The sequence below is a fragment of the Anabrus simplex genome, chromosome 3 (assembly GCF_040414725.1).
Source record: "Anabrus simplex isolate iqAnaSimp1 chromosome 3, ASM4041472v1, whole genome shotgun sequence".
Lineage (NCBI taxonomy): Eukaryota > Metazoa > Arthropoda > Insecta > Orthoptera > Tettigoniidae > Anabrus > Anabrus simplex.
This window is the reverse complement of record NC_090267.1, coordinates 361,415,275-361,533,839: the sequence shown is the minus strand read 5'-3', so window position 1 is coordinate 361,533,839 and position 118,565 is coordinate 361,415,275. Positions and strand designations below refer to the sequence as shown.

The 118,565-nt window shown below is 39.5% G+C and overlaps 1 protein-coding gene across 2 annotated transcripts; it reads right to left on the bottom strand.

Moving 5' to 3' along the window:
- Window positions 1–12,332: 12,332 nt before the first annotated feature.
- AnxB9 (Annexin B9) lies at window positions 12,333–86,272 on the bottom strand. Of its 2 annotated transcripts, none has more exons than XM_067143264.2 (9): window positions 86,033–86,272; window positions 78,601–78,646; window positions 62,277–62,453; window positions 57,075–57,279; window positions 51,432–51,511; window positions 39,876–39,948; window positions 29,834–30,010; window positions 16,186–16,367; window positions 12,333–14,396 (listed from the first exon to the last, which is right to left on the bottom strand). In XM_067143264.2, exons 2-9 carry the CDS (start codon window positions 78,628–78,630, stop codon window positions 14,346–14,348), a joined length of 975 nt encoding a protein of 324 aa, XP_066999365.1. In that variant the 5' UTR covers window positions 78,631–78,646; window positions 86,033–86,272; the 3' UTR covers window positions 12,333–14,345. The 2 variants fall into 2 exon arrangements, with proteins under 2 accessions (XP_066999365.1, XP_066999364.1); XM_067143263.2 differs by lacking the exon at window positions 51,432–51,511 and adding an exon at window positions 51,568–51,647 and having other exon boundaries at window positions 86,033–86,271.
- Window positions 86,273–118,565: the final 32,293 nt, after the last annotated feature.

Here is a 118,565-nt window from a genome sequence, read left to right as displayed (position 1 = left end):
GTCGCTGGCAAATTTTATACTTTGAATGGATGGCGGGAAGGAGATGTGAGGGGGGGGGTAAGCTGACATTCATTGCGGAACAGGGTGGGAGTATGATTGATTTAGTATTGTGTTCAGAAGATATGTTAGAGAAAATCAAAAAGATAGAGGTTGGTGACTTGTCGGAATCCCTCCACGCACTAGTTTGGGTGAGGATAGAAAGACGTAAGAGAGAAACAGAGGGGGGGAGGTAAAGATGTGTATTGAGAAAGGCATTAGTTATACTGAATACAGATGGACTGAAAAGACAAAACAGGAACTAATTGTCCTTCTAGAAAAAGAGCTGGATTTAATTAAGTGTGGATGGGAAGAGGCCTTAAGAGGAGGTAATACTGATAGAGCGTTAGAACTAATCGATAACTAAATTAAAAGGGTAGCACTGGCGAATAGAGTCCCGAAGAGGCTGAAGAAGAATGAAGAGGGTTGGTACAATTAAGAATATAACGAAAAAATAAAATTAGTGGTGGCGGCACTAAAAGAATTTAGGAAGAATGGACGGTATGAAAAAAGAATGGCATTTTGTAACCTAAGAAAATAATACAAATTTAAAATTGCAGAGAGGAAGAAAAACTGGATGAAAGGGCAAGCCGAGTTAATAAATATTGAGCGCAAGGTGAATCAATTGGAGAAGGTATGGGACAGAATAAATAAAATAAATAAGGGAGGGAAGAGGGTTGGCAAACCAAACATAGCTGACGATCAATGGCTTGATTATTTCCGGGATCTATTAGGGGGTGAGGACAAATGTAGTAAGGGAAAAAGGGAAATGGCATTAGGGAGAATTTTAGACACACAAATTCAGGAGCTTGATAAAGAGATTTCAAGGGATAAGTGATGAGTGATGAGTAATCTTAAGAGCAAGTCAGCGGGAGGATGTAATGGTATTAACAACGTTTTTTTTTGGAAAGAAATGGGTAAATACGAACAGATGAGAGAGGTTATAGTTAAACTTTTTAACAGGATTTTTGAAGGGGGGGAGTACCCAAAAGAGTGGGAAGTTGGAGTAATATGACCAATTTATAAAAAGAAAGGTAGCAGAAACTTACCAAAGAACTATAGAGGAATAACATTAATGGACTCGCTGAGTAAGGTGTACACAGGAGTATTAGTGGACAGGTTAAGTGTCTGGGCAAACAGACAGTCGATATTGTCAATTTTTCAAGGGGGTTCAGGAGAGGACGAAGAACAATAGACAGTATAATGACCGTCAAGATGATTATAGAAAAATACCTGCATAGGAAAGGGGATAAAGGGTACTTAGCTGCAATAGATTTTAAGTGTTTGACACGGTAAGTACAAGTGCAATAATAGAAAAATTAGGGAGGGTGGGGGTGTCAAGGAAGATTATCAAAACAATTCAAGCGTTATATGAGAAGGTATATTGTCGTATTAGATTGGAGGAAATTCTGACGAACTTTCGTGAAAGGTTGTTGTGGGCTCCCTTTAATTTTTGTCCAGTCAGATCATCAGAATCTGACGGGTGAGATTACAGGAAACCAACTACAATCCACTGAGAATAGGAACCAAATCCAATAGGATCACAACAAACTGCTTAGCATTTGCCGATGATATTGCCGTTCTCTCAAACGATGTAGAAACTGCTAGAGCTCAAGTTCAAATGTTAAAGGAAATTGCCGAACAAACTGGTCTGCAGATATCGTTTGAGAAAACAGAAGTAATGACTAACATCAAAGAGGCCCCACGAAAACTCCATACAAAATAGGGGGACATCACCCGAGTAGACAAATTCAAATACCTCGGTGAGATCATCATGAAAAATGGACTGGACAAAGAAGCACTTCAGGAACGAGTACGCAAACTGGAAATAGTCTACCAAACATCCCGCACAATCTACAACAAAATATGCCTTCTCCAAAACACCAAGATACGTCACTTTGAAACAGTTCTGAAGCCCATAGTTCTATATGCAGCCGAAACCCTATCTCTAAAAGCCAAAAAAGGACTCCTTGAAGAACTGGAGAAAAAGAGCGCAAAATTGGGTGAGAGAAATATTGGGATCAATGTACAGAAATGGAATCCATCTAAAGAGATCCAACGAGCATATCTGCAGCAAAATAGAGAAAATTACCGACACAATCCGAAAAAGAAGGGCACGATTTTACGGTCATATGAAAAGAATGGACAGAATAAAGTTAACTAAAGAGATCTTTCACTTTTTTATTGAAACCTCAAAACCACAATTCCCATCGTTGGAAATTCCAAAGACGACCTGCAAATGCTACATAACTCAGCTGAAGACGCCCTTAACAGAGATCGCTTCCGCCAGAAAATATTGACGAACGGACTAAACCAAGACGAGCAACCGAAGAGAAGGCACGGTGCCCCTTCGACAGAGGAGCGTAAGCAGGCCCACTCACAAAGAATGAGGGAAATTTGGGCTCTAAAGAAGGCCAAGTTCAGTGTCAAATGCAACAAGACATAATATGGTCCTTGATGGTCCCAGCCAATTGTATAATAATAATAATAATAATAATAATAATAATAATAATAATAATAATAATAATAATAATAATAATAATAATAATAATAATAATAATAATGTCAGCTGCTGAATGCAGATATTTCAATTTGAAGTCATCTGGCTGTCTGCTTGTCAATTTTGATGTTCTGTTTTAATCTAGGCCCACTATATGGCAGAGTAAACTGAATATCTCTTGGGCGTCTATGGCTGAGATTTTAATTAATTTTGTCGGGTGCACAACACGTGCTACCAAAATTCATTTACATGTAGACATGAAGTGTCACATGGTCTTTTTTTCCGCCCTGGTAAAATCCGCCAACCTCTGAATGGTTTGAACCCACTGTCTTGGGATCTGGAGGCTTTCATTACCACTGATCCACAGATGCAGCTAATTAAACAAAATCTGATGATGATGATGATGATGATGATGTTTGTTGTTTAAAGGGACTTAACAGCTAGATCATCGGCCTGTAATGGTACGAAATGACATGATAAATAAAACTTCAGTATGTATCCACCGACAAGAATCTAAAATGAATGATGATGAAATAATGATCGTGAAACAAAAACGATCAGGGGATTCAACTGACAATGCCTTAATTACTGGGATGATACTTATTATCTAAAGGGTCCAAAATCTAGGTCACCGGCCCCTCATAGTGGTGCTAATCACTGGTAAAGCAGAACCATGATATTCCTCCTACAGTGGTACTAATCACAGGTAACGTAGACCCACGGTATGTCACACACACACACACACACACACACACACACACACACACACACACACACACACACACACACACACACACACACACACACACACACACACACACACACACACACACACACACACACACACACACACACACAGGTAACACAAACCCATGGTGTTTCGAACATAAGGGCACTACTCACAAGCAACGCAGACCCATGGTATTCCTCACATATTGGGACTAATCATGGGCCTCAAATGTAATTGCCGCACACCAGATTCAGCGAGCAGGCTAACAATGCGGCTTGTTCGAAAAGCTCCCGTCGCCAACCTAACCCCGCTGTTGTGGATACTGTTCAGTTTCGCAAGGATGCTTTGCCTTGCTGAGGCATATTTTGCACTGCCGTAGCCTAACCTGGATAAAATACGTGCGCTATAAAATCGTAGGAGCACCGTGCGGTCAGCCCCACAATTAGTGCTGCTAAGGAACTTCAAGATATTCAGCTTCTTGGTGCAATGCACTTTTAACTGCCGCCCATGTGGCTCCCACGATAATTTCCTATCGCAAAGGAGCCCAAAAATTCTGTAAGTGTCAACTACGGGAAGAGCGATATTTCCTAAATAAAGCTCAGGATGTGAGTGAAGAGTGCGTTGCCGGCAAAAGTGGACAACAGAGGTCTTTGCGGTTGAACACTGAAAGACATGTTCTAAGGTCCACTGTACCGCTCTCGTAATAGCTTGCTGTAATTTTCACTCTGCGACCGCCATAGCATGCGAGCTATAATGCAGAGCAAAATCATCCATATATAGCGACGATATTACTGTTGGAACCAGCAGCAACGCAACAATACCGTTTACGGCAATCGCGAACAGAATGACATGAAGAACCGATCCCTGTGGGACTCCACTTTCTTGAAAGTGGTAATGCGAATATGCCCTTCCAACTCGGAAACGGAATAGACGCAGGGACAAAAAATTCGCAATAAATACCGGCAAGTTACCTCGGAATCTCCAATGATGCAGGGGTGAAAGGGTACCATATCGCCATGTGGTGTCATAGGCTTTTGTAAGTTGAAGAAAACAGCCACCAAATGCTGTTTGTGGAGAAATGCATCCTGGATAGAACTCTCCAGGCGTACCACGTGGTCAGTGGTCGAGCGAGCCGCTCGAAAACCACATTGGTACTCGGACAAAAGTCCTTTTTTCTCCAGCCACCACGCAAGTCGGCGATTTACCATCCCCTCAAATAGCTTACACAAACAGTTAGTAAGACAAATAGGTCTATAGCTTCCTGCATACTAAGGATTTTTGTCAGGCTTGAGGACAGGAATGACTATGCCCTCTCGCCACTGAGGTGGGAACTCACTTTCTATCCAGATTCGGTCGAACACATGAAGGAGATATAACAGACTATCCTCACTAAGGTGTTTCAACATCTGGTTATGGACATTGTCTTGTCCAGGAGACGTGTCTTTGCAAAGCGCCAAGGCGCTGCGGAGTTCCCACTCCATAAAGGGCACGTTATAGTCCTCTGACGCTTGGGTGGCAAAACTAAGGTGATGGCGTTCTGCTTCCCGCTTCAGAACGAGGAAATCACGATGATAATTCCTAGAACCACATCCACGAAATGACGGGCTAGATGGTTAGCAATCGATAGTGGTTCAGTGACGATACTGCCTGCAATGGAAATTCACGGTACAGAAGATGATCCTTGGATACCCGAAGTACGGTACGTCAAAGTTTACTCCACACTTGTGATGGTGGAGTATGTGACGTCATAGACGACACACATATCTCCCAGAAGCTTTCTTACTTTGGCGAATAAGAACTCGCAACTTAGCGCGGAGTATTAAAAATGTTAACACGTTGGCCACAGTAGGCTGCTTACGATAGCGTTTATGAGCGCGGCGGCGTTCTTTGATAGCTGCTGCAATTTCTTCGTTCTGCCAAAGAACGAGTTTTCTGCGAGGAGTCCCTGAAAAGGAGAGAATGGACTCCTCAGCAGCAGCAAGAATAACTTATGTTATGTAAGTTATTTTGCCGTCTACGGTCCACCTGGTCTCGTCGTTAAAAGACAGCTAGTATTGTGAACTATGGCCTATCAGCATGTTTAAGAATCCATCGAGGAGGAGCCTCGACGGATTTTTATTTCAACAAAGTAAGGAAAATGGTCACTGTCACAGATATCATCGTGTGTATTCCACCGAAACAGCGGAACCAGCGTTCGGCTGCATAGACCATGGGCGCCCGCAAGGGGGGGCAAGGGGGGGCACTTGCCCCTCTGGAATTCTAAACATGTTGATGTTCAATTGTTTAATATCATACCAGATTATTTCATAAACTGAAATTACTGACAGTCATCTATCATATGTTATAACTGGAAGTTTCTGTAAACAATTTAATGTTGCTGACGTTATATTGGTTTTTATATTCAAGAAAATTGTTAATGTGCCCCCCCCCCCCCTGGAAAAGATCCTGCGGGCGCCCATGGCATAGACTTACGTCGATGCGAGAATATGTGCCGTAACGTACCGGTACACTAAAGTGAGTTGGTTCCCCTATATTCAAAATACATACATCCAGCTCTGTTGCTAATATTTAAAGCTCTCTTCCCCTGGGGCAAGGCGTCTCAGAGCCCCATATGGGGTGATGGTCGTTAAAATCTCCTATATTGCATCCGGGAGATAGTAGGTTCGAATCCCACTATCGGCAGCCCTGAAGATGGTTTTCCGTGGTTTCCCATTTTCACACCAGGCAAATGCTGGGGCTGTACCTTAATTAAGGCCACGGCCGCTTCCTTCCAACTCCTAGGCCTTTCCTGTCCCATCGTCGCCATAAGACCTATCTGTGTCGGTGCGACGTAAAGCCCCTAGCAAAAAAAAATCCCCTATAAGAGGAAGGGAGGTGGAAGCTGATCTATACGTTCAGAGACATCATTTATGTTAAGAGGCTGACCTTGAGGAAAATAAACGTTACACACTGTTGCTATGACAGGCAGCGGTACCCGCATTGCAACTGCTGCCAGTGGGGTTCTTAGAGGAACCTCTTCGCCATAGGTATCGGAACGAACAAAAATACCCATGCCACCAGACATCCAGTGAGCATAATATCGTTCTGTCGAGTATAGTCTGAAATTTCTCAAGACCGTATGATGACCTGGTCTGAAGTTTGTCTCCTGAATACAGACTATACTCGCCAAGAACTCACTCATGAGCTGACGCGGCTCAGCAAGATGCCTGTCATAACCGTTACAATTCCACTGTAACAGTGCCATAGTGTGGACTAGAAGAGAGAGTGTTAGTTTATGAGCGACAAGGTGCTCTTAAACCTAAACGCTATCAATATCGACATCTACATCCGTATATGCAGATGACATTTCAACGTCCATCCCGTCATCGACAGACGGCGGGACTGACGCCCAGAACTTCGACGCTTTCCGGGGGCGGGAAATCCCCCTACGAGGGGAGCGCGCAGGTTTTGGAGCAGGCATACCTGTTGGCGCAGATTCATACTCTCCAGTTGGAGGGCATGATTTCCCCTTTGCACCTTCGCAGGAGAATTGCGGGAGCGGCCTGCTCCTCTTCTCCGCCTTCTTTTCGTGTTTAGACGGGCTGGGAGATAATTTCCTAGCCCTGGTCGACGATGCAGCCTCCGCCGGCTTGGGCACGGCTTTCGTCCATCTCTGGGTGTGGGGTGAGACCTGGACTTCCCCCCTCCCCCACTGCTGTGACGGCTTAGGACTGCCAGCCGACACAAACTTCTTGTTGGTCGAAGGTTGGGTGCCCCCTCCTCCCCCCTTCGAGCTTTTACTCTTTGCGACTTTGCTCTTCACGGGTGTCGATCGTGAATGACGAACCAGGGAACTCTGAGCTATCATGATATAGTCTAGTGTACTGGCAGGTTTATTTGTGGAATTAAACTTACGGCACGCTTCCTGGTTAGAAGGACCATCCATGGTCTTCATGTCCCTGATCTTCTTCTCATTCAGGTATGTCGGACAGTTCCGATTTCAAAATGAAAACTAGAGCAGTTTGTGCACTCCTCCGCACCGTGAGCTACTCTTCCACATGTACCACACACAGACTGATTCGAACAACGAGATACCATATGTCGGAATCTCTGACAATGATAGCATTGCATAGGAGGCAGGATGTACGGCCTCACACCACAATGACAAGTTGTTACATTGACTATGTCTGGTAACACTGACAACTTGAAAGAGACAATGAAGGTACCAGAGGCAACGTCTTCATTGTTGACTTTGCGCATAATGTGCCGGACGTGTGTCACGCACGGTCCTTCATGTCTTCCATCAACTGTTCGTCATTCTTCAAAATAAGGTTGTGGTGGAAGATGCGCATTTTCTTGAGATCCTCAAGTTCGCCGTAGACGCCTTCAATGTGCCTACTAAAAGGACCGATTTTATCAGCTTACAATCGTGCCCATCGGTTCCGGTAGCAACCAGAAACCTACGGAAGCTGGATCCCATTCCTTCCCACTGCGCACGTTCCCAGGGAGTTGAACCTCTCCAGGAATCGAAAGTTAAACAACTTCGGTGGGGGACCACCTTGGGCAGGTCGATGACGTTTCGAAGCCAGGCCCGAAATCACCCTCCCCGAATGCCACCCACTCCGATCAGGGGTCTCTGTAGCCGAACCAAGCTGCCAAGGCAATAGCCACCTGGTCATCACCAGTACTGCCTGGGGTCCGATGGTAGACGATGCCTAATACGGGATGACTGAGGCAATGAGTACTAGGACTCCCTTCCTCTAGTCACCCGCAATAGCATGTACCCCATATCGTGTATAGACCATTAAATAGAGAGAAAAAATAAAAAAAACAATTAATAATAATATGTCCTCCTGGCATTCGGCTGTGCGGGGACCTGGGTTGTCAGGCGAATACTACTGCAAGGGTACATGACGCTCCTGCCCGCCGATCCCTGGGTGGTCACAAATGCGGGCTTTCGGGCATTATCGCACACATAAGAGGCCCATCTCCGAGCAGCACGCGCATCAAAAATTTTGAATCGGTCTACAACTAACCCTTGAAAAACAAAAAAAAATAAAGAGGGGACCATGGCCACATGACCCTTTTAGTCACCTATGACAGGCAGGGATTACCTGTAAATATATTCAGCCCAACCCAATCACAGCTGCAATCCATGTCCGCACCTAGGGAAAGACCCTGTAGTAGTAGTACTTATTGGTTTTATATCCTACCCACTTTCACAGTTTTCGGAGATGCCGAGGTGCCAGAATTTAGTCCCACAGAAGTTATTTTATGTGCCAGGAAGTCTACTCAAGGAATTAAACTTACGGCACACTTCCTGGTAGGAAAGACCATCCAGGGTCTTGATTTCCCTCGATGACGTTTCGAAGCCCTGCTCGAAATCACTCTCCCCGAATGCCATTCACTCCGATCAGGGGTCTCTGTAGCCAACCCAAGCAACCAAGGCAATACCCACCTGGTCATAGCCGATACTGTTTGGGGTCCAATGGTGGACGATCTTCAAATACCACCGGACTGAGCCAGGTCTGAAACTGCCAATTTAAGCTCAGAAGACAAGCGTTCTACCAACTAAGCTACTCAGGCTGGCTTAATAATAATAATAATAATAAATGATAATAATACATTCCTTCAATTGCTGTACACTTAGAGAGTTTTATTTTGCTATCTGCTTTACGTCACACCAACACAGATATGTCTTATGGCGACGATGGGATAGGAAAGGCCTAGGAATTGGAAGGAAGCGGCCGTGCCTTAATTAAGGTACAGCCCCAGCATTTGCCTGGTGTGAAAATGGGAAACCACGGAAAACCATCTTCAGGGCTGCCGACAGTGGAGCTCGAACCCACTATCTCCCGATTACTGGATACTGGCCGCACTTAAGTGACTGCAGCTATCAAGCTCGGTAGAGAGATTTAGAGATGTGTAATTTTATCCCAAAGGAATTCTTTAACATGCCGGAAACCATCGATTCTGAGTTGTTGCATTAAATACACCCTCAAATGCCAATTACCTCAGTCGGAACCGAGCTCTATCTTGGAAACAGAAGAACAAAATATAACCTACTTATACATGGGATCGGCAGCAATTAAACTGAACATCACCTGTCATAGATACGGGAAAACTGGAAGTGTGTGAGGAAAGCTACATAATAAAACTACCAGTAAAACTCCCCTGTACTGTTGGAGGATTGTAAGTGGTACTGAGAGATAGTAAGTAGGTTACAATAATTATACCTAAATAGAACCCTAGGATATTTCAGAGAGGCTCTCGCTCTAACGCCTGATTTAACCATCTAAACTTCTCTTACAATACCGCTTGGATATGAAACTCAGAATTATTATTCCTGAGTCCACTACAGAATCCAAAATATTAGAATTCACAATTCATATTATCTCGGAACAAGATTTTCCCAAACATGAGACTAAACTGTGTGATCTTCTCAAAGCGCATTTAATGACGATCACTAGCTTACCTCTGTTATTATGTTGCTAATCACAAATACTGTTCAGTCAAAGGTATTTGAACCGGCAGGATGAGCGACCATGTTGGTTGTTGAGGGGCTGGTAGGTATGTAGCTTCAAGCCTCAGGTGAACATGGTTGGCAAGTTTGCCAAGAGTTACTAATCTGTAGCTAGTTAAATACAGTGGATGCTCAGAAGAAAGCAGCTCAACAGATAGAAGTTCAAATGGCCTATGGCTTGTGTGGGAAGAATCATCGACCAATAAAACTTATGATGGTACAGTTCTAAACCATTCGCGGCCTATGTACGCGCTGCTGGAGACAATGAAGATAGGGTCTTACAATTTGGTCTAAAGGACATCTCTTAAATGGTCGTTACTTCAGAGAGAAGAATAGAAAAGGCAACAGGTCTGAACAAAAGGAAGAGCTGTAGGCCTACAACTTGTTTGTTACTACGTCAAACTCGTGGATATCAGAGCACTAGAACTAATGAACAAGAAGCTTTGAATTAAATTCCTACTTATGTTACGGATTATGCAGAGCCTCATCCACAACGAAGCACTGTACCTTGTACCGCCTTCACACCAGTGTGGCCACAATGAAGCTTTGATCTAAACCAATTTAAGTTTCGGCAACCAAGATGTGCACATCGTTCATCGTTTGACGAAGATTTGATTTCATATTACGTAACTATCAAAACTGTATCCCTCGTTGACGTTTACATTTGAATCTGTCTACAACTAGCCCTCAAAAAACGATAAAAAATAAAGAGAGGACCATGGACACATGACCCCTTTTGTCGCCTTCTACGACAGGCAGGTATCACTGTCTGAGGCCCAGTCTGAATTAGCAGGGCCTACGAAGAGCCAGCCAAATTCCTAGCCCAACAGCACTTGGACGGCAAGGGCTCTGGAACGTGTGATTAAAACACGCAAAAGCAGAATTTTCCGCTGAACCATTAAAGTTACAAAGATGATGATAATAATAATAATAATAATAATAATAATCATAATAATCATAATAATAATCATAATAATAATAATAATAATAATGTTAGTTTTTACGCCCCACTAACTACTTTTATGATTTTTGGAGACGTCAAAGTGCCGGAATTTATTCCCGCGGGAGTTCTTTTACGTACCAGTAAATCTACCGACACGATGCTGACATATTTGAGCACCTTCAAATACCACCGGACTGAGCCAGGACCGAACCTGCCATGTTGGGGTTAAAAAGCCAGCGCCTCAACCAGCTGAGCCACTCAGCCCGGTAAGTTACAAAGAAATGCACATAGCGGGTTTTGTAGAAAACTAAGTACACACTCTGGGATTCATATCGTGATAGGACTGGTCAGTTGTCAATCATTTCGGCATTTAGCGGTCTATTTAACTCATGGCTCCAATGACCAATCCGGTATAAAAATATCAGAAACTCCAACCAATCAAACACTTGTCCATTGCCAATAATTTTATCATTATCGTGTTACCACTTTCATTTTATCGCACCTACGTGCACTTTTTAAAAATATAAATTCATCAAAATACCCCCTACATTTGATGGAAGACTGCACATAACTTATTCTGATAAAGCTGACAGTCGATATATTAGCATATTGCCACCCAAGAAGTTAAATGCAAAAATAAAAGCATCTTTTTGAAAGTTTTGTTCTCTATAAAGGTCATGATTACCTGTGTATATTACTGTATAAAATTTGTGCGATTTTATAGTTATTAAGTATTTAATTTTGTAGTTATTTGTTCATCATCATCATCATCTTCCTTCCAAGTATTGGGCCATGTGACCCATTACGGTCTTGCATTTTACTTTTTGCAAGACTTGAAGGCAGTCAAATGTCCTTCCGACGGGTTGCTAGCCTGAAGGAAGTAGTTATTTGTTAAATAGTCAAAATAAGTACAACTGGAGCTCTCGTTATAATACTAAAGATAAAACGGGTGTAGTTCAGTAAGTAGTTCAGTTTCACATCAAAAATACTACATTTATATAGCAGTGAGGAACCAGAGTGATGAGATTCAGCAACAATAAGATGACATAGTTCAAACTAAGCTACCTATATACTGTATTAATCGCCGCCGCCACCTTCTTCTTGATGATGATTATGTTGCTCGTTGTTTAAAGGGGCCTAACATCTAGGTCATGGCCCTTAATTGTTCGAAATGAGACTAAATATAATCACAATTTAAAAGTCCAAAATCATCCACTGACCAGAATTCAAAACGTGATGACAAAGAATGAATGGATGAATATGAATTTAAAACAATCAGTGGATCCGACCTGCAATGCCCTACCTTCCCAGAAACTATCATAAAACAATAGTATTACTGACCAAGGGACTGCTTCTAAAGCACAATCCTGAATCGATGATGCTTGTTGTCCAAAGGGGTCCAACGGTGTATCATACATTATGGCAACGCGCACAGGTAACACAAACCCATGTTGTTCCTCACATAATGGTACTATACTCAGGCAACGCAGACCCATGGATTTACTCATAGGGTATAACAAAACCATATCAAGTATAGTAGGAAAGGATTCAATTTAATGAAATCATTCAAAATACGATTGCAAGGAAGGCAGGAGGAGGTTAAATTCAATTCAAATAACACTTGTGTAAGAGTATTCCTGTACTTTTCTTTTATGCCAGAGTAAAACATCACATACAAAACTTGTAAACAATTGTATAATATTCATTTAGGCTATTCAAATATATGCTTCAATATTCTTCTATAACAAACTGCGATTTCAGAATATATAAAAATTTCACATCAAAAATACTACATTTATATAGCAGTGAGGAACCAGAGTGATGAGATTCAGCAACAATAAGATGACATAGTTCAAACTAAGCTAATATTTAGGCATATACATTTCTCATCTCCTAAGATTTTCAAATAGATTGTCATAACTGTGTCAATTAAGAAACAAATAAACAAACAAAATTTTCCTTTGAAAGAATAAGGCAAATTCTTGATATGAAGAAGTACAAAATTTCCCTGTTGCAGTTTACAAACAAAACCAAGCAAAAGCTACAAAATATATAACATGATATTTGAAAATAAAAATGGGGAAACATGAAAATCTGTTTCTTGAGATATATGTTGATAATCCAATATTAGTGTTGCACAACAAACCAATATTTTAATCTAGCAAGTGAAGCTATGTCAATACAAGTAATTTGCAATACCACTACAGAAAGTTACAATAATTATGCCATATGGAACAAAGCTGGATATGAATTGCCTGGATAAAACTTACAGTAGACACCAGAATACTAAGCTATAGCCTACATTACATTTAGAATTATTGCAGAGCTGTCTAGATAAGCTTCCGTGGCTCAGGCAGCAGTGCACCACTGGGTTCCGTGGTTCAAATCCTGGTCACTTCATGTGAGATTCAGGCTGGACAAAGCAGATGCGGGACAGGTTTGTCTCCAGGTACTCCAGTTTTCCCTGTCATCTTTCATTCCAGCAACACACTCAAATATAATTTTATTTCATCTGTTAATCATTAATCATTGCCCCAGAGCAGCACGACAGGCTTCGGCAGCCAGCACAGTTGCTATCTCTGCCGCTAAATGGGGGCAGCATTTATTCCATTCCTGACCCAGTTGAATGACAGGAAACAGGCTGTAGATTTTCATTTTCACAGAGCTGTCTAAATTTGCAAATATGCTAGATTACAATGTTAAGATTTTTTTTTTTTTTTTTTTTTTTAAATACTTTCAAACCTTGCTGCTGGTTTTGAGTACATTTTTATAGGGCTTGCTAGCCCTCAGATATCCATCATACACAAAATCAGTTTTCACTGCTACAATAAGCAAAGCATTAAACATCATACCCTAAATTAAACAAAGCACGGTAGATTTCTAAATCTGTAAGCAATTGGTTTGTTATGCTTCCTGCTGAATTATCATACCCATGAAAAAACTAAGTCCTGTAAAATGAAGATATAATAAGCTTGAATGTAAAACTGTAAAATGAAATGTCTATTCCACATATTTAATATAGGCTTACATTGCTTAGAGTCCTGCAAAGGGAGGTGTGTCTGGAACTCTTATTCTGCTTTAATTTATCAATTTTTGTTCTCAAAATTTACTTCTATCTGTATTTAGAACCTTTATTAATATTATAATCTGAAAATTCGTTTTGTAGCTTAAAAATCATTTAAAATGATTTCTAAAATACTCCTATCTTTCCTCAAATGCAATGTGAAAATAACAGATCGATAATCTTCGAGGATTCACACTAATTCTACAAATTACAGTCTTGTGCCACTATGGTCTAAAATATTGCAAGTTTATATGAAAAAATATGTTTTTATGTTTTAAAATGAAATATGGTGTAAACACTGATGAAAATTGCCCTAGAACAGCTTTTGCTCAATATTAAGTAGCAAATATGAACAACACAGTGTTTAATATGACAGCTTCATAACAGAATAATAATTAGTACGTTTGGCCACTTAAAAGTTCAGTGAAACAGTTCAATTCATCAATGTTTGCCATATTGGAATTATATTTCTTTATAAACTCTTCGAATCCACTGGAGATACAATATTAGCACCCTTGTAGTACACTCTGTTGATGTGTGTGTGTGTGTGTGTGGAAATGAAGACCTTGTTTATGACACCAGCGTCAGCAAAACCTTCTTATAGTCTCCAGAAGTATCGCCCTAAAACAATCATGTAAACTATGATATTAAAATGAACATGGATACAAACAGAAAAATATTTCAAAGAAATGAATATATACATGACAATATATGGTGAATAAAAGGTTTACATATTTTCCCATCAAGAACAAGGAAACTGCATGACACAGGCAAGAAAAAAAAAAATTTAAATCCAGAGATGTGTACTTCTGTGGGTCAAACTATCGTTGATCCTTGATATCCTGCAGATTGCCACTAAACCAAGAGTTGACATACGAGCTGATCCCACATGTTATATGAGGGATAGACTGGGAGACAATGATGGCCATGGCAGTACCTTAACACAATCCAGGAAGTCTATGGGCACAAGTGGCATGGGTGGTCAAGTTGTCTTAATGACAGACTGTACCACGGTGCTCTCTTGAAAGTAACACCCGAGTAAAGAAGATGATGTTGACTTAGCACCATGCTGTCAAGATACCCAAATCACAACCAAAGATGACCAGAAATTATACCCTAAGGCTACTTGCACCACATTGCTAGGAGTAAAGCTAGTGCCTCTCTTCATGATATTAGAAGGATATATCTTCCTTCCTTCCTCAATGCCACCATATCCCATAATGAAGAGTCACTGATGAACATGATGCCATCAGTCCATTCCTCTTGGTTTCAGTACCAATGCTCTGGTGTTTAATGTCCACCTATTTATGGGATGGTGAACTCATAAGCCTAGCTGATGCCAGTGATCAAGAAGTGGTGCAAAATGATGCAAGATGTTGTTGAGAGTCCAGTAACTAATTGTGTCTGGATGCAGGTGCAGATGTCTTGAAGTTTTGTAATGCTTGGAGCACCATATGGCAATCATCCCTGGATGTGGGGTCATGGGCGCCCATATGACAGTTTGTAGGGGAGGGGCTAGACATGGAGGTATGTAGTATTTTTAACATTTTGGAAGACAAATGGCGACCTGCCTGTTGGTGGGAGACGGTACTACCTCTTCTACATAACAGTGACTTTTAAAATCATTTTCTTGAAAGGAAAACGCCTGACTACATTAGATTTTCGCCTTTCCCTGAGAGCTGGGTGGGGGGACAGCACGGCCCCACCTTGCCCCCGTGTATGGGCGTCCCTGTGCGGGGTATTTTGTTCAACCAGAACTATCATGACACGTGGGTGCCTCATGTACCCTTTGGTAGGCCAATATAACATCTGAATGTCCCACAAGCTAGGCAATGAACAAGAAACAACCACCTGGCCACAGGGAGATCCACCATTCAACCCCTATAAAATTTAGTCAAGCATTGGCAAATGCTACCTTTCTACCTACAAGGCATACTCTGTGTTCGGTGGATCTTCTCTCAGTGCGCTGACTGATGATTTTCAGTTACCTAAAACAATATTGCCATAATCTTGATGAAAGCAAGCAAGCAAGCATGCTTGAAGTGTTACTTGACTGTTGATATCTTGATCATAACCACAGGACCTAAAGTTTTATATGGAATCCAAACCACAATAAAGTACATTTCTAAATTCACACATGCTTTGCCCAAATTTCAAACCACAGTCAATACTCACCGAGAAATAAGTGATTATGTTATTCGGCTAGTATGTCCTTCTAGCCATTCTGATCACTGAAACTCTAACCCTCTATACACATATCAATAGTATACTATGCATATGTACCAAATTATGTCCAAATTGGATCACTCCACTTGTATGCTTAATTTTCTTTTGTCAGCAATGTGTATATTTTATACCAAACTAAGTATTCTTTGATGGAGAAATAAAAATAAGCATCTAATCCACTTACCGAAATAAAACTCTCCAAGGTCTTCTCATACTTCTCTTCAAATGCCCTTTTAATGTCTCCCAAATCAATTTCTGAACGGGAAACAATGATTCGTATTAAAGTCTTGTCATTAGTCCCAAGGCCAGCCATACTGGCATGCAGACGCTCCGCAAAGAAACCCACCTTGCTCTTCACACATTTTACTGAAACAAACATTTGATTCACTTACAATTCATTCATAGCAAATTCACTACATTTGATTTGATCTAAACATAAAGAAACTTGTGTTAAAATAAACATTGAGGAGAAATGTAAACCAATTCATATTAAACAAAATATCTGTTTGAAAGAAGAAAATTCACATGTTTAACAGCCAATTCTATCCCACTTTAGTAACAATTTCATTGATGTGCATAAAATCATTTGTACTGTTGTAAAGGAAATCAATCAACAGATGCTCCTGACGCAATGATCTATGTACTTCAGAAATTAAGAGGCCTGGGAGTCTTCTGAGCTCAATGGGAAGCTTTTATTCAACATATAAATGTATGCAAAACTTTAATATGTATAAACAACCTGTATATTTGGAGAACCAGCAACCTTCAAAGCAAAATTACTCAGAGAATTAGTCATTCAATCACCACCTAAACAACTGAAAACCTCCAGCCAAAACACATCGGGAAACAACTTCACGAGGATTCTTTCACAAAAAGGTGCACATTACCTAGTAAGGGGAAAGGATTCTTACTCATACTGCAAGAATGGGAACTACTGGATCTCCACGAAGAAAGGTCTGTCCTATGGCCAGTGGACTGAAGCAATCAAAATTAACTGTGACATAATCCCTGTAAGATCTCTGCCCATTAGAAGCATTAGCACTACCTATTGCAGAAGATGTAATGATCATGAAACTTCAGTCCATGCGCTAGGCTCCTCCTGTTAAGAATCAATCGTCGCAACAGAGTGTGCTCAATGATTGCCTTCTGCAGATCGTTCAACTAGGAGAGTTAATGTTGATGTCGTCATCAAGCAAGTAAAAGATTTTGATCTTGTTATTGACCTACAATTCGTTTTGAGACTAACAACTATCAGCCACGTGAAGTATGCAAAGAGAAGCAAGCAATTTACCAACCACATTGTGAAGATCTGGAGATGAAGTACGACAAACTGATAAAGAGTTGCAGAGTTGATATGTAATTGTTTAAAACCCATCATTGTAGACTTGATCAGGGTGCGAGAGGCACTACTCCTCCAAAATGTTGGGAGTTCCTGAAAAGACTGAGTGAGGCAATTTCATTTTCAGTACTGATCTAAATATGTACTCTTTCCAATGCAGTAAACAATAAAATAACATACTTTTAAAAAAACACACTACTAAACAAGGAATAATAATTTATATATTTATATTGACCTTGTGTGTTCGACAGACTGAAAAGATTTTAAGTTACATTTAACCGAGTTGAAGCTGGAAAGTATGGCTTCCTTCTTTAAAAAAAAAAAAAACTAGTTCAAAGAATATAATCCCAATTTTTTAAAATAAACATTGTTCTGTTGAATTGACTATGAGGCCGATAAATATCCTTGGTTCGGGTGGCTATTATGGTATACAATATATATTATATATATATATATTAGCTTCATTTAAGATTATAGACAGGAAATTAATGATGCATAAGACAAATATAATAAAATTTTGATTGCCTTATTTTACAGAGTCTGGCTTCAAAAAAGAAGAATGTAGCAAAACAATCCCTTTTTAGTAAGTATTGTATTTTTAATTACTATGTTGACTTTTGTACTGTTTGAATTCAAAATGCTCAGTAGTGTTCCTTTCACACTTTATACATAATTCAATCAATAACAAACTAGTCATAATAATCTAAGATCTCAAGGATTGAAACTAGAGTTAAAGGTTATAGCCATATTTTCTCACATATATACAAAGCCATTCCCTTAATACATTGACCGCCACCAGCTGAGGGAAAAACTGGTAGAGTGCTACCACACTATTTTGAATTTTTTTTGACTTTTTATGTAGTACCGGTATATGAATATATAAAAATATACGAGTTTTGATATTTGTGTATAACAACTTCTCCTCCTATGACCGCAGAGAGACACTTTAGTCAGTCCATCGTTCAGGTCTCTTTGAAGGGATTGTTTGGGCTTTGCGGTCCTCCTGGTACTTCTACAGATGCTCTGATCTTCGTGCCCTTTCCTCGGTATCATTAATAATAGGAGATAAAATATTACAGTATGTGGCATGAAATCTTGATCAATATATCCTACATTTGATGGTAATATTAATTTTGCCTTAAAATCAATGGAAGTGTTATTATTAATTGCTCAAAAATAGCCGAGTGGCTCAGAGCAGTTATCTGATGATTTAGACGGATTTTGCACATGCACTGTAGAAGTACATTGACGGTTCAATTTTTAAAATTACATAAACATTTTATACCAAAAATAGCCTGCCTGGATGAGTCTCATTGGTCGAAAAGAATTTCATCATCAGAATGTTGGCTGCCAGAGTAGGAGAGGTGGTGGTATACAATTTCTATTCACTAGATTGTGTGCCAAAAGCCTGGATTAAATTCCAAACCTCTCCGCAGTATTCACATGGAGTAAGGGCATATGACACTATTCATGGTGATTCGCCTATCGGATAGATATTAAGCATTCAGCAGACCCCTTGGTGCTATTCACCAGGAGTAAGCTAAGAGTCTGCACCAGGTTTTACTCTCTCACTTCCTATTGTCGTACATCATGTCATTCATTTTATCTTATTAACTCCTCTGATAAGGTTGATATCAGGAAGATAATTCGGGTGTAAAAACCATGAAGACTCATCCTACTTTATACCAGACCCGTATAGCAATGGCATACCTGCCAACTTTCAAAAAGAGAAATCCGGAAGATCCTTAAGCGGAAAATTTTTAACAATATGCGTATGCGCAACAGTCTTGAGACATAATGAAAAAGTATGGTGAGGCGGGGGGTATAAACATTACTAATAGAAGTCAAATACAGTAGAACATCGATGCATCGTTCCTGGAACTGTCGTTTTCCCATATTCATTGCTGAATTTTTTCGGTCCAAAAAATGTTCTATATAAACCAATGTTAAATTTCCCCACATCCATAGTTTCTCGAACTATCATTTTATCGCATCAATCGTCAAAAAATTACTTGTCCTCGGTCACAATTTTCCTGCATTGATCGATCGTATGCAAGAAAAATATACGAAACATTTTTTTGAATTTATAGGGACGGCTCAATACTCTTAGCATATAATAGTGGCAACCTGTTGTGAGAATGTACGAGTGATTCGGAGTTGCTAGTCTTGAACAAGGTTCTTGTAGGCTGGAGTGCTGTGCGCAGATTATTCACACGCAATCTCACTACGAGCCTCGTGGTGCCAACGTTTCTCCTCGACCCACTAACCGACCCCTAGAAGTATGCTTATTTACAAGAATTAAAATGTAGATAGTGTAAAACTCAAATCTGCCACCATTTTCTGTGTTGGTATATGCTGGCTAGGGATGCCAACTTCGTTGAAAGAAAAAAAGATAAAATCGCGCAGTGCACCAGATTTGTTTTTAATTACTCTCAGGGTGATTAATCACATCACCTTGTGCAGTGTGTGGGATGCTAGAGGTCTGTTGACCGCTTTCCTGTCCGCTGCCCAATAGTCATGTTACAAGCCGGACTTAACCAAGCCAGACCAATAATCTTTTCTCATAGCCTAGTCTTGTAACTAGTTCCTAAGTTGGCAGCTTCACTCAAGCCGCTGTGACATTATTCAAGACGCACTGCGTTGAATTTATAACCTCGGACATCGTCTGAGCTGAGCTGCGGGAGCCGCGCCGTGTTAGGTATCTAACCTATCGTTTGCAAAGGGTCTATGGAATTTTTTCCTAAATACAGGTTATCACCGTAATATCCACGTATATATTTAATTTGCAATAAGAGAACTGAACTTAAAAGGTTTTCAATTATTATGAAATGTGTAAAGAAAAGTGAAACAAAACGGTGTAAAAGTCACGCTTTTTATTTTCAGCTCGTAGGCCTATATCATGGTAGCAATATTTTGATACCGTTTTGTATAGTATGAGCTAAATGGTTAGCATGTGTTAGCCTTTGGTTCAAGGGGTCTCCATTGCGTCGAAGATTTTAACTTTCCTTGGTTAATTCCAATGGTTTGGGGCTGTCTGTCGAATTAAACATTAGAATTCATCTTAGGTAGGGCCGCATTTTAATATGCGTGTAGACGCCTACCACGCGACAACTCAAAAGACATGCACCCGGCTCCGGAGGCCACGCGCCATTATTGTTATAATAATAATAATAATAATAATAATAATAATAATAATAATAATAATAATAATAATAATTGTACCAGGAGGTACACCTCTACGCTGCACATTTAAATCTTGCGCCTAAAAGAACTCCTCTACTGGAGAAACCGTGAACTTGAGACTAGACCTACTTAAACCTTTCTCAGAAGATGTCACTACAGAAATCTGATGAAATTGTTATTTTGAAGTTTCCTGTACTGTGTGAATTTCTACTTGTTTTGTTTGCCATTCATCAAAAAGTTTGGACAGTCTGCCATAGATGTCATTGCTAAGAAACTATGATCACGCACCCTGGTGCGATGTGGAAGACCTTTTGATTTGAATTAATTTTGTATTCATAAGTTCCTTTATTTTTGGGTTGGCAATATTTATCTTTTCTTTCCGCCTGTTTTGAATTTAGCCAATCACTAATTTCTGTAATTAATTTTCAACCTATCATAGCCTTCTTCTTCGATTTTGAGAGTAACTTATATCCCCCAATAAAACTGAGAGGGTGTGGCTGGTTTATTTGTGAAAAGTCTCGAACTTCCCCTGAGGATTTATAAACTGCGGATTTTCACGTCTCTTGGCCAATTGATCGTCATCTAACTTAGTGTGTGCGTCAAGCAGGAGGCGGGAGGCGCCTCTTTCATCAGGCAGCAGTATACCAACAAGGTAATGGCCATATAATATCTTTATTTCTTGCTAGCTCCGCAGTTTAACCTGAGGGAAAGGTCCAAATCTTTAACTATGTAACCTGGTTTTCCTACAAATGTAATTCTTTGCCGGCTAATGTAAAAACTTCCTACAATCTTTAACTGTAAATCGGGGATAGAGAGTGATGTACCTTCGAGCTTCCCTTCATATTGGTTTGAGGTGACTGTGTTTTGTAACTGGTTTTCTTCCTTTCCGTAATGCCTTAAATTTTTTTCTTATGCGAGTCACCTCCATAGTTTGGGAATAGCCCCTGTTTCACAGGCCTAGTGCCCCTTAGATTTTAAGTGTTCATATCTAGGAGCGCAAGCATCTGCCTCCTTTCATTTTGTGTTCGGGCTATTTATTTAACTGTTATTTCTTTTTACACGAAGGCCCTATAGGTTGGGTTCGAGATACCCCTGTTTCAATTTGTGAGTTGGGCCATGGAAGACCAAAAGGTGTAAGATATTGTTAGTGTTGCCTTGGATAGACTTGAGAACTGAGAACACGTTAGCTCTTTTCCAAGTGTAGTAAATGTGCCTCAGGAAGGCCTGATGATGTTATTGTTGGAGCAAGTGCTCCATGTATTGGGGGATTTCTGCCCTTTGAATAAATTTGCGCTCTTTGTAGATTTGAGCTAGGAACTCAAAAATTGTAAAACTAGGGGCTTGTAGCCCAAGAGTGTTAAAGTTCTGAAATCTTGGATCTTTCTAAGTCTTGTTTCTAAATGACTATGTCATTGTTATCTCTCTAAGTGAAAAGTTGTTAAAGTTTTGTTGTTTTTTGAAAATATAACCTTCAGTTTGAATTTCAAATTTTTTTCTGGACACTGTAGTTAGACCCATTCACCTCTGCGTTCCACGGGTAACCCCGGCTCAAGTGGTAGCAGAGCGTGGTTGAATGGGTCTCAATTACGCCCCTTTTGACGGCTAAAACATAGGATTCGATTTGTATTCTAACAATTTGCTCAGTCGCTGGATTTTTTTTTTTTTTTTTTTTTCCCCAAATTTATACATTTCTGTCATCATGTCCGGCCCTCGCGAAGTCCTTCATTCCGGCTACTTGCGCAAGGAGGAATTAATTAGCGAATTATCTATTAGAAATGTTCAATCTGGAGGCACGGTTGTGGCAGATACAACCAAACTGAAAGAGTCATTAAGTTACCAATTTGTATCCCAACCTTGGGAGAGAAGGAAATTGATGAGGCTCTCTCCACTATCACTGACAACACCACTGAGCTAGCATCCATAGTTAGTCTTTTTGAAGGAAGTGATCCATCTCCTAATCAACTTAAGAGTACAAGCTAGATTGTTTCCCTTTTATAATAGAGTAAGGGACCTATTGTCTCAAACTAAAAGAAGACCATGCATGCCAAGGAGGCTAGTAACCTTGTTGAACACCTTTCTGAAATGCCAAATAAAGTTCTTCAATTGCTGACTGGGGCAGCTACCCCCAAAACCGACCAAACTACTGTTGTAAACATTGTAAGTGAGGAAGATTCTTCCAAAGGCAAAGAAAGTAGAAAATCTGTGGCAACTCAACAAACTTCTGCCCCATTAGGAAATGAGCCTGATCGTCGCACATCTATTCCACCTTTCTTCTTAAATAATGCTGTCTCTGAAGCTTCTTCACCTCCTAGGCTGTTACCTACTATGTCACCTGGGTTTAGTATTTTGCTATGTTGCTTAGGGGAATTTCTAAATTTTCGATTAATTCTACTAATGATGTCATTTCATTTTTATGATTTGTAGTTGAATTTCAAGATCACGCTCTAGTGTTTGCTCTTTCCCCTTCTCAAATTCTTCAAATTATTTACCCTTACTCCACAGGTGTCCTCTTGGACAAGATAATCACAGCAATAGCCGAACAATCGTCTATAGAAGACTTCCACGCCCATCTGCTAGCTAATTCCATTCCAGCTCAGGCCATGTCTTCCTTAATTCAAAGGTACTATTACAGAGTACAGCAACTGGATGAAAATCTTGCCGACTTCATCCAAGATATTAAGTTTTATACAAGGGTATTTGCTCTCATTTCGCCGAAGATCAAATTGTGCAGACAATTGTTGAAGTAATTTCCCTGCCCTACAGGTCATACTTGTGTTTTGCGTCGCGTCCTCAAACTTTTGAGGAGTTAGAGGCTATGGCTGTCTCAGCTGAAGGAGTTAGGTATGCCGACACCTTACGAGTCGCTAAAGAGCCCCCTCCGTCTTCCAGTAATTTTCGGCCTCAACCTCACTGAACCTTCACCACCCGTAAATGTTATGCATGTGGATCGGCAGATCATCTCCGTAACAAGTGCCCAGTAATAAAATCGAGTGGGAAAAACAATGGAACGGGTTCATCACAAGGATGTTTCAAGTGTGGCTCCTTTAATCACCTCGCCAAGAATTGCCCTAACACCTATAGCACCCCGTCCTGTCCGACTTCTGGTGCAACCTCCACCAACTCCAATAATCTGAAAGTGACTAGTGGCATCGGCTGAGTCAGCAAATTCATCTTCCCAAGACTCAGCCCCGGTTAAAACCACCGAAAGCTCGGAACAGGGTAGAAGTTCTTCTAACCCCGCAGTTAAATGCCCTAAAGAATGCCGTAGGATTGCGGCGGAGTCCCCCGCACTTTTACCTTTTCTCAAGGTTCAGTTGAATAGTGGACCCGTTACCGTTCTATTAGACTCTGGGAGTGTTTGTTCTATTATTTCGGCTGAATGGTACTCAAAATCAAAGTCTGTCTGTAAACTTTCTGATTATTGTGCGACTTCAGTTCAATGCATTTCGGCTAATTCATCTCCATTAGAAATTTTAGGTTTCCTGTTTGCCAAAATTCGTATTTCTAAATTCACTTGGAAAATAAAACTGTTTGTGGCTAAGCACTTGTCTTGCCCCATAATATTAGGAGCCGACTTCATGTCTCATACTGGTCTTGTGCTCGAAATTTAGAGCAAGTCGTGCACTTTCAAATTTGCTAATAACTGTAAAATTCCTTTGCTTAAGTGTAGTTCTGCATCATGTTCATCTGTTTCGCTTACCCAGGATGAGATGTTGTTAGACCTTAGACATCTACCTGAGGAGAAGGTGGATAGTATTTGTCAATTGTGACAGTCGTTTCTGGATGTATTTTCCGATACTCTTGGTGTTACTGACCTTACTGAACATAAGATTGAGGTTACTGATTCGATCCTGGTCAGATTTCCACCCTATAGGCTATCTCCTCCTAAAATGAAGGCCCTCAAGGAGATCATTGATCAGATGTTAAAGGATGGTATCATTCGACCCTCGAAGTCGACGTATTCATCGCCTATTTTCCTGGTTCCGAAACCCCAAGGCGGTTTCAGGCCTGTGATTGACTATAGGGCTTTAAATCGGAAGGTGGTGTTACAATCTGTGCCTCTTCCCAACCTTCACTCTTGTTTTTCATGGTTTCAGAAAGCTAAGTTCTTCACCATCTTAGACCTTAATCAGGTGTACAATCAGATCCCTCTAACAGAAGAATCCAAACATCTAACAGCTTTTGCCACGGATTGGAACTTGTATGAATACAACAATGTGCCTTTTGGGCTTCCCACGGGGGCAGCTGTGCTCACCAGACTGCTAGATATCAAGTTTGAATACGTATACCATTATCTTGATGATGTATTTTCTGAGACCTTTGAAGAATACCTTGACCATCTAAAAGAGGTCCTTAATCGCCTTTGTAAGGCAGGGTTAACTGTGAAGTTATCTAAGGTAGCTTTTGCTAAGCCTTCCATGTCATTCCTAGGGCATATCGTGTCGCCCGATGGTGTTTCAATAGATCATTCTAGAACACAGGCCATCCGTGATTTCAAACCTCCTAAGGACATCAAAGGTATTGCCAGGTTCATCGGCATGGTGAATTTCTTCAGGAAATTTATTCCTAACTTCGCTAACAGAGCGGCGCCCTTGAACTTACTCCGTAGGAAAGGAGTCAAATTTGAGTGGGGGCCGTCTCAACAAGCTGCTTTTGAAGATCTGAAATTAGCCCTTTGCAACGCCCCTGTTCTTGATATGCCTGATTTCTCGAAGAAATTCATCGTTCAAACCGACGCCTCGTTGTCAGCGGTGGCTGTTGTGCTTCTTCAAGAAGCTGAACTCTGAAGGCGACCCATCGCCTATGCATCTAGGACACTATCGGCTCTAGAAGCCAAGTATTCCATCTATGAACTTGAGTGTTTGGCAGTCTTATTTGCATTAGAGAAGTTTTGACTATCTGGAACACGTCAAGTTTGACCTGGAGACAGATAACCAAGCCTTAAGGTGGGTCTTAACTACGCTGCGTCGTACCGGTTGTATAGTCCGCTGGGCCATCAGGATTTCTGCCTTCCAGTTTGATGTTAGGCATATTAGAGGATCTGAAAATGTTGTGGCGGATGGACTAAGCCGCATGTTTGCTAATGATGTGGAGACCTCCGAATTGGAAGATATTTCGTCTCTTCCCACGCCCATTCCTTTGGGCATTAATGCCATTCTAACTGCCGCTCTCATGTTGTTTAGGGATATCGAAAAATATCAACGTGAAGACCCTGTGCTGGCCCCTATTATGGAAACCCTTTCTTCTGGGGAACATGTTGTCCCTTATGTGGAGAGGAATGGGGTTTTATGTTGCCCGTTGAGGCATGATCAAAAGAAGAAAGTTGTGGTTCCAGCTGTTCTTGTACCTATGATCTTCAAGTACTACCATGAGACCCCATTAGGGGGGCATTTAGGCATCTTCAAAACTCTAGAAAAGATCCGAGAGATGTTTATTTGGAATGGTATGGATGGTGAAATTCATGAATAATTGGTAAAAGCATGTAAATCTTGCTTGCTTAGTAAACCCACCATGTCCACTAAGCTCGGTCTATTATCTTCTCATCAAGCGCCGCGCCCCATGGAACGCCCCTATATCGACTATATAGGACCCTTTCCCCAATCAAAGGGGAATGCCAACAAATTCATTCTCGTGTGTGTAGATGGTTTCACGAGGTTTTCCTGGTTATTTCCGACTAAGCTGGCTACCGCTCAGTCCACCATTTCTTGTTTAAATACCGCCTTTGCTTCTTTTGGTCCGTGTCAATATATTGTTTCTGATAATGCTAAGGCATTTACATCCAATCTCTTCCATAAATTCTGTTTTGACCTGTCTATATCACATGTAACTATATCGGCTTATTATTCTCAACCATCTCTGGCTGAGCGGGTCAATCGTAATTTTAGATCAGCTCTCATTGCATATCATCATGATCATTCCAGGTGGGATACGTCCCTGCATTGGTTGGCCTTTGCTTTGAATTCGGCAGTTCATGAGTACCGTAAGTTCACTCCAGCTTCTTTGATGTTTAAATTTGTGCCTAACACGCCGCTCTCTAACCTTTGGTCACTTAATGATATTCTACCAGAGACAATAGATCCCGATAATATTAGAGATCTATGGGAGAAGGCTAAGGCCAATCTTAAGGATTCTCATGAAAAGGTTAGGGAAAGATATGATCGTGGATGGAGACCCACCAATTTAAAAGTAGGAGATCAAGTCATGGTAAGGAACTTTGTTTCCGCGAGCAAGCTTGCCCCCAGATTTCATGGGCCGTGCATCATATTGGATTTTTTGACACCGGTTACCTTATTAGTAAGCAATCCAGCCACAGAGAGGATCTTTAGAGTCCACATCTCGCAGATAAAACCTGTATAATATCTTTGTTAACTTAATCATCAACGATCAGCAGCAGTTTGAAGGTTATATTTTTGGGAGGCCTTCTGCCCCAAATTATTGTGTTTTGTTAACTATATAAACTGTATGTACGATCTTCCCCTCTGGTTTTCCTGCTGTCATTCCTGAGTGGCCATTACCAAGCCCCCGCCTCCTGCATATCCGCACCATTGGCATGAAAAGCCTTCCGCGCCGCCCCTCAGCATCACCAACAAAGATCATACCCTCTAATCTCAAGTCACCAACAACACTTTTCTGTCGCCGAGATCTTACTGTTTCAGTGCCCCTGCAGCCGTTCGCCGCCGTACTACCACTGAGGTAGGGTACGGGCCCACTTCTCTCCCGTGAAGTCTGCTTTGGTACGGTGTGCCGGAGTCCATCTCCTGGCAAAGGCTGAAGTGCGGCGCCCCTACCACCAATTCATCTGGGGACTGTAGATATACTTCTGATCTGCGGCGTCCTTCACCACGACTACCCCTCTCATAGTACCGGGAGAAGTGTATCTGAGGGTACTTGAGGGGTCCGGGTGACCTCAACTAGAGCGCGGATATTCAAAATCCGTACAATAACAGTCCTCTGTACAACCGTAAAACACACTCAAAATCCAAACATTTTATGGAAAAACCAGAATACTTGGCAGGTATGCAATGGGAATGGGACAAGGGTTGGACATATCTTTTATACCAAAAATAAGATTCTGATAACACTAGAGAATTTCACTATGTACGAACCTATTTCCTAACATGTAGGCCTACAGTATATGAATATATCAAAATATTAAGAGTTTCGATACTTCTTTATCATCTATAATAGAAGATAAAATATTATGTGGTATAAAATCTTATCATCTGTACATATTAAGCAAATTCAACTCCATATAGGCCATTAAGGCCCTTGAACCTTGGAATGGTGGAAGGTAAAGGCTTCCACTATCTGTAACCTTGGCACTTGATGGGATAGAGTGGTTAGCTCTACGCCTGGCTGTCTTTGTCCCAAGGAATTACCTAGAACTCACTTTTGGTGTAGGCTGAGCGAACTTCAGGTCTTGTGCCCCTCCAGAAGTGGAAATCATTTGTTTCTTAAAATTTTTGACTTCCTGATGGGGAATCGAACCCACGTCCTTCTGGGTGAACGAGCACACCTTTACGGCCTCAACCAGGCAGCCCATATTTTTGTAAGTAAATTCAATTTTACAGTAAAATGACTGTTCGTATTAAGTTTATGATGTCTTAATTAATAATCCTACTAATTTTAATTGCTACTAGTTTGATCCATCTCGAACAGTTCCTTTGTTTGTTGCAATGTACTGTATTTTAAAAATGAATGGAAAGCAATAAAAACTTGGAATGGCAAGAGAAACAATTAATATTCAGTTTTAAAGTTTCTAACTTCAGCTAAACTTTCCTTCAGACAACATTTTTTAAGCACAAATCATTTCCAATTAGAATGGTTAATGTATACTCATGTCCATAAAAAAAAGAACACCTTGAAAGACTAGAGATATGAAATTCACATTCACAGGACCTGTTCATTAGTATGTTCTGCAGAAACGATTAGCATTTCAGTCACCTAGGTTCAGCATGTGTCCTGTTGCCTAGTAGGCACTGGGTCCTCCATGGGCACTGATAACTTGTTCCATGTGTGATGGCATTGATGCGTATAAGGCGCAAATGGCGTCCTGGGGTGTAGCCATCCATGCTGCATTCACCTGGTTCCACAGTTCATCTTTGGTGGTTGGCACTGGATCACATCGCCGCACCCGTCATTACAACATATCCCACACATTTTCGATTGGCGACAAGTCCGTTAATCAGGCAGGCCAGGGCAACAGTGACATCCTGTGACAACAAGAAGGCACGTGTTCGTGCAGCAACATGTGATCGTGCATTGTCCTGCTGAAATACTGCATCTGGGGTTGTCGCGCAGAAAGGGTATGGCTACGGGTCAGAGACTATCATTCACGTAGGTCAAACTGGTCACAGTGCTCTGGATATGCACCAACTGTGACTTGTGGTTGTACTCAATAGTACCCCACATCGTAAGGCTTTGAGCTGGCGCTGTATGTCTTGCACAGATGCAGCCAATGTGATGCTTCTCCCCCTAGCTGCAGCGAACCAAAATGCGGCCATTATTTTCAAACAAACAGAACCTGGAGTGTCCGAAAACACTATCTGCTGCCATTCATGTCCCCAGTGATGTTGTTCCATACACCATTGCAGTCTAGCATATTTACACACATTAGTCGAAGGTAGGCGGAGTGGACGACGCATCGCCAGTAACCCAGACCGTAATAAACGGCGATGGATTGTCACTCTTGACAGTGTATGATGTGACGATGTGTTACACTGTTGCCACCACAACCGAGGAACGTGCAGATCTGTCCTGCAATACCATTTGGATGAGGTGCTGATCTTCTCGGGTGGGGGTGTCTGGGCGGTGCGACCAGACCCATCTCTTCGTGTTCCACGGCCTTCTGAGAACCATTCTGTATACACCCGTTGCACTGCCGACACACTTCGTCCCACATGAGCAGCAATTTCCCGGATGGAGCATCACGTTCTATCATGCCAATAATGGCCCTCATTCAAACTCGCTCATTTGATGGTATGGTTCTCGCATACGTCTGCAAGGAATCCTGCACATCTGCTCAAGTCACACTGATCCATTACCTTCAGTTTATAGTGACAAGAGCTGCAGGCACATTTTACCAGTCGGTGGTGGTGCGCAGAGATATCAATGTGGACCTTGAACCTGAGGGCCGACATGGTTCAAATGCTAATCATTTCTTCAGAACATACTAATACACATGTCTGGTGAATATGAACTTCCTACCTCAAGTCCTTCAAGGTGTTCTGGTTTTTATTAACATAAGTGTGGTTATGGTGTTCCAACATTTTAAGACATTTAATATGAAATTTTGAGTTATGTCACATACCAATAGCCAGCAGTCCCTTCTCAATGCTGCCAGAGAATTCCTTTTTGATGGCACTCTCTATATCATGTCCAGCAAGTTTTTCGTATTCCACAAATGTCTGGCGAAGTTGCTGATAGCTACGGGTCACCAAAATTGAGTTGAATACAGACTCATCCGTACCCCACTTCTTCTTTTCTCCTAAAAGTGAAAAAGATACTTTCAGTCTTCAAGAATAAATCACAACACAGTGAAATTTTGAAGCTACTACATGTTAATATACTGGCAGTTGTAATCTACCAATATCCACTTGTTTAAAAATTTTAACCTCCCATCAAACCACCTTAGATTTTATAGAACCAAAAGGTATAGCCATAAAATTATGCCAAAATGAGAATTTTCTTCAGGTACAAAATTAAGTATAACACCTTTCAGGATTATCGACAACAAACAACTTGATATAGATATTGATTCCCATAGGGAACCTGAAATATTTGTCCCGAATGAGTAAATTTATAATACCAATTAAATGGTCCATTATTAGACATTATAAATGTTCCAGCTAATTTTACCAATATTTACCAACCGATCAGCCCAACTTAGCACACTGGGGCGAAACGCTGGCAACCAGGAATGAGTTAGCTGAAAAATTTATGATGTCCAATAACGGACCATTTAATTGGCTTAACAAACAACTTGCCAGTGGCAATTTCTTAGCATGAGCAATTTAATCAAGAAAAGAGATTTTTTTCTAAATAAACAAGAATGTATGCCAATTGACTGTACAACTATTTTTTTGATAACATCATCCTCAACCGTTTTAAAGTTGAAAAAGTATGGTGATAAAGAACACATAAAACAATAACGTTTTAACAACCACCACAGCATCAAGAAAGATGAACTTAATGACAGGCAAAGGGGTAATAAAATCAAAGAAACTATATTGATTAATAATCAAGTAGTCACGAATCAATTCAAGAAAGATGATTATATTTTGGTTTACATCCCACTACTTTTATGGTTTTGGAAACTCTGAGGTGCCAGAATTTTGTCCCGCAGTATTCTTTTATGTGCCAATAAATCTGCTGATACGAGGCTGATGTATTTGAGCACCTTCAAATACCACCAGACTGAGCCAGAATCGAACCTGCCAAGTTAGGGTCAGAAAGCCAGCGCCTCAACTGTCTGAGCCACTCAGCCCGGTCTTTTGCAAGAAAGATAAGATCTAGAAAATTGAATCTGAAATGAAACAGATTATCTCTTAGACACCAAGTAGTACAACAGAAATAAAAGCTACGTAGGTTGGCGACTATGGGACCCCTAGGCGAGTTGGGCATTGCTTTCCACTTCTGTTTTCTACTTTACTATCTGACCTACCCAGGTCAACTCTTGTGAGTTCTATGGAGTCGCATCGTTTCCATATCCTTCGTTGAGGTTCTTGCCTTTCATTTGCCAATACAGTACTCTAATCTTCTACTGGTTGGAACACTTCCATTTATTCCACTGATTATTATTAAAAAGGGAATAACTGCCTAGTTGTACTTCCCCTTAAAACAATAACCACCACCACTACACAGAAAGAACTAGGTAGAGCAATTATATTAATAATCAAAAATGGAAGATTAAATAACAGTAAACTGGAAGTAAACATACCACAGAATGAAGAAGAACTGAAAATACACGAGAGATGAATAATGTTATGATGCCAGCAAAAAATCCCGTTCTTCAAATGGACTCATGAGAAAGGATTAGTGACTAAATTAAGGTGGCCCGCAAGTACAAGTATATCTTATAATATATCTTATAACGTGCTCTTGTAGACAATATTTATGGCATTCTCAATGGGTATTATAAATATATACATTACACCTATTCAACACTCGAGAGCACGCTACATAAAGCCATGACTGATTCTATATATGCAGTCCTCGTACCTTCAGTGTCTGACCTTGTGACTTTTACTGACATTGCAGTGCTGTCTGACAAAGAATTGCAGTTTTTTGAAGATGAATGGCAAGTCTAATGGTATTAACAGGATGCAAGGAATGGAAATGTGTTGGCCTTTGGCACAGTATCCGGAAATAATGCCCTAGATAATATTGAGCCCGGTGGCTTTGACAACTAGCCTGGCGCCATTACACAGTGTCTGTGCATCCAAATTGCACATGAACATGACTGGTGAGCCTTCCTTTTTTTTTTTCTATTTGTTTTACGTCGCAACGACACAGATAGGTCTTATGGCGACGATGGGACAGGAAAGGCCTATGAGTGGGAAGGAAGCATCTGTGGCCTTAAATAAGGTACAGCCCCAGCATTTGCCTGGTGTGAAAATGGGAAACCACAGAAAACCATATTCAGGGCTGCCGACAGTGGGGTTCGAACTCACTATCTCCCGGATGCAAGCTCACAGCTGCGTGACCCTAACCGCATGGCCAACTCACCCAGTGAGCCCTTTTAGGATGAAGTTTGTGGGATGGAACCCCAGATATTTCCAACAAATTTAAAAGTTTTGTTGGATAACCAATGGTCTGGTCATCATTCATAATGGTATCAATCAAGAGGAAGGTAGTGCTCTGCCTGGGTAACAGCTCCAAGATGATGATCTAGATGGAATGAAAGCTTGGATAGCAACCACAGACTTCTAGTAGTGGATCTAAATTGCACAGTTAAAGCTATGCCTGCAGTAAAGAGATTGCCAAAGATTAAAGAATGGAAACTGAAAAATGAAGAAATCAAGAGGGATTTTCAAAATTTGATAATGACTAAACTGCCAAAATATGAGACAGGTAGTGTTGATGAAGAGTGGAATGCACTTCGAACAACAATAGTTAACTGTGCTATAGATGTATGTGGTAAAACGAAAGGTAAGTCAAGGAGAAAGAAAGAAGTTGGTGGAATGATAGAGTGAAGCATACAATTAAAGAAAGAAACATAGCAAAGAAAAACAAAGATGTTGAGAAACAAAATCAGGTTCAGGGAATTGTACCAAAGGATGATAAATAAAAAGGAAGACTGGAACAGAAATACAGGAATAAGAAACTCCAGATAAAAAAAGTAGTGTAGAAGAAAAGGAGAAGAGCTGGGAATGGTTCACCCAAAGAATTTAGGAAGATAGTAAAGGAAATCAGAAAATGTTATACAGGTTAATAAAAAGTAAAATATGAAGAAATGAATGCTATTGGAACAGGGGACGGGATCATTATCAGAGACATGGTAGGAATCAGAGAAGAGATTAAGAGTTATTTTAAAAAATTATTGAATGGGGAGTGTGAACAAGAACAAGTTACCAAAGTTGCTAATGAATTACAGAAGGAACAACCTCCAATTACTTGGAAAGAGACAGAAAATGCCCTGGAGAAAATGAAAAGTGGAAAGTCAGCAGAAGCAGATGAACTAACAGCAGAGATGATTAAGGCAGCTGGAATCCCTGGAATGCAGTGGCTACATCGAACACTGGGAGTTACTTGGAAAGAGAACAAGTTGCCAGATGACTGGAAAAATGGAATTATAATACCATCATTTAAAAAGGTAAGTAAAAGGAAGTGCACCAATTTTAGAGGCATCATCCTTTTGTCACACTGCCTTAGGATAATGGAGAAGATTATACAACAGAGACTGGAGAAATAATGGAAGATCAATAGCCATCTCTTTTCAGTTTTGACTCAGTTAATTTATAACTGTTAGGTTATTCAGTCTGCCAAAACTAATTTTGATTAACAGATTTATAAACTATCTAAAAACGATAACATTTGGTAACAGCATTATACTTGAAAAAGAAACAACATAATTAAAAATGTTCACGTATAATTCTGTTACCATATGTTTTCTTTCTCAGATAGTTTATAAATGTATTAATCACAATTAGTGTCAGCAGACTGAAGAACCTAACAGTTATTTAAAAATAAAAATAAATTAAAAAAATCTCTGCTGAATGTCAGGAAGTGTTTGATTGTAGACCATGTTGTATGCTTCATGTCTTCTGTCATGTTATCTTTGACTTCGTTCCAGAAGTTTCAAGGTTTATGGAGGCTGCATGAACTGAAGAGGATTGTAAACAGGTATTGTATGGAGGACGGTTAAGTGAAGAGTGCATCCCACATATCACTTTCTAGAAGACACACAAGGCTACACAAGCCTCCCTGTAGGTGTTGTAGACTGTATTTTCCATGGTTCTCGAGTTCTTGAAGGACATGGGGCCACACATCTCATGCAAGAGCAAGTGCAGACGAAAGCACTCTAAGTTACTGGGATGCACGGTTTACATGTGACCCAATGCATTGCTGTATTAATGTCTGGGTTTATATCCACTGATGCTCTAAGAAAAGGGCATTTGAACGAGTAGACTTATTCCAAGTGTAGTAATGAGGTACCTCAGAGTTCAGAAGCATTCTGGGCAAAAGGATCATTCTGGCTGCGAGTATTGTGTTAGAAGGGTTCTGGATCCATTCCTTTAATCTTCCATCATTACAACAGATTTGTGGCTGTTTTCTTGGTGCATGCTCAAATGTGTAACCGTGGAATGTCTTTTCTGCACAGGAGATCCAAGGATCCTCCAGAAACCTTCACTGCTTCTAATGTAGCATACACACTGGTACATCTGAACTTCATCTCGCCAGTTATTTTGACCACCTTGCCCATGACAGTTGAATGCAGCCTGGTCACTGCCTTTTCTTTCTTTTTTTGCTTCCGCAAGCGGGCCAGCATTGGTAATCATTAGTAAAGATTGAAAAGAAACGTTTTATAATAGCTGGAGTACCAGAGAGGAGAGATCCTTCCTCTACGCTTGCTATAATCCCACCATCCCGCCCCAAAAAAGCATCCTTTCTTATATAGGAAAATTGAAAGCAAGACAACATGAAAGAAGAAATTGCCACCATTATCTTTACTCCCATTGGCCAGCTCCGATCAGCTGTGAAGAAGTCTATGTAACTTTTTTCCACACCAACCCGTGCAAAGTAAAAATACTCGCTCGCCAAGAAAAAAATGTAATTTAGTAGGTGTAACCTGTCTTTGTAAATCCAGGCCAAGCTCTGTCATGACAACATTGGCCTCCTTCGGGGGCCACACTCCCTTCGAGAGGCTCTTAAATATCACCACGGCGCATACTGCCCGCACGGTAAGAAAAAACTTAATTTAGTGGTTGTAACCTATCGTCACATTTTCTCAACAGTTGGTAACAGCATCACCTGCCGCCAAGCCTCTGTGTGTACAGCGAGTGGAGTGTGAGGCGCGCCATGCCCGGCCCGCTTGTGAAGTTTTACCTTTTTTTTTAACAGTATACTTACAAATGTACTTAATGGATTTGATATAGCTGCAAAATTCCACATTTAAATGAGTGTTGAACATTTTACACAAAAGTGGACTGTACAGGACTATCCAAGAATTGTCAATGTTGACAGGTCTGTTGCTAGTGGTCACCACATTGATCTGTACCATGCTCTGCCAGGTCTACACAAAGGATTATCGTTCTACGCTGCGATTTTATTTTACGTAAATAAATATCACACGAGAACACGTTCACTTCCTTATATAAATGGTACCATATAAATTACTTTATTTACACTGTACGTCAAAACACACAATTATACACAGTTGCAAATGATACTATATACAGAACTCAATAGCGGAGTACCCTGAAGTCGATTCTGACCAGTACAGATTTGAACAACACTGACTCGCGCACTATAACATGCACTCTCTTGAATTCACGCCTTACTCACTCAAGTCCAATACTCAGACTCCACCTCAGAGCCCAACAGTCGCTCCCAGTCCATCACTTGCCTGAGTCCTAAGAACTAAGAACTAACTTCACTGACTGACAGCTTGATATATATACTATTCGATCAACCATCTAGAATGATCGATTTCTGGAAGAGTTCTTACAACACTCTAATGGAACACACTCGAAACATTGATCGACCAGCTAGTCGAATGGGTACTCGAACATACGTCGACTATTTACAAATACCTATGGAAATATCTACAGCATTCGTAATGTCTCTACATGTATCTGGATAATGAAACCTTACAGTAAGTTTCCAGAACCTTTCACCTATACCAAATTATAGTACAATAAGTCTAACATACGAACGTTATGGAATTTTCTACCGCTTTCGACTATATGAATTTTGAGGTTAAACTTATACACAATACGTATTTGAGGTTATACAATTTTATACTACATATTTACAGGGAAACCATATACTAGTCATGTTTAACACTTAATAAAAGATAATTTAGCATTAAATAAACTATAATTATCAATCAATCAATCAATCAATCAATCAATCAATCAATCAATCAATCAATCAATCAATCAATCAATTAATCAATCAATCAATCAATCACTACTGATCTGCATTTAGGGCAGTCGCCCAGGTGGCCAATTCCCTATCTGTTGTTCTCCTAGCCTTTTCTTAAACGAGCGCAAAGAAATTGGAAAATTATTGAACATCTCCCTTGGTAAGTTATTCCAATCCCTAACTCCCCTTCCTATAAACAAATATTTGCCCCAATTTGTCCTCTTGAATTCCAACTTTCTGTGGCTTTATTTAAGGTACAGCCCCAGTACTTGCCTGGTGTGAAAATGGGAAACCACGGAAAACCATCTTCAGGGCTGCTGACAGTGGGGCTCAAACCCACTCTTCCGAATACTGGATACTGGTCATACTTAAGAGACTGCAGCTATCGAGCTCGGTACGAACATTGGTTTACATGACCCCACTTACATGCAAAATGAGTAGCCTATTCATTAATGAAGGCTGTCTCTTTATATGCCTTGTGGAGGCACTAGTATAACAACCAACCACCACTACCACCACCACTAAGTGAAATTTGATCTTCCTACATGAAGGGATTTCAGAAATACAGCGAGTGAATGGGGTCTATAGTATGGTATTTTGGTGTAGATCACAGCCATAGGGCTGACCGTTCAACCATTATTTTAGTTTATGTAAGGCAAAAAATGCCCAAACTCGGGACATACCCCTGTAAAACTTCCCATTAGTTTGAAACAGTGAAATGTATCAAAATCAAAAGTATTCCTTACATGATTCAGTATTTCATACTAAATCCTAACCAAATGTCAGCTCAACTGGTCCAGTACTTTTCAAGCCTATCCAGAACAAACAAGCAGACACCATCCCATTTTTGTTATTACAGTATTACCTTGCTTTTAAGATCCCATATTGAATGTTTTCCTATCATTCACAACTTTTTTTTTCCTGGTCCCCTCAGATTTTGCTCAAAATGTATTAAAATCTTCAAATTTATGTTTGCGACATTATGCTTCTCGCCACTTACGGTGTGTCAGGCTGTTTGAGATTGGGGGGTGGGAATCTATACATAAAATGGTGTTGCAACTAACCTAAAAATCGAATAACCATGGTATGACGACCAAATTGACCATGGTCTAACTCCTAGCACAGAGCATCTGCTTTCCATCGCAGCTAGGCATGTAGTGACACTTAACCCACATACATCTATTCTTTGAGAAGCTACACTAGAGTACAGTCGTGAAGTTAAAAAGTGATTCAGCGTTTGTCTTGCCCGAGTTTGTTATCTTGTGGTTATTGTTTTATTTATTTTTGTTACTTGCTACTGTTTTTGTTCTTGTCATCTGAGTTGAGTGGCCCAAATAACTTGCCGCAATCTTTTTGTCTTGTCGGCCGTCTGCTTGTTTGTTTGTACATATTTGCTAATCCTTCTTTGTTAATTGCTTTATTGTTGGCGTTTCCTTTTCTGGCTAATAGTGAAGAAAAAAAATGAAATGAAAACTTCCAGTATGGATGAGAAGGTTCGAATCTTTGTAAAAAGATGATTCATTCTGCAGAACACTTACTTGCACTGGCATGCAAGTTGCAGCTTTCTGTACCCATGGTGAATACAATGGTGAAAAACTAAGTAAGCATAACATCCGAGTGCCTCAGAATGCAGAAAAAAAAAAAAAGACAAAATGAAATATGCCTCATATTCCAAATACAAGGAACTGGAAAAAAGAAAAAGGTTGGCTGGAACTTCAGAACGTACAGGCATTTCAATAGATGTTGTGCTCTTAGGGGGAAAGGCATGTAAAGTGGCACTGACAATTTCAGTGAGTCCAATGACTGGATTGACTGATTTAGGAAAAGGTATAACATAACCTATAAAAGTGTTTGTGGAGAATCAAATACAGTTAGTGACAACTATGGAAGAGTGGATCAATGGAGGATTGCAGAAGCTGACCAACAAATATGAACCAGGAACATGTTAACCTAGATGGAACTGGACTGTTTTTCAGTGTGTTGCCCACGAAGACTTTGACATTCAAAGGGTATAAATGCCATGCTCAGAAACACAGCAAAATTGGGCCCACAATGCTGTTGGCTAAGAAGCTCCACCCCTTGGTGATAGGGAAATCTAAACAGCCTCGTTGCTTCAAGAATGTGCAATCATTACTGTACCAACCGTCTATGAAGCTTGGATGACCTCTGATCATTTTTGACAGAAGTTGGCTGCTATGGGTATGCATTTCGTCAAACTGTTGTCCTGCACAGCCTGTGGATGTTAATTTGAGGAACGTTCAGTTAGAATTTCTGCCCGGTAACTTCACAAGTAAGCTTCGGCCTATGCATTTAAGGGTAATACACTCCTTTAAGTCACTTTATAGGAAGAGCCTGGTGCAGTGAATTTTATTCCTTATGGCTGCACAAAAGGATCCATCATTTAAAGTTTCAGTCTTGGATCTGCTTTACTTCATTGTGAAGGTTTGGAAATCTGTGACTACCATCTCAAAATGCTTCTTGAAAGCAGGATTCTTCATGAATCACTCCAACTTTCAGCTGCCAGTGGAAGAACGAGGAGGCCAGATTTCTGATGTATGGAGAATGCACTAGTGAATATTTCCTTTGGGATGATGCTGTGATAACTGCAGAGGAAAGAAATGTGGAGGAACTGGCTGCAGAACAAACAACAGCCAAGTCTCTCACCAGTGACAATGAAGTTGAGAATAGTGAAGTGATGCCTACCGGTGCTGAGGAAAGTGCAGCAGTGACATTTTAAGTGGATAACTGTCATCTGCAGATGGGTATGAAAATAATTTGCATAACCTTTATGAACTTGTAAAACAGAGGACATTAGAAATAAGAAGTGTAAACAGATAGATTCTGGAAGTAGTGACTGTGCAGTTTTCCATCTGAAATAACTGTGTTAATGTTGTAAGTAAATACAATAGTACTGTTAGTAGTTAAAATGTTCCATCTAGAGGGAAAATTTTTCTTGCATCTTAGAATTCTATAGCCATTTTAAGAAAGATAACCAGATTAAAATAATATACTGTATTACACAATAACTACCTACCTACTGTACTCCTGTCCAGGTCAGTGGATGAGTAGAATTACAAAGGCAGTGTAGTATCAACAGCTAATTTGAGGTAAGTTAAGATCAAAATACTCCATAAATTAATAATACACATTTGTGCAACATTTACCTCCTTTTCCAGACAATTTTTATATATATAAGTTATTTCCCACGATTTACACACACCCACTACCCCCCCCCCCCCTCCAATTTACAACAGTATTCCGTGGGTCCCGTGTAAAGGAGGGATAAGACGGGAGTATAGATTAAAGTAGGTAAACTATTGGATATGGATTTGACAAAGAGAATTTCTTTAGAAACTCAACAACGTGTATAGGCCTAAAGAGGAATAGCTAAAAACTGAAAAATGTCCTTTTAATATATAAGGAGACATAAGAAAAATGTAAGGATATTATATATTCTGCCAAGAGATTGGTTTCCTCGATTATAATACGCAATGAAATATGAATATCCACCGTAGTGTCATGGAAGATGAATTTAATGATAGAACAGGGGTACAAGAATCAAATAATTTATTCGTAAAAGTAGTCACAAGTAAGCCTGAATAGTCTAAAGAGTGAAGGTCTCTGCAAAAGAGGCACTAAAATAAACTTTTAAAATAATTTGAGGAAACGTGAGGCTTTGCACAGCATAGCTTTTTAAATTCAGAAATAAAAATATGCACAATTACAAGATATTTCAATAGTACAAAAATGAGTTCTCAGCCTACCTGCTTCAAACATTGCCTGTGCATCAGCTTGAGCAGCAGCTGGATCAACAGTCTGATTTTCATCCCTGTTAGCCTAGAAAAATGGAAGAAGAAAAACATTGAAAAATTGTAATGTTCCTATTATTCTATACGTTCTAATTTCTAGTAAGAAAAAAGTTTCATTATAACAATTCAGGTCTTTTTGCTAAATAACTTTAATATTACCAGTATGTGAATGATTTAATAAAAGAACTGTTTAATAAAAATGTACAGTATATGAGTTTCAATACTTCATGGAAAAGTAACCCCATTTTTAGCTGATAACAGCTGTCAATATTTTACTTAATTAAGGTGGCCCTGCAGATGATTTCTTAGAATTTATGGATTCAAGTTCAAAAAAAGGATTGGCCACCTCTGCTGTAATGCTTCTAGTGTAATAAAGATTTTTAACTTTTTTCTAATAAGAATATGACTACCTATTGCTTCATCACTTGAATCATTTCTTTATTTCATAGAAGAGACATGTTTCATTCTAAAAGAACATCAACAGATTCTATCAAATCAGCCATGAATATATACAATATTTTTTACATTGTGTAAATGATGTGAATGATTGTAAATAGTTATGAAATGGTAATATTATGAAGAAATTAGATAAAATATGAATAGAAGTCTGCTGTTAGCACTTTAATAACTTTGATAAAGTTTCCTGTATTTATCTGACAAGCCTCTGCAGTGTTAAGTGTTGGACTGAGCCTGTTTCTGTTGCTTATATTTGCGATTTCTTAACATGCTTGTCAGGGAAGGATATGAAGAAAGAATACCTTCTTTGTTCTATGGCGACATAGGAGCGTTCTCCCGTCTGTGGTTAACTGTCCTGCTGTGTGCTGGAATGAATGCATGGCTATAGTTTTGGAGGGAATAAATGTGTAATAAAGAAGTAAAGTGCTTTGTAAGATTTTATTTTTAGTGATAAAATATAACCTACAGTTCATAATAATCTCATCTTCAAGTCACTGCCTAAATTTATTGAATTTTGTACAGATAAATATAACCTGACCCACATTCCAGATGTACTTGGTGTCAGAGTAACCACCAGTGGTATTTCCTAAGAGCTAATGAAAAATAGTGTGGACTGTTGTTTAACTTATGATGATGATGCTTGTTTAAAGGGGCCTAATATCTAAGGCCCTGTTTAACTTATGTGTGGATTAATTTAGTCTGACCATTTCTTCTGGGTGCTTCAATTATTTTTGTCAGGCAGTGTATTTGGCCAAAACCTTGACAACAACCTCCATGGAGGAGGGCAGAATCGATGCAATCAGAAATGAGGAAGTCAAGAGGGAAGCTAGATACAGAAAAACTGCGAGATATTAGAACGGATCGCCTAACCTGGTTTGGGCATGTGAAAAGAGTCTAAGAAGGGAGAATCGTAAGGGAGATTATGGAGCAGAGATTGGAGCGAAAGAGGCCAAGAGGAAGAGAAGGGAAGGGAAGAAATGAGAGGACGAGATAACTCAGGATAACAGAAGACAATATGTGGAGGAGGAGGAGAGAAAATTTAAAGAGGGTGAAAGGAGAGAAAAAAAGGAGAAATCGTCGATATACTGCCTTACCTATGAAGTTCCTAAACATGGGTGACAGTAGAAGGAGAAACCTGTCAACGTCTTTGAAAAGAAAATTGGTTTAAATGGTTGTAAGTTATGAATGGGCTAGTGTTGCTTTAGACTGTTCAAGCATTTCATTCTGCAGTCCCGGTTACATATTGTAATCTAAGTTGCAGTTACAAACCTGTCTTTCTGGGGGTTTTACCCTGGGGCTAGACTCCTGTAATTTAATGGGTAATGGGTGTAGCTAATTTGCAAGTCTCACCCCCCCCCACCCCACACTCGTCTAGGAGTAGCGAGGCTACCTCTTATCTAGAGACCCTGGATCTGAGGGATGGTTTGAGATCAACTCTGCCTACGCGAGAACAATTGAGGAGCTATCTGATGGCGAGATAGTGGCCTTGGTCTAGAAAGCCAAGAATAACAGCCAAAAGAATTTGTCGCACTGACCACTCGTCACTTAGTATTATGCAACACTTCGAGCTGAGCAATGGTCATTTGGTAGTTCTAGGCCCATCAGGGCTGTAACGCCATGGGGTTTGTATTGGGTGTGGCCAACAAGTGATATAAGATTGGGAGACCAGTCAATTGAGAATATTATGCAATAAACTGCCTCAGTTAGGTCCTAAGTTAAGGCATTTGAAGTCACTTTTAAGTCTTGCTGAAGAATTTTGACACCAACCGGAAAACTTTTATATGGGTTGCGAAGAACTCTCCTGAGCACTGAATATAGAGAAACAGCAATGTGCAAGTGAGGTTCTTGATTAAATGTTTCATTCTCCTCTCTAGGAGAGCCTCTGTGGCTCAGACGGCAGCGCGCCAGCCTCTCACCGCTGGATACCGTGATTCAAATCCCAGTCACTCCATGTGAGATTTGTGCTGGACAAAGTGGAGGCGGGACAGGTTTTTCTCCGGGACTCCGGTTTTCCCTGTCATCTTTCATTCCAGTAACACTCTCCATTATCATTTCATAGCATTTATCAGTCATTAGTAAATCACTTTGGGAGTGGCGACCCCATTGTAATAACAGCCTATATATGTTTCATTCATTACATCCCTGACCCGGTCAAAGACTGGAAAACAGGTTGTAGGTTTTCATTTTCATTTCTCCTCTCTAGGCACAAGGTGACATGCAAAGTCACCTTCTCCAATGCTTGTCCAACAGATCCTCCCCCTCACAAAAACCACCTAGAATACACCACATTACAGCCATACCATCTAGGAACTGTTCTAAATGGGGTTGTTCCACAGCCTTTATCAAACAAAATCTGGAATAGTACCAACTACAAAATTCTGAGGTACCTACAGTGAAATCATCATACAACAATTACTGATACAATGATAATCCCCTCTGTATTATAAAATATTCCAGCCCCATAATTACTTCAATGTAATATCCTCTCCATTTAATGATATTCTCTCTATTACAATTGCCTTTTAAGACCTTGGTCTGATAATCCAAGCACAAAAACAATTAGGAACATTGTTTTTCGTTTTTGCTATTTGTTTTTATGTCGCACCGACACAGATAGGTCTTATGGTGATGATGGGACAGAAAAGGCCTAGTAATGGGAAGGAAGCGGCCATGTCCTTAATTAAGGTACAGCCCCAGCATTTGCCTCATGTGAAAATGGGAACCATGGAAAACCATCTTCAGGGCTGCCGACAGTGGGGTTTGAACCCACTATCTCCCAGATGCGAGCTCACAGCTGCGCGCTCCTAACCACATGGCCAACTCACTCGGTAGGAACATCTGTTACTGTCATACAAAATTTGAACTTTCCTATTGTGTCAGCATATCAAGCAAAAGCGTTTATAACTGATTTTATCTGTGAGGTGGATTTATTGAGCAATTCCGCAGCTACAAAATTCCAGGGAAAATCTACATAGTGTGCATACCAGAAGGATTTAAACGACAGTATTGTAGCTATCGGATAACTATTTAAAGATCGTCACCGTCCAGACTAATCAATGAATTAGCAAGGGAAACTTTCTATAGAGAAGACCTCCGATTCAAACTACACCTGCCATCTACCCTGCAAATGGAGAAGGTACTTGAGCAGAAGCATCTGAAGCAACAGGACATACCAATGGATTTTGATGCAATAGAAGCAATGACCAATAGACGATGGACACGAAAATCAGGAACTAAGAAACAGTCACAAGACTCGCCGTACACGGCTTCCATCACAAAATTTGCAAAAAACAAAATATCATGAACCGAACAAAGAATGTATATGTTCTCTGTATGAGAATCCATGCGACGATTACCACATAACACTGTGTAAAAGGGAAAAGAGCATAATTGACTATAGTGAAGACTAAACCGCCTCGAGCATCTGTAAATCGGAGTATGTTGTATAACAATATTTCATGCTTACTTAGTAACCTTGAAACCAATTGTTGTATCCCATTATATGGCCATCTGGCTGCAATAAATTTTTCTTATTAAAACTAAAATAGCCCCTTCATTATCTCATTTTGACTCAATGTTGAACATTCCAAGGACTGTTGTAACTTTTTTTTTTTTTTTTTGCTAGGGGCTTTACGTCGCACCGACACAGATAGGTCTTATAGCGACGATGGGATAGGAAAGGCCTAGGAGTTGGATGGAAGCGGCCGTGGCCTTAATTAAGGTACAGCCCCAGCATTTGCCTGGAGTGAAAATGGGAAACCACGGAAAACCATTTTCAGGGCTGCCGATAGTGGGATTCGAACCTACTATCTCCCGGATGCAAGCTCACAGCCGCGCGCCTCTACGCGCACGTTGTAACTGTAGCTTGGAGTCTCTACACAATTAGGTCTTCATGTGTTTGTCTGTGAAGAGGAATGTGAAACAAACTGTCATTTGAGATTTCTTTAATTACAGTAGCTGACAGTAGTGGAGAGCTGTATAGTGTGAATAACAATTGTGTGTGAGAAATTAAAATTATGTGGTCAATATGAATGTACTCTGTAGGACGTACGTAAGGTATTCTCACTTCATGTTTTATGTGCGTTTCTGTTTTCGTAGACCTCATATTAGTGGGAATTAAATAAAATGATATGGCAGGCAGTTAATGTACGTAGGTGGATCAAAAGGTTAGTTGCACTAATGCGCCGCAGCAGCGCGCTGTATGTCGCAAACGTAGTCACAGCGGAGAAAGGGACAGACACAGCCCACACGTCTGTTAGGCAGGTCACTGTGGTGTCTCGTCTAGTATTGTGTGAATAGCAGCCAAATTCAATGGCGCGTCAACTGGACGTTCACTCCAAATATGAGGTGCGTGCGACAATCCGATTCCTATGGGCCAAAAGGAAGAATTGCACGGACATTCATCGTGAAATTAGTGCTGTGTACGGGGAGCGGGCCATTTCCCGGCAAGGTATCGTAAAGTGCCGTCAGCAATTCAAAACCGGACGCACAGATATCACAACCATCGCAAAGGCAGGCCCGCAACGTCCAGGACCTGTGCAAAGGTCAACAGTGTGAATGCGATCATTAGACAGAACCGGCGCATTAAACTGAGAGAAATTGCGACGCAGCTGAACATGTCGTATGGCAGTGTGTTCGCCATTGTTTACGAGGACCTTGGATATCGTAAGCTGTGTCAAAGATGGGTCCCACATCTTCTCACCGATGAGCACAAGGGACGTTTCCAATCCTCCCTGGCATTTTTGCAACGCTATGCCGCAGACAGCAATGGGTTTCTGCAGCGAATCGTCGTAGGCGACAAAATGTGGGTCCACCACTTCACCCCCGAAACAAAGCGAATGGGTTCACCCCTCATCACCACAACGAAAGAAGGCCACGGTTCAACCTTCAGCCAGTAAGGTTATGGCGACAGTGTTCTTTGACATGGAGGGTTTGCTGCACGTGGAATGCATGTCGAAAGGAACAACGATCAAAGCGGCGTCGTATTGTCAAACGCTGCACCGGTTGCGTAAAGCGATTAAAGAGAAGCGTAGGGGGAAATTGAGCACCGGTGTGATTTTGTTGCACGATAATGCAACACCTCACAAAGTCCGCGAAACGAAAGAACTGCTGCAGCGTTTCAAGTGGGAGGTCTGGCAACATCCACCCTACAGTCCCGACCTAGCACCATGTGACTCATCTGTTCGGTAAGCTCAAAACGGAGCTCGGTGGTCAACGTTTCCAGACCGATGAGGAGGTGAAGGTCGCTGTCTCCAAGTGGTTGCAGAACGCTGGAGGAAATTTCTATGCATCCGGCATCGACAAGTTGGTCGTGCATTCACAGAAATGTTTGCGAGTCTCTTGAAAACTATGTGGAAAAGTGACGTTACAGTGTATGTCGTTATAGTCATGTTACTGTTGTATAGGTGGTGTAATAAATGGCCATAACTGGGAAGTGTAACTTATTTTCTGATCTGTCCTCAATTTTCAGATGTTATTGTGTTCACCAATTGATATGAGAACCTGTTATTCTAAATCCCTCTTAATAACTATTATTCCTACTACAATATTTTTTCTGAGTGTGCAGTATAATATCAAGATTTTACTGTATTCCATTACATATCTCACAAAATACATGCATTCTCTCAAGTCAATAAAGCACATAAATCTTAGGCAAATGCACATTTAGTTGCAGGCAAGAGCTGTATTACAACAGGGTACTAACAAATAATATAAACTACAATAAAAGAGCAGTCAATAAGGTAAAACTGCACAAAGATTATTTCCAGTAAAAATTTATCTATACACAACAAATTACCAGTTTTCCACTGTACAGTTAAACCAATAGTGACTAGCATTATGGGCCTTGGGAACCACTCATATCGACACCATAGTACTTTTCGTTAAAAAGTGAGAAAATGTGCTATTTTTCATTTCATCGAATATTTCATATGACAGCATTGCTTTTAATTGAGACATTCGTACTGACGTCATTGCAATGACCTATGTTGACTTGTGTTAGGAAAACTATAAGGACAGTCTTTCTGAGAACTTGGTAGCGAAGCACAAGTACATCAGCTAGTTATTTGATGCAAATAGCATTGTGCTTCGCATAATCGCGCGGGCGCTTGATGCAATATATTAATCTATGCATTTGCTAAGTAATAGTATCTAAGTGTATGACTGATTCACACATGTGGTGAATGCCAATTCATAATATTTTCAAAAGGTTTATCAGAGACCGATCACTCTTCCTGTGAGAGAATAGAGATGTGTAATTTTTAGCCTTGTAGCCTCATAGTTGGGCTTTGAAACAATAAGTGTTACAAATATATCATAGAACTGTATTGTGCAAGACATGTAGAATAAGCAGTTTTGACTAATTGCATCTCCTGATTTCTCCTGATTTTCATATCAGAATCTCCTAATTTTTGGTTTTGTAAAGTTGGCAGATATGAGCATGCGTTGGTTGCTGCATACAGTGTTGGCCCTGAATTTGTACTCATGCATGACAATGCCAGGGCGCATGTAGCGTGCATCACCAGAGCTGTCTTGCGGGAACTGGACATTCAAGATGGAATGGCCAGCAGTGAGTCCCAACCTTAATCCCATCGAGCATGTATGGGATAGGCTTGACAGAAGTGTTCGTAGACGTCCTGTTCAACCACAGACTCTCCAAGACCTTGAACAGGCTCTCATTGAGAAATGGGACTTGATACCGCAACGTGACCTCCGTCGACTTGTATGGAGCATACCATGTAGGTGCCAAGCTGTGATAAATGCTCGTAGAGGACATACACCATACTGAAGCTCTCCAACTGTGATAAAAATCCACCCTGGAGGATTTATCACCGTTTCACACACACACACACACACACACACACACACACACACACACATTTGGACATTTCCGTTTGTGTTCTGAAAATGAACGCGAATTCATTGATGTTCTTTTGTATACTTCAATGATAAAGAATAAAGGTTTAGTTGGTAATATACCCGAGTGTGAGGTATTGTTTTGTATTATTTTTTTTGAACTGTGTATTACTTTGAATTGGTACTGCTATGATGATGACTATGATTATACAGTATGTGACAATAAGTATCCTGATAAAGCAATTCAGACTTTCAACGCCTTACCGTAACTTGGCCTGTGATATGACAATGGTTTGTATCATAATTACTACGTTCAGTGGTGTCAAGGTAAAGGAAAAAGCAAATGCAAGTGCTGAGAATTTCCATCACATATTCTGTGAAAAGTAAAATATTGCATTTAAATTACCATTTACAGGTAATTGCCCAATATGTGAAAAGCTGGAGACACAGATATTGCTGGAAAGAACAAATGGAAATTCACCAGACTTACTAATCTTACAATACAACAAATCTGCACCAACACAAAACGCTGCTGCATAAATAAAAGACAAGATTTGGCCACTTTTGCTGCAGGTTATCCCACCAAGTACCATGTGATCACAGTTGACTTACAGGAGCCATTATTCCCCACACCCAAGTTAACAGATAATGATGTCTTCTATTGCCGGAAGTTATGGACTTAAATAATGTTGGGATACATGATTGTGGAAGTGATATTAGGTACATGTTTCTTTGGTCTGAAGAGAAGGCAAAAAAGGATCCCAGGAGATTGCAAGTTGCATACTGAAATACCTGGAGAGTAGAAAAATTATTATTTCAGATAACTGTATGGGACAAAAACTGGACTCTGCTTTCTATGTATACTTCCTAAGACAATGACGACATTTACCACCATTTTCCTGTTGTAGGATATACCAGTCTCCCATGCAATAGGAACTTTGGTCATGCTGAACAGTATGTACAATGGCACAGATGTTTACACACATGTGGAATGTGCTTTATCACAAAAGCAAACAGAACCAAGAAATTTCATGTCACAATGATGATGAACGTTACAGACTTCTAAGACTTGTCTCATCTTACAACAGCCAGACAGGCAATGGAGAGCCATTCAATTTTTCTGATGGATCTGTTTTTCATATATCCAGGAAGCATCCACATGTGCTGAATTGCCTATACATCCAGTCTTGAGAATGCAGTATATGTGCCCACAAGTTTTCGAAAGAGAGGTAGAGTTACAGATGCTGTGAAACCCTTTGCTCTTAATGTGAAAACATGATGACCCAATAGGAATAAACAAGAAAAGGTATGACACCATGTTTACTGCCTTGGGTTACAACTGTCCATTACTCATTTTTCACAGGACTGAAGTGTGCCTCTAATGCAGAATATGAGGACAATGTTGAAACACTTCAATGATTGTGGTTGCTTCTTAAGAGAACTAATGCCTGTTGCTCACGGTAAAATTTTCTGTACAATTGTACAATAATTGAATTTTATAAAATTTCTGATGCTCACGGTCAAATTCAAGCTTTATAAAACATTTGATAAAACTTTTCATAAAATAGGACATGTTCTAACCCGTAAAATTAATTTTACGAAACGAACCAATCAGCAAAGCTGACATCACGATGATGTTCGCGCTACATCGTGAGAAGATTGTGAAGCTCGATTGTAAACAAACACTTCTTTCTAAAATGGCAGGATCCGGGTGGACTAAGGAAGCTGTTAGTGTTTTACTGATGAATACCAGAAATATCCTTGTTTGTACGAAGTTAAAACACCACTTTACCACAACAGAAATGCAAGAAGAGAGGCAGAAAAGACAATCGCCGAATCCCTATAATGAATGCTGGTCTTCTAACCTCAACTAATTTTCGACCATGGACAGCAATCCTCTACCTTCTTCTCTTCTTTTGATCCAATCCCGAGTCCAGCATATCCTGGCATTTCTTTTCTTCCTTTTTACCACTGTACAACATAAGTGCAGCTAAAGCAGCAAGTTTTGCTTTGATTGTTGGAGCCATACTCTCAAACACACTGTAAGTTGAATAGCTGATTCTTGGTTTAAAAGTTTATCAATAGATGGCAGCACATACAAATCTTAGTTCAGAAGTGAGTTCATAGATGGCCATCCTGATGCTTTGACGGCTTTTTAAAAATAATTTTACAAAACATTTTACCGTGAGCAATAGGCATAAGGTGCCCATTGAAGTATTCTTTGTTAGTAAGCAACACTGTTGGTTAATATGAAGTGTAATGAAATAAAATACCTCATTTATAATTTTACAACTTGCTTTACGTCAAACAGATGGTCTTACGGCGATGATGCGATAGAAAAGACCTAGGAGTGGGAAGGAATCGGCCATGGCCTCAATTAAGGTACAGCCCCAGTATTTGTCTGGCGTGAAAATGAGAAAAAACAGAAATCCATCTTCAGGGCTGCCGACAGTGGGGCTCAAACCCACTATCTCCGGGATGCAAGCTCACAGTTGTGCACCCAGTACCTTATTTACACAGAACATTTCCATGCAAAGGAGTTTCCCCTACAGCCCCTTGGACATAAAAACTGGAGACAATACTGCCCAAACCCACATTAAAAATATAGGGTACACAGTGTTGCATAACAATGTGGTTCTAATATTTCATAATTAGAAAGTTTACCTAAACTCTCTGTAAACATGTGTGATTGTAATAAGGCAACAAGCACCCTCAAAACATTGATAATATAATTTGTGATTTATGTTAAACTTTTAAATTCAATGATCTCACAACAGTACCAGTGTGTGTGTGGGGGGGGGGGGGGGGATAATTGTCTCCAGTGCTTCAATTAAAAGGGTGGAACTGTTAAACAACAAGCACTGCAATATGGAATAAGGGAACAAACAGTATACAAATTGAGAAAGAAAACAATTTCCTTCAATCATCTTCAAGTGTACCATGGGTGATAAAACAGGAAAAAACAAAGAAATATATTTATGAAGATTTATATAAGGCAATGGTGGCCAACCCTTATCCAGTTTCTCTACAGGATCAGTCATGAAACAAGAAGAATCTTCATAGTGAGCTTTTACGACCAGATGCCCTTCTTGACATCAAACTTGTCAAAGCAATGGGATTAAATAAATAATATATAATAATAATAATAATGTTATTTGCTTTACGTCCCACTAACTACTTTTACGTTTTTTTCTTTTATGTGCCAGTAAATCTGCTGACAAGGCCGACATATTTGAGCACCTTCAAATACTACTGGACAGAGCCAGGATTCGAACCTGCCAAGTGGGGGTCAGAAGGCCAGCGCCTCAACCGTCTGAGCCACTCAGCCCAGCGATTAAATTAACAACATGATGTATGATAATACGGGAGCATGAAATCCAGTGCCAGCACAATACCTACTCCTGTCAAGTAGCACCAACGGGTCCGTCAAGGCTTAATGTCACCATTTGACAGACGAATGAGTCGTATGCCCTCACTCCATATGAACATTGCAGAGAGGTTTGGAAGTGAATCCAGACTTTTGGCACAAAATCTAGTGATTAGAAGTTGTATACCACAACCTCTCTTACCCTGCCAGCTCTGATAGTGAAAATTTTTAGACCAACAGGACTTGAACTGGCAAACCACGGTGTTAGGCCTTACAAACTTCACGCCTTAATGATCATGGCCATCAGGCGGGCATATATAACATGACAATTTGGTTTAATCAGCAAAGGACAAAGCATCAGAAATAATCTGTGCTAAATAAGCCAAATATTTTTTTGAATCATCTCTTGTTTGGAAGACAGTTTCAATGCATGTCTGTCAAAAAACAAAGTATTAACAGACTATTTTGTAGAGTGGTAAAATCTTTGAAAGTAACAAAATTAAATTGTCAGTACTTTTTTATGTTTTACTGTTAGATGGATCAGTGCTAATGCTGCAGGGCATTTTTAATGATGTAAGTTTTAAATAACCTTTATTTTTATCATGTTTATGACTAATTTCATATTAATTCTTGTTTGTTGTTGGGATGGCTACCAAAGATAATCAAGAGTTGACTGTACACATTACTTTAAAGTTAGTCTCAATTCCCAGGTATCAAACAAGGCAAAGCAAAGTGCAGGATTCCAAGCCCTCTAATAGGTTAGTCAATATATATTCTATAGTTCACAAAACAAGCTGACGAGTCACTTTATAGACCCTTCAATGAGATCTTACCATGCAGAGAGACACAAGTAGTCGCTTGAAGTGGCCAGACGTATCACTTTTCAAATCACTCTCCAAAGACTTGCCATACACTGAAACAAATGTATATACCAATGATGATATAAACCATAACTCAAGTTAAACTTACCATACACAGCGAGGTGAGAAGTCGTTTGAAGTGACCAGATGCATCTCCCTTTAAGTCGCTTTCTAAAGATTTCCCATATACTGAAAGAAAATATATACTTCCTTTTCATTGTTGCATTCGAAGATAACTTCTATTAGATTAATTCAAAATGAAAGTAAATTTAAAAATACAAGTAGTAAATAAAATTATCACCTCAAAGATGCATCATTTAAGGAGTCACTTCTTGCAACAATGTCTAAATGTATTAATGAATAGACACTTCAGTTTTTGAACCCATGAATTTCATTTCACATGCTGACTTACAACAGGCATTAAAATTAAAATAATAAAATCTAAAGATAGAGGAATCTTTAGACAATACAAATATTAAAAATCCTGGTACAGTATATCTTTTAATTAATAGGAGTATGTGTTCTCCATGCTTTGTGCCAGAAATGTACACGAAGAAACTCACTTTTCTAACTGCCCTCTATCATATCTTTGTCAACCTGCATAGTGAAACTGTTAGCACTATTAGTTTCAGTCCTTGGAGGCTACCAGAGCAAGTTTCGAGGTTACAGACAGTGGAAGCCTTTACCTTCCACTCCTCCAAGGGCCTTCATGGCCTGTACAGAGATGACTTGAGGCTCAGGTTTGATTCCCGGTACTACCAGATTTAAGATCGGCAGGAAGGCTGGTATATACTTAAAAAGGTACATAAGAGGTGGAATTCCCAGTCCAAGATGGAATCAAATGGAACCTTGTGTGGCAATGTAATGGACTTGGCTGGTAATGTGCAACTCATACTAGTAAGTAATGCCAGGACTCGGCTAATGGCCCCGTTGTCACCAACCCACGCTTCTAAGTTAAGAGCTCCTGAGGCCCCTTTTAGTCACCTCTTATGACAGGCAGGGGATACCATGGGTGTTATTCTACCACCCCCACCCACAGGGGGAGGGAATTCCTCAGGGCAGTATTATTGAACCTTTATGTTTTATATATATATATAAATAAATGATATGAGTAAAGGACTAGAATCAGAGGTAAGGCTTTTTGCAGATGACTTTATATTGTATAGAGTAATAAATACGTTACAAGATTGTGAGCAACTGCAAAAAGACCTCGACAATGTTGTGAGATGGACAGCAGGCAATGGTATGATGATAAACAGGGTTAAAAGTCCTGTTGCGAGTTTCATTAATAGGAAAAAGTCCTCTCAGGTTTAATTACTTTGTTGATGGGGGTGAAAATTTGTTATGGGGATCACTAAGTATCTACAGTAGGTGTTAACATAAGGAAAGATCTTCATTGGGGTAATCACATAATAATAATAATAATAATAATAATAATAATAATAATAATAATAATAATAATAATAATGTTATTTGCTTTACGTCCCACTAACTACTTTCACGGAGACGCCGAGGTGCCGGAATTTAGTCTCGCAGGAGTTCTTTTATGACACGAGGCTGACGTATTTGAGCACCTTCAAATACCACTGGACTGAGCCAGGATCGAACCTGCAAAGTTAGGGTCAGAAGGCCAGCGCCTCAACCGTCTGAGCTACTCAGCCCGGCAGGTGATAATCACATAAACGGTATTGTAAATAAAGGGTACAGATCTTTGCATATGGTTATGAGGGTTTTTGGAGGCTGTAATAAGGATGTAAAGAAGTCCGGCTCTGTGGTGCAGTTGTTAGCGCGATTAGCTGCCACCCCAGGAGGTCGGGATTCAATTACCGGCTGTGCCCCGAAATTTGAAAAGTGGTACGAGGGCTGGAACGGGGTCCACTCAGCCTCGGGAGGTCAACTGACTAGAAGGGATTAGATTTTCACCTCAGCCATCCTCAAAGTGATTTTCCGTGGTTTCCCACTTCTCTTCCAGGCAAATGCCAGGATGGTACCTAACTTAAGGCCATGGCCACTTCCTTCCCTCTTCCTTGTCTATCCCTTCCAATCTTCCCATCCCCCACAAGGCCCCTGTTCAGCATAGCAGAAGAGGCCAACTGGACGAGGTACTGGTTCTCCTCCCCTGTTGTATCCCACGACCCAAAGTCTTAAGCTCCAGGACACTGCCTTTGAGGCAGTAGGGGTGGGATCCCTCGCTGAGTATGAAGGAAAAACCAACCCGGAAGGTAAACAGATTAAGAAGAAAGAAGTAAGGATGTAAAGGAGAGGGCATATAAGTCTCTCGTAGACCCCAACTCGAGTATGGTTCGAGTGCATGGGACCCTCACCGGGATTACTTTATTTGAGAACTGGAAAGAAAAGAAAGCAGCTCGATTTGTTCTGGGTGATTTCTGACTAAAGAGTAACATTATGAAAATGTTGCAAAGTTTGGGTTAGGAAGACTTGGGAGAAAGGAGACGAGCTGCTCGACTAAGTGGTATATATATATATATAATTATTATTATTATTATTATTATTATTATTATTATTTTATCCTTGTCCTTCCTTATGCCTGAAAATGTTTGTTTTGTGATACCACATTTTTTACATATATTTACATATACATATATTTACCACAGAAGCACTGGACTCTAACTTTTCTGTAAGTTTAACCCTTTGCAAGAAGAAACTTTTGTCTGTACATAGACTGAAAATATGGCAAATTAGAAGTTGTCCAAACACTAACACTAGCTATAAATATCCATATGTACAGTATGTCATGTAAAGGATTTACATTGAATATTGGATGTACTCCATCATAGAGGTGCATAGGAAATGATAAAATCTTTTCATGGTGGCATGTTAGTGCATAAACAACATTAAGAATCATCCCCCCCTCCCCCCCCCCCCAAAAAAGAAGGTTGTTAATGATGATGCCTATCAAAGCACTTATATCAGAAGAATGGGAATCAATATGGGCCAGCATCAAGGCCTTCAAGTTCAAAGAATCCCAGGTTCAGTTCCTAACCAGGTCAAATTTAATTACGTCTGGTTAATTTCTCAAACTCAAGGAATGGGTGTTTGTGTTTTAACACACTATTCTCTATACATAGAACACACCACATTACCAACCACCACAAAAACACTATAGTAAATACATCACTCCACATTGGGTTGGTGTTGGGAGGGGCATCTGGCCATAAAACAGGATCAAGTCATCATATGCAACATAGTTTGCACCCCTGACCCCACGAGAGTGTAGGAAAAGTGCTGGAAGAAGAAGAATGTATTTACTCCAAAGGGCATAGTTGAAATGTTACCGAGGCAACCATTATGATATTGACAGACAATGAATCAACATCTGTGAAACATTAATGAAGTCATAGGACAGTCACTAGCTCATGTTATAGCAATATAACTATTTCAACATAATTAACAGATCCATTAGGATCTATTTGACTTTCAAAATATATTTTTTGTTTGATCATACTATAATATGCTAATTACACTGATGCAACTGTATCTTAATGACTCAAACTACCTTCCATAGGTTTGCAACTTGCTTGTAGATGTGAAGGCTCCTAGAGAGTACAGACATACAAAATAATATACTACCTACAGGCACCCATGAATGAGGACTTAAGATAAGTCTAGTAACAGAATTAGAAATTCAGGAAAATAATGGAGAGGGGTTGTTATACAAACCTCCATTAATTCTGAGAAGCTTCCCGTCTGGACAATGAAAGTAATGGTTACTCTGTATACGACAAAGCATTAAAGATTTCTAGTGGTGGTAATTATTGTTTTACGAGGAATTATGACTAAGCACCCTCTCTAAACAACAATTAGAGGAAAAATGGAAGGGGTCCAATCCCTCAAAAATGAAAGACTGCCTAGGCCTTGCAAACTTAATATATTCAGGGTCAGATGAGAACAAGAGTTAACCAATGGAGGTCAGATAAAAAATATAGAAAATATGACAGCGAGGAGCCCAGCACAAGTAACTTGGGACTCGGGAAGCCCCACGATTGCCAACCCACACTCTGAAGATGAGATATCATAAGTGTTCCCCTTTTAGTTGCCTCATACAACAAGCAGAGGATACCACTGATTTATTATATTGCCCCATAGTAACAGAGGGTGATCATTAGGTCTACTACATTAGTCAAGTGAAAACTAAACTACCACGAATTGTCTCATGAAATAAAATACTGTATATCACAAGTGAATGGCTGAATCTTAACATGGTTCAGAGGTGTGAACATGGATGAGCCTAGATCTTGAGAAGATACTGACTGGGTCGTCATCATCATCATCCTCCATCAGATTGATCAATTTTGCTGTTGAAACTACCAAAAATTCATCTGATAACTTCCTCCTGGGATAGACTGATCAAAGTATATAGCTGGCCACACCAATTTTGTAGTAAGAGTTTAAAAAGACTTTTTAAAATAATGAGTAATAATAACTGTATAACCTCAGCTACCAAGCTGCAGACCTTCTGAAGCAGTGCTATGTTGTTGGCCTACCTATCATTTGACATTACATACTGTGTTGCTATCAAGGAATGAAAGAATTTTGAACACCACCCTTCAAAAATCTACTATCACAGCAGGGACTGAACCTGCAAACTTGTTATTGTGAGATCTGCAACAGTACTTATTTGGATAGAAATTATTATAATCATCATCATCATCCTCACTGTGTTTAACAGATGAAATATAGAGATCATTGTCCCCAATGCTCCAAATTTTTTATTTTTCTAAGAAGCGAATACTGAAAATCTTGGGGGGAAAGAACTCATGGTTGCTGCTGTCAGGGATGGAATTTGAATTTCAGATCTTCATGGTGTGGTTTTCCTGCTTCTCAGTTTGCTCTGATGGCAAGCCTAATAAAGTATTAGTATATGTGTTACTGAACACAATGATTTAGTCTATGCCTCAATATAAGATACTTACTCTCCACCAAGGGCCTTAACTGTGATGCTCTTATGAATCTGATTCTCAGGAAAAGTAGGGACTGAAGAGATCAAGTTATTCATTCATTCATTCATTCATTCATTCATTCAAAGACCATAGTTAAAGCCAAGACAGTATTTTCTACTATGGAGCTCTTCACAAAGGAGCTATGTCACAGAGTGAAAGTATAATCTTGCTGTGAACAAGCTTAATTAAATTTACAGAACCACTCTACTTCAAATAACAAAGCCTTCTATGTCCTTTATATAACTAGAAGTAAACATAGCTAAAGTGCTGTAAGACCAGGAAACAGCCACTGACTCATTGGCTATATCTAAGAAAAAAGAAAGCACTTCAAATATTACTTCTGGGATAGTGCATGACATGTTAATGCAATAGTCAGCAAAGTATAAAACAAAAATTACAATTTACAACCACAAACTTCACTCGATTCATGAAATCTTGTCTATAGCTCAAGGAAAACTGAAGACCCTAAATTTATATTTTGAAATTATTTCCAAAAAATAAATTCTCCGAGAGTTACTAAGCCTGAGAAATTATTTTATAGCAATTAATGACTTTTTGTAGAAGTTATAAATTACTTTCAATATCATCTTTTAGGAATGATAATCTTGTTGTAACACCTAAAACCACCACCTAGTGATCAGTCTGACAAACTTACATTTCTCATAAAAGGCAGATATAGTGCGAATTCCATAGTTGCTGAGTGTGCACAGAATTTCAATGATGGCCTCTTCATCCGTGCCAAGACCACTCACAGCTTGATGTAACTGCTTGGCATAGAATTCTGGTAGAGGTGTCATAAGAGCTACAATAACATCTTCAAATTTGCCTCCGAGCTCACTCTTCAGCTCAGAAACAAGGTCCTTAAAATAAAAAGAGGAAAAAAATGCATATAGACATATATTCCTCTGTAAAACAACTTTTCACAAACATTCAATTTTCTGCAGACTATGAAAAGACAAATGGATTTAAGATCTGGACAGTACTCTAGAGGCATCAGCTAAATTGTCCTAAAATGAGGAACCCTGAACTCAGCAAAGTTGTTACTTAGTTGATATAACTCCACACTCAGTTGATAACATAAGCCTTTCATAGTTTTCCTAATTCTCCTTCCTCTTTAATCTACTCTTAAGAAATTAATGAAAGAATGCAAGGACCATACAACATTTCCAGAATACAGATTATAATGATATGGTTTCCTTTTAAAGTCCATCTCACTACCATGTCTGTTTATTGTCCAACAGGAGCAATTAAATAAATATTGTAAAGTCCTATTTAATCTTATTTTATTATACCATAAATGCTGTGTCAGATAACTGGAGTAAGCAAACAATGATACCTATATTTAAAAAGGATGACAAGAAGGCATGTGAATATTATTGAGAAATCACGTTTGTATCACAAGCAGAAAAAATACTTGAAAGCATACTAGGAAGGAGAATGAGAAGAAAGGTGAAAGGGCAATATTAGACAAAGTGCTATATGGCTTTAGAAATGGAAGATCAATACTAGATCCCTTCTTCAGTATGAGACAGCAGATGGAAAAGCAATGGGAATGTGAAAGGGAAAAGATAATGTAGTTATAGCATTTAGAAAAGCCATACAATACCCATCCCCAGACCAAAGGTATGGTAAGTCATGAAACAGAAAGGATCTGGAAAACAAATAAATACTTGCAAGCAATGTACAACAACTGTTGCAGCAGTGTCCAGACCCATGAGGGTAGGATAGAATGGCTTTGGAATGTAAACTGTCTAAGACAGCAAAGTGTACTATTGCCATTGTTAATAATAGTACTGGCTGACAATGTGAAGGAGACAAAGGAAAAATTTGGAGGTAGGGAGCTGAAGGTGATGGTGTGGGGAGCAAACTGAGAAGAAGTACAAGGTCAACTAGACAGGTTGAATGAGTACATTGGTAATTATGAAAGTAAAGTAAGCATGAAGAAAAGCAAGGCAATGGTGCTGACTAGAGGAGAAAGAAGGGAAAGATACTGTAAAAATTCAGTGACAAAATCTTGAAATTGTGGAAAGCTTCCAGTACATGGGAAGCAAACTGTTACAGGAAGCAAGCAAGACTGTACATGGAGATCAGTAAAAGGATACAATAAGGAAATGGATTTTATGAGTGTCTAATGAACTTTATCTGGAAGAAGAAAGTACCAAGGAAATGTAGATTTGATGTATAAGATGTGTTATTAACCCATGCTGACATATACAGCACAGAGCTGGACACTAATAAAAAGACAAGAAAGTAAAATCTAGGCTAGCGAGATAAAATTTTTAAGAAGCATGATAGGAAGGACAGAATAAGAAATGAGGATGTCAGGAAGGAAATTGGAGTAGAAAAGTTTTCCCATACAATAGAGAGAAATTAACAAATGATTTGGCATGTTAAGAGGATGGATCAGGGAAGGATAACAAAGTGGATGATTGAGACAGACTGAAGGAAGGAAAAGAAAAGTTAGACCCAAACTGCAGTGTTTGGACTCTTATGGTGGTTGGACAGAGAAAAATGGAATGGTCATATTAACATCCTGAGCTGGTTGGAACTAGAAAGGGGAAACAGAAGAAGAAGAAGAAGAAGAAGAAGAAGAAGAAGAAGAAGAAGAAGACAAAGACGACTACCATTTCTTCATGAATTCTGTAATTCTAAATTTGTTCAATTAATACAAATAAGTTTCATGACATCTGTACTACAGTATTTTATATGGCCTAATGACATTCTGTATACTCTTTTCTTGCTTAATGAACGGATATTTTCATTCTGAAGCCTTTACCATACAACATTAATGTGTTACACCTTGATTTAAAATTCTGGAAGAGTTCTATTTTTAAAAAATAAAGATTTTATGTGAGTTGACTGCCACAATAAACTTGCAATCTTAATTCATTTGTCCACATATAACTGTACATAAAGACAACAATCACACACCCAGGAAATCATGTTGGTAGCAATGACATCTAAAAGCAATTCTTATTAAACCACCGAGTGACATACTGTACATTATCCGAAACATACTTTAGAAAATGTTATTATTTTAAGGATGTAGTGATTAGAAAGGCCCACATCTACCTCTGATGAGATGTCGTATAGCAGTGGTATTCAAAGTGTAGTACGCGTATGTGGGGTCGTCTCAAGGGGTACACAAATTTATTAGAGCTTCTGACTGTTTTCAGTGATCAGTTCATAAAAAAGTTGAACCTGCTCATTTTCAATAAAATCCTGTTTTGATTTAGTATTTTTGTCAACCACTACACAGAGCCCCCTCTCTGAACTATTAATTTTAAAATAGTCTAACCGGGCGAGTTGGCCATGCGGTTAGGGGCGCGCAGCTGTGAGCTTACACCCGGGTGATAGGGGGTCTGAACCCCACTGTTGGCAGCCCTGAAGATGGTTTTCCACGATTTCCCATTTTCACACCAGGCAAATGCTGGGGCTGTACCTTAAGGCCTCGGCCACTTCCTTCCCACTCCTAGGCCTTTCTTATCGCATCATCGCCATAAGACCCATCTGTGTCTGTGGGACGTAAAACAAATTTTTAAAATCTTCTAGAAAATTCCACTCATGAGAAAATAACGTTTCTCCATCTGTCTTGTGAAGGCTTGTCACGTTGCCTGAGAAGGGAACAGAACACTCCAATGGTTGAATAATCGGGCTATCATTAAGCAATGAAAATGCCAGGAACAGTTCTCCGACCATTGCTGACTGCTCAGTTTTGGGCTTCTTCTGTAAACTTTACTCTGAAGGAGTTACAAGGTCTCCTTTGCCCGGCGATGATTATATATATATATATATATATATATATATATATACACACACACACAATATTAGAATAATTTTGTATTGATGGTTTTCACTTTACAAAGGAAATTTAGTATGTCCTTTTTCAATACATACACATCTCCATCATATATGTTTCAACTCCTTTGAGCCATCTTCAGTGATAAACATTAGTTTTTTTTTTTTTTTTTTACATCACTGATGCAAAAAAATATGTTAAAACATAATGAAGAAAAGAATGAAAACAATAAGTGATTAATGGCGAGGTTGTGGACCTCTTAGTCTAAACCGTGCAGTGTTACAATTCAAAAACAAGGACAAATTCACTGTGCTAAAATTTAAAATGACAGTCTGTCTTGGTTGAGTCACGGGTCACAAATAGTCAAGAAGGCAGCAAAATATTGAGAAACTATATTTGAGAAGAAAACAAATGCCAGGTAAAATGCATGTGACACATAGTGGAAACTGCCAACGGAGTTCAAATTTATTAAATAGATGCCCACTCGAACGGCCTGACCTTCTCAAATTTAACGGTCCCGTTCTTACTGATCGTGTCAATCTATTTCATAAATTTGAAATTCATAGGCGGTTTCCACTATGTGTCACATACATTTTACCTGGCATTTGTTTTCTTCTCAAACAGAGTTTCTCAATTTTTCGCTGACCTGTTGACTATTTGTGATGGTGACTCAACGAAGACAGACTTGTCATTTTAAATTTTATCACAGTGAATTTGTCCTTATTTTTAATTGTAACACACTGCATGGTTTAGACTAAGAGGTCCACAACCTTGCCATAATCACTTACTATGTTAATTCCATCATGTCTCATCATTTTCATTCTTTTCTTCATTACGTTTTAACATTTTTTTGCATCAATAATGCAAAAAAACTAACCTTTTTTTTTTTTTTTTTTTTACTGAAGATGGCTCAAACGAGTTGAACATATGTGACTTATTACTCCATCTAATGATGGAGACGTGTATGTATTGAATAGGAGGACATATTAAATTTCCTCTGTAAAGTGATATATACACACACACAATACATTATTGTTATTATTGAGGAACAGGATGATGTAGTGGCTTAGCTGCTTGCCTGTCATCCCAGTGATCTTAGTTTGATTCCTGGTGTTACTGGGATGGGATTTTCAGTTGGGGGTACAAAGATAAAACAATTGGATTGGATTGCATTGTATTGTAGGGGTAAGTCAACCAAAAAGTTTCAATGTAACCGTCTTATAGTATGGGCTAAAAATGTTTTTTTGCATTCCTTGTCCATCTCAGTCTAATCTTTGGCAGTATAGCTAGCCAGACATATAAATGTACCTTCTGGCTCAATGATGAAAGCAACAGGAAACTATCCATAGCATGTCCCTTCAGTCATACCTGATGGTAGAACTGTCAGGGATTCAATGAGCCCTTGGTCTGGGGATTAAAAAAGAAAAAAGAAGTCTCTCTCAGATTTGGAATATATTTAAAACTCAAGACAACTTGATTCAACAGACTATTTTTTCTTTCCTGATCCAGCAGTCTTCTAGCAGCTTCATACATATTTGTGCCTCTCACTTACACCCCTGATTATGTTTCGTTATGCAAAATATTGTTTAAAATGATCAAGATCACATAATTAATTGATTTTAGGGATGTTTTACAGAATTTAAAACATATACAAGGAAATCCATTGATCTTAAAATTTTCACAACAGTGGTAGTCCATGGATTTAACAGTTAGCATGCCGCATGCTTATACAATAGTAGTGTACTTGCCAGTTCCTGGCCATAGTGATAAATTGGTTCAATGATTTTTTCAGGGTGGCATTTAAGTCAATAAGTTGTTGCCTAGCCCCCCTCCCCCCCCCTTTTTTATTATTTTTATTTTTTACAGCTGTCTTTATGTCACACTGACACAGATAAGCCTAGGTCTTATGGCAAAAATGGGAACTAAAAAGGGCTAGGAGTGGGAAAGAAGCAACCGTGGCTTTAATCACCAAGCCCCACGGATTTCCCTGAAATCTAAATGCTAATCAGACAACACTATGCAAAATATAAAGTATTAAATAACCAAGAAATAAATTACCTTTCCATATGCAGTCTTGAATGCTTCAGCAATTTCTAATCTCTGAACAATTCCTCTTCTTGCAAGGACATCGATAATGGCTTGCTCATCACAGCCAAAACCTTTCATTGCTTTCTTCAAGGTAGCTGCATCAGCTGCAGCATCAAATGGCTCTGCAGGGTAGACTGTAGGAGTGCACTGTAAAAGTAAAATTTCGTTCTTGATTCACTCTCATCTTCACAATGCAAAACTTGTGAACAATGAATGTGCAAGACAGAATAAAAACAGTTACATTCTACTTGTTTTATCAGGGTAAATTTGCCAGTCTCTTCAAATCATTCTTTAGATTATTAAATATGGTTATTGCAAATGTTGTAGCCAAAGGTGGAAGAAGGTGGGGGCCATAGAGTACATCAATCAATTAAGAATTTTTAGAAAAAACATTAATTTACAGAATTACTTAGTTTGAACATTTTCATTTGATTATTTATTCGTTTATGTATTCATCTATTTAATTATTTCTACATAAATTAAGAAATACAACAAAATAATAAACCAATACTGTACTATCTACTTCAACTTTCCTTACTAAGTGACCATACAATTAATTTGGTTCAAACTCACCCTTATTTACAAGAGGGCATGAGAAAGGCAACCTATGCTCAATCTGTGCTTTTACCCATTAATTAAACTTTAAAGTTATTATTTCATGTATCCTATAATAATTATGGTTTGCATCTGTGATAAAGTATACCACTTTACAAGGTGAAGCAGAATACAAACCAGTGAAATTATAAAAATGCTGAAGTGCAATGAAGTAAACAGACTGACCCTCCTCTTTAGAAAATAAATAGAACACTAGAATGACAAAAATAAGATGTGGTCATGTAATGTTCTGTTTTTGTGAAAAAGTCAGATCACAAAAAGTAAGTTTTATAACAAATATTTTGAAATTGAAATTATTATTATTATTATTATTATTATTATTATTATTATTCACAGTCATATTTGAACTTCTGGAGTAAAGTGACAGGAAAAACTTACACATTAGGACATGAGTAATAGATGACAAGTATTATGTTTTTATTAATTATGGCCCTCTTTCCAATTTATTGGGGTTGACACTTAGCATGGTTTTGACCCAGTTTAACGGCCGGATGTCCTTCCTGATACCAACCCTACGTGAAGGGATGTATGCACTATTGTGTGTTAACATGGTGGTTGGACATGTAGTGTGTTGTACGATGATGACTTGTTGATGTTATTCATTGACAAAAGCCATATAAAAATTTAGATGTGAAGGGGTACTATTTCACCAGAACAGTACTTTGAACCTTTCAACATCTTATCATTTAACTTCTCACACTTTCATGACACAATTTTGTCAAAGCCCTCATTGTCAACACTTAATTAAGATTTCTCTACGACCACATCCTGTTCATAACAGAAAATACTGTATCAGCATCTGTTGTACTTCCTGGAGAACTATGATTAATGTCTACAATGCAGTAAACATTTTGAATATCTACACATTTATGTCTCATTTCTGAATATATCCATCCATTAGATACAGGAAATGTTTTCTTTGTTTCTTGCATCATCATCATCATCATCATCATCATCATCATCATCATCATCACAGTAATTACAAAATAGGACTACAGATATACACAAACAGAAAAATGTGCCACTATCAGACAACCAAGTTATACGATATGATCCATGCTACGGCCACTTTTTCTACATACAATTATACATTATGAATACTATTTTAGACCTTCCCAATATTGAGGAATGGCTTCTATTAAAAGGACAAAAGTAATCATTTTATTAAAATAAAATACTAAATATTAAAAAAGGTAAGGAGACCACTGACCCACACAAAATGGAATATAGGGTCAGTTTAAAGATATAAAATAGAACACAGCAGCCAACTCAGGGTCAGAAACCACAAGCGGATGTCTGTAGTGGGAGACGTGAAACACTTAAGTGGATGCCAGCAATTACATCAGCTGAATACACTATTCCAGGCAAATCACAGAATAACACAGCCTGTAGGCACTACCAGAATCAAACAGCTCAAATCCTTTTAGAGACTTTCTGAGAAATTTTTATTGCCAAAGCATTCAAGGCATCATAACAAATGCATTAAAGAGATTGTTGGGTTTTTGATGAAGTTCATTGATTGGCAGAAAAAATAATGAATTTCACAACAGTAAAAGGTAGCAGGTAGGGACCCTCTTTGGAGGCAGCCCTACCCAGGGAGTGGCGCCCCTGCCTATGTGAGTCCCAGAGCACACTGACCCGGTGTGTAACATCTGGTATGGGTCCCAGCTCAGGGTTACGAGTGAAGACCTCAACGGCATCTACGGCGGAGAAGGTGGACTTCGGTACGGCGGAGATGGCGGAAGGGGCATACCCGTAGCGTCTGTACTCCAGAGGAGCGGCTACGAAAGGCGTCTGTCTCCATGTTAGGGGCGGCCTAATTTTGAACCTGGCAGTAGGTATAAAACGCCTTTGGGTGTGGCGAGCCCATCGTAACAATAGCCTATATGGACAAAGCAGATATGGTGCCTCGGAAAAGGTTAGGGCGTCCCCTGCTAAAAGCGACGCGCAGCTCTTCAGGTGCTGGGGGAACTGTGAAAAATGGGCAACCAGCACCAAACTACATCAAAATTGCGACAGTTAATGTACTGACACTGACGGGAAAGACAGAAGAACTGGTGGACTTCATGATAGAAAAAGATATAGCCATACTTGGACTGTGCGAGACCAAGAAGAGAGGTATAAGGGAGATCCCTCTGAGAGAAGGATACAGGCTGTATTACAGCGGAGGACCTGAAGCAAAAAATGGAGTGGCCATCATACTTAGAAGAGAAATCCAAGAATATCTGGAATATACAAAGTACGTCAGCGATAGGATGATGATGATGAGACTCCAGTTTGAAAATGGCGTGAAAGATCTATTTCAGTTGTATGCCCCACAAACGGGTTGCATAGATGAACATCTAGAGGACTTCTTAGAGGAAGTGGAGAGACAGATAGAAGATAAGGAAGTACTATTGATGGGAGATCTAAATGCACAAGTTGGAATGGAAAGACAAGGAAAGGAAGATGTTATAGGGCCCTTTGGATATGGAAATGTAAATCCAGAAGGCGAGTTGTTGGTGGATTTTTGCATGAGGAATCAAATGATTGTTGGAAACACCTGGTTTAGGAAGAAGAACAGTCAGAAGATTACAAGGTATGGCTGGGGAGACAGACGAACAAAGACCATGATTGATTATATAATCGTAGAGAAAGAACACCGGAAGAACCTTGTAGATGTAACAGCCATGCCTGAAGAAGCCTTTGGTGGAGATCATAGAGTTGTGATAGAAAAATTGAAAGTTGGAAAGATTGAAAAACCCCAATTAAGAAGAGAGAGAAGAATTAAAGTATGGAAGTTGAAGGAGAAAAGCGTACAAGAAGAATTTCAAAGGGAAATAATACCCTTGGTACCCAGGACAGAGGTGGGGAATGTTGAAGAGGAATGGAAAAGATTTAAGGAAGCACTAGTTGGATGTGCAGAAAAGGTGTGTGGTAGAACATCAGGAAATGTGAAAGACAAAGAAACACACTGGTGGAATGATAGGGTAAAGATTAAAGTGAAGGAAAAGAAAATGGCATGGAAGGCATGGAAAACATCTAAGACTGAAGAAAGTAGAAGAAAATATGAGGAGGCAAAGAATTTGGCCAAGAAAGTAGTGGAGGAAGAAAAGAGGTAAAGCTGGGCCTTATTCACACAGAAATTGAGAGATGATACGCAGGGCAGCAAGAAATTACTGTATGGTATCTTAAGAAACAAAAAGAGAGATCAAGTAAACACCAGATTTGTGAAGGATGAAGGTGGCATAATTTTAACAAAGCCAGAAGAAATAAGAAATAGATGGAGAGAGTATTTTCAGAAGCTGCTGAACATAAGAACGGATGACAGTCATTCAATGGACGACCAGGAAAGACAATTAGTTGACGAAGAAATGGATAAAGAAATTACAATGAATGAAATTGAAATGGCAGTAAGAAAGATGAAGAATGGAAAAACTGCTGGAATAGATGAAATTTCAGTGGAGATGATAAAGGCAGCTGGAGCTGTAGGCCTGCAGTGGACATATCGGGTTCTCAGGAATGTCTGGGAGAATAAGGAGGTCCCTGAGGATTGGCAAAAAGGAATAATAATCCCAATTTTCAAGAAAGGTGATAAGAAAGTTTTGAAGAACTACAGGGGAATTACTCTAATATCCCATGTTGCTAAGATAATGGAAAGAATACTGGAAAGTAGAATAAGGTTGAGGGTTGAGAAGCAGATACAGGAAAATCAGTTTGGTTTCAGAAGTGGAAGATCAACAATAGAGCCCATTTTCATTATGAGACAACTAATGGAAAAGCATTGGGAGTACGGGAATGATATGGTGATGACATTCATTGATATTGAAAAGGCATATGACAGTGTCCCTAGGACGAAAGTTTGGGACAGTCTGGTGCAAAAAGGAATTGGACAGGGATTAATAAAAATGATCATGGCATTGTATAAGGAATGTTGTAGTTGCGTGCAAACACAAGTTGGCAGGAAAAGTTGGTTCAAAATAACTAGTGGGCTGAGACAGGGAAGTGTTCTATCACCAATCCTGTTTACAATAGTAATGGATGACATCATGAGAACGGCAAAAGCAGCATATGGAGGAAGAGAAATGAACACGATGTTATTTGCAGATGATATTGTGATTTGGGGAGAAGACGACAGGAAGGTTCAAGAACAGTTGAATGTGGTGAATGGGAAGATTGAAGAATGTGGATTGAAAATAAGTGTAGAAAAGAGTAAAACTCTTGTTATGACGAGAGGGGAGAAAGAAGGGAAAGGTCAGATTAGACTTGCAGACAAGCCCCTGGAAGTAGTGGAAACTTTTAAATACCTGGGGAGTGAATTAATGGAGAATGCTCGACTGGATGCTGAGATTAGTAAAAGGATTCAAGCTGGAAGTTGTTTCTATCATAGTGTAAGAAATATGTTATGGGACAAAGATGTGCCAATGGAAGCAAAGGATACTATGTACAAGATGTATTACGTACCCATAACAACTTACGGAGCAGAAACTTGGACAATGACAAAGAAGGATGAGAGTCGAATACAGGCAGCTGAAATGAAATTCTTGAGGAGTATGATACAGAAGAGTAGACGAGACAAAATAAGGAATGAGAAAATCCGGGAAGAAATTGGAGTGGAAAAAATGAATGATAGAATAGAGAAGAGCCGACTAAGATGGTTTGGGCACATAAAGCGAATGAGCGACGAAAGAATGCCAAAAAAGGTGATGGAAATGCAAGTCCAAGGAAGGAGAGGCCGTGGACGACCACGATTGAGATGGAAGGATACCGTCCAACGCAGCATTATAGAAAGAAACCTGGACTGGGACACAGTGTTGGAGGAGGAGTGGTGGAAAGACCGAAGAAAGTGGAGAGGAACCATATTTGCCCCTACCCGGCTACAGCTGGATAAAGGGAAATGATGATGATGATGATGATGATGACAACAGTAAAAGATTATATCTTTCACCACACTGTACACTTACAGAATCATAAATTAGTATTTAAAAATATCTATAATTCCACCATATCCTACCACTAGCAATTACCCGCAGCTTCGCTCGCGTGGATTTTGTAATTTCTTAAACGTAATCGTTCCTCGCTACTGTACTTAAGACATTATATGAAAATCCCTAAAGTATAAAAACTCACTGAAAAACTAAGTTTCATTTACCCCACGTTTGTGGTATTGCCTTTTGAGGCTAAAATGACCATGTGACACAGAACTGTACATGTGAGAAACAGACTTCTCTCAAGTCTGATAAAAACACGTTTATTTTTTTTAAAGATACCAAATACCTATTTCCACGTCTGTAACATCTTCAGTTTTTGAGATAATTTATAATTTAATTTATCCCCATTAAAAAGAATTCAATCCCTTTATCAGTCCTTCCCCCACAACCACCTCCCCATCTAAGTAGATTTTCCAAAAACAAAAATTACACGTTTATTTTTAAAGGAGATTCTAAATACCAATTTTTACGTCTTAACTTTTAAGTTTGAGGTATAGAAAGAATTCATCCCCCTTTTCACCCCCTTAGCGACGGAATACCGAAAAATCCTCCCTTAGTGAGCACTTACACTCTAATATAAATGTATCCCCAAAATTTCATTTATGCCAGTAGTTTTAGCTAGGCGATGATGAATCAGTCCGTCAGGACATATTGTTTTACATACATACATGTTAATGTGTGTGTGTGTGAGAGAGAGAGAGAGAGAGAGAGAGAGAGAGAGAGAGAGAGAGAGAGAGAGAGAGAGGGGGGGAGGGGGGGGCCTCCGTGGCTCAGGCGGCACGGTGCCGGCCTCTCACCGCTGGGTTCCTTAGTTCAAATCCCGGTCACTCCATCTGAGATTCGTGCTGGATAAAGTAGAGGCGGGACAGGTTTTTCTCCAGGTACTCCAGTTTTCCCTGTCATCTTTCATTCCAACAACACACTCAAATATAATTTCATTTCATTAATCATTGCCCCAGAGGAGTGCAACAGGCCTTGGCAGCCGGCACAATTCCTATCCTCGCCGCTAGAAGGGGGGCTTCATTCATTCCATTCCTGACCCAGTCAATGACTGGAAACAGGCTGTGAATTTTCCTATATATACATATATAGATAGATGGATAGATAGAGGGAGAGAGAGAGAAGGATAAGTACCATTGATGAGAAAATTCTTAAATGGAGCAAGAGGAACAATTCCCCACTTCTTTAATCTCTAGACGTCTCTCTTTCTTTAAAAAAGTAAACTTTAATAAAATAGTTCTGATTTCTATTAAAGGTTTCCTACTAATCTTTAGAAATAAAAACTAATGTTACAATAACCACATGATTCAAGACCTAAGCCATGGTAGATATTTCTTATATGATTTTATCACTAGAAATAATGAAACATTTCCCAAATGCACAGATTGTCAACTATAGACAAAGCAAACAAACCAATATTTTTAAATATTGAAGGTGTTACATAATTAAAAAACATAACAATAAATTTCATAAACTTGTCAGCAGATGTCTCAACCATGTTTCAGAAAATGAGGATTTTATCTTCATCTATGTGGAATTCATTTGGAGTTTGGGTGGGCCCATAGAATTCCCAGTGATCCACATACGACAGCTATGATGATGCTCAAGATTGTCTTCTGTGGTAAGTCTAACCATGTCCAGAACTATAGGAAGGACAGTACTATAGCACTTACCCCTAGCATTAGTCCTGTTTCCTCCAGGTGGTACTTATTGTTGCAGAAAAACACTTTCCTTCTTGTAGCTGGCCCATATGGTTTTCAAATTGGATGGTCGGGTCAATTATGTATCCCTTCTTGTTGTTGAAAGCTATTATACCAATACACTTTGTGCTGTTGGAGATGATACATCGTGGACATATTTGTACATATTCAAGCTCTTCCTCCACAGTTCATTGGCAATTAAAGATAGACTCTTCATTGTACCAGCATAGTCCAAGGATGTGAGTCAGTGTTTATCTGCGACATCGTTGACAGAAGCTGTCTAGATATCTGTCCAGAACAGTTCTAACTGGGGTGACGTTAGCCGTCATTTTAATTGTTTCACGTCATTCGCTGCAGGAAAGACCTTCAAGATGTTTGATTCAGCTGCTGGCGAGTGTATATTCTTTCTATAGCCCCACCCGATGATCTTGTAAGGTAAGAAAGACCAGATGGCCATTTTGCATTCTTACGTTCCTGTTACATAGTATTCAGTGAATTACTTTAGTACTTGAACAATTAGGTTCCCATGAGACAAGTTTGCCTTCAAGGATAACCCATGATTGCACAGGTAGTGTTCCTTGTGAATAAATAATTTTTATATAGAAGACGGCAAACAAGTGTTGGAGGCTAAGATAGAGGGAAAGAGGACAATAGGGAGGCCAAGTAGAAAAACATCCAAGCAACAACATAAGCAACAGTGGGCCAATATGCTACACAATGAGATGAAGAGTGTTAATCTTCACCCTAAAATGATATACAATCAAATCTAATGTATACAGGTGCCACATAATGAACCCTGCAAACCACTGATGAAAAAGAATAATATGATACAAAGAATGACACATTTACATAATACAATATATTATACCTGGCTTTTATTTTTTTACCAATTTATTGGTCAACACTTAATGGTGACTTTGGTCCAGTTTTACGGCTGGATGCCCTTACTGATGCCAACCCTATGTGGAAGATGTACTCTGGTATTTTGTGTTTCTGGTGGTGGTTCGTAGTGTGGAGTGCTGTATGTAGATGAAGGAAAGTGTATTAAGATGAACACAAATACCCAGCCCCTGAACCAGAGGAATTAACCATATGCAATCAAAATTGCTGCCTGCCCAGAAACTGAACCTGGGGCTGTCTGAAATCAAGGTCAATACACCGACTATTCAGCCAAGGAGCCAGACTGTAAGCTTACAACATATAAATTATCTTTATTAATTACAATATAAATATAGAACTTGTAACAGAACTAATTATATACTTGCAGAGCAATTCAATAATAATTTAAGAGATACTGGAAACAATACTATTTGCAACCAGCAGGAGAGGCTTCTCTGCCAAAGAAGGGCAAATTTTTCTGCAGTTATACTAAAAACCACAATTGAATTAATGAACACCCTGAGGCAATGGAGCAGTGTTTATAGGAGTATACTCATTCTTAACTGTATTCCAAATTGTACTTGCAGTCCTTCAAGCTGAGCAGCAGTTGCTCAGCAGGCCAAAGCCTATCAAGGCTGTAGTGCCTTAGAATTTTTGGGGGTTATTCTGAAAGTGTAGTTAAATGACAGGTGATAAAACTGAGAATAGATATGTGGAGGAGAGAATTCATTACATATTCAGTGCAGGAGATGTACAGCATAAAGCAGTTTGTATTTTTGGTAGCGCCAAGGATGGTGGTGCGTCAGCTTAAAAATGCTTCTAGAGGAGAGGTGTGTTCATTGCCAATACTAGAATCCCACCATCCAGAAATCTTGTGCCATTACCTGGAACCCTTTGCTGAACAGTCACTACCATTGGGTGCATTTTGTGAAGCATACCATCACTCCCTTAATTCAAGGCAGTTAGACATAACTGCCACTTCACTTAGCAAACGGGTCCTAACAAAAGAGTTATAACCTCAAATGTGAGACAATGGCTGACAAAACTGGAGACCCCACTATGCAGGGACTCACTACCTTCAAGAGGCTTTCTGATAAACACCCTTGACATGTTAGACCAATGTTTTTCTTCTGTCCCTTGCCAGGACATGCAATAAAGAAAAACTGTAAACAAAATCTAACCCATTCAGTTGATCAATCAATCAATCAATCAATCAATCAATCAATCAATCAAGATCTGTATTTATGGCAGTTGCCCAGGTGGCAGATTCACTATCTTGTTTTCCTAGCTTTTACTTACATGATTTCAAAGAAATTGGAAATTTATTGAACATCTCCCTTGGTAAGTTATTCCAATCCCTAACTCCCATTCCTATAAATTAATATTTGCCCCAATTTGTCCTCTTGAACTCCAACTTTATCTTCATATTGTGATCTTTCCTACTTTTAAAGACGCAACTCAAATTTATTCGTCTACTAATGTCATTCCACGCCATCTCTCCGCTGAGAGCTCGGAACATACCACTTACAGGTCATTATCCTCATGGTTACTCCGTATTGAATGATGTTATACCCAGCAATAATAAGTATTTCTCGTCCACCTATTCACTTATTTACAAGAGCGAAACATGTCCCTTAGAGAGATTAATTGTATGAAAGTGTAAACACCAAAAGGGTGATTTGTATTGAATAGGTGGACGAGAAATACTTATTATAATTGCTGGACATGCCACTTAGTTGGGCAGCTTGTCTTCTTTCTCCGAATTCTTCCCAGCCCAAACTTTGCAACATTTTCGTAACGCTATTCTTTTGTTGGAAATCACCCAGAAAAAAATCAAGCTGCTTTTCTTTGGATTTTTTCCAGTTCTTGAATTACAAGTAATCATGGTTAGGGTCCCATACACTAGTTGGGGTCTTACCAAAGACTTATATGCCCTCTCCTTTACATCCTTACCACAACCCCTTAACACCTTCATAACCATGTGCAGAGATCTGTATCCTTTATTTACAGTCCCATTTATGTGATTACCCCAATGAAGATCTTTCCTTACATTAACACCAAGATACTTACAATGATCCCCAAAAGGAACTTTCACCCCATCAATGCAGTAATTAAAACTGAGAGGACGTTTCCTATTTGTGAAAGTCACAACTCGACTTAACCCCGTTTACCATCATACCATTGCATACTGTCCATCTCACAATATTATCGAGGTCATGTTACAGCTGCTCACAATCTCATAACTTATTTATTACTCTATATAGAATAACATAATCCGCAAAAAGCCGTACCTCTGATTCCACTTCTTTACTCATATCATTTATATATAGGCCTATAAGAAAACAGCCTTGAGGAATTCCCCTCTTAATTATTACAGGGTCAGATAAAGCTTTGCTTACCCTAATTTTTTTTTTTTTTTTGCTAATTGCTTTATGTCGCACCGACACAGATAGGTCTTATGGCAACGATGGGACAGGGAAGGGCTAGGAGTGGGAAGGAAGCGGCCGTAGCCTTAATTAAGATACAGCCCCAGCATTTGCCTGGTGTGAAAATGGGAAACCACGGAAAACCATTTTCGGGGCTGCTGACAGTGGGGTTCGAACCTACTATCTCCCGAATACTGGATACTGGCCGCACTTAAGCGACTGCAGCTATCAAGCTCGGTCCCTAATTCTCTGAGATCTATTTTCTAGAAATATAGCAACCCATGAGTAACTCTTTTGTCTAGTCCAACTGCACCCATTTTTGCCAGTAGTCTCCCATGATCCACCCTATCAAATGCTTTAGACATGTCAATCGCGACACAGTCCATTTGACCTCCTGAATCCAAGATATCTGCTATATCTTGCTGGAATCCGACAAGTTGAGCTTCAGTGGTATAACCTTTCCTAAAACTGAGCTGTCTTCTATCGAACCAGTTATTAATTTTGCAAACATGTCTAATATAATCAGAAATAATGCCTTCCCAAAGCTTACATGCAACACATGTCAAACTTACTGGCCTGCAATTTTCAGCTTTATGTCTATCACCCTTTATACACAAGGGCTACTATAGCAACACTCCATTCATTTGGTATAGCTCCTTCAACCAAACAATAATCAAATAAGTACTTCAGATATGGTACTATATCCCAACCCATTGTTTTTAGTATATCCCCAGAAATCTTATCAATTCCAGCCGCTTTTCTAGTTTTCAACTTTTGTATCTTATTGTACATAAGATTGTCATCATATGTAAACTTTAATACGTCTTTAGCATTAGTCACCTCCTCTATCTGGACATTATCCTTGTAACCAACAACCTTTACATACTGCTGACTGTATACTTCTCCCTTTTGAAGATCCTTCCATACACACTCCCCTTGTTCATTAATGATTCCTGGAATGTCCTTGGAACCTGTTTCTGCCTTAAAGTGCCTATACATACCCTTCCATTTTTCACTAAAATTTGTATGACCACCAATTATGCTTGCCATCATGTTATCCTTAGCTGCCTTCTTTGCTAGATTCAATTTCCTAGTAAGTTCCCTCAATATCTCCTTACTTCCACAGCCATTTCTAACTCTACTTCTTTCCAATCTGCACCTCCTTCTTAGTCTCTATTTCTCTATTATAATAAGGTGGGTATTTACCATTCCTTACCACCTTTAAAGGTACAAACCTGTTTTCACATTCCTCAACAATTGCTTTAAACCCATCCCAGAGACTTTACATTTTTATTTACCGTTTTCCACCGATCATAATTATTTTTTAAAAACTGCCTCATGCCTGCTTTATCAGCCATATGGTACTGCCTAATAGTCCTACTTTTAAGACCTTTCTTTCTATCACATTTATTTTTAACTACAACAAAAAACAGCTTCATGATCACTAATACCATCTATTACTTTGGTTTCTCTATAAAGCTCATCTGGTTTTACCAGCACCATGTCCAGGATATTTTTCCCTCTAGTTGGTTCCATCACCGAGCTCAATAGCTGCAGTCGCTTAAGAGCGGCCAGTATCCAGTAATCGGGAGATAGTGGGTTCGAGCCCCGCTGTCGGCAGCCCTGAAGATGGTTTTCCGTGGTTTCCCATTTTCACACCAGGCAAATGCCGGGGCTGTACCTTAATTAAGGCCATGGCTGCTTTCTTCCACTTCCTAGGCCTTTCCTATCCCATTGTCGCGATAAGACATATCTGTTTCGGTGCGACGTAAAGCAAATAGCAAAAAAGTTGGTTCCATCACTTTCTGAGTCAGCTGTCCTTCCCATATCAGTTTATTTGCTATTTGTTGGTCATGCTTCCTGTCATTCTCATTTCCTTCCCAATTGACATTTGGTAAATTCAGATCTCCCGCTACAATCACATTCCTTTCCATGTCGTTTCCCCACATAGCTGATTATCTTATTAAATAATTCTGAATCCATGTCAGCGCTACCCTTTCCTGGTCTGTACACTCCAAAAGACATCAAGTTACCTATTATCTTTAGAAATGAGCCTTACACGTAAAATTTCTAGTTTGTCATCTTTAACTTTTTCGTAGCTTACAAATTCTTCTTTCACCAGAATGAATACTCCCCTTCCCACCATTCCTATCCTATCTCTATGATACACACTCCAGTTCCGTGAGAAAATTTCTGCATCCATTATATCATTTCTCAGCCATGATTCAACTCCTATTACAATGTCTGGTAAGTATATACCTACTAAATTACTTAATTCTAATCCTTTCTTTACAACACTTCTACAGTTCAACACTAACATTTTTATGTCACTAACTTATACATACCACTGCAGTTTAAGTGAAGGCCATCTGAGCGCAGATCTCTACCTCCTACCCACCCATTAGGATCTAGAAATTTCACTCCCATTTTCCCACATATGCACTCCATAGTTTAATTTAAATCCCCAATCACCCTCCAGTCAGTATCCCTCCTACACAGTATTCCATTGATAATCTCCGCTTCCTTAAACTTCACCCATGCTGCATTTACCAGATCCCATACGTCCCCATCTATGTTGGTACTTATACCAGCTTCCCTTACGTTGTTGGTACCAACATGAAACACTACCACCTTCTCCTTCCCCTTCTTTTCTACTTTCTTCAACATCTGCCTCAACCTAATTCCTGGATAACACTCTACCAGGGTTCCCTTTCCTCCACACACTTTCCCCACATGTCTAACGATGGAATCCCCCATGACCAGAGCCTCAACCCTACCCACCTCATTTGCTCCCCTCCCCTCCTGGTCAGCCCTATCTTTCCTGATAGCTGCAGAAGCTACTTCCTCCTCCCTTTTCTACCTCCCATGACCCTGTTCCTCCTGTCTTTTCCTACCCTCTACTCTACATTTCCCTTTCCTACCTTTTCCCTTCCTCCTACCTCCACACCTCTCAGCAACAGTTCCCTTTTCCTCATCTTCCCTCTGTTCTACCTGGAGTGACTCGTACTGATTTCTCACAGACACCTGTCCTGAATTCTGATCCTGAATAGAGCCCTTAGCCTGCAATCTCCTTCCCCTTAGAACATTAGACCATCTGTCTTCTACAATTCCCCCCTTTCCTTCCCATCCCTCTTTTACACCTACTGTAACCTGTACATTGTTTGAGGGAGGCCTACCTTCCTTCCTTCCTGTCTTCTGCAAGAATCCTAATTATCTCCCTCAAACTCCCAACTCCCTCATACCCCTCAATGCCTCGCCGCACCAACAATTCCTACCTTTGCACTCCTTAGCCATTCTTTATGGAAAAAATGAAAATAAAATGAAAAATAAAATAACATGTGCAAAAAAAATGAACGGAAAGATTTATTGTCTAGGTTAGTACTCTAAGATCACACGACAATAAGGTAATTAATATATTACTACACTAAATTACTACTTAGTCATACTCTTTTTATCCTACAACACCCTAACAGGATAAAAACTGCTGTTAATTACTGAATACCAAAAGGAATGCACAAGAATTACACAACTCTAAACTGCAGTTAAGCCTATCCTAATTACAACAACAGAATTATAGTAAGAGAGTTTCTATGGATACCTCTACTATACTACACAAACATTTTACAATAATAAAATAAGCATGCTAATTTCTAATAAGATATTACTCTTATACTATTGTACAGTACACTACAATAATTTTAAACTACGTTCAGACGTATCCTAATTACAATACCAGTACCGTATGTCACTACTAACCACAAACAGAAATGAAAATTGCACAAGTACATATGGACGCTCTTATCAGCACTCTTATACAGTAGCAACAAAGGAGCATCACCCTACATCGAACCTACATCTCTAATCTCTGGTGCCCCTCATCCTAGGACTGTACCCTCAAATCTTGCATAGCCATAATATCAGACCTTTTCAGGTGATACCAATTTTACTTAAATGAGTGTTGTTAGATTTCTATGAAAGTTTGATAAAAATTGCTTTGTGATGCCCACAAAACCCAGATCTTACACAATGTGAATTTTACTAGCCAGGAAATGAAGAGACAGAGAGCAAATCAGTCCCTACACATCAGAACTAAAACATAAAATTCAGCATGAGGTTGACCGAGCAAATTGGCCATGTGGTTAGGGGCACACAGCTATGAGCCTGTATTCGGGAGATAGTGGGTTCGAACACCACTATCGGCAGCTCTGAAGAGGGTATTCCAAGGTTTGCTGTTTTCACACTAGACAAATGCTGGAGCTGTACCTTAATTAAAGCCATGATTGCTTCCTTTCCACTCCTACCCCTTACCTATTCCATCGCTACTGTAAGATCTATCTGTGTCGGTGCAAAGTAAAACCAACTGTAAAAAAATAAAGCACAGGTTAGAAGTATTTCTCCAGAATGGCTGAAACATGTCTAAGAACAAGTTTAAACAGAGCTTTGTTTATCAGAATGACACTCATTTACAGAGTATTCTGAAAGGGAAGTTCTATTACATATTTACCTACATTTGTGTTATTTTGATTCATCTTCACTGTCACTTGTTGTGATGACTTCAGAGTGGTCTCTATAATCAGTGAACTTGACAAATGAAAGCCTTATGTCTTTTGCATTCTTACCAAAGGTAACTGTGACCCTCTTATGGGTGGGTGCAGCAGAATACATCCTTAGTATCTTCTGCCTGTCATAAGAAATGACTAAACAGGGTAACACCCAAGGGCTCTTAATTCAGAGCATGGGTTGGCAACCACAGGGACTCTGGCTGAGTATGACATTGTTTCCATTTACTTGTGTCAGACTTCTAGTTTCTAACTTTCCTGTCCTACCCTCCTTTAGTCAACACCCATTCTCTTTCAACCCTGATATTATTAGGAGGTGTCAGGTCTACGAAGTCTCGTTTCAAATGCTCTTCGTGGCCAATCCCTTTCTTCCGACGCTTTCATTCTTCCAAGGGTCAGAAGTCTTCCATCTTTTCCTATGATTAATGTTAAGAGGGGATGGTTGTCTATCTATACTTCCTATTAAACCAATCACCAGACCACTTCTCTTTCCCTCTAAATTTCACAATTTAGCTGGTTTTATTAAACATATATACTTAATTTATTGTAAAAACAAAAATGAAATCCGAGGCACCTCAACCAATTAAGGGCCTTAGCCAGCCATGTGGCCTACAGATACTGGAGTGTTACGACATCCTCAGCTGTACCGCTTGGCTTTCGCGACACTCTGTTGGACTCACGAGGCCTCAGCCAGAATTAAAATCTCTGGACTGGCTGGGAATCAAAAGCGGGCCTACTTAATGTAAAATGCAGTCCGGCCCCGCAGTGTAGGGGGCAACGCGTCCGCCTGTCACCTGGCGGCCCCGGGTTTGATTCCCAGCCGGGTCAGGGTTTTTTAATTGAAAATGATTAATATCCCTGGCCTGGGGACTGGGTATTTATGTCTTCCTTAATGTTCCTTTCCTCACATTCAACACTTTACACTTCCGCCATTTACAAAATACACACAGGTTAATCACATGGTGCAAGTAGGGACAAAAAATCTTTCTATGTTGACGCCCTGAACAAATGTTTTTTTTTTTTTTTTAATGTAAAATGTAGGATTATTTGTTGTGTAACTTGGACACATAGAAATCTACTCTGAATATTAATTTTCAATGTTTGTTGTATTTAATTTTTATAGCCTCAAAGTTGCCAATTCTTACCTTGAAGGGATAATACTGCTGAGAACTCATTGTTTTACACTTCTTCCTGGAAAGAAAGAAAATATTACTTATAATCAGCACACACACTTTCACATTATAAATCAACATCCTTACGATTTTAGAAAGAAAAAAAAATGACCTTCAAATCCATAATTCTTGCTGTGTTCTGCACTGCATTACAAATCCAACTATTTTTACAATACAGTATAAGAGTGAAATAATAATTTAATAACATTTATCTAAATTATTTTCAGTAAGAAATTTCCATCTGTGGAATTAATATTTCCAATGAAAAGTAATAGTTTTACTACAGGTTTGATTATAAACAAGTTACCTACTGCTATGAATAATGAAAAGGAACAAACAAGCCAAAAATTAATGGAAAGACACAATAAGACAAACAATGACAAGTAAACATAAGAAGAGGAAGCAAGAAAAGATGGGAGAGGACAATCTCCACTTCTTCATACACCGCTATCTTCTCATCAATCCCAATTCTTCTACATCCATTTCATATCAGCAACTAACAAGCTTGTTTCAACACTTATTGAGGGGGCATTTTGACAGATCTTTAGTTTTGATGTGGGAAGTGTGGAATAAACACAGGAAAAGGGAAGAGATGAACATCAGATTTTCAATTTGGCCCAAGCAATTAGGAAATACTATAAGAGGAGTAGGCAGTTATACTTATTTTTCATAGTTCTAAAGAAAGCAAATGGTAGAAAATCAAAGAAAATTATGTTTACCATTCTAAGGGTTAAGGGATCAGAATTAGGTTATTATAGATGATAAAAAGGATTTATGTTGGCAATCAGGCTGTGGTGAGAACTGATGGGAGAAAGTTTATACAGTTATAGGATTCAGTCCATTATTGTTCATTATTTTCATGAATCCTTTATTGAAAAGAGAAAAATGGCAGGAAGGGGTTCAGCTGAGTGAAAATGTAGTAATCAGTTTGGCTAATGCCAATGATTGGTCTTAATAACAGCATTATAGTGCATGGTCTCTCTTGATAACCAAAATAAATACAACAAACAAATGTAAACTTCACCTCATGCTACGGTTTCTTAAAGTTCCTTAATACACATTTGTCCAATAAAAAGTAGGGTTATGTTAAAGGTCAGTTTGTAGCAACTTATCATTTAAACTGATTCTAAAACCATGAAGTATGCCCTTTTATTGGTAAAGTGCAAATAAAAACTTCTGTGTATTAACTAATCTAGCTGTGATAATGTGCCTTTTCTTTTTGGTTATGCTCTGGGACTATGAAATTTTCAGCTCATCATTTTTTGCATTTGGTGATGTACTTATGATGTGCATTTCCCCAGGATGGTAGTATAGTAACTAAACTAAGTGAAGGAAACCTAATGCAGTAGCCATCCTGCAGTCTAGGCGTAGTGGGCATGCCTCTTTGCTGGAGGCTCTGGGTTCAATTCTTGGCCAGGTCAAAGATTTTTACCTGGATCTGAGGCCAGTTTGAAGTCCACTCGCTCTAAGTGAAAGCAATTGAGGAGATATCTGATAGTGAGATAGGGATCCTGGTCTAGAAAGACAAGAATAACAGACAAAAGGATTCTTCACACTGACCACACGGTACCTCAAAATCTGCAGGCCTTCAGCAGACCAAACCCCATCAGGGATGTCAGATAAAAATGTTTGCTGATACAAACCAGTGAGAACAATGGCAGTAGATCACTTGTAAAGGAAAAATTAAGACTTAGGAGTGCACCAGATGGATGAAGCTTTGCGTATGAACTGGCATTGGCAGAGGGGTCAAGGGAGGCAAATTGAGGATAGCCTACTTAGGACAATAATGGGCTCTGCTATGGACAGCAAGGGAAGCAAAAGAAACATATGAGAAAATGTTAAGATAAGAGTTTTAATGATTGCAAGGAAAGGGGTGTATAAGACTAGTTGTAAACTGAGGATCGTTTATATACAGAGGCTTGAAGACCGAATGCTGAAATATAGAACTGTCTATTCTGAATATGTATGTATTAATATTATTATAAAGATGGTAGTAAGATGCATAATGTGTTCAATAAAGTGTCTCTTGCAAGGAAGAAACAATATCTCTTAGAGTATGTTGGCTGGGCTCTGTAGCTGACATGGAAGACCACTGGCCTTCTGAGCCAAACTTGGTAGGTTCGATCCTGGCTCAGTCCGGTGGTATTTGAAGATGCTCAAATACGTCAGCCCTGTGTCTGTAGATTTACTGGCAGATAAAATAACTCCTGTGGGACTAAATTCTGACACCTCGGCGCGTCTGAAAACTGTAAAAGTAGTTAGTGGGACGTAAATACAATAACATTACTATTATTACTATTATTATTATTATTATTATTATTATTACTACTACTACTACACATCCACGGTATCCCTGCCTGTCATAAAAGATGATAAATGGGACCCCAAGGGATCTGAACTATGGAAGACTAGTTGGTGACCACAAGGCCCCAAGCCAAATCTGGCATTGCTTCCAATTACTTGTGCCAGGCTCCTCATTTTCATCTTTCCTATCTGAACTATACTTTGGTCAACCCTTGCTCCTTTTCATTCCTGACAGTATTAAGTTAGTAAAACCTAAGCTTTAGTTTTCACGTCCTTCCCTTTCTCTTGGAGAAACCTTTATTCCTTAAAGTGTCGAACCGCTTCTTTTTTCTCTTCTGATAAGTGTTAAGAGAGGATGGTTGCCCACTTGTACATCCCCTTTTTAAAACAATTACCACCACCCCTTAAGGAGTCTTTCAGACCTCTTCCTTTTCCTCTTCTGATTAGAGTTACAGTAAGGGAAGATAGTTTTCTACATACTTTCTCTTAAAACTGGTAATCACCACCTTCACCATTATCTGAGAGTAATCAGTGGAGTATCACAAGTGTGAAGCGTTCTTCTGGCCTCTAAATTCTCCAGATATGTATCTTATTTAACAATAAAGGGACGAGTCAGAAAGTAGCCGAGTGTTACATTGGTGACAAGGCAAGTACCATTATGGCGCAACATAATATTGGTATAAAATTATGTCAACATACAATGGGAAACAGAATTGTACTGTTTAGCAATATATTTGTGGGCTAGAAAATTAGTACCCTATATCTAACAGCAAAGGGAAAGGCAGAGTCTGCGGTAGGGCTCTTCATCAGGAATACCATTGCACACAACATAGTTTCTGTTAGGCACGTAAATGAGCGAATGATGTGGGTAGATTTGGCAGTTGCAGGAATTAGGACAAGAATTGTGTCTGTGTATTCACCATGTGAGGGTGCAGATGAAGATGAAGTTGACAAGTTTTATGAAGCATTAAGTGACATCGTGGTCAGGGTCAACAGCAAGGATAGAATAGTGCTAATGGGCGATTTCAATGCGAGAGTTGGGAATACAACTGAAGGATATGAAAGGGTGACTGGTAAATGTGGGAAAGATATTGAAGCTAATGGGAATGGGAAGAGTTTGCTGGACTTCTGTGCTAGTATGGGTTTAGCAGTTACGAATACATTCTTCAAGCATAAGGCTATTCATCGCTACACATGGGAGGCTAGAGGTACCAGATCCATAATAGACTATATCTTAACCGACTTCGAATTCAGGAAATCTGTTATGCCTATTGCTCACGGTAAAATGTTTCGTAAAATTTGTTGTACAATTAATTTTATAAAATTTTGGTAAAAACAAGTTGTGTTGCTCACGGTAAAATTATTTTAAAAATCTGTCGAGGCATCAGGATGGCCATCTATGAACTCGCTTCTGAACTAAGATTTGTATGTGCTGCCGTCTATCGATAAACTTTTAAACCAAGAATCAGCTGTTCAACTTACAGTGTGTTTGAAAGTAAGGCTCCAACAAACAAAGCAAAACTTGCTGCTTTAGCTGCACTTATTATGTTGTACAGTGGTAAAAAGGAAGAAAAGAAATGCCAGGAAAACTGGACTCGGGATTGGATCAAAAGAGGAGAAGAAGGTAGAGGATTGCTGTCCTTGGTCGAAAATTAGTTGAGGTTAGAGGACCAGTGTTCATATAGGGATTTGGCGATTGTGTTTTCCGCCTCTCTTCTTGCATTTCTGTTGTGGTAAAGTGGTGTTTTAACTTCGTACAAACAAGGATATTTCTGATATTCGTCAGTAAAACACTAACAGCTTCCTTAGTCCTCCCGGATCCTGTCATTTTAGAAAGAAGTGTTTGTTTACAATCGAGCTTCACAATCTTCTCACGACGTAGCGCCAACATCATCTTGATGTCAGCTTCGCTGATTGGTTCGTTTCATAAAATTAATTTTACGGAATAGAACATGTCCTATTTTATGAAATGTTTTATGAAATGTTTTACAAAACATGAATTTGACCGTGAGCAACAGAAATTTTAAAAAATTAAATTACTGTACAATAAATTTGACAGAAAATGTTACCGTGAGCAACAGGCATTAGGAATGTACGAGTTTTCCGGGGATTTTTCGTTGATACAGACCATTATCTGATATGTAGTGAACTAAGTATCTCTAGGCCTAGGGTAGAGAAAGTGAAATCTGTCTGCAAACGAATAAGGGCAGAAATTTCCAGGGTGAGGAAATTAGAAGTACATGGATATGATTAGTGAGAAAATTTCAAACAGTGGACAGTAAGCAGGTTCAGGATATAGAAAGTGAATGGGTGGCACACAGGAATGCTGTAGTAGAAACAGCAAGGGAATGCCTAGGAACAACTGTGTGTACAGATGGGAAAAGGCGAACATTTTGGTGGAATGATGAAGTGAGAGCAGCTTGTAAACGTAAAAAAGAAGGCTTATCAGAAATGGCTCCAAACAAGGGCCGAGACAGACAGGTATTTGTACGTAGATGAAAGAAATAGAGGAAAACAAATAGTTGTTGAATCCAAAAAGAAGTCGTGGGAAGATTTTGGTAATAACCTGGAAAGGCTAGGTCAAGCAGCAGGGAAACCTTTTTGGACAGTAATAAAGAATCTTAGGAAGGGAGGGAAAATGGAAATGAACAGTGTTTTGAGTAATTCAGGTGAACTCATAATAGATCCCAGGGAATCACTGGAGAGGTGGAGGGAATATTATGAACATCTTCTCAATGTAAAAGGAAATCATCCTGGTGGTGTTGTGAACAGCCAAGCTCATGGGGAGGAAGAAAATGTTGGTGAAATTACACTTGAGGAAGTGGAAAGGATGGTAAATAAACTCCATTGTCATAAAGCAGCAGGAATAGATGAAATTAGACCTGAAATGGTGAAGTATAGTGGGAAGGCAGGGATGAAATGGCTTCACAGAGTAGTAAAATTAGCAAGGAGTGTTGGTAAGGTACCTTCAGATTGGACAAAAGCAGTAATTGCACCTATCTATAAGCAAGGGAGCAGGAAGGATTGCAACAACTATCGAGGTATCTCGTTGATTAGTATACCAGGCAAAGTATTCACTGGCATCTTGGAAGTGAGGGTGCGATCAGTTGTTGAGAGAAAGTTGGATGAAAACCAGTGTGGTTTCAGACCACAGAAAGGCTGTCAGGATCAGATTTTCAGTATGCGCCAGGTAACTGAAAAATGCTACGAGAGGAATAGGCAGTTGTGTTTATGTTTCGTAGATCTAGAGAAAGCATATGACTGGGTACCGAGGGAAAGGATGTTCGCTATACTGGGGGACTGCGGAATTAAAGATTAGATAATTAAAATCAATCAATGGCATTTATGTTGACAATTGGGCTTCAGTGAGAATTGATGGTAGAATGAGTTCTTGGTTCCAGGTACTTGCAGGGGTTAGACAAGGCTGCAATCTTTCACCTTTGCTGTTCGTAGTTTACATGGATCATCTGCTGAAAGATATAAAATGGCAAGGAGGGATTCAGTTAGGTGGAAATGTAGTAAGCAGTCTGGCCTATGCTGACGACTTGGTCTTAATGGCAGATTGTGCTGAAAGCCTGCAGTCTAATATCTTGGAACTTGAAAAGAGGTGCAATGAGTATGGTATGAAAATTAGCTTCTCGAAGACTAAATTGATGTCAGTAGGTAAGAAATTCAACAGAATTGAATGTCAGATTGGTGATACAAAGCTAGAACAGGTCGATAATTTCAAGTATTTAGGTTGTGTGTTCTCCCAGGATGGTAATATAGTGAGATTGAATCAAGATGTCGTACAGCTAATGCAGTGAGCTTGCAGTTGCGATCAACAGTATTCTGTAAGAAGGAAGTCAGCTCACAGACAAAATTATCTTTACATCGGTCTGTTTTCAGACCAACTTTGCTTCACGGGAGTGAAAGCTGGGTGGACTCAGGATATCTTATTCATAAGTTAGAAGTAACAGACATGAAAGTAGTAAGAATGATTGCTGGTACAAACAGGTGGGAACAATGGCAGGAGGGTACTCGGAATGAGGAGATAAAGGCTAATTTAGGAATGAATTCTATGGATGAAGCTGTACGCATAAACCGGCTTCGGTGGTGGGGTCATGTGAGGCAAATGGATGAGGATAGGTTACCTAGAATAATGGACTCTGTTATGGAGGGTAAGAGAAGTAGACCAAGACGACGATGGTTAGACTCGGTTTCTAACGATTTAAAGATAAGAGGTATAGAACTAAATGAGGCCACAACACTAGTTGCAAACTGAGGATTTGGCGACGTTTAGTAAATTCACAGAGGCTTGCAGACTGAACGCTGAAAGGCATAACAGTCGATAATGTATGTATCTAACAGCAATAATTTTATATCTTTCCACGCATGACAGTGAATATGTTCATAATGGGTTTCAAATGGAGATCTGCATAATTTACAGGTGTGTTTCGTGAACAAGCTTCCTCAATGTCATTAGTCTACAATTGCATATTCGAATTGATTTCTGTGAATTATAACAACAGCATTATGTCTATCGTTTCTCAGGCCTGGAAAATGTATGTTTTCTGATCGAGAGCTTTACCATATTGTGTTATATTTTCGAAGCTAACAAAAGTCGATGTGAATGCCGAGACGATGAATAGTTCCGGAATCCATTAGAGATATCTCGCAAACTTTGAAGACGTTGAAACACGTCATCATTAAAATACATTCCAACAGTGTCGAGCGCAATTAGAACGGCTTTAGAGAAGCACTCTAGGCCATTCTCTTTGCTCTAGGCCATATAACACTGACATGAGAAACGGACGCGCATTACGTCATACATCAGATTGGGAATATCTTCTTATTCACAAGAAAAGTATTCCTGATAGAATATCGAACCGGATGTATTTTCTGATCAGTGATCTGATCGTTCCTTTCTTATGTCAATGTCAAGAATGCAAAGTAACGTATGTCGCAAAGGGGTATCAGGTTGGATCAGTTTGTCGAAATGAAAAAAGAATCAGAAGAGAATAATACGGATCTTTATCCTGGAGCTCTTGTAGGTCCGCGTCAGTAACACTCGGTTCAAACGAGACCACACCCACCAAACCTGTAGCACACGAACACTTACCTGCAATTATGTTCAGTTAATCAGGCTAGAGAAGGACTGTTCTGCAGTGATACAGTATATATGTTTTTCGTTTAGCTTATCAATTCTTCTAGATTACTTGAGATTTCACTGACAACACAAACGCGTGTAAACTCGTATACTTCAATCAGGTGATTGCGGTGCACGAGTATGACTATGAGAACGAGGTATTATACCTTCGCTGACAGCTACAGAACGGAAGTTGCCAACCAATCCCATGCCAGCGCACTCCTACAGAGGTGTCGTCATCGACATTGGCGGGGGATGGGCGGAGTGAAGGGGTGCTTGCGGAAAACTAAACAAGATTACCAAATCACTCAACACATGCGTCAAGTTTCCATTATCTGTGATGAGGACAATTTACATTTCAGGACTATGTGAAGGTCACTTTATCGAATACCACAGAAATATTTAACTTAATGAACCACATCGGTAAACAATTTCCCTCAAATAACTGATATACGCTGTGTGTGGAAGAGATTGATAATTGAGTTAATATTGGCGTTCTTGATTGCATATGAGAGATAGTTCACGATGGGAACAAGCTGATTGGACAATAATTCTAGCGGGCTTTTGAAAGGTACATGTTAACAATCGTATTATCAGAGCTTGTCCATAAATAGGCATGACAAATTCATGACTTCTGCGAATTGCAGTGCTGAAGATGTGACACATATATAACTTCACGTGAATAGGTGATAGTTGGATTTCGATTAAAGCTATGATGACTGTTCACTCCCACTCACTTTCATAGCCAACCTTACCTTTGAATCGCTGATCTGTTCTCAAGCAGGTGGGTTCAATCCCAGTTGAGGTTGATGGCATTTAAACGTGTTACAATGCGACAACTGCCCATCGTTGGCTAACAGCACGTTAAAGGTAAGCCCCCACGACAAAATCGGGGTATCCTAGCGGCAGTTAAAGGCTATTAGCAATTGGAACTTTCGGACAATACTATTATTAATAACAATAACAATAATAATCGAGAGGAGTGACCGTGAGTGACAACGCGCAACTGCTGTGGAGACAAGCTCTTCATTCGGGAGGCGGTGGGTTCCAATCACATCGTCGGCTGTCCTGATAATGGTTTTCTGTGGTTTGGGTTTCAAATTTTCATTTCCATGGCAAATGCCTGGACAGTTCCTATTCAGCCGATTCCTTCCACCCCTTACCCAATTTCATTCACCATCATACATTTCATCTTCACTAGCTCTTCAACTGAAATTGGCGTCGGGAAGGGCATCCAGTCGTAAAAACATGCCATAAAATATCATCTCGCCTCATCCTTGACCCCGTATCAGGAAACGGAACTATGGGGTAGAAGTGCAATAATAATAATAATAATAATAATAATAATAATAATAATAATAATAATAATAATAATAATAATAATAATAATAATAATTTTAATACCGTACATTTTTGCAGTTTTGGAGATGCTGAGGTGCCGCAATTTTGTTCCACAAGAGTTCCTTCACGTGCCAGTCAATCTACCGATACGAGGTTGACATAATTAAGTGTTCACATACAATCGGACTGCGTCGGGATTAAAACGCCGACTTCAGCTCAGCCCTGAACCAGATGTGGCTGAAATCAACGACCCGGCCGGGAAATGAACCCTTGGACCGAAGGCTTGGTTGATGCGCTTTGAACGGTCAGCTATTAATGGTGCTCTGTATTTTTGTTGTGATAAAGTAAAAATGTAATTGTAAAACTGTGTAATTTTGTGTCTGAGTGTTTCAGTTTGTGTAATACATTAATATTGTGTTTTATGTGTGTAGAAGAAATCAAGATTAGTGATATAGGCTATATTTTAAATTTACATTGAGTAATTCTGTTGATGTTGGTAGGTTAAAATGCTGTAGCTTACGTAAGTTAGGTTTTAGGGGAAATAGGAAACAATATTCCCTTTATTTATTTAAATTTCTTTAGGCCTACTTCAGCTAGGTAGTAGATATTAATACAGGCAGAAACCAAGGCCATATCGATGGGGAACCCACCCCTCCCCACCCCCAAATAAAAAATGATTTGTCAAATTTAAACAGAAATTAAGGTTTTCAAACATTCAACCCATTAAAATAATACCATTATGACATCAAGATTATGGAAAATAAAACAACTGAATTTAACCTATAAAAATGCGCCGTCTTTAAAGGTTTATTTCTGAATTTAGTTCACAAATTTATTGGAAATGAAAATGCTTATTTTGGTGAATTTTGCTTATTTTTTAATACATGTTGCACTATTATTCAATTATATACACTCCAAACCAAGCCAGTCTTGTCTAAAATATTTTGCTTAGGCCTTTTATTAGCTTCGTATAAATACAGAAAACGGAGAACATAAAGTATATTAAATGTTATAAGTGTTAAGATACCTATATATTTGAATGGTTTTATCCTTGAAACTTACCATAGTTTTCACTTTTTGACAATGTTAACAGTTCATGTGGATCATGTTTCAGATATAGGTCCCAAAAGATTCTTCTACTTTCCTCGCCTTTTCCCAGTTACCTGGGATCGGCGCTAATGTGGATTAAGTCCAGTTTTACGGGTGTCAGATGCCCTTTCTGAAGCCAACCTTATGTTGAGAGATTTATTTACTGTTGTATGTTTCTGTGATGGTTAGTAGTGTGATATGTTGTGTGTAGGGGAAGGTGTCTTAAGATCATCACAAACACTCGGCCTCTGGGCTAGAAGAATTAACAAAACGTGGTTAATATCCTCGACCCATACTTAAAATGAACCCAGGGTTCTACGCCAGATATAATTAAGAGCCTGAAATAAACATTCTTAAGAGAATTTTCGATCATTTATAGCAAAGAATTCATATAACAAATCCGGTTGCTTTTTGTTGTTTTTACAATCCGCTTTACGTCGCAGCGGCACAGATAGGTCTTGTGGCGACGATGGGATAGGAACGGGCCAAGAGTAGGAAGGAAGCGACCGTGGCCTTAATCAAGGTACTGCCTCAGCATTTGCCTGGTGTGAAAATGGGAAACCACGGAAAACCATCTTCAGGACTGCTGACAGTGCGGTTCGAACCCTTTACCTCCCGGATGCAAGCTCACAGCTGCGCGCCCTAACCGCACGGCCAACTCGCCCGGTATGTTAAAATACCGTATTCAGTTTTTAGTCTCACATGTTGGGTCACCGACTAGATTTCATCCAGAATGGCTGCACCACATTCATGCTTATAAATTAAAAAAATAATTAATTTTAAATGTTTATAGTGGTCACTAAACAATTCCATCATTTTGAATTTTCCTTAGAGTAATTGCATTTTGTAAAACCCTTACTTGAGTCAGCCTGACTCAGAAGCAGGAAAATAAATGCTCGCAAAGGGAACAAAGTCCGCCTCTGTGGTGTAGTGGTTAGCGTGATTAGCTGCCACCCCCGGAGGCCCGGGTTCGATTCCCGGCTCTGCCACGAAATTTGAAAAGTGGTATGAGGGCTGGAACGGGGTCCACTCAGCCTCGGGAGGTCAACTGAGTAGAGGTGGGTTCGATTCCCACCTCAGCCATCCTGGAAGTGGTTTTCCGTGGTTTCCCACTTCTCCTCCAGGCGAATGCCGGGATGGTACCTAACATAAGGCCCCGGCCGCTTCCTTCCCTCTTCCTTGCCTATCCCTTCCAATCTTCCCATCCCTCCACAAGGCCCCTGTTCAGCATAGCAGGTGAGGCCGCCTGGGCGAGGTACTGGTCATACTCCCCAGTTGTATCCCCCGACCAAGAGTGTGCAGCTCCAGGACACTGCCCTTGAGGCGGTAGAGGTGGGATCCCTCGCGAAGTCCGAGGGAAAAACCGAACCTGGAGGGTAAACAGATGATGAAAAAAAAAAAACCAGATGTGGGGCACCTTTTTTCTGGCATACACATTTTACTTATTTCTGTTTCACCACCTAAAGGTCACTTCTAGAGTTTTTTTTTTTTTTTTTTTTGCTTTACGTTGCACCGACACAGATAGGTCTTATGGCGACAATGGGACGGGAAAGGGCTAGGAAGCGGGAAGGAAGCGGCCGTGGCCTTAATTAAGGTACAGCCCCAGCATTTGCCTGGTGTGAAAATAGGAAACCACGGAAAACCATTTTCAGGGCTGCCGACAGTGGGGCTCGAACCTACTATCTCCCGAATACTGGATACTGGCCGCACTTAAGTGACTTCAGCTATCGAGCTCGGTACTTTTACCGTAAATAAGTGGAGAAATGGAGCGAAGTTTGTTAGTATAAAATCGTATTCGGATATCAGTAGTCTCACCATCGTATCGTTCCGACTGCCAGTTAACTATTCCATGGATTATATATGGATTATATACCGTATATATATAATAGGGGCTGCCTGGCCGAGGCGGTAAAGGCGTGCTCGGTTCGCCCGGAAGGACGTGGGTTCGAATCCCCGTCAGGAAGTCGTAAAATTTAAGAAACGAGATTTCCACTTCCAGAGGTGCACATGGCCCTGAGGTTCACTCAGCCTACAACAAAAATGAGTACCAGGTTAATTCCCTGGGGCAAAGGCGGCCGGGCGTAGAGCTAACCACTCTACCCCATCAAGTGCCGAGGTTACGGATAGTGGGCCTTCATGGCCTGTTTGGAGATGACTTTGCTTTGCTTTTGCTTTGCTCTATATATATATAATAACATGTACTGACTGACTGATTCATCATCACCGAGCCAAAACTACCGGATATAAAGAAATGAAATTTTGAAAGATACATTTACGGTATATTACAATGTAGGTGCTCACTAAGGGAGGATTCTTGGATATTCCGTCGCTAAGAGGGTGAAAAGGGAGGGTGCATTTTTAAAATGAGTGTATCTATATCCCAAAAACTTCACAGTTTAAAGACTAATAATGTTATTTGCTTTACGTCCCACTAACTACTTTTACGATCTTCGGAGACGCCGAGGTGCCGGAATTTCGTCCCGCAGGAGTTCTTTTACTTGCCAGTAAATCTACCGACACGAGGCTGTCGTATGTGACAATTGGTATTTGGAATCTTCTTTAAAAATAAGGTAACACGTATTTTTTCGTTTTCGGAAAATCCTCGTTTAAGCGGGGTGGAAAAAGGAGAAAAGGGGAGATGGATGCATTTTATGAAGATACTTATATCTCAAAAAAACTGAGGATGTTACAGACATGAAAAACTGTATTTGGAATCTACTTTAAAAATAAAGAATAACGTATTTTTTGGTTTTCGGTTATATCCTGTAATTGTAAAGGAACACGCATAATTTGTTCTCTGAAAATCCACTTAAGGGAAAGTGTTTAAAGGAGGTAAATTTTAAAAATGAGCATATCTACAGAATATCTCAAAAACGTAACACATTACAGACGTGAAAATCTGCAGTTTTTATTCTCTTTTAAAAATAAAATAAAACGTATTTATTGTCCCAGAACGAACACTTAGGTGTTGGGAGTTGTAAAAATAACTGAAGAAAGGGGTTGAATTCTTTTTATGGGGATAGTTATATCTCAAATATTGAAGATGTTACAGACATGAAAATTTGTATTTGGAATCTCCTTTAAAAAAGGAACACGCATAATTTGTTTTCGTAAAATCCAATTAAGGGGGATAAATGAATTGAAAAATAAGTTGAATTGTTTGTTTGAGGATACTTATATCTCGAAAACGAAGGAATGTTACGGACGAGAAAATTGGTATTTGGAATCTCCTTTAAAAATAAAGACACGCGTACTTTGTGGCGGAGGAGGGGTTGGAATCAACTTAAGGGGAGTGTAAAAGGAGTTGAATTCTTTTTATGAGGTTAGAAATAAAAAATGGACTTAAAACAATACACCCCTAAGGAGGTTCTGACTGGGGGGCGAGGAATGATGACAAAAATATGCATTTATATGAAAACGTTTGAATTATGAAGTTAACATTTCAAATGATATCCTAGGTGTTAAATAACAGAAGGTTGAAACAAATTTAACCGCTCAGAGAGTTAAATGAGGGTTAAGATCCGAAAGCAAATATATTTATTCCTTCCTCCGAAACGGTTTAACGTACGAAGACAAAATTCCAAATAGCGGTAATATTCTAAATCCTAGGTGTAAAATAGGAAATTTTTTTAACATTCCGCCCCTAAAGTGTCAAATGTGCTTAGCTCCGCAAACGAAATTATTCATCCCTCCAAAACCGTTTGACGGTTTTATGTCGTAGGTGTAAAATATCGTATACCGCTCCCCTAAGGGGTTTAGATTGTGGTTGACTCTCAAAAACACAATATCCATTCCTTCGAAACCGTTTCGGGCACGAACTTACGTTTTTCTTTATGAAGGGTGGTCTTATATATCCTAGAACTTAATAATTTTTTAAAGAAGCTGCCTGGCCGAGGCGGTAAAGGCGTGCTCGGTTCGCCCAGAAGGACGTGGGTTCGAGTCCCTGTCAGGAAGTCGTAAAATTTAAGAAACAAGATTTCCACTTCCGGAGGTGCATACCAAAATTCCTGGGGGCAAAGGCGGCCGGGCCCATCGCGTGCCGCGGTTAACAATGGTGGAAGCCTTTACCTTCCACTCCAAGGCCGAAGCACGGCTATCTTGCTAAAATACACTGACTGGCAGAGCAAATGCAAAACCAAGAAGGAGTGGTCAGAACTTTATGCCAATTGCAGGGTAGACTGACGTCACTGAGGTACGCTCATGATGTGAAATGCGCCGCTGTGCTGCGCACGTAGCGAACGATAAATGGGACACGGCGTTGGCGAATGGCCCACTTCGTACCGTGATTTCTCAGCCGACAGTCATTGTAGAACGTGTTGTCGTGTGCCACAGGACACGTGTATAGCTAAGAATGCCAGGCCGCCGTCAACGGAGGCATTTCCAGCAGACAGACGACTTTACGAGGGGTATGGTGATCGGGCTGAGAAGGGCAGGTTGGTCGCTTCGTCAAATCGCAGCCGATACCCATAGGGATGTGTCCACGGTGCAGCGCCTGTGGCGAAGATGGTTGGCGCAGGGACATGTGGCACGTGCGAGGGGTCCAGGCGCAGCCCGAGTGACGTCAGCACGCGAGGATCGGCGCATCCGCCGCCAAGCGGTGGCAGCCCCGCACGCCACGTCAACCGCCATTCTTCAGCATGTGCAAGACACCCTGGCTGTTCCAATATCGACCAGAACAATTTCCCGTCGATTGGTTGAAGGAGGCCTGCACTCCCGGCGTCCGCTCAGAAGACTACAATTGACTCCACAGCATAGACGTGCACGCCTGGCATGGTGCCGGGCTAGAGCGACTTGGATGAGGGAATGGCGGAACGTCGTGTTCTCCGATGAGTCACGCTTCTGTTCTGTCAGTGATAGTCACCGCAGACGAGTGTGGCGTCGGCGTGGAGAAAGGTCAAATCCGGCAGTAACTGTGGAGCGCCCTACCGCTAGACAACGCGGCATCATGGTTTGGGGCGCTATTGCGTATGATTCCACGTCACCTCTAGTGCGTATTCAAGGCACGTTAAATGCCCACCGCTACGTGCAGCATGTGCTGCGGCCGGTGGCACTCCCGTACCTTCAGGGGCTGCCCAACGCTCTGTTTCAGCAGGATAATGCCCGCCTACACACTGCTCGCATCTCCCAACAGGCTCTACGAGGTGTACAGATGCTTCCGTGGCCAGCGTACTCTCCGGATCTCTCACCAATCGAACACGTGTGGGATGTCATTGGACGCCGTTTGCAAACTCTGCCCCAGCCTCGTACGGACGACCAACTGTGGCAAATGGTTGACAGAGAATGGAGAACCATCCCTCAGGACACCATCCGCACTCTTATTGACTCTGTACCTCGACGTGTTTCTGCGTGCATCGCCGCTCGCGGTGGTCCTACATCCTACTGAGTCGATGCCGTGCGCATTGTGTAACCTGCATATCGGTTTGAAATAAACATCAATTATTCGTCCGTGCCGTCTCTGTTTTTTCCCCAACTTTCATCCCTTTCGAACTACTCCTTCTTGGTGTTGCATTTGCTCTGTCAGTCAGTGTATATATAATAACTTGTCCTGGCTGATTAATCATCGCCGAGCCAAAACTACTGGACATAAAGAATTGAAATTTGGGGAATACATTCATATTACATTGTAGGTGCTCACTAAGGGAGGATTTTTAGATATTCTGTCGCAAAGGGGGAGAAAAGGGGGATGAATTTTTAAAATGAGTGTATCTATATCTCGAAAATTGAACAGTTTAAAGGCGTAAAAATTGGTATTTGGAATCCCCTTTAAAAATAAAGAAACACGTATTTTTTGGTTTCGGAAAATCCTGTTAAGGGGGTGAAAAAAGTGAAAACGGGATTGAATACATTTTACGTGGATACTTATATCTCAAAAACTGATGATGTTACACATATGAAAATTCGCATTTGGAATCTCCTTTAAAATTAAAGAAACATTTTTTTTTCGAAAATGTACTTAAGAAATGATGAACAGGAGTGAAAAAGGGGGTGTTATTTTTAAAATTAGAATATCTACAGTATATATCAAGAACGTAACATGTTACAGACGTGAACATTGGTATTTGGAATCTCCTGTAAAAGTAAGGGAACACGCATAATTTGTTTTTTGAAAATCCTCTTAAGGGGAACTGTTAAAGGGGGTACATTTTTAAAATGAGCATATGTAGAGTATCTCAAAAACTTAACATGCCACAGAAGTGAAAATTGGCATTTTTAATCTCCATGAAAAAGAAAGAAACATGTATTTTAGTTTTCGGAAATCCACTTGGGTGCGGGGTGAGGTACAAAGGACTGAAAAGGGGGTTGAATTCCTTTTCATAGGATACTGATGTCTCAAAAACTGAAGATGTTACAGACTTGAAAATTGGTATATGGAATCTCCTTTAAAAGTAAAGATACATGTATTCCTTTGATTTCGGAAAATCCATTTGGGGGGGTGGTGAAGATTTGAAAAATTAATTGAATTATTCGTATGAGCATACTAATATCTAATACAAACTGAAGTTGTTACAGACGTGAAAATTAGTATTTGAAATCTCCTTTAAAAATAAACAAACACGCATTTTAAGGGGAAAATCAAGTTGGTGGTCAGGGGTGAAAAGGAGTTGAATTCGTTTAATGAGGACACATATATCTCGAAAACTTAAGATGTTACTGTCGTGATAATTGGTATTTGGAAGCTCATTTATTAATAAAGAAACATGCATTTTTGTTTTCGGAAAATTACTTAATGGGGGGGGGGGGAGTGTGATAGGAAGTGAAAAAGTGAATTCTTTTTATGGGGATAGTTATTTCTTAAAAGTTGAAGGTTACAGACGTGAAAATTGGTACCTGGAATCTCCTTTAAACACAAAGAAACACGCCTTCTTTCTTTGGGGGTGGGAAGTGGGATCAAGTTAACGGGGGTGGGGTGAAAAAGGAGTGGAATTCCTTCTATGAGGATACTTATATCTCAAAAACTGAAGATGTTACTGTACCGGGAGGTACACCCCAACGCCGCGCATTTAAATCTAGCGCCAAATAACTCATGGAGAAACCGTGAAATTGAAGCTAGACCAACTTATAAATTTACTCAGAAGATGTCACCACTAAAATGTGATATAATTTTGTTATTGTGAAGTTTCCGGCACTGACTGTATTTCTAATTGTTTTGTTCGCCATTCATCAAGAAGTTTGGACTTTCTTCCATAGATGTCACTTCAAAAAAACCATGATCATTCACCCTGGTGTGAAATGAGAGAACTTTTGATTTAACGAAGTTTTGTATTCATAAGTTTTTTTTACTAATTGATGTTCATTTATTTTGGGGTTGGCAATATTTATCTTTTCTTTCCGCCAGTTTTGAATTTAGCCAATCACGAATTTCTGTAATTAATTTTCAACCTATCATAGCCTTCTTCTTCGATTTTGAGTGTATCTTATATCCACCAATAAAACTGAGAGGGTGTGGCTTGTTTATTCGTGAAAGGTCTCGAACTTTCCCCGAGGGTTTATAAACTGCGGCTTTTCACGTCTCTTAGCCATTTGATCGTCATCTAACTAAGTGTGTGTGTCAAGCAGGAGGCGGGTGGCGCCTCTTTCATCAGGCAGCAGTATAGCGACAAGGTAATGGCCACATAATATCTTTATTTCTTGCTAGCTCCGCAGTTTAACCTGAGGGAAAGGTCCGACTCATTATCTATGTAACCTAGTTTTCCTAAAATTGTAACTTTATGCCGGCTAATATAAAAACCATAAAATCTTTAACTGTAAATCGGGGATAGAGAGTGATGTACCCTCTCGAGCTCCCCTTCACATTGGTTTGAGGTGACTACGTTTGGTAACTGTTTTTCTTCCTTTCCGTAATGTTCTAATCTATTCTTATAGGAGTCACCTCCATAGTTTGGGAATAGCCCGTTTCATTGGCCTAGTGCTCTTTAGGTTTTAAGTGTTCTTATCTAGGAGCGCAAGGCATCCGCCTCCATCCATTTTGTGTTCGGGCCATATATTTAACCGTTTTTTTTCTTTGACATGAAGGCCCACTAGGTTGGGTATTAAATACCCCTGTATAATCATTTTCCTATTGTAAGTTGTGCCTTCAGAGGTCAGAATTTGTAAAATGATGTTGCCTTGAGTAGGTTTGGCAAACTGAGAGCCTGTTAGCTCTTTTTCAAAGTTTTTGTAAGATTAATGAATGCCTCTTAAAGACTAGATGTTGTATTTCGTGAGCAAGTGTTCCGTGAATTAGGGGATTTCTGCCCTTGGAACAAATTTGTGCTCGTTTGTAAATTTGAGTTGGGAGCTCAAAAATTGTAAAACTAGGGGCTTGAAGCCCAAGAGTGTTAAAGTTCTGAAATCTTGGATTTTTCTATTTTGTACCTGAAATGTCATTGTTATCTCACTAAGTGAAAATTTGTTAAGTTCGTTGTTTTTCAAAAATATAACCTTCAGTTTACGTTTTAAATTCTATTCTTGACATTGTAGTTAGACCCATTCACCCCGGCACCTTCTTTCACCTCTGCGTTCCACGCGAAACCCCGGAACAGTTACAAACATGAAAAGTTATATTTGGAATCTCCTTTCAAAGTAAAGAAACACGTATTCTTTCGTTTTCGGAAAATCCACTTCAGGGGGAGTGGTGGTGAATGAATTAAAAATTAGTTGAATTCTGTGTGTGAGGATACTTATATAAAAAAATCTAAAGATGTTCAGACGTAAAAATTGGTATTTGGAATCCCTTTTAATAATAAAGAATCATGTCTTCGTTTGTTTTCGAAAAATTCACCTAAGGGGTGAAAAAAAATGAAAAATTAGTTGAATTATTTGTATGAGGATACTTATATCTATAAAAGCTAAAGATGTTACAGACGTTAAAAATTGGTATTTGGAATCTCCTTTAAAAAAAACACCTATTTATTTGTTTTCGGAAAATCAACTAAAGGGGGGGGGGTAGGGAGGAATTAAAATATGTAAAGAAGGAGTTAAAGCCTGTTTAAGGGGATACTTATATCTCAAAAACGGAAAATGTACAGACAAGAAAGTATTTTGAATCTCCTTTAAATATAAAGAAACGCGTATATTTTGTATACGGAAAGTCCAAATAAGGTGGGATGCTGTGGAAGGAAGTGAAGAAAATGTTCAATTCTTTTTATGAGGATACATATATCTCAAAAACTGAAGATGTTACAGACGTGAAAGTTGGTAGTTTGAATATCCTTTAAAAATAAAGAAGCATGTATTTTGTTCTTTTCGGTAAATCCACTTAAGGGGTTGAAAAGAATTGAAAAAGCGGGTGAATTTTCAAATGAGTACCGGTATATCTACAGTATACAGTATGCCAAAAACTTAACATGTTACAGACATGAAACTTGGCGTTGGAAAGTCTTTTAAAAATACAGGAACACGTATTTTTTGTTTTCGGAAAGGGTACTATCCAGGGGTGAAAAGAAGTGAAAAAAATTTTTTTTTTATGAGGATGCTTATATCTCAAAAACTGAAGATGTTACAGACGTGAAAATTGGTATTTGGAATCTCCTTTAAAAATAAAGAAACATGTATTTTTCTTTTGTTTTCGGAAAATTCACTTTGGTGGGGTTGGGGTGGGGAAAAGTCTGATGAAGGGGTTGAATTCTTTTTATGGGGATACTTATGGGGATACTACTATCTCAAAAACTAAATATGTTACAGACGTGGAAATAGGTATTTGGAATCTCCTTCAAAATTAAAGAAACATGTTTGTTTGTTTGTTTGTTTGTTTGTTTGTTTGTTTGTTTGTTTGTTTGTTTGTTTGTTTGTTTGTTTGTTTGTTTGTTTGTTTTACCGACTTGAGAGAAGACTTTTTCTCACATGTACAGTTCTATGTCGCTTGGTCACCTTAGTCCCAAAAGGCAATACCACAAGCGCTGTGGGGTAAATGTTTCTGAGGTAAATGAAGCTCAATTTTTCTGTGAGTTTTTATACTTTAGGGATTTTCAGATAATGTGTTACTACAGTACCGCGGAACGATTACTTTTATCAAATTACGAAATCCACGCGAGCGAAGCCTCGGGGAACTGCAAGTTTATATATATTTACTAGCTGATGTACCCGTGCTTCGCTACGGAATTCTACATTGCGTACGGATTCTAGGGTACACGTTGTAAGCAAGAGTGTATTAAATTGCATAGCTCTTAATGCTACCCTAGAAACGCGACGGGGAAGTCACCAAACATCTTTTCTCATACGAAGACTTAGTTAGGGAATTTTCATTGTAATGGTAGATCCACTTGAATACCATCAGTCACAATCAGGTTGGGGAGTTTTCCTTATAATGGTAGACACTCACTCTCCACCTGCCTTTTTACATCCTCAGAAAGACTGTCTTAGTGGTTTTCCCAACTGAAATATACATACATTACAATGACGTCAGTATGAATGGCGCGATTAAAAGCAATGCTTTCATATGAAATACTCAATCAAATGAAACACCAGACATTTTCTCACATTTAAGGAACAGGACTACACTGCCGATCTAAGAGTCCAAAGTTCCAGAGCTGGAATGACCAAGTCGCAGACAGCCGTGATCCGTGAACACTCTTCGTCTTTTTTCGGCGGGGAGTGGGGGAGAGGGTCGAATAGTGGAGACTCCCAGGGCAAAAACATGCCCTTTTACTAATATGTTTCCTAGGAGTACCCGATGAGTCGGAAAATATCAATTCACTACACTGGCGGGGAAGAAAATCTATCTGACTTAGAGGCAAATTTTTCCTCCAAGCTCGAGGAAAAACCCCCTCTTCACTGATGATTTGGAATAAAATGAATGTAGAATTTAATAAAAGTGAAGAGGAAGAAGCTTTTCTTCAGAAACGGCTTTTTTCAGGGTTCAATTTTGAGTTATTTGGTGAACTGTGGTGCTATAATTTGGAATAGGCCTAAATTGTTTTTCTAGACCAGGTTATGCTACTACTACTACTACTACTAAGTCAGCCTCTGCCTTAAGTATGCACACTGCTCTTTCAAAACAGCTCGTCAGAGTAGGGATCGAATAGCTGGAATACTATGATGAACCAGTGTGTTACGTACCAGCAGTATCAGGAAATGTATGAACCAGAGGAATGGAATGCTAAAGAAGAAAGTTTTCTAACTCTCCAGCTATTTCAAGCCAATATTCAGCCAGGCTATTATACGCAGTACGCAGCAGTAATCCCATCTATCGGAGTTGAGAGGCAGCATAAGAGACAAAAACATCACAACAAACAATGGTCAATATAATGTTATTGTTGATCAAAGTTATGCGCTTTCGATATTGTAGGCCTTCATATTCAGTTTTCTTCCGACTCAGAAATACCACTCATAATAGTCGGTACGGTAAAACTGAATAAAACATAAATGATCGGAAATTGTATTCTTTGTAACTTTTCTTATCTAGTACTTTTCGACAGGACCCAAAACATAGGTATTTAAAAATTAAATTTTAGGCGCCTTCCCCTAAACTACAATTTCATCCAGGGTGAATAAAATATTTTATAGCTCAGACTGTAGATTCTTATTCCCCGACTCTATATACCGATTTTTATTAAATTCTATTAACCCATTTTCTCGTGGCTCGGCGTCGATATGGACTTAGCAACAAAAATACAAATTCATGAATATCTGTGTTATCATAGCCGGCACGGTAAAACATATAAGACATAAATGGTCGGAAATTTAATTCTATATAACTTTGGTTATGTAGTATTTATCGATACGACCACTAATAATATCAATATTCGAGAATTAAATTATAGGCCCTCCCCTAAACTACCATTTCATTCAGCTGGAATAAAACTATTTATAGCCTAGATTGTAGTGGCTCATTCTCCGATATCAGTTTTCAATGAGATAGAACCATTCATGACGTGAATATTTAAGAATTAGATTTTAGGCCTTCCCCTAAACTACCATTTCACTCAGCGAGAATAAAATCATTTATAGTGCAGATTGTGGTGACTTATTCACTGACTTTGCATACCAATTTTTATTAAGATAGGACCACTAATAATATAAATATTTGAAAATTAAATTTTAGGCCTTCCCCTAAACTACCATTTCTATCATCGTGAATAAAATTATTTATGGCTTAGATTGTAACGACTTATTCTCCGACTTTGCATACCGATTTTTATTAAATTCTCTTTAGCCGTTTTCTAGTGATGCGTGTACAGACAGACAGACAGACAGACAGACAGACAGACAGACAGACAGACAGACAGACAGACAGACAGACAGACAGACAGACAGACAGACAGACAGACAGACAGACAGACAGACAGACAGACAGACAGACAGACAGACAGACATTACGGAAAAGAAAACAGTGCATTTTCTTGTTACTGTGGACATGACCGATACAAAAATACCATTCTTTTCAAATTCTGAGCAATGTACAGACAAAACTCTTATTTTATATATAGATATATAGATGTAGGTGAAGTGTTATAGTTTATTGGAGTGCGAAGATGAAGTGATTTTATACAACAATATACATATGTAAGTAGACGTAATGAAATAGTTGAATTTGCTGCCTATTAGATTACTGATTAATACAACTTCCCCCATGAGGAGGCTGCCACAAGGACAAAGTTTGTCGACTACACAGTATTTTATCTTCTAAGTTACTGGTGAGTTTGCTAGTGTGCCAGATAGAAATAACTAACACAAGGCTCAGGAATAAATGTGGAATGAATTTGGAATGTGGCATGATGTATTGTTCTTCAAATGTTATATAGATGATTGCGGAGTATGGTTACTGAACGTCGTACTGGGGCGATAGCGATGTCGTGAAGTCGTGTCCGGTTGAGTATTTATACATTTATTTGTATACACGATTGATGAATTTTTAACCTTTCTTACCAAAGTTTCTTCTATACGAACAGAAAGTATAATCTTTCCCATTTAGAAAATGCATATTAGTGAATATATTTATCAACTAAAATCTCAAAACTAGTATGAACAAATTATTGCTTGCAACACTATGCCAAAAGACAACATTTGGTACTTATGAAAAAGAAAATGACCTCATACATTTTTTTGTAAAAATAATTAGTGACAGGCAGACTTGATGAATAAATGAAAATAATAATATAAATGAGTCAAAATATGACCCTATATTTCACCAACATTACCCATATGCAAAAAAATATATACGTACTCTAATAGTACCGTAGCCTACTAAATGATATATATATATTATATATATATATATATTGGCTATTTATGTAACTGTGCAAATTCAAAATATTATGAAAATTATAGACAAATGATTTTCATGCCGTGTTTAAAAAAATCTAAGTGCAAGTTTTAAATTAGTGAAATTTACGTATAAAATACAAACATGAACGAACTATTAAATACGACACACGGGTGGCATCACTTTTAATAAACATACATATTTTCATATTATCGAGCCGCTAAAATATTGTTTTTAAATTTATCAAACCTGTAAACGTCCTTTATAATAATTTTGGTGTAAAAATATTGGTTTCCTCCATTTAAAAAATGGCAGATCTCTTTGTCTAGACCGCTGAAACTTTACCTTTCCACTTAACGCGTTGAGTTGTAAATGATGCTAGTCTAAAAACATGTGAACTTTTGATTCGATTAAAGCTATTTCATAGCAAAAAATATACGTTTTTATTTGCTGATGGTTGTGGTTATTGCTTTAAGAGGAAGTTCAACTGTGCAACGTTCGCCTTTGTAGCGTAACTCTAGTGCTACTAGCTGCCGTTATCAGGGGCCGGGTAATGCTAGAGATTTAAGAATGGCAGGAGGGTTGGTATAAGGTTAAAATGACACATGAAGCACACCTCCATTAGGGCTGTGTCTCAAAAGAGCTCTACCACTTCGGGACAAGGGCTGGAGTTTTGTCCAGCTTCATGGCTGATGGTTAGCATGCTTGATCCAAGGAATCCCGGGTTTGATTCCCGGCCGGGTCGACGATTTTAACCTGCATTGGTTAATTCTTCTGGTTCGGGGGTTGGGGATTTGTGGTATTAGAATTCCTCTTTGCTAGGATCAATCATCACAGATATGCAGGTCGCCTATAGACGGCTATGTTATAGGCTTCATCTCGAAAGACCTGCATACCACGCCTCTCCGGAGGCCACGCGCTATTGTTATTATTATTATTATTATTATTATTATTATTATTATTATTATTATTATTATTATTATTATTATTATTATTATTATTATTATTATTATGTTATTTTGAGTTCTGTCCCACCAACTAATTTTACGGTTTTCGGAGACGCCCAGGTGCCGGAATTTTGTCCCGCAGGAGTTCTTTTACGTGCCAGTAAATCTACCGAAACGAGGCTGACAAGCACCTTCAAATACCAGCGGACTGAGCTAGGATCGAACCTGCCAAGTTAGGGTCAGAAGGCCAATCCCTCAACCGTCTGAGCCACTCAGCGCGGTATTATTATTATTATTATTATTATTATTATTATTATTATTATTATTATTATTATTATTATTTCTTTTCTTCGTTTTCTACCGCTTTTCACACACCTGTGAGGTCGCGGGTGCGAACTGCGTCGCTCATGTGGATTTGGCCCTGTTAAAAAAACATTCTGTAAGTGCAAGTTTTAAATTAGTGAAATTTAGGTATAATATACAAACATGAACGAACTATTAAATACGACACAAGGGTGGCATCATTTTTAATAAACATACCGAAATATTTTCATGTTATCGACCCACTATAAGATTGTTTTTAAATGTATCCTGAGCAACCCTATATGGAGGGATGTAATCACTATTGCGTGTTTCTGTGGTGATTTGTAGTGTGGTGTGTTGTGTGAATATGACGAGGAGAGTGTTGGGACATACACAAACACCCAGCCCCCAATCCAGAAGAATTAATCAGAAGCGATTAAAATCTCCGACCCGGCCGGGAATCGAACCCTGGACCTCCCTCTGACCATTCAGCCAACGAGCTGGACATTATTATTATTATTATTATTATTATTATTATTATTATTATTATTATTATTATTATTCAACCAGCCTCTATTATACACTAATCAGAAGGAATGTGGAAGATGCCCAACCTTCGAAGAATGAAGGCATCGGAAAAAGAAAGGTAAGTTCGACGAAAGGGGTGAAAATTAAAGACTTCCTAGGCCTTGCAAACGTAAACGTCGGGGTCCAAAGAGAACAAGTGTTGACCAAGGGTGGTCGTATAGGAAAAATGAAAGTGAGGAGCTTGACACAAGTAAGTGGAAGCTATGCCAGACTCAGCTACGGGATCCGCGCTTGCCAAACACGCTCCCCCTGTTAGTCACCCCTTAACGACAGGCGGAGGATACCGTGGGTTCATTCTATTACACCCATTCACAGGATATTTTATTGCTCCTATAGCTTTTGTTTTTGGAGTTCCCCCCACAGAAAAATATTTCCGGGTATGGCCTTGGCAGAGACAGTTTATTATATTGAGTTGTACCTTCCGCAGTTTATATATTCTTGTAGGCCTAGGTACTAGACACGGTATTTCGTGTACAGAACCTAGCACTTCAACATCCGTAGCACCTGTACCTAACAATCATCCGCCCAATATTTAGTTTTAACTATATTTCTATTACACTTGCTTCCTTTATTCAGTTTCCATTTCAGTTAGTGCGTAGTAGGATGTAATACAATAATAATAATAATAATAATAATAATAATAATAATAATAATAATAATAATAATAATAATAATAATAATAATAATAATAATAATAATAATAATAATAATAATAGCGTGTGGTTTCCGTAGAGGCGTCGTTCAGATATTTCGAAATGAACCCCTACAAGTGACCTGCGCGTCTGTGAAGATGAGGCACTACCTAAGACGAATCCCAATGATGAACACTGTGATAGTACATATATCACACCCCTGAATTATATGTAGAAGTTAGAGATATTATTGTCAGTATTCGATTTATTATTATTATTATTATTATTAGTATTTCATTTGTATATTTTGACATTTATATTGGTAAGCTGGAAGATATCCACATATGTAGGTATGAGTAATTTGTTTTGCACGAGTGGGAAAACCTTGCTTTAATAACTCTGGTAATTTGAATGAGTCATCTGGCTACCCCAGTGTCTGTTGTGATGTACTTGTGTCAGGAAATTCCATTTACTCATGTATATATCCCAGCCTGATGAGATAAGCTTGTTGTTGTACCAGGAAAGTTTGGTGATTCATGAAAACTCCCGAGTGTTTGTTTATCTCTTGGGAGAAAGGAGTAGTTCAGGGCTTGGTCTTGATTTGAGATCACTCATGATTGGCTGGCAAGCACCAATCCAGACGTCTCATCTGAGAGGAGGGGGATGTTGATGTCTATAAAGGTTGGTCATACGGCGGCAACCAGATGATTGTATAGGAGATTGTAAGAAACATTGTAAGTGACATTAAGAGACATTGTAAGGGTGATTGTAGAGGTGATTGTAAAGGAACGAGAAGGAAGATAACTACAACTACAACTACAACTGACGCACTGTACGGGAAGGAAGTGGTGCTGATACACGGTACGGGAGTGACACGGCAGCAATGGACTGGACTTCAAACGTTCGTGGAGCGTAGTCGTGTTATGTTTGTGGAGAGTGCTTGCGCATTAAGTATTGCAGCACTTGTGGCGGCCTAGCATTATATGTTGGTGAAAGCTATCTCAGACTTTCCATAAATTTATATGTTGAGGATCGACAGACGTGTGTATATATCTTTACAAGTGTTAAAATATGTGAACACAGTAGTACAAGGTACAGTATCTGTGTGAAGTGATAACTGCCGATTATGAGAATCGGTAAGTCGAATTGATATAGAGACAGTGAAGGGTATTTATCTTCATACATGTACATTGTTCATCGGACTATCTGCAAATGGTAGCTTAGTTCTCACTTTCGTTTTCCCACGATTTTCATTATTATTGTTGTTGTTGTTGTAAATATGGAGTCTTCCAGCAATATTTTATGTGTGTATTATATGTATAATGTTGTATGTTGATGAGGTGCTCATGCACGGAATTTGTTCAGAATATAGTTAGCTAATTTAGAATCAGTGTTATTGATAAACCTAGGTGCAGTTCCTACCGTATTAGTCGTTTTCAGGAGGTTAGGTAAGGCCTGCAGCAGATGTACCAGTACGCAGCATTATGTACACGCCCTGGGATATAAAGTCTATCATGCTCTTATCTAAATTCGAGGGATCCATTCTGGTGAACTCTGGCGCCCATACTACGGACATTTCGGTTAATTATGCTTATTCATTTTATTAAGTTTTTGAGTAATTCTATTTAAATATTTTTATTCATGATTTTATTTACTTATTATTATCATCAAAAAGTTACAATTGGCTTCCCAACGTGTGGCTGAATGATTGGTACATCTGTTAGGCTGATAAGCGTAGGTGCACTTGTCAGGTGTGGATGGAATTCTACAAACTATGTCAGTGAAGTGTTTTATATGTTTCATGTGTATTTTGGAGTATGAAGAAATGTTGTAGTGAGTCGAGTATTATAAAATTGAGAAGTAGAGAGGTTGTTAAAGTTGTGGGTACTATGAATCAGGATAAGAGAAGTCAAAAGAATTCCACCACATCGAGTGTATCTAATTTAAGTGAGAATAGCGAAATGGCTGATAGTAGGAAAGATCAATCGGCAACGATTGGTGAGGAATCGAGTAATCCGACTCAAACTCAGAATGTAGGGGATCAAGGGGAGGCTTCAATGCTCAGTATGCTTAAATCGCTACTTGATAGTCAGAGTAAAGAGTTGAAGAGTGAATTGAATTCGATTAACAGTAAAATCGATAATCAGAGTGTTGAATTAAATTCAGTGAGTGTTGAACTGTCCAGTAAGATTGATAGTCAAAGTAAGGAGTTAAATTCAGTGAGTGTTGAATTGTCCAGTAAGATTGATGGTCAGAGTAAAGAGTTGAAGAGTGAATTGAGTTTTTAAGCAATGAAATATACAGTATTAATAGTGAATTAAATTCAGTTAGTACGGAGCTGTCCAGTAAGATTGAGAAGCAGAGTGCAGAGTTAAATTTAGCTAGTGTTGAATTGTCTAGTAAAATTGATAGTTTAAGTATTGCTGTGAATGGTAGAATAGACAAATTAAACCAGAAGTTTGACCATCAAAGCAGGGAAATTCAGGAAGTCAACAATAAGGTTGAAGCTCAATGCTTGGAATTGACTGAGAAAATTGAATGCCGATTTAATGTAGTTAGGAAAGAATTTGTTGAAAACAGCAAGGAATGTGATAAAAGAATAAAAATAGTGGAAGATAAAGTCGAAGAAATAGACAGAATGAAAACAAGTCAGAATGTTTTAGTGAAGCGAATAGATGAGAAGAATGAGAAATTGGAGAAAGACCTTAAGTCGGTAAAAGATGACCTCAAGTCAGTAGAAGGAAATGCCAGAATGGTAGTGGAAGAAGGAATTAAAGCATGTCATGTAAAGTTAAGGCAGGAGATCAGTCAAATCCAAGTAGGTAGCAGCATATGTAATAGATACGTATCTTGTACGAAGGACTCTGAATTACCCAAGTTTAATGGTCGGCAGTTTAATCCGATGGAATTCTTGAAAACAGTGGAGAAACGGTTTTCCAAGAATCTTGACGATGGTTTGATTGATTGGAGTATGGTTGATGAGATGTTGGATATTGCATTTGTTGGTGAAGCGAGATCCTGGTTTCAAGTTTACAGACAGGGTATTTCGAGTTTGGAGGAATTTAGGGAGAAATTTAGTTCTAAATTTTGGAGTGAAGCTATTCAGGGAAGGGAAAGAGATCGCGTGCTATTTGGCAAATATAGGCCTCAGGAAGGTGTGTCTATGACGGAATATTTCTTGGCGCATGTTCTGATCAGCCAGAATATTGAAGGTCTAGCATCGGAAAGAGATACAGTCCGCCAGATGTTGAGGCATTTTCCTGAGAAGGTCGGATTAGCTGCATGTATGCAGAATATTGTTACGATTAAAGAATTAGAGCAGCTGTTAGAGAGGTTTGATGCTTTGGAAGGGCAGGGGAGGACTAGGCAAAGTGAAGGTAGAAATTACGGGGATAATGTGAGACAAGGTAATCAGGTAGCGGGAGATAGGAATAATCAGAATTTCAGTCATTCTAGGCACGGGAATCAGGGTGGTAATTCCGGAAGGGGAAACAGACACTCTAACCAAGGAGGTAATCACCAGGAATATTATGGCAGAAGACCTAATCAAGGGGAATCAGAAAGTAGGGGGCGTACGGATCAAAGACCTCCAGATCAAGTGCAGAGACATGATAATAGTGAACAGTCCATGTCAAGTAATTTAAACCGGAATCGGACTTCTTAGTTGGGTCAGATAGGCAGTCCGATACCGAAATTCCTATTCACGCGATGAAACAGGTAAGTTATGATTTAGACGTGAAAGAGGAATTATTGTATGACCATGTGTTTTGTGTTCCGGGAGATTTTGAGAATAGAGGGCGTGATGAAAGTAAGAAAGCTGTGTCGGATGACTTACTTTGTGCTAGTGGTGATGGTAATAGCGGTGTTGCGATCGATAATCTTGTGGAAGTTTCTGAAATTGAAAGTGAAGTTTTTTGTGAAGTTGATGAAGGTTGTTTTGTGAGTGAAGAGTGTTCACGGAGTATACATCATGAGGATGTTTGTGTTAATTTAAGTGTACGTGAGGAGAGTAAAGTTAGGACCATTATGTGTGAAAATGGTGACTTTGAGATTAATGAAACTTCTGATAAGAGAGTCGAAAGTAGCAGTGTTGTTGGCATGAAAGTGGTGCAAGTAGGAGCTGATATGGAATGTGGTGAAGATGGTTTAATTGTTGGGTCATTAAGTAGTAATGACAGCAATTTTGAAGTGTATTATGGTAAGAATTTCAGTAATAGAGTGAGCGTAAGTGAGAATGGAAGTGTGCGTGAGATGAAAGAAAGTCTATCCAAGCGTGTGTGTAATGTTTTATTTAAGACTGAGAGTTGTGTGAACGATTTGAATGACATGTTGTATGATATCGAGGTGGAGTGTGTGAAAAAGTATGTGATTTGTTTGCTTGCATTAATTATGAGTTTGTGGAAGAGTAAACATTGTGAGATTCCCGCGTATTTCAGAAATAGGGATTTCCTTTTTATGAATGTTCCGAATGAAAGTTTGTATGATTCTTGTGTGACTGGATGGTACGAATGTTTGTGTGTGAGATAGAGTATATTCTAGACGTAGTTAGTTTTTATTGCGGTACGCATTCCTCGCTTATCGATGCCAATGTTAAGTTCATGTATAGTTTTTTTCATTTATATCAGGGTCCGTATACTGTGGACAGTAGAATAGGCAAGTGTGCTTATAGGCTCCTAACCGCTGAAAATAAGGTCCTTGGGACATTTAATATCTATAGCCTTCGCAGATATAAGAGATAGGATCTGCACCTTGGAGGTATATATTATCAATTTTAATGTACATGTACAGTAGTAAGAAGGGATTGTATTCAATGGTATATGAAACAATCGGAGTTGTGTGTATATAGCCATATTATTATTATTATTATTGTTTGGACAAATTGTATTTCGTGTGTGCGAATACAATGCAGTAGACGCAATGTATATATCATTATTACAGTAAATTAAGAGTTCAGTTATATAATTTATGAGGTTCTGTTTTATGGTGAATCATAATATATGATATCATCGATTCACCAAGGGGGCGTTATGTGATAGTACATATATCACACCCCTGAATTATATGTAGAAGTTAGAGATATTATTGTCAGTATTCGATTTATTATTATTATTATTATTATTAGTATTTCATTTGTATATTTTGACATTTATATTGGTAAGCTGGAAGATATCCACATATGTAGGTATGAGTAATTTGTTTTGCACGAGTGGGAAAACCTTGCTTTAATAACTCTGGTAATTTGAATGAGTCATCTGGCTACCCCAGTGTCTGTTGTGATGTACTTGTGTCAGGAAATTCCATTTACTCATGTATATATCCCAGCCTGATGAGATAAGCTTGTTGTTGTACCAGGAAAGTTTGGTGATTCATGAAAACTCCCGAGTGTTTGTTTATCTCTTGGGAGAAAGGAGTAGTTCAGGGCTTGGTCTTGATTTGAGATCACTCATGATTGGCTGGCAAGCACCAATCCAGACGTCTCATCTGAGAGGAGGGGGATGTTGATGTCTATAAAGGTTGGTCATACGGCGGCAACCAGATGATTGTATAGGAGATTGTAAGAAACATTGTAAGTGACATTAAGAGACATTGTAAGGGTGATTGTAGAGGTGATTGTAAAGGAACGAGAAGGAAGATAACTACAACTACAACTACAACTGACGCACTGTACGGGAAGGAAGTGGTGCTGATACACGGTACGGGAGTGACACGGCAGCAATGGACTGGACTTCAAACGTTCGTGGAGCGTAGTCGTGTTATGTTTGTGGAGAGTGCTTGCGCATTAAGTATTGCAGCACTTGTGGCGGCCTAGCATTATATGTTGGTGAAAGCTATCTCAGACTTTCCATAAATTTATATGTTGAGGATCGACAGACGTGTGTATATATCTTTACAAGTGTTAAAATATGTGAACACAGTAGTACAAGGTACAGTATCTGTGTGAAGTGATAACTGCCGATTATGAGAATCGGTAAGTCGAATTGATATAGAGACAGTGAAGGGTATTTATCTTCATACATGTACATTGTTCATCGGACTATCTGCAAATGGTAGCTTAGTTCTCACTTTCGTTTTCCCACGATTTTCATTATTATTGTTGTTGTTGTTGTAAATATGGAGTCTTCCAGCAATATTTTATGTGTGTATTATATGTATAATGTTGTATGTTGATGAGGTGCTCATGCACGGAATTTGTTCAGAATATAGTTAGCTAATTTAGAATCAGTGTTATTGATAAACCTAGGTGCAGTTCCTACCGTATTAGTCGTTTTCAGGAGGTTAGGTAAGGCCTGCAGCAGATGTACCAGTACGCAGCATTATGTACACGCCCTGGGATATAAAGTCTATCATGCTCTTATCTAAATTCGAGGGATCCATTCTGGTGAACTCTGGCGCCCATACTACGGACATTTCGGTTAATTATGCTTATTCATTTTATTAAGTTTTTGAGTAATTCTATTTAAATATTTTTATTCATGATTTTATTTACTTATTATTATCATCAAAAAGTTACAACACGGCACAAAAACTCAGTCCCCGAGCCAGAAGAATTAATCAACTCGGCCGGGAATCGAACCCGGGATCCCTAGACTTACACCATGTCTTGAATCAAAAGCTAGCATGCTAATTATTTAGCCATGGAGCCGGACAAATATTTGCATTTAAACCCAATGTGGCCTCAAATATATATCAGTGCACCAGGAGTGATGTCTTGGTTCCTGCATTAGCTTCTCAATTTCTTGCTATTCTTGTTAAAGACAGTCGTTTCATCCTATTGTAGTTACTTGATTGACGAAAATCTTTCCGAAGGGATTGCTGATCTTTCGGGAACTTTCGTTTTATATTTCTTCTGCCCATGTTCATTAGTTTTAAGCTGCAATAGAAAATACACAATCTATTTATGAAATATTCTAAAATTCCGTACTGGTAAACTTTGGATTGTAAAAATTGCGGTGAAGAATTTGGATTTATTGTTTAAAAGTGTGTCTCCACTTCCGTGCTGCCATCATCGCCACGAAGTGTCAATAGATTAACTCTCATCCATATCGTCCGTATCATAAAATATGATATTGATGCAGTTCGATTGCAGTACGTGTTTGCCGCTTAAAATTTGGGAACTTCCTTTGTGTGAATGTGATCCCCTTTACGTCTCCTTCCATTCACTTAACTTTGTTGCTCTGTGTGCTGTGGTTGCGTCAGTTGTGCGTATATGTGAATTTGGTTTGTTTGCTATGGTCTTTATTAAACAAAATGAACTCGAAAATCACTCAACTCTTTTCTTCCGCTCCTGCACGTAAGAAATTGAAACTTTTTGAGGGTGAATCGAGTGAATGTAGTGTGCTGAAAACAAGTGGGGGGAAAATGCTGCGATCGAATCTGTAAAAGCTGAACACTTGGTTATGACTACCGACCGAACATGCGGTTGCGAATGAAAATTTTCCTGAGAGTTGGACTCCACAGCAAAAAGCTGATTTTTGCGGGGGGCGGGGAATGACTGGTTAATCGCGAAAAATAAAAAGCTTGGCTGTAAAATATGTCAAGAAATAATCCAATTGGGCCCGGGCAGAAACAAACAAGTTATAAATATTTCTAAGCCATGGGCAAATGTTCAGATTATATATTTTGGTGAACATTAAAAAACCAAAGACTCCACTACAAAAAAGACCCATGATCACAAAATTAGTTCCGTTCACTTTTTTTTTTTGCTAGTGGCTTTACGTCGCACCGACACAGATAAGTCATATGGCGACGTGGGATAGGAATGGGCTAGGAGTTGGAAGGAAGCGGCCGTGGTCTTAATTAAGGCACAGCCCTAGCATTTGCCTGGTGTGAAAATGGGAAACCACGGAAAACCATCTTCAGTGCTGCCTACAGTGGGACTCGAATCCACTAAGTTATCTCCCAGATGCAAGCTCACAGAAGCGCGCTCCTAACCGTACGGCCAACTCGCCTGGTAGTTCCGTTCATAAGGCTTGCACTAACACATTAACTGCTGCAAAAGAAAAAGTTGAAGGTCTCTTTTACTCGAGCTTTTGAACATGACAAAATGTTAGCCTCCAAAATCTTCAGAACAGGTTAGAAAATTGCCAAATAAATCAAGCATTCATTTATTTTGAATCTGAAATTGACCTCTAAGAAGTGAATGGTAGCGACATGGGTCGAATTCTTCATTCGACCAATGCTTGTATCGACAAAGTTAAACATATTGGAGCTGAAGAAAATCCCAATGAAGAAAATAACTGAATCTAATTGCAAGATTTCTTGGCTAATTGACGAGAGTATTACTATTAGCCAATTATCACCTTTAATATATGCAAGGCCATTTCTACCTGACATGGACGAATGTACAATCTATTTCCTTTTTTGACAACCAGTCGCCGATTTTCGAACAGCACAGGAGAATCGACCTTTCTATACTGTGGACTGCTCAACTTTTCTTCTTTTTGATCGGCCGGGTGGCTCCTCACCTTTATTCCAGCACCCTGCCGCACTAAAAAAAAAAAAAAAAAAACGGCGGACACTAAGTAGGAAGTCGGCTTACCCATCATGTATAGATGTATCATTGTCGACGTTAATCCTGCCTACTCTGACCACGTTATCCTCGGCGAACTCCACGCAGAGGGCGTCCCAGCTAGCAACGTGTCCAGGATACTGAACGGCTCTGATCCAACACCTCTGGTCAGTCTACAGCTCCCCACCGAAGACGCCGTCCTTAACCTTATCAGCAACGGCGCGTATATATACCGACAGCAACACACAATGGAATCTAGTCCGTGGTACACTACACCATCACCACCACATGATGACGCACCTACCGCACCCGCTGCAGCCGCACCATCCCCGGGGACACTACAGCAACAGTCTTCGTCCTATTTCTGCACTACCACCACCACCACTACCACTACGACATCTGCCCATAACCTTTCTCACATTCCTATCACAAATGTAGCAACGTCCCATCCTTCACCAATTATGACTTCCACTCTCCCTCTACTTTCAATACCAGCACAACCTAGTCCTCGGTACATGTCACCCACGCAACCTAATGCAACATCTACCACGCTCGCAGCAGCCGTCCCTCCACCGCCACCATCTTCCCGAGCCGAAGCCAAAGCATCTGCCACGCCTGCCACAACCTCTTCAGCAGCCATATCATCGCAGCCACCACCGTCTTCTAACGCCCTGTGCAGCTGTGCTATCCGCGGCGTTGCCCCTTCAATCACCGACCAAGAAGTACTCCGGGAACTCCATAAAGACGGCTTCCCAGCCCATCGAGTCTTCAGAATCCAGAACAGCAACGGTCCAACGTATCTCGTCCGCCTACATCTCACCACCGCAGATGATGTACAGCGCCCCATCCAACGCGGAGCCTATATATACCGCCACCTTCACAAAGAGCCATCTCGTTCCCCACTCCACCCTTCTACTAGACATACCCCCAACAACACACGTCCTCGCCCCCGGCCGGTCACAGCCCCTCCTCTATTTCCACCTCATCAACCCGTCAGTCCACCCCTTCCCCCAACTAGCTTCTTCCTTCAGCTACCTTCGCCTCTCGATATTATCCGACTCCTAATCACCTCATTGTACAATGTCTCCACAACCTTACACCTCCTAACTTTTAATTTCCACCCTAGTACTCTCTGAATTTTCACTCCTTACACACATCCCCGGCATTTAAATAATATCCGCGTACACCTCCTCATTCATTACTTCCAATTACCCTCTCCCTTAACCTATCGCTCCTTCCCCAACCAGCCGAAACTCCTGGCCAGGGTGAAGGCGTTACCTTCAGGGAGGGGAATGAAAGCATCTAAAAAAAATCTATTTACTGATATTATTGAGTTGCAAAATGTGCCTGCCCAAGGTATTCTCCAATGTCGGATTAATGCTTTGAATGAATTTAGCTTCTCTCTAGAATTTTTGAAAGAAAACTATTGCAGTACCATGTGACGGAGCCGCTGTGATGTCAGGGAAAAGGAAAGGCGTAATGATGTCGATTAAGGGCCAATGTCCACATGTCTTGTTTTGGCATTTCGCGAACCAAAGACTTGACCTCTCTTTGTTGGAGATGTAGTTACGAAGGACTTCCCATCACAGATTAATAATTTTAAGTACTTTATTGACAAACTTTATGCAATATATTACTAGTCACCTAAAAATGCCAGAGAACTGAGAAATGTTTCTGACGATCTGGACCAGCAACTGTACCACATTGGAAAAAATGTAAATACTCGTTGGCTACCTTCAAGTTCCAGACGTATTTCTGCAGTTTGGAAAAATATGGATTACTTGGTATATTTTGCAAGAGAAGAACAGGATGAGAACAGGGATAAGAGTGAAAGAGTTATCTATGATGGCCTGTTGAAAAAAGAATATGAATGTTGATTTAATTCTTGATCTTGGTCTTATTATTGTAAAATTCTTCAACTCTAATTAATTAAGGTACAGCTCCAGCATTTGCCTGGTGTGAAAATGGGAAACCACGCAAAACCATCTTCAGAATTCTAAAACTCTTTAAGAGTTGTCAGAACTCAGCTTTGAACTACAAGCACGTGATATGACTCCTTATGAGGCTCATTATTCTGTTTGAAGGTAGGAAATTTAATAGTGAAGTTCGAAGAGCAGCTGAGAACTTGGAAAGGAGAAAAAAGTCGAGCTGCCAATGCTCTCTTGATCCTGAAATGTTCTATGACAGCTTGATGGAAAATCGTCTGTTAACAAAAGAATACACGCAAACATGGACGCCCACATGACAGTTTGTAGGGGAGGGGGTGGGGGGTACACCTGCGGTTTGTAGTAGTTTTAATATTTTGGAAGATGAATGGCGACTTGTATTCCGCGGTAAAATAACACCCATGGTATCCCCTGCCTGTTGGTGGAGTGCGATACTACCACATCCACGTAATACTGGCTTTTAAATCATCTTCTTAAAAGAAAGAGACCTGACTACATTAGATTTTTTGCCTTCGCCTGAGAGGTAGGGGAGGGCCGCACCCCCCTCCCCCCATTTCCCCTGGGCATGGGCGCTCATGCACACAAATACTAGAATGTCAAATAAAGTGTCACTTTTGGTGCAGTTGAAGTTCAAAACTTGTGTAGGCGATTAAGGATTCAGAATAGGCAAGTTCTAAGAAATTTTCACGAATTCCTTGCTGAGAAGAAAATGCACTTGTAAGCTATACACCATCAACATCATTCCCATTTCTACCACTGAATGTGAACGTGGTTTCTGGCAAATTAACTTAATGTTGACACCAGCGAGGGCTTCTCTACAGCGGACAACGGTGAGTTAATTGATTTTTATCAAACTGGTAGGTCCTCCTCTACGAGATTTACGGCCTCTACAACATGTCAACTCATAGTATCTGAAAGAAGACATCTTGCGACCGACACAAAGAGCAAAGAACATGATGGGTCGAATTTGGGAGTCAGCGGTACTCTAATAGTAAAGGTAAAATGTAATTTCTTCACTTTTATAACATTTTAGTTAGCTATATTGAAGTCTGAAAGTTAATGTAAAAATTAGGTTAAGTTGCGTTTGGCCCTATAGATTGGGTTAAACGTTATGGTGCACGATAAGTGTTAAATTAATTTTTAATTAATTTACTGCAACTGCTTTAGTATAATATGATTATATGACACCACAGAAACTGTAGCCTGTGACTCCAGTATTCTGTTTGGGACGCAGAGAGTGAGTACCGATTAACTCTTTTCCAGAAAAAAAAGCACTGCTTATATACATTACACGATGAGAGAGTAATTTATAGATACTACGGCAATACAATTCAGGAAATCCTATTGTTTGTAGGTTCTGAAAAAGAGTGATAATAACAACGCTATCATAAGCTGCAGAAATGTCTAAAATTAATGCTGTTAAATATCCTTCTGTTACATGTGCCAGTCTCTTCACTTGCTTTCATCTTTCCTGTCCGACTTTCCACGGTCAACTCTTTTTCTCGTCCAACTCCAACAGTACAGTATTAGATTTCCGAGGCTTAGCCCTTCGTGGCTTTCCCCTTTCTTTTGCCGATGTCTTTATTCTTCGAAGTGTCAGATCTCTTCCATTTTCTCTCTGATTAGCGTTAAGAGGACAGCCATGGAGCCGCACACAACAAGAGTGATATTATTAAAGATGTACTTCCTCTTAAAACAGTTATCACCACCACCCACTCCACGCTGGGCAGCCATTATGGTACTTTCATCTAGCGTGAAGAGAGAGCTTTCTGACGGAATACCTCATGACGAGTAGGAATTGATATGTAGAAACTTAAAACACCAATTTTTCTAAAAATGTACCGTACTAACATCAAATTACTGGCTCCTCCCTTGCCGTGTTATTCTTTTAAGATTAGGGCTGTTTTATTAAATGAATGTAAGGCGTTAACTGCTCTAACATATTAACCACCATCGTATGTCTTTTAGTGTCAGTGTTATTACGGCAATCGCAAACCAAATCATATACTTACCTCAAACGCCCTGCTTCCAAAGGCCAAACAAATATGATACGGCCCGCCTGCCGTATGGTATAAAACGTATCAATAACACACATAAAATTAACTACAGCGGATACGAGCATAACTTCAATGCAATCTTCTTCTTATTCTTCTTCTTCTTCTACCGCTTTTCCCGCACCTATGGGGTCGCGGGTGCAAACTGCGTAGCACATGTGGATTTGGCCCTGTTTTAAGGCCGGATACCCTTCCTGACGTCAACCCTATATGGAGGGATGTAATCACTATTGCGTGTTTCTGTGGTGTTTGGTAGTGCAGTGTGTTGTGTGAATATGAAGAGGAGAGTGTTGGGACGGACACAAACACCCAGTCTCCAAGCCAGAAGAAGTAATCAGAAGCGATTAAAATCTCCGACCCGGCCGGGAATCGAGCCCGGGACGCTCTGAACCGAAGGCCAGTACGGTGACCATTCAGCCAACGAGTCGGACAACTTCAACGAAATCTATATTCATTTAATGTATACAAAGGACTTACTGTTTCAAAACTTATACATTAATGGATTTTATTTTGGAAATTAAATATTTTGTAGCAATTGAAATATAACCAACCAACCAACCCCATGGCGCAACAGCCCTGAAGCGCCTAGCAAGCGACTACTGCTCAGCCCGAAGGCCTGCAGATTACGAGGTGTCGTGATGTTAGCACGACGAATCCTCTCGGCCATTATTCTTGGCTTTCTAGACCGGGGCCGCCATCTCACCTTCAGATAAGTCCTCAGTTGTAATCACGAAAGCTGAGTGGACCTCGAACCAGTCCTCAGATCCAGGTAACAGTCCCTGACCTGACCGGGAATCGAACCCGGGGCCTCCTAGTAGGCACGCTACCCCTACACCGCGGGGCCGGCCATTGAAATACAACATAAATAAATGTTTCTATCTTTTGTTTTTAAATTTATAAACTCCCATCAACCACCATATCATTCCCCTGTATTCCCTTTTGGTTAATTTATCATGTATTATTTTCATACCTGGGTATATATTCATGAATTCCTCCAGAGTTCTCCTATTATTACCCTCAGCTCTTAGCCTTTGTATTTCTATATCTGCTACCCTCTGTGCCACTCTCCCACAGACTTTTCTTTCTTCTAAATCGTTGTCCCAATAGTTCCCCATCCCAATTCCTTCTAATATTTTCTTTAAGTTGCCCGCCCAGTACCCATCCTCATACCTCATTTGGTGTCGGTAAGCTATATCTAGAATTTCTCCCCCTCCTCCCCTTTTTAACCTAAACCAATATTTTATTAATCTCTTAATTATATCCACTTTTATATTAATGTCAGTACACATTAATCTTGCTCCACTATTCGCTGTACATATTGGTAAGCCTGTAATTATTTTAATAAATCTACTAGTGACTGAATCGAGCATTACTATTTCCTTTTCTGTGCCCCATACTTCTGAACCGTATATCATTTTAGATTTAATCACAGCGTTGTATACATTTCTTTGTACCCTAAAATCAATATTAGGCATCCTGTTATCTAATATTCTTATACTAGCTAGGGCTGCTGTACCAATCAGTTTTGCTCTCTTGACGTGTTCAGACCAATTTCCATTTCCTGATATGATAATTCCTAAATATTCTAACTTATTAACTACTTCCAGATTTACTCCTTCAAGATACCATTTTTCCTTTTTTGCTAATTTGTTCCCGTTTTTGCACACCATTACTCTAGTTTTCTGTGCGTTAATTTTCATATTCCACTCTTTACAGTACTTCTCGATACCATCAATACTTTTTTGCATTGCAACTGGCGTTAGTGTGAACAGGAGTATGTCGTCAGCAAAGACAAGACCAGGAATATCCTGATTTTCTAAACACGGCAGTGCTAATCTTTCCTCAACTTCAAATTCTAGTATATCGTTAATGAACAATAAAAATAAAATCGGTGACAGTTTACATCCCTGTTTC

Coding starts and splice junctions, on each gene's coding strand:
- AnxB9 (XM_067143264.2), bottom strand. CDS start 78,630: ATGAGTTCTCAGCAGTATTATCCCTTCAAG. Junction 57,280..62,276: donor TCAAGACTGCATATGGAAAG/GTAATTTATTTC, acceptor TTTTATTTTAAG/GACCTTGTTTCTGAGCTGAA. Junction 39,949..51,431: donor TACTTGTGTCTCTCTGCATG/GTAAGATCTCAT, acceptor CCATTTTTCTAG/GCTAACAGGGATGAAAATCA.